Raw genomic sequence first — 109,662 nt, forward strand, 5'->3', positions numbered from 1 at the left:
TTTCTTGGCCGCCACCTTGGATTTCACATCTTTTTTCACCATAGCCTTTTTGAGGGCTGCACTCTTTTTTTACAGCTTGGCTGTTTTGGACTAGATTTCACTTCTTTTTGTATTTGTATTTCTCAAAGCCAGCCTATGGCTGGCTTTGGTACTTTTTTAACCTATCTTTTTTTCTTTACCACAGGAAGAAGAAAAGATGAAGCAGATGTACTTTAAATATTTCTGATTTTATCAGTAAATGTGAAAATTATATATATACGTATATATATATATATATATTACATATATTTATTACAGAACTCTCCATGGTGGTTTCTTTGTAACTGAACACTCTACGAGGTGACTTCTTCTAGCTGCTCCCTCTACAGGGTGAATTGTGTGTAGCTGAAAGATCTACAAAGTAACTTCTTCTAGCTGATCTCTCTACAGGATGATTTGTTTGTAGCTGAATTCTGTACAGGTGATTTGTTTGCAGCTGAGCTCTTTACAGAATGGTTTCTTTGTAGCTGAACTCTCTACAAGGTAACTTCTTCTAACTGATCTCTCTAAAGGGAGATTTGTTTGTAGTTGAACTCTCTACAGGTGATTTGTTTGCAGCTGAACTCTCTACATGATAGTTTCTTTGTAGCTGAACACTCTACAAGGTAACTTCTTCTAGCTAATGTCTCTACGGGGTCATTAGTTTGTTGCTGAATTCTCTACATGGTGGTTTCTTTGTAACTGAACTCTCTACAAGGTAACTTCTGCTAGCTGATCTCTCTACAGGGTGATTTGTTTGTAGCTGAATTCTGTACAGGTGATTTGTTTGCAGCTGAGCTCTTTACAGAATGGTTTCTTTGTAGCTGAACTCTCTACAAGGTAACTTCTTCTAACTGATCTCTCTAAAGGGAGATTTGTTTGTAGTTAAACTCTCTACAGGTGATTTGCTTGCAGCTGAACTCTCTACATGATGGTTTCTTTGTAGCTGAACACTTTATAAGGTAACTTCTTCTAGCTAATGTCTTTACGGGGTCATTAGTTTGTAGCTGAATTCTCTACATGGTGGTTTCTTTGTAGCTGAACTCTCTACAAGGTAACTTCTTCTAGCTGATGTCTCTACAAGTTTTAATCTTTGACTTGTCATGTTGATCATGACAAGGAGGGGGAGAATGAATGGAAGATTGTTAAGTATTAGAGAATCTGGACATAACCATATTTTAGATGTTAGCAGAATCAGCTGTTTATTTCTAAGAACTGTTGACTCATTTCTGGTAATAGCCTATTTGGATATAAGAATAAGCTGTTTATTGTTGAGGCCTACATGACACATCAGGTGATTGGACTGAGGTCACAACAACAACTTGCTATATAATAAGGGCTAACCGAAAGCAAACCTCCTGAGTCTGTAAGGTTATAAACTGGTGGCATTATTGTTAATATTGAATTTATGAGTAGGATCAATAAGAAGTATAGTTAAGAAGAAAACAGTCAAAGGATTCTACCAGTGCTGGTGAAGAAGATATAGTTTGAGAAGAAGACTAGACTGACATTTAGTGTTAATTTACTATCTATTTTTTTTATTGCTGCTAAATCACAAAAATTAGCAATATTTAAAACACATGATTACATGAGTTGTTTATGTAAGGATTAATGATACATAATAACAGTGCATACTATAGTGTAAGGTTTTCACCATAATTCAAAGTGGCTTACAAGTGTATGTAGTATCAGCGGCGGAGGAAGTAGTTGATATGAGGGGGGGCTGGGCTGACCCAGACTTATTTCTATAGTTTGGTAAGGTGAGACCAAAAAAAAAAAAAAAAAAAAAAAAAAAAAGGTCACAACCAACTGACAAGAGCTTTTCGCCTCACTAGCTACCATTTCTAGCTGATAAACTACATAAAAATCCTTTCATAGCTCGCTACACACTGACTACTTTATTAGAGTGACTGCTCTATTAGAGTATCTCGATCTTTATCACGGTTTTCAGCCCCACTCCAAGAAAGGTAATTTCGGTGTGATATCATTCCGAGGGGGGGCTTTAGCCCCCTAGCCCCCCCCTTTCCGCCGCCTATGTGTAGTATAATACCTATGCTAGCAGTAAACAGGATGTGTGCAGCTTATTAAGTTACAACATGGCCATATATGTATTAAACTGGTACTATGACTTCCTTACATTTGATAGGTTATTTTAGTAATTTCCTGTGGTGATGTTTCTCTGTGGTGAAATGCAGTCATGTGACTATTATGGGTATACATAATGATTACATCATGCACATTACGGGACATACCTGTTTGATGCCAGTGGACCTTCAGCATACACTAGATTTTAAGGACTGTACATATCTTGTATGTATGCTGTAAAGCAAATAATAAATAAATAAAATAAATAAATAAAGTGATTGTTAATACAAGGGCTACAATGCTTCAAAATTAGGTGCAGTGGTTTGGGGGACTTGTTACAATGGCTACAGGGACATAAAAATGAATATGTACATACATTATTAGAATCAAAAATTAGTTTCAAAATGATTCCATAGGTAGTTAGTAAGTTTTTTGCTTGATTGTTGCTATACTAAGATTACAATTGATGATGGGTAGTGCATTCCAGATCCGTGGTAATCGATTGAAGTAAAAGTTGCTAGTTAATACATGTGGTGGGGTTTCTATTGCGTTGTAATTTGTTACTTGTAGCTACCTAGACGTGTAGGATGCAAAACTAATAAAGTTATGAATATTAAAGAATTGTTTGGCAATTTTAAACACTTGTTTAATCAGAAACATAGCCTACGCAAGAGGACATACCCACGTAACTATACACTAAACCTAAGGCTGCAGCACATGTTGCTGCAGACCTTCAGTGCTGGTCACTGTAAAGCATTAATACAATACAATACAATACAATAAAATTGTAGTCACATCACACGTGACAGGAGAAGTTTGGCTATGTAGGCTGCACACTTCCTGTTTACCACAATCTACTGCGAAACGGCTATAAAAGACTGACAGTGTTGGGCAAGTTACTTTGTAAAAGTAACTAGTTACATATTACTTGCAACTGAACTATTTAGTTACAGTTACATATTACTCATAAAATAAAGTAACTGTAATAATATTACATATTATATTACTTTGTGTCCACAGCCTTAAGCTGTCACGTGTGAAACTACCACCTTATCACGTGACATGATTGCGTTGTTGGACAATATGCAAATTTTGGTTATAAGTAAGAAGCTGGTGAATAAGCTTCATTCAGTAGGCCTCGTTACTTCGCTGTGGCTAGGCATTACTCAGAGGATAACTAACGAGATTAGTAACTTCGTTACTTGTAGTAATAATATTACGTAATATTAGACTCGTTACAGTAACCATATTACTTAGGTAATGCGTTACATTTGTAAGTAAAGTAGCTTGCGTTATATTACCTGTTTTTATAGCGTATTTCGTTATATTACTTTGTTACCACAAAAGTAATAATATTATGTAACGCGTTACATAAGTAGCGCGTTACTCCCAACACTGAAGACTGAGTAGCAACTGTACGAGACTTAGATTGCTCAAAATTATCTATCAGTTGCTATTGCTTATAGCTGATAAGCTGGGGAACCTTTGAAACTGGTTGGCTTTGATTCTGATCACAGATTTTTGAATCCGCTCGTAGGAAACGCCTACTCTCCATCCCTAAATTCTAACTTCTAATTGTGATTCTTGAGAACCACTGTAGGCTATTTAACCTCAAATTCAGCAGAGACTCTGATGAATTATGCGTATACCAGCAAAGCTACGCAATTATTGCGACAGCTTGAGCCGCTTACAGGAGTCACGCCCACTGGCGTAGAACTAGGAAAAGGAGCTTATGGGAGAGTGTGCGAAGTGCATTATCTCGGGGCTCTGTATGCTGCTAAACAAATTCAATTAACACTACTACATAAAGTGGATCCAAAATGCGGTGCACAGATGATAGAAGAATTTATCATGGAATGCTCCATTCATAGGTAAGTTTGTTTTGGATCTCACATGCAGCAATTTACAGTAACTGAATACATCTATTTTATAGTAAGCTTCACCATCCTAATGTTGTCCAGTTTGTTGGAGTATATCATCCCCCCGATCAAAGAACTGACATTCTGCCTACACTGGTAATGGAAAAAATGGATTGCAACCTTCTTGAATATGTAAAGAACTACTCGCTTATTCCTCTTTGCAGGATGCTGTCAATTCTCCAAGATGTATCAATGGGTATGTGTTACCTGCACAGTTTGAATCCTCCACTGATACACCGAGACTTGACACCTCGTAATATTCTTGTAAAAGCTACGCATAATTCTCTGGTGGCTAAGATTAGTGACTGGATGGTAATGAGTACAGTATTGGAAAGCAGAAACAGGAAATTTGAGTAATTTAAGTCTAAGCCCACAGGAACAATTGAGTTTATGCCAGCTGAAATACTGCTATATGATACACCACAATTTGAACCAGAACCGCCATACGATGTCTTCAGTTATGGTGGAGTAATTCTTCACCTGGTAACTGGTGACTGGCCTTCACCAGTAGACTCAAATCCCAACACCATGGTTCTAACTGAGGTCAAACGTCGCCAGCAGTACCTCAATAAGATGAATGGAGAATATGCAGTATTGAAGCCACTATAGCAGAGGAGTGCCTTGCTGATGACCCTACAGAAAGGCCTACCATGGCAGAGGTGTCAAATAGAATCAAGGGCATGAAAAATATATATTCCAGGAAACATCTAATTGAGGTATATATTATGCGTAATATTGTCAAAGACGTGTACTGTAAACCTTAAGTGCAATTGGTGATCATGCAGGCCTATACAAAAACAAGCACTTTAAATGTGCCTCATTTTTCACATTGTTCACTTCATTTTTTGGGTGTAGATCAGTTTATCACTTAACTCACAGTAGCTCTTTAATCCTTTATTTTCACTCTGACCAGTACCTTTGTGTTCATTAACCATTGCTCAGTGTTAAGTCAATGATATTGCTGAGTCCCTAGATCCTACTGAAAAGGCAGGGAACAATGTAATGTTTTGTATGATATGAGATTACTGCACCATACTTAGTGTGGACTATTATGATTATTTGAAAGTGTCAATCTACTAATGCTATGAATCAAGACTAAATAATAGAGAATTGTGTGGTGCAATGTCATGTGACACATAATTAAAGCCAGCAACATGTCATTAACCCACAAAATTTATAATGCTTTCTTCAAACTTCACAATTATTTTTTTTTACTGTGGAGTTGGAGTTTCCCAGAGTAGAATATATGACAATGCATTTTCAGTAAAGCACTTTAATTGTGAACAGTAAAGACTTTACATCGTTTGCATTAACCTATTATCGTATGGTCCGAGTATTGTATGCTCTAAGTCAAATAATTTTCACACAGAATCTCCACCATGCGCTTGTATGCATGTGCACGATACAGCAGTATGAGTAAGATTTGTTTACTTTCTCTCACTTTTGTGTTCACACACACTGGAACACGTAATTACATGGATGCTAGGTATATAATGCTTGCTTCTGCTTGGTTGCTTACAGTATATACAACCTCAGTGGTTGCCTAGTTTGTTTCTGCCATGATATTCTCTCACGATATATATTTTGTCGATAAATAATAGATTCACCGAGCTAGTGTTCCCATTTTGATTGTTGTATTGTGTGCATGCTGCCAGCAACTCGTCCAGGAGAACTGAGCTATTCATTTATATGTTAAGGAGTGTCTGCTGTTGTTTTTGGTGTTTATGCTAAATTGCTTTTCCATGAAATGAAATTGAACAGTTAATCATTTCAGTTAATGTGGGATTCACACTGCTACAACGTCTGCTAATCATGATTGCACATACTGTACATAAATTCACCATGTACCCTGTGCTATTACTGCTCATTGTCAAATATATGTAGGTTGTATCGACATAATATATTCCCTTTTGGTCATGTTCAAACTGACATGATAGTATAACATTACAGTAAGGGTGACAGGAAGCTGAGGAAATTTGGGCAGAATTTGGGCAGATAATGTGGTAACTAATTGTGCATGGCTAAATTAACTAAACTTTACCTTACAGCATTAATAGTACAGCTATAACATTACATTGCTATTGAGATACATTGTTGTAATCTGCATGGTACTGCTTATTGATGACCTATTTGCTTCATCATAAACTGTTTAGTTTAACTATGTATTGTGCCATATACACAATGTAAATTTTACCCAGCTTGTGGAGAAGTTTTTTACACCAACCCTGCCCAATAATTTTCTCAGTTAGGCCACTCCAAATAAATTTTCTGTTTCCCATTCTCCACTCAGGCTGGATAGTCCATTTCCCCTGGCCATTATATATATGGCTGCATTTCAAGCCAATATTTGCCTGAGTGTAGCCATAAAAATTGCATTAAAAAAGTATATGTACTAATAAGCTTGTATCTTCGTGTTTTAAGCATCAGGTATAACATTAGCATAAAGTTGTACTGAATTGATAGCACACTGACACGTGAGCTGACACTTTACAAAATCATTGTTATGAGGGCTGTACAGTATGCTGCAGAAATAATGGAAGAATATGGAATAATGGAATCCTTTAAAATAGATGTAGGTAGTGGATGTGAAAAATAATTATTTGGAGCTACCCTTCCCCAAAGTAATTTGTAAGGAGTGTTTATTCATAAAGTGCTGTTACTTGCTTTTTTGCATGGCTTTGTGGAAAATATTATGTGGTTAGAATGTTATGTGCTTGGCAGGTAGGTGTGGTGGAAGGGTGATGTGTATAGCTAGGAAAAGTGTATGCTGTATATTTGTATGTTTGTATACAATAGAAATCCACGCAGGTGCTTGAACCAGCCAGCTGTACAGAGTGTTACTACACCAATCAGAATGTTAAGTATTAAGTTGACTGGGTTCAGAAGCAGTAGCTACAACATCAAATTGTTTTCTTTCTTAATCCACATATCCTTATTTTTGCATAAAAATTACTGTAAGACACATTAAGTACATAATCCCATCACCAAGAAACATAATATTCTTCAAGGATATAGTCTAACATATAATTATAGTCCAAAAGGTAGTGAGTTGTAATTGTGTGAACGTAAATCACACCATTTCTTGGCTGCCATATACTTTAAACTTCACAACTTTTTAAACCATAGCTTTTAAAAGCCATACATCTCTAACTTTCATGGCTTAATTGCTTTGGCATTGATAATTATATACTTCAGTGGTAGTTTGAATTTGATTTGTCAGTACAGCTGTGCAAATTATTCACGCACAATGTACGCATGTCTATATATCCTAGATGCTGTGTATATCTGCATCTGATCATGAGCATAAAAATTTCCCTTAAGAATGATTCTGGATTTTTGTATCATAATAGCATTACCATATTATTTGTTTAATAGTTTGTGTTCATTTCTTATAATTATGATTTAATTTTAACACAGCAATTGCAAATTGTAACAATAAAAATTGATGGAGGAGATAAGGAACATGTTCTATCCTTAACTGACACAACTGACTTTCCAGATTTGTGACCTACATCAAAAAACAATCTCATCTTTTATCTAACTTACTGTATCAATAATAAATAATTTTGTCATGACTTTTTTAATCTCACCTACTGTATATCATATTGCTTATGTGTGTACATGTTTGTATCTATTGTATATGCCTTTCCAGGGGTCTAGCTATAGCACTAGTAGCCCTGGCTCTATTTTTATGACTTTTATGTAATTGGTGTCATTCTTATTATCCAACTTTTATCGCAAGCATTGAATGTAACAGTTTTCCTTGTTATATACAGTAAGAATATTAATATGGTGTTACAATGCTAATATAAGTATTTACTTCTCCAGGGTTCTGTCCACAACTGGTCAACAGTAGTTCAAAGCAACCAATACCTCTAAAAACCCATCAGTACCCTCTGAAATCTGACCAGTACAGTTCTTGCAAATATCACTGATACATGCATGTGCAATATACCCTAATATAATACACAGCATATCAGTTTGTGTTATATTTAGGCCATCATTCAGGAATTTCTGTGCAGAACCCTTTTTCTCAATTATGGTGTTGATGTAATATTTCACAGAGTTAATTATTGTCAATTACGATGACATGGATTGAACATAATATAGAACCACTGAAACTGTATTGCTATAGCTAATTATAGTTTTGTTATAACTTAATGAATTTCTTGACATAGAATATTATGTATCTGTCCCATAATTTAGTAAGCACTTAGGATTTATTGCTGCATGCATGTACAACATATTATTATAATGGTATTCCAGACAACCTGTATAACTTCTTTGTATAAAACTGTGGAAGACAAATACACATTCTATGTCAAAAAATTAGTTAGAAGTATATGTACAACAGAACCTAAATCTAAAACACAAATTCCTTTATTTACAGGTGCATTAGCCTTAAAAATGGTCCTGTATGCTCCACTACCTGGACATTTACCAGAAACGCTGACTCCTTGTAGTATACATCTTCAAAATGTTTCTTCCATTGCTGACTTGTAGCAAAAATCCCTTTGAGTGTCTCAGAGAAATTTTCAAGTGTCCCAGTTGAGTATACAACAGAGTTCTTAGTTATCACAAGTGAACATAATAATACACGTTAAGTGCCACTATAATCATTATAGCAACAAAGTTTCATCAAAGAAATCTGGGAATACCTGGAATGCATTAACAAGAACTGGAGATAATACTGTCAATTAAAGATTTACTCCCTCCTAGGACTATTATTTTGATATACTACCTCCAATGCATTTTGAGCACTAATATATACCATGCAGTTATTGCTTTTGTACACCTTGTGAGAAGTGAAAGTGGTATATATGTCTCTAGCCTATATAACACTATCATTGTTCAGGAACTAGAAGTTGCATAACCTAATGGTAGACAAGTGTCATGCTTCCCTTTGTAAAACAAATGTGTATGCTTACAAAGCATATTGTTTGTGTATATATAGTTCTCGAGGAGTCCCCATTACTATCAGTAAGTATGCAAATTAAAAGCAGATTAAGCATACAAACAGTGCAAGGTGTGCATGAACAAAAACAGTACAATAATATGCATGTACATAGAAATGCAGCTATAGCTACAGTACTTAAATCATAATCAAAAGTACATGCAGTATCATGACGCAACTACAAATACAAAGACCATTAAATAATTATCTACAACATGTTAGAGTTTCTATAATGTATAATGTATCAAGTTTTCTGTAATTAAACACATGCACACTAAATCACTGACTAATGTGGAGTAACTGATTAATCAAATAGTCCATGTTTGGTCGCTGTCGAACTTCTGTAGCAAGGCAACTCCAAATTAGATTTCTTAGCATATTTTCAGTGGCTCCCCATCTTACCTGATGCAGATGTGACTGTTTTGGTGGTGTAGCAGGCAACTCTCTAGAGCACATTTCAAACATAAGAACTCCATAGCTGAACACATCCATTGCAGTAGAATGTTGGCCTTGGTTGGCTTCAGGTGATGCATAGGTTGGATTACCAGCATTGATGGTACTACTAGCTCGCATGAAATTGGTAGAGCCAAAATCAGACAGCTTGGGGTGCCACTGGTTGTTAGGTAAAGGATTGAGGAGCACATTAGCACTACTGACATCACGATGAAGGATTGGATCAGGGGTGGTCTTGTGTAGGTAGTTTAGTCCATAAGCCACACCCAATAAAATGGGAATAATTTGGTTGCTGTAGAGTTGACGTTGTTCTAAGATCTTTCTAAGACTGGTGTGCATCAATTCAGTGACAATAAGGGGAAGTCCCTGATTAGTGGCACCTACAAACTGTATTATGTTTGGATGACGACATCTGGCAGCCATGTTCATCTCCCGACTAAATAGACCCAAATTGTAGGTCGATATTATCTCATTATGAAGACACTTGGCAGCCACTTTGCAACCATGAAAAGTAGCTTCTCTTACTACCCCCCAACCACCTTTACCCAAAATCTTTTCAAGAAGTGTTACGTCAAGTCTTTGTATCACCCAGTCTGATGATTCGGTCTGATTAAGTGACTGTGGCAAACTGCGGTTACTTTGTTGTAGTTGGTGTATTTGCTGGTCTTTCTCAAATAATTGTTGGTGCATTTGTTGATTCAACTGAAATATTTCTTGATCTTTTCGTTGTATCTGTTGATCTTTCTGTTGTATTTGTTCATCTTTCTGGTGTATATCTTGAGATTTTTGACGAATTTCTTGAGCACTTTGATGTAGCTCTTGATCTTTTCGATGTAATGCTTGATCTTTTTCACGCAATTCATGTATCTTCTGCTGTAAATCTTGAATGTAAAACTGATGATCTTTTCCTGCTGTAGGCTATCAATGAAAAAGTACATAATTATTGTAATTCATATATTGGTCATAAGTAATCTTATACACAATAATAATGTTACAAAAAAGTAATCCTAAATGTCCACTAGTATATCTGCAGGTGTATGTGACCTCCCTTGTCTCCACACTTTTTTCTATCATCCCAAATCGAACTTACAATTCTTAATTTTTCCTTATACTTGTTTGTTTACTTTTTTGTAACATTATTATGACTGGTGAACCCACGCATACCGTATTAAAGAAAGAATGGCACCAGAGTTAATGTTTTTGACTGAATGCACGCCCGAACTATCAATAATTAGTAACTCGAAAATGGCCATTATGCTTAACTTTCAGCTATATCCAGCCCATTATACATCGCTACAAATGAAGAAAAGTAGGAGAAGAGCCTCTGCAATCAATCTCCATCACCACAGAAATATGGATAGTGATTCCCATTTACAAACGAAGGGAACATGCATTTACCAAGTGTGTTTCGAGATCCCTTTTATATGCAACATTCAGCAACTAGCTAGTACGAAATAAAATAATATAATACTTCAATATACAGTACCACTCAAATACAACTTCATGATGCGTGGTGCAATACACGTGGTACTAAACATGATACTCATGTACTTCAAATCTATGCTTGAGAGTGTAAAAACGTGCAATTACTATACCCATGTGTGCAAGACTGCAACTTGCGTGTGCACGTGTGTATGCAAGTTTGCAACATGGATGTAAACGCATCTAAACTTGAACTGCACTATTAGAGAATCTAACTCTTGTGAAAATGTTTGGTATATTATAGCCTGGCTATTTATTTAATTCTAATAGAGCACACATTTTTTCTCAGTACTTCTAATACTATCAAGAGTATATGATGGGGAGGGAGAGTGTTGAACTATGCTATATGCTGTAAAAAATGAGCCCATAAAGTCCTATGGCATCGTTCAAACGACTTGGTGATTTGTGTTGATTAGTGACTAATTATAAGCGCAGTGGGCGTACTTTGTACATGTGACTACTGAGTGAAAGAAAGGTGTACTTGAGAAAAGTATGGCATATTATGCAGAGGAATTCGCCATACAAAGAGACAGACACAAGCAGCTAACCTGGAAAACAAACATCGAGGTTTCATCATGGTCGAGGCGAGGTCGATATTTCATCATGATGGAGATTTCATCATGGTCACCATCCCATGCCTCACCTTGAAAGTTCTACTAGTTAAAGTGACACGTCTATATGGAATTTCAGCCATTGTAATTCCATATGGACCACCCGTTAAAACATTTAAGGTGTTAAATCTGAGCACAGATACTATACTTACAAAGGATAGGCAACATGTGATCAAAACAATAGTGACATCATATCCAACCTCGTTATGGTCTTTACACGCCCTCTGCCCGGTTACTAGACACACAAGCTTCTTCCGTAGCACGGGTAGTTCTCTCTATTGATGTACAATCTTCTTCAAATGAGCCCAGCACTACTAGGTGAGTAACTGATAAAGGAAAACAGCATAAAGCCTCAACCTAGCACGTAAAGAAGTTCCGAAACTCATGGCTATTCACACTTGTGGAGTTTTTACAAAGAAACAAAAACCGTTTTGTTGAACACAATTTATAAGAGAATACTTGAAACCATTAGTAAAGCGCAGTGCTTTGTTTTATAGAGGCTAAAATTTTTTTCCTAAGTTGTGATTTGAAGCTCATTTTGAAGTCATTTCATTATGCTGATTTGTGGAGTTTTGTCGTAGTACTGGGAGAAGAAACAGCAAGTTACTATACAGCATAAGAGAACTTAATGCTATGGTAATGCAGTGCAAACATGCATGAGCTCAAATTCAGATGTGGCATTAGCCATCAATGCGCGTGATCTAGCAGCTCATTGTATTGCCCTGAAATCACAGTCACTGGTGCATAGCCGTCCACCACTTGGTTGAGATGATCATTTTATCTAGATGCGGTGAGGGAGACAGTAATGGAAGCAAAAAATGAAGCAGCTAGTAGTGAAGCAAACTATATGTAAGACATCAACGTAATTTTATATTGGTGCGTACAGTAGTAATTCAAGAGCCTACATGGATATAACAAAACAGTTGGTCAGCTGGATATCAAATTGATGTACCCATGTCACACTGAAGGTAGCATCTAAACCTGGAGTTGCCAGTATCAATCATGAACAAAACGTATAAGCACACCATACATTATAGACAAATACAATAACTGTTATTCAGTAGCCATGAACCGAAATGAGTTTGCCTGATACTACCTCGGCACATCACGTTCAGTATTGTCCATTGCAGTTCAGACCCTGTATCAGCACAAAATAAGCACAGTATACCGAATAGCACAACCATCTTCCAACTATTGTTGAAGCATGTTTCCACCCTTTTGTAGACTGTAAAAATGCTAGAAAAGTGACAAACAGTAGTTATTGTTGTAACAATAATACAAATTTAAGGTTGTCACTCTGTTACGAAATCTGACATATTATGCAGATCAATATAGCCACATACTCTTAAGGAACAACCATGAAATGCAGATATGTCACAGATGGTTTTGTTGAATTCCCTCTTAGAATTGATTTCATAGTCACAGAGAAAAATCACTAGTTCGGGAGGGTAATGAAATTGACACAGCATTTTGATAACAACCGCATCTATCACAGCTTGTGTGATCAGTTGCAACTACTGCCAAGAGGTCAGCAACAAGCTCTAAATCTTGTATGTCAATTCTTGAAATCTGAAATCTTTCTGGTGCTAATTACTTGGTTGCTGACCCCTCAACCAATGCAGACAAATACTGTAGTTAATGCACTATACCAGAGCATTACACCATGAAACGCTTATGACAGCCATGCCATCAAAGTTAAATTGCGGATGTAACATGAAAGTCATTTCATGATTTTCATAGGCCATGAAATGCATATGCATGTCAGAATTTCATGGCACTAGAGATTTCGTGGGTACAGTACCCATGAAAATGGGAAAACCATGGGATCTTTCACAAGTAGAGGCATGACAATTTCATATACTCATCTGATGGTGAAATTACTCAACAGGAAATTGACTGCAGGGAGTAGGAGTATGCAAGAATACCAGTGATACAAACAGATTGATCGATTTTTACTCCATACAGGGTGCACTATCATGGTTTATTAGTAGTACATCATCATATTGATATCACATACCAGCAGTACAATTCATTCTTGGACCTTTCAGGTGAGATTCCAGCTCGGATTACAGTGTTACCTTCCACCGTCACAGCTCAGCTGTAACCGAGTCACTGATCTCTTGTACAAATCCATTGGCGATGACGAAATGGGCTTGCGGTCGTAACTTGCTACAATAATCTTTTACAAGAGTAGTTCCCCTCTCGTAGATAATGAAGAACAGCACTGGGAAAGGTATAAATTGGCCATTCTGCTCGCCATTCTGTCATGTCGTCTCAGCCGTATCTATGACAATAGACACGCTCACTTACGAAACAACTCACGTGACCATAACGAGGATTGTCGAATGGTTGTTATGCACGTTGCCAATCCCTTGTAAGTATAGTATCTGTGATCTGAGCAATCAACAGCGGTCAGGTTTACGAGAAGAAACAAATGTATGCGGGTTACTTTATGGGCTTATTTTTCACAGCCTATAGCGCAGTTCGATACTCTCCCTCCCCATTATATACTCTTGATACTATGCACATAGAATGTTCCAAAACATACAAAGAAAATAAGATGAACTTTGAAGGCACGTATCTCTATATCAACTGGACTGATTTAGCTTAAATTTGGAACGGAAGATGCTTTACCCTGAAGGAATTCACACATGGCTATTTCCGTTTAGCCATTACTGAGGTACGAAAGTGTGAAAATAGCCTTTTATGGGTTCCTGTAAAATACACAGTTGCCTGTTGTTTGCCTGAATGCATTGGCTTTTCATACATATTGACAGATAAATTTCAATTACAGATTCCAATTAACTTCCAATAAATTCCAATTCCAATAACCATCCAATTAACAGATAACCAATGCGGTTTGAGTCTACAAAATGAATGCTCTGAACAAGATGACCAGAAAGCACTTTCAAGGGAATGAAACACAGACACTCACTGTAGGTAGATCTGCAACCACGGTCAAAGTCTAAGTTATTATAATAAGGGTTAAGGCCACAAAATTTGTGCCAAATTTGTGTCAGAGGTCACGGTGAAAAAATTTTGGTGGGTCAAGGCTTTGACCGTGGTCGCAGATCTACCTACAGTGCGAAATTACTGTACGTGAGACTCCCTTGACTATAAACTAATTAAAAGAACTGCCATGCTTGTGTGCAATATGAAAAAAAAATAGCACTCTGGTGTGGTCTCGAGCCGAATACAGCACTCGGCTTTGCTTCGTGCTGTACATTAGTCTCTTGCCAATGCCCTCATGTTATTTTTTCCATATTGCACTCACAGCGGTACTTTGGCCTCTATATATGGCAAATAAAGCACTGTTTTTTTGTTTTGATCATCCCACGCAAAGTTCTGAACTGACTATAACATTTGCAAGACAAACATACAGTAAGTTAAAATTTAAGTATACCACAAGCAAAAGCTACTCATGGTAACCAGGTTTTAAGTACATTTACTGCCTAGCTATATACAGTTGAGACAAGTGGCACTCCATTAACACCTTTGTGTGACCACCACCAAACCATCAACACATAACTTAATCAAATGCCAAATACCATATGTCTGGCCTCGAGCTTCTCCACATCATTATGCTAAGGAACACTACTATCTTTCACAACTATTGATATAACTCATTGGCTATATCAAATATCACCACCTTGTTGTATTGATACTATCAATATATCATGGCAAGCACGAATTACATATACAGTAGCCTTTCTACAATGAAACAACATAGTGCTTAACCGCTCAAGTATAAGCATTATTACTTACTTTGTAGAACAATGCAACAGAGTCCTTTCCATATAGGAGCATAACAGATAGAGAAATAGATTCACAGCTTTGGTGTAGGATAATGTGCCCTGCATGGAAACAAAGATCTCGAAAATAGCCTTTTAGAGACATGCTTTCCCGCCTGTACCACATTTTGATGCTCTATCACAATTGATTTCGAAGAAATTAGCTGAATAGTGACTATTAGTGAGACCGTTTGGTTGGCAAAGACATGCTCCGTATAGCACTGATTTCCAAATGCAATACTTGTGGCATTAGCAATGGCGTACAGGCCATGCTCCTTTCCTCCCTATTGTTTCTGCACAACTTTCAGAACACAAATGTTGCTTGGCAAGCAATGAAATTGTTTTTAAGCAAACATAATGTTTCTTCATCCCACTCAGTATATCCAGAGTCATACACCAACACCTTCTTGCCTTGCCTGGTGTGCCAATGGTAGTAGTACATATCCAGTGATCTCCACCGTTATGGACGATCTGTACAGCATTGCATGTGGACTCTGTATGAGGTTTGTCTTGCAAGAGTGTGAGATGCAGACCATTGATGTTAAGGAATTTGGCTTTCAAAATTCTCTGTGCAAGATTAATGTGCTTGTCAGTGAGTTTCTTACCACTGGTAAGTATGTTTTTGTCTAAGATATATCCCTAACTTTAACCCACACTTGAGTCTCGGTACTTTCTAGTGCCTCCTGACTTTCCGCATAGACATCCTCATCAATGGGCTCCGTCTTCACTTTCACTTCATCACAAAATAATATGGGTTATGATGTCACAGGACTGCACTGGACTGAAGAATCAGTAACTATAAGAACTTACAGCTGGCAATTACCATTAGGCTGAGTATAGCCTATAGGCAACCTGTCTAGGCCCTTAGGGCAAAAGAATGCCTCAGACTTTAGGCTCCTTGTTAAAAAATTATTCATACAGTCACATTTTCTTCTACACAGCCAACTAGCTAACCATAAAATACATGCTTTTCTCCATTTAAGATGGTCCTTAAAATTACGCTTTGCCCAGGGCCAGCCCCTGCTACAATGACAACTGCTATGAACACAAGTACACAGAAAAATTTGGAATTTTCAACTAGAGTAGGGACCATAGCACATCGATAAAAGTACTGAAACAAGTTGGACGATATTAAATCACAGTAAAACAATAAGAAGTGTTATATCCCTGAGCACAGTAGGTATATAACACTTCTTATTGAGCACAGTAGGTATATAACACTTCTTATTGTTTTACTGTGATTTAATATCATGGACTACTCCAACTTGTTTCAGTACTTTTATCGATGTGCCCTACTCTTGTTGAAAATTCCAAATTTTTCTGTGTATTTGTTTGTTAACTTTCTTTGTTAATAATTTTTTTTTAATTATTATTAAAGCATTATAGCACAAGTGCTGAAGGTCTGTAGGACACCTGGTCCTACAGCCTGCTCAAAGACATTAGATACAAAGACATATTATGATTGGTGAACCCACGCATACCACATCTGAAATGGCGCCACACGCCCCAGCTATATCAATTATCGTCTAAAAAGTGAAGTATCCGTTACACTTTGTTGTCAGCTACTGTATGTTCAACCCATTACACAGCATTTCGGATCAAGAACTGTTCGGAAAGCACCTCTGCAATCAAAATAGCCACTATACAAAAAATACAGACAATTTCTGTTACAAAGGGAAGCCATCACGTGCTACCACCAAATCAACACTTTTCTCTGTCAGCAAAGATGAATGGGACACAAAGGAGGATACTGGTAAGTCCATGAAGAATGCATGTACGTACTGCGGTATGCCAAAAGGCACCAGTCAGGCCAAAGCGACATTGAACAGTGAAAAAATCTAGCCCGTAGCCTTAGCCATTATCGAGTTACGTTTGTCTGAAGGCATCAGGCAGTCAGTCAGTCAGTCAGTCAGTCAGTCAATCAGTCAGTAGAAAATTACATTAAATAAATTATTTTTAAAATTCCGTAGCAACTTGTTGAGCATTTCAAGTCAATCTGAAAGTTTGTTTGGGCTTAGTTTTACCAACCAATACTGCCTCATCGTTGTCAGGAAAATTTAGGCTGTTTTGGGGTGACATTATTCCATAGTCCACACCTACTCCTTTGTGGTCCCTACTATACAGTAACTATCATACTGTATGATAAATCAACCTATGTATAAATTACCTTGTAGCTCACTAATCCCGTCTTGTTCATCACTTAACAATTTATGGGCCATCTTTGTTACATCATCTGGTCCAGTAAATTAAACTTGTACAGCAATTCCAGCCCACCTTGTGTCAAACCATGAGAGTACCTTCTTGGTCCGGTCACCATGCTGATATTTGTCTCACCATTCCTCAGAAATCACGTACACATGCACGAAATAGTGCACGGGACATGCCCAACAATCGCTGCCCTTCCACAGTGCTACCCAAAGGGGTCTCTCACATTTTTAGATTCCTCTCACATTCCAACTGGGGAATTCCATATATCCTTATAGACATGGCAGCCATGAATGCAACTAACTAAGGTAAAAGTGCTGGTCATTGTCTATGTCGTACCACTAGCACGTGTATACACATGTCACAAAGAAATGTTACATTCTATGAAAATTTCACAGATTTTATTTTCAAGGCAGTTCGAAATCCATGAAATTATGTAACATGAAAATTTCCACACATACAGTGATACTTTTATAAGCATAAGAGGTTTAATGTACTATATGGACATACATAATTTGTGCATATACCTCATCATCCGGATGACGCATTGCATAATCTTCTTTTACTTCCCTGATTCTCTCACAGACAGCTGACATGGTTGGCCTCACAGCAGGATTATCGGCAAGACACTCCTCCACTAGTAACCTCAGCACTGCAGCATCTCCTCTGATTTTATCCAAGTACTTCTGACGTCGCTCAAGTTCAACTCCCTTTGTTCTAGATCTATATGCACCTGGATTATCTGATGGTGTAGGCCACTCACCAGCTATTGCAAAAAGAGCTACTCCACCAAAACTAAAGATATCCAGTGGTAGGCCATATACTGGATGTGGAGATAACGCTTCAGGGGGCATGAAATGTATTGATCCTGGTGCTTGGGTCAAATCTTCTCTACCAGTAATTGCTGGTGGAGCTCTCATTACACCAAAATCGCATATCTTAGCAACCAGCGGAGAGGTGTTTACAAGAACATTGTTTGGTTGAAGGTCTCGATGCATTAAAGGAGGGTTGTGGCTATGCATATACCACACACCCAGTGATATACCATGTATAATAGACAAAACCTTGTGAAATGGGATGCTTTCGCGTTGTATCAGTTCTTTCAGATTGCATTCCATCTCTTCCATTACCATTGTAGGTATTGTTCTTTGAGGCGGATAGTACAATCCAATAAACTGAACGATATTTGGATGACGACATTCGCTGAGGTGATAGCATTCCTTCATGAAGTCTTCTTTGATCTTCGCGGCTTCTGCTGGACCAGAAAATTCGAGTAGCATAGAGTGGATTTCTTTAGCAGCAAACAGCATACCACAGTAGTGAGCCTCAAAAACGGTCCCGTATGCTCCACTACCTAGACGTTTACCAGAAACGCTGATTCCTTGAAGTGTACATCTTCGCCGAAATGTTTCTTCCATAGCCTGCCTACTTGTAGTACAAGGCTCGAGTAAAACTTTCCAGTGAGAGTGCTCGGAACGTGCCAAATAAAATGGAAGATTAAAACGCGCTTCTTGAAATTTTAAAGGTATCTACATATTTCGAGGGGGAGGGGGAATTTTCGCTGATTTCGCGGTTTTGGGTATTTAGTGTCGCGTAGCCAGACCCTTTTTTTTCTTTTGTGTGGGGGCGTCTTTCCCCGCCCCCACACAAAAGAAAGACTACGCGAGACTATATAATTATTGAGTATTATCAGCAAAAATTTTACCCTTGAAATATTTAAACCTCCATGATATAGCTATAGCTATATCATGGAGGTTTAAATATTTCAAGGGTAAAATTTTAGTCTAATACATTTTGGAAGTGTTTACAAATCCGCGAAATTTTTATTTTTAGCAACATCTCAACCTCGAAATATTTGCCCCTCCAACCAAACCATCCCATAGGGCACTGATAACACACGAAACAGGGCAGAACATCTAGCCCGGGGACTGAAATTTAAAAAAAAATCATACTTACCAATATTCATCAGCTAACTGATCATAGACTAGACTCTATCACTCCCTTCAAGACTTAGGGATCACATCCCAGGTTTTAAACTTCTAATTAATGCCCATCGTTTAAACATAGCCAGTTTATGCAGTATTTGTAGTAGCTATAACCTTCCAAGACTACATGAAGAATTTGAGAGGTGATGGTAGTAGTGATAACAAAGGGCAAATTCCAAGATGAAGAAGCAAAGAGTTGATTAGCTCCTTGGATCAATAATCTCCGGCTAATAGAGCAGTAGCTAAGTGAAATACTCTACTGAATAGAGTATTCACTGATTAGAATGTTCCAAAAAATGCTACTAGCCTGCCTTGTGAGTTACAGCTAGCATAAAGCTAGCTAAATAAGCTAACCACATAGTAAGAATTCAGTGACCCAATTACATATTAGTATTGGTTAGCTAACACTAGCTATAGTAGCCTGGCTGTAATTTGTTTTGTAGGTTCAGTGAGTAGCTACGTGGGCAGCAAATGACTTCCATCGAAGAAGGCTTTAATGAAAAGAAATTTTAAGCATTAAAAAAAAGTCCCATTGTATTTTTTTACCTAGTGTCTTAAGGTAATTCAGTCCTACAAGATTAACTATAGCTATAAAATAATCTTTTAAACTGAAGCTAATGACTGTGAATGGATTGCATACTTATCACATGTAGCTAGATAGAGTGTAGGTACTGTAAATGTTGAACTCTTTCAAAGATTCTGGTAAAATTGATAAACTATAGTACTGTAATCAAGACACCATTGTATTTCTGTGTACGTGTGCATTGCAAAAGTTCCAAGAAATACTCAAAAAAATTATGGCATGATAGTAGTGAGGATCAGTAGACCAAAACAAACCATCAAGTTTTATTAAACTTCAAGCATTATAAAATTAAAACCTTGCCAGCGTCTGGGGGGCTATACCCCCAGACCCCTGCACCTGAGTCCTACTACCACTAGGAACCCCTTGTTAGGAATCCTAGATCTGCCTTGTCTAGTGTATCATTCTAGTATTCACACTGGATTGTATCATTGTATGTCAGTTGGCATTCTATAAAGCTGAAAAACTGTCTGTCTGTCAAATGCAAGTGTGTAGACAAAAATTCACTTGAATTCTTTCTGTAAACTGCATGCAAACCGCAAGAAAACACCTATACCAGTCAACGTAAACTTTATAAGTTGGTTTTTAATGCCTTACCTTTAATGATGGAGGTTTAGCTAAATCATCAGGGCACATGCCAAGAGAAAGGTGCATGCCTTGTAAAGTGCAAGGTGTGGGTTTGATTCCAGCTGGTGATCTTTTCTTTTCTTTTTTTTTGCATTTAGCGCAACCTTTTTTTCTGTATTATTATATAGAACTTATCATGTAACGTTTTTCTGATTCTGAACCTTTTTTGTGCAACATTCTTCTCTGAATGTTTGTTTGCCTCTCAATGTAAAATACTTTGACACCAACTTTTAGTATGTTAATAGCTAAGGGTAATTTTGGTGAGCTACATTGAGCTACATATAGCTGGAAATATGTACATGATATTATACTGTATTTATGTACATGATATTATACTGTATTTAAAGAGTAGATATTGTTTCAGCATTATAATAAGCTTAGAATGAGTATCCTTGCCATTGTCAGTCATTTGTCACTATGGCAGGCTTAATACACTGATGGATGTAGTACTGCTGGAGTGTAGGTGTGCTTGTAGTAAATTACACAACTTTGTACAGGTGGAAGTCACAATTTTACTTGAAAATGAAACATACTTAATAGAGAAACTCCTGCACTGTAGGGCAGGTACAATGCATTACTGTAGGGCAGGTATACTGATGCTATACATTATAATTTCTTTCTGTTGTCAGTTAAATCTCATGTCTACTATTATAAATTACATCATCACCTGTGTGGTAATATCACATAGCTCTGCTGTTAAGCTTACCTGCTTGCATCACTGGCAGGATGCAGCTTCATGTTTAATGTGACATCACCATGCATACATAAAGTTTAATGCTTGCATGGTTTTCATTACACTTATTAATAAATATAATAGTTAATGTGGAGATGGTAGCAAAGGGTAATTTTAAGATTAATGTCATGTAACTATGCATGCAGGCAAGTCCTGCACTGTAGGGAAGGTACCAATGCTATAGTCATTTCTTTTTGATGCTGGTCAGTGAGTTAAAAGTCATTGAATGATGTTACAGGTATCACCTGCATATAGGTACATGTACACACCTGTCTGGTGTGTACACATTACTATAGTTGTCTTTAGCTTAAAAGGCTTAATTGTTAAAGGGTTCATGCAGTACTACATGCATGGTCACAAAATTTCAGTACAATATATATATTTCAGGCCTAATATATATCACCATAATATGCATGCATGCTGTGTGAATACGTGGTGCTGATATTTAACACTTATGACTTTTAGGTAGTGTGGACATGGTCCTGCACGTATAGGGCAGGTACCAATGCTAGTTCTATATAAAGACAGGTGAATCTCCTTTGGCATGTATTGAACAACAGTGCTACACAGGGTGTAGTGAGTCTAATGTTTGAATATTTAATGTTTATTGGGTAACCTCATCAGTTCTATGAACTGTTTCTCAGCAGTGCAAAATGTACAATATTAGCTTAAAAGCAGATTTTAAAAGTGACAAAAAAGAACTCATCAAGATTAGCAGTACTAATGTAGGGGGTAAATTTTTGTTCGATTGTTTTGTTGATGATAATACTGGAAAATATTGCATGATAAACCTTGGTCACGTGTAACCACAAAGACTGGCTCAAAAAATGAAACTACTGTGGGCATGGCAAGGGTGAGAAATACAAAAATATAATATTATATGCTATTAAACTACAAGGTTCTAAGTATAGTACGTAGCCACTCAGCTTGTGCCATAACTATCTTTTGGGATGCTGTGATGAACATTTTTGAGGCATAGCTATCTAGAATATGCCTCACTGATGCCTTTGATGTTGGTAAGTCCTTAAAATGGAGGACATTCCAAGTATTCTTAGTAGAAAATTGTTCATAATGCACCAACACACTAATTTTGAGGGTTTCGTATATAGTCGTCAGGAATTTTCAGGTGATTTAGTTATACCACTATTTGCTGGTATATACTCCACCTTACTGCACTTATGAGACTGAGCCTGTGAGAAATGATGTTTAGAATCCAATGGACATGTCAACTCAATTAATGTCATACTGAAAGTGATGGTACTATGGATGACTATGTCTGGTCTAAAAGGTGTCACCGGTAGCTACATTCGTTGGAATTGTAGTCAGAGGTGACTTACTACAGTAACTCGCAGGTTGGGAAAATCAGCAAAGGTATACTTATTGACATAACTTATGGGCATACTTCATTATTTATGGAAGTACAGTTCTGTCAACGTATTTGTATTTATGCTGACTAGACATTTGCTTAGAAAATGAGCAGTAGTGGAGTGTGAAGAATCATATAAAATACATTTAGTATTGCACTGAATATTCCACTGACACGAATTCATTGCAGTTGGTAATGTGCCAAAAGCTGCCTGTAGAAGAAAGGACAATTGACTTGATGGAGACCAGACAATAACTGCTTCCAGGTAGATTCTACAAGGTGTCAAGTTCAATAGAGTCTGCAAATTTAGATTGAACAGAAAGCGTTTGGAGATGGTCTTGATGTTTGAGTTTGGCTTCTCTTGACACATAGCTAAGCAGCAGATGCATGGATAATGAAGGTATCACACTTGAAGCATTTCATGGGAGATTCAGCTATTCTTTCCTGCAATCTAAAGTACAAGTCGAAAATAGCATCTCTATCCAAAACAGTTGCACCAACCGATATTTATGGCCATTTTTGGTAGTATTGGATTAGCAATGTGTGTCTGGTTTTGGATTCCATTCATACACTGATTTTTATGTGCGTTTTTGCATGCGTACATGCTCTTGTGCATGCTTCCATGCAAGCATTTCATTATTCCATGTGAGCTTGGAGAAAGATAGAAGAGTAATTGCTATCATATTAATACAGCCTTTATTTCCTATATTAGATGTTTTTAACATACATATGTAGTTTAATAAAAAATGGAAATAGAGATCGCTGTAAAACCCATGAAGCAAGGAAGAATTTCATAGGTAACAATGTAAACCACTCTGCAAAAACTATAGGTGACTGCTCTATAAGAGTACTTTATCCTGGTCACGTGCACTAATCCATCTACCTTGCAACTAAGTTTTCAGCATGAGCCATCAAGAAAACTTTATTATACACATCAGGGCTACTATTTTCTAGTGATGCAAAATTACTACAGTCAGAGCTTTTTCTTCTTGGCAGCCTTCCAATTGAAGAAGCTTCTCTACCTTCATACAAGATGATGTAGTAACAGCCAATTCTTCCTGATTATTCCTATTGTACCTAGAAACCAAATTATATTATTATGTTATGACACAGTTCAGATTTTTCCCACAATATTTGCATGTTCTCTTGTCCAAAAGAATTTCTGATGTATATGTAGTAGGTTTTTAGCATGCTATAAATTTACTAGTGACCTTTCGGCTGAAATGCTAAAATTGGCTAGTGTAAGTTACCATTGAAACACATATTTCTGGTTAATGTAGCTCACTTTACACAATCATAATATGTGACTGGGCCTGCGATAATAGGGCATGTGGGCACATGATTTTTGCCTACTTTTTCAAAATTCCATTGTACATAACTTTTCGTACAAGTATGGTATGGCAATGACATTGTCAGCTCTTAGTAAGCATTTATGTGACATTATGATGCAACTTACAGAATGCAAATATTCTGTTCCAATACTGAGATATGACCTGTAGAGTGACGAGGTGTAGTTTGTGCCCACATGCCCTATTTTCGCAGGCCCGGTCACATATATGCAGTAATCAGCCTCCATCGACTGATGGTGGTTGTTTTGGTAAGTGTACAGGGTTCCATGCAGAGTTTAATATTTTCTTCAACTTGATTGTATCATTATCGTTCATTACATACAGTTAGCATGTACTAAGTCTCTAAGGCTTTGGGGAGCTCTGCAACAAACATGTTGAATGAAATAAAACACAAGAATTTTCACTTTAGTGAACTTATAAAATCAGGCAAAGGGATCTTGTACTATCACATGCTCTCCTAGCCTGTCTGGAAGTGGAGGTGTAGGAGTCTAAACTATAGAAGCAATAGTTTGAACCTATTAATTATATCACGGGTGGGTTGAGAGGGTTAAGAATACTGTGTGCTAGATTGAGATGCTCTATAGAGTGGTCAATTCAGTATACTCTGATAGAACATGTACAGTCATTTCTGCTCTAATAGAAAAACTTTCAAGTACAGTATTATATACTCTATGCTTTTATGAAGTAATGTTTCTTTTGATGGCTCTATGGGGTACAGTACAGTTGATTGTTCTAATAAGACCTACAGTTCAGTCATCTATATAGGGTGCAGCCAGTTTGTGTCAATCTCTTTCAGTTGATTTACAGAGAATTATATAGGTGTGCAATTATCTAGATATATTCAATTATTGATATATTGCAACTTGCAAGGCTTATTAAGATAAGGATTTTATTTATGTAGATATTGGCATTTAAATACCGGATATCAGATGGTATTGACAACTCCAACTCTCCCACCACTTGGACATTTGTAAAATTTTCGCTTCATAGTTAACTTTGCTGGTTACATTAACGCTCCATTTTTCTTACTGATTATTATTCTCCATCTACTCCAATCAATAGTTTATGGGAAGAGTTTAAGAATGTATGTCATAAGTGCCTTAGCACAATTCCAACTAAACAAATAACATCTAGTGCCAAGAAACCGTGGATTAATCGTCATATCAGATCTTTATCTCGTCGTAAACATCGATTGTACAAACGTGCTCGCCAATCTGGTTTGTCATTAGATTGGTTACAGTATAACCTAATTAAAAAGGAGTCACAACAGCAATGTCGAAGAGCATATAATAATTATATTTATAATCTGGCCGGACAAGGAAGATCAGTTTCAAAGAAATTGTGGTCGTTTATCAAATCACAAAGGAATGATCACTGTGGTGTGGCAACTCTACAGGATGATGGAATTGTTTTTAGTGACCCACAAGGCAAGGCAGATTTAATCAATGAGGCTTTTACCACGGTCTTCACAAGTGAGGACACATCAACGGTGCCTGTTCTAGATGGCACACCATACCCAGAAATGCCTCCCATAGACATCAGTACAGAGGGCATTATTCATCTTTTAGAGAATCTTGATACATCTAAAGCTCCTGGCCCTGATAAGGTTCCAACTAGACTTCTAAAGGAACTTGCTTTTGAGTTTGGACCCATCTTATCTGTGATTTACAAGGCATCATTGGAACAAGGTCAATTACCTCATGATTGGAAGAATGCAAATGTGGTTCCAATATATAAGAAAGACGATAGGTCTTGCCCATTGAATTATCGGCCGGTTTCCCTAACATGCATATGCTGTAAAGTGTTCGAGCATATTATTAGTTCTAACATTTATAAACACCTGGAGGATAATAATATCTTATGCAATAATCAGAGTGGTTTTAGAAAGGGTCACTCTTGTGAAATCCAACTTCTATCAACTGTGGATGACTTTCTACAAAATCTGAATTCAGGCTTGCAAACTGATGTGCTGTTACTAGATTTTAAGAAAGCGTTCGATAAAGTTCCACACCAACGTCTGTGCCATAAGTTATCACATTATGGGATTCGTAACAATACCCTCAATTGGATTCAGAATTTTCTGACAAATAGAACTCAACAAGTGATTATAAATGGATATAGCAGTAGCCCTAGTAATGTGATATCTGGAGTCCCTCAGGGGACGGTCTTAGGGCCATTATTATTCCTCTGCTATATCAACGATCTACCCGGTAATGTTAAATCATCTGTTAGGCTTTATGCTGATGACGTGTTGCTCTATCGAGCAATACATTCTGCTGCAGATCATGATATTTTACAACAAGACCTGCATTCACTAACACAATGGGCAAAAACATGGCAAATGACGTTTAATTTATCCAAATGTGAGCTACTGCGCATTACAAACAAACAAAACCCCTCAAGGTATTGTTATCATATGGATGGTGAGGAGGTGAGATCAGTGCCTAATGCAAAGTATTTGGGAGTTATTCTGGATGAGCATTTAACATTTAATGAACATATTAAGAAAATTGTTAATAAAGCAAACCAAGTTAGGGTTTTTTTACAAAGAAACATTAGTTCTTGCCCAGCTAGGGTGAAAGAAGCCTGCTATATATCTATGGTGAGACCAGTTGTTGAATATTCTAGTGTTGTGTGGTCACCTTTTACAAATAAAAACATAAACTTAGTTGAGTCGGTGCAGCGTAGAGCCGCAAGATTTGTGATTGGTGATTATGGTTTTATGTCTAGTGTCACAGGGATGTTAAACTTTCTTGGATGGACATCTTTGGAGTGTAGGCGAGAAATCTCACGGGTTATCATGCTTTTTAAAATATTACATAATGAAACATCCATTTCCAGTTACCACCTTCCTATGCCAATAACCACATGTACAAGAGGGCACTCTTACAGATTCAGACAGGTATCAGCCCACTTAAACATTTATTTGCACTCTTTTTTCCCTGCCACTATCAAAATATGGAACAGCCTCCCAGCTACTGCAATTGAAGCAACCAATGTAGATGACTTTCAGAAAAGGATTGTAGACTATTTTTGTATTAATCCAGCTATATAGTCTAAAATGTTGTACATTTTGTTTTCTTGCATGTATCTGTGCTTTATACTCCCTAATGGAGGTCTGCACAGTATTAATAATAAATAAAAAAAAAAAAAAAAATATGTAAATATCTAGATACAGTATGTTAAGTGTATTCAAAGTAAGATTAATATTAAGAGCCTTGCTTGTAGACAAGCAGAGCTGTGTTCTTACACAGTGATGCCCTTTGGTATTTGCCAGTGGTTCCCTTCATGGAGTAAATACACAGTGTATCTGTGGTAAAGAATTCATTATTCTCTGCAGATCATACCTTGAGCCATCCTACTGGAGGCTTATCCCTGTTTTGTGCTGTTGCTCATACCCTACTTTCCCAATGGTTGCAAAAAAAGTGACAGCATGTTGTTAATACAAGAAATCCTACATCATAACAGCCTCCATCATTACGTGATGGAATCCAACTAATAAAAATGTGTTTTGCTTCTGTTTGTCAATTTAATCTGACTAGAAAACTGTGAGAAAGCTACACTGTAATAACACAAGCTTGGGAATGCATCTTTAACTGAAATACGTATTGTGAAATGCAGAATTAAGGAACTTACAGGGAGCCAAGAATTTAATAGCTTGCTTCACCCTAATAGATCTATTAAATTTTGAACCATTTTAATATTGTCATTGACTGGGGGGCTGTGCCCTCAGACCCCTGCATTTGTAATCAAATCTTGAAAAACCCTGGCTATACTCCTACAGTTGTATGTACCAGCACTCATTGCAAAGCAGTGATTTGGGATAGGCCTAGGGTAAGCAAAATTTGGAGAGCCTCTAAAGGAAGTAAAGTTACACACCTCTTGATAATTTATAGACATAATGCTTGTACATTAATAGGGTCAACCTGAAACACAAAAATCTATGGTGTAAACCAACTGGCTTCTGCACACATTAATAAGCTCTACTGATGTGGAATCATTAGAAAGATTGGTTATGGTGACACCATCTCATGTTAGTACACTATAGTGTCAGATGAAGGATTAACATTGCATCCATGACTGTTAACAAAAATATCCCTCCCCTACTCTCAAGAGTCGTTAGGCCTTCTACAGGGTAACATACAAATAAATTATACAGTATGTAAATCTTCCTTAGTAATAATTATGCAGAGTGTTGCTGTTGTACATGTATGTTCTATATACTAGATTATTTGTAATTTAATTGCCTATCAAATACTATATGTAGCCAAATTGGGGTGTCAATTCACTAGCCCATACATCTAACCATTAGCACTTGATATCTTCATGGCTAAAAATGGACAAACGTCATTGGCTGAGAATTTGACTGAAGGTAGTTTAGCAGTGTTCCATACCAAGCAACCATACCATGAAAATGCTGCATAGCTACCTCAGTAGGTATGCACATTGTATGAAGCATGTATAGATATGATTACTACATATTTTGAAACATTTCCTATTCACCAAAACACTTGCTCATCTTACTACAAAGGTTACACCTACTACAAAGTTAAGATTGTTGCACTATAGTGTAGGTATGCAGGTCATGCTACCAATCTCCTCGTGGTGGGCCTGGTAGCATGCCACTCTGGTGGTGTGGTTAATAGTAGCAGCCCTGGACCTGAGTGGAAACCAAGCAGGATCAGGCTGCCTTGGCCTTGCAAGCCCACTGAGCACACATTACATTTAAGAAGAGACTCAGGTCCCTGCTATTGTCAGTATAGCCCATCCACTCTCCTTGGTAATCCATTGATTTATCTGGCCTAAATAAATCACTTATGGGTGGATGTTTCCCATGGGACCAGATTGAAGAAGAATCTGGGACAGGCAGTCAAGAAGCTATGCAGGTCAATTTCAATATTCAATCTGACCACTGTCAGCAAGCACGATTTTATACCAGCTGTTTTAATCGTGCAGGATTATAAACCTAAAAGGTTGCACAGCTTCTCAAGCTCACAGAGATACTTAACTTGTGTAGTATGTATCATTAGAACTATAGTACATATAGCTAACACATTAAAATACTTTACAAACATGTCCAAAGCTCTTTTACATCAGTCTGCAAGTAGATATTTTAATGTTTATACAACATATATACAACATACAAAAATTAAGTACAAGTATAATACTACTGTAGATTATTACATTACAACTATATAATAATAGTATGTACAAGCTTTGTATTCATAATACTGTCTTGAGATGGGGAAGTACAAATAACACAGATTCAGAAATAAATATATCATTGACAAGCATTCATAATGTACGTATGTACGCAGATGGCTATATTATTACAATTAGTGTAAGTTAAAAAGTTAAATTACAAATAAATGACATTTTCTTATAATAGAGTTATGATCGTCAGAAGTGCGATTAGTCCCAATAATGGAGAAGTGGTGGAGGCCTTTGATTCACTTGACACTTCTGTACAAAACAATGCAAACACATGATTATTCACATGAATATAGTACGATAGGTTATATAGTTTGGTAAAGGATAATATTGTTTATCCACGTTCTAGTAATTTTCCATCATTCTACTGAAGTCTGTTGACACAGCACAGGCAGAAAACACCAACGCTTATTAATTGTGTATAGTACATTGGTAGATTCTATTATATGGTAATGCTCGTACTGTTATCTTTTGTGCAACATTCTACACACAGCTAGCGTCAGAAATCATTATGAATTACACTTTTATTTCAGATAAATTTCTGTACAGAATAAAATTCATACAAACCATTAAAGCTAGCTAGTAACACAAGTGTACAGATAGGCATGTTTCAAAGTGAGACTATAGGGTGGAGGAAGACCTCTACGTTATTCAGACAGTGTGTACTCAAATTGATTTTTAAGCTGCATAATATTACAATATTTAATTAAAATTTAATAGCACATGCTGTATTCTTTTGTTGCACGGTTTATATTTACATTCCTCGGTAGACTAAATTCAACAGCAGCAACTATAGGATGATAGAATCGCTACATAATCTGGTTGAAGGGTTTTGCATGGTTATGAGGAGATTAAATGGTGGGAACATTTGTGTCAAGTAAATGGTACCAATTGGCCTACCAATCACCTCATAACTAATGAGTGGCTTTGTAAGGAGATAAGGAATACAGGAGAATAGATCACATACTGCATGAAGTGTGTTCTGTTCCTGTGGTTAGGATTACAAAATCAATGGTACGTGCCTGACGTCTCAGATCAATTTGTGCACTGAAAATACGTAATATTCTCTTTCTCTCTCTCTCTCTCTCTCTCTCTCTCTCTCTCTCTCTCTCTCTCTCTCTCTCTCTCTCTCTCTCTCTCTCTCTCACACACACACGTTGTCATATTACGGGTAAAGTGATTCATATTTGCTCCATGTATTGTACTTTACAGTTTTACAGTGTAATGCTATACTCTCTCTCACACACACACACACACACATGCACACGCACACACACATACACGCACACGTGCACACACACAGACACACACATGCACACACACATGCACGCACACACATACACAAGCACACACACACACACATACCACAGATCTTAACTTACCATGATGATACTCTGTTGACAACTGAGGTGACGACAAGTTTTCTTTATTCATGGCAACAATGGTAATTTGATATCTGCCACCTACAATGTTACTGACTACTACCACACTGTTGCTACCAGGGACTGTCACTGATGTGTGATTTTGTGGTGAATTGTCATCACCCAATATTGAGTACGCAATCTGTAAAACAGGAGAGATTTTTAATAAGGGAATATTAACATAGTCCAGCAAAGAATTGAAAATGTTTGGTGGAGAACTGATCATAAATCTGGGAAAATAGGCCTGCAGTGATGGATTGCTAAATAGTTATAGAGAGTTTCCATCTAACCAAATGAAACAAACCTTATCCACCATTACTTTTCCCAATGCGTATTATTGTGTATGCATACGATAGTTATAGCACTTACTGTAAATCTAGTAATGTCTGCTCCACCAGTGGAATTCACATCCCATGTGATACGAATTGCATTTTCACTTATTTTTTCAGCAATTAAGGATGATAATGTGGGATCTAGTAGAAAAAAGTTTCCGTTAGTGTATGGGGCAACTTTATAGCATACAATATCATTCCATACATTTCGGCAAGCCTGTTTGCCAATCACCTATAAGTTAAATAATCTGATAACTGGCAGGTTCAAATAAGATTGCTAAAATTGTATGCTAAGAAAGGGGTTAAATTTGTAGCCATTTTTTTTTCTAAATAAAGCCTTTTACATTATACAGTTCATACTATAACAGGCTTGTACATACACAATATAAACTTACATGTTGCTCTCGTTCTGACAGTAATGTTCTCAGCCAAATTTCCATCTCCCAGTTGGTTACTAGCTCTTACCGATACAGAATACATTGTGCCTGGATAAAGGCTGGTGGCATTAAATGATGTCAAGCTGGTAGGATAGAATTTTGTTGGTCTCATGTGCCGAGTGACTGCCACAGTGTAGGTAAGGATTGTATCAATACAACCTCCATTGTCCTCAGGTGGAGCCCAGCTGATGTATAGGTGCTTACTTCCTTCCTCTGTTTGGATGTTTTGAGGAACACCAGGAGTATCTAGTTTGAAGAAACATTATATATGTAGTCAAATCAACACATACAATAAGTGAGGTTTGCGTAGATTATGTTATGAACATTTATAAAATTAATTGTTACTCACTTGCAAACTGTAGATAAGCTGTTGACATGGCATCTGGATTCACTCCATTGCTTGCCACACATGTAATATTTATTGAATCACTCTTAGTACCTCTAACAATAGTAACAGCATTATCAATCACTCCTTGTGATGCATCTCCACCACTTAATTGTAATGACACATCTGGTGTTGGAGTCCCTGCTACCCTAGACACTTCTGTACAGTTGTATGTTCCATTAGTTCCAACAAGAAAGCAAAGGTTTGGGATAGGGTCAACAAAAATTGGAGAGTCTGTTATAGGAGGTAAATATACACATAATACTTTATGATGATGACATTGTCCTTACATTTAACCATCAGACTGAAATGAAATTCTACGGTGCTGATGTTATTAGAGATTGATAAGGTATAATTTCCAGACTGGCTCCTTCTGACATTGATGAGTTCTATTGATGTTGGGTCACTTGCAGTATTAGTTATGGTAACACCATCTTGTTTTAGCACACTGGAATCAGGTGGAGGATTAGCAGTGACATCTACTGACAATGTAAAGTCCATCCCTTCTTCCATTGTGAATGCAGTATCCATTCCTTCAGCAATCTCTGGACCATCTACAGATACAGTAAAATACAGAGTGAATTTAAAATTCTCCAATACATCATAGTCAATATTAATGCTGTTGTTTTATATTTAAGCATACTGTATGGGAACTTACAAAATACAGTCACTTTTATAATTCCCATATCTTGCCCGGCAGTGCAAGTGATGGTAGTACCGTTGTCACCACGGGTAGTTGCACGATATTGAAATAGCACTTCTTGTCCTCTACTGCCACTCAACCTTGTCACAATTCCAGTAGACACTTGATTATCATTTAGTGTTACACTGATCATCTCCAGAGGATCAGCAGAAGGACCACAAGAGAAATTGAATGGATACCCTTCATTGACAAATATCAATTCTGGACTAAAAGGTAAAGCCAATATTCCAGGATGGACTAAACAAACAAAAAATGAGAAACAATATAATTTAGTGTCACAGAATTTGATTATGTAAAGATACAGCTAATTAGTGAGTAGCAGCACATAAAACGTAAGGATTTTTACATTGTTAACATGTGCTATTAGATGCTACGTACTTCCACTGAATTGTGCATACACGATTACAAACTAGACCACACATATTCCAAAACAATTATGTCTTCCTCAATAGCAGTACTGTACTTTGGTATCCATTATGGTACACATGACCACATTCCAGTTTTGAATCTGGGAATCAATTGTAATAATATTGGTGGTAGGGATGTATGTATTATACAATACAGTTATCAATTTATTTGCCCATACAATCTAATCATTTTTACTTTAGATGCCTTTGTGAACACAGGTCGTTGGTTAGAAATTTGAATCAAAAATAGTTTTGCAGTATTCCATACCAAGCAGCCATAGCCACTGTGCAAAATTCTAAAAGTAACCAGACAGGCGTTACATGCATACACAGCTACCTGAAGCAAGTGTACATGCATGGTGTTCATGTAACGTATGTATTATCCCAGATACCACTATTACTATTATTTTTTACTATGATACACTTTTCATTAAAACACTTATACCCATCTTGCTACAAAGGGTACACCTATATATATCACCTTTAATGTATGATAAAACTGAACTATCAGCAGCATACGTAGCTATGCAGTTAGGTTGCCACATTCATACGCATGCATATTGGTGCATTTATACTGAATACAATCTTGAAGATCTTATGAATTGCTAAATATTAGCTACAGCACTTGGTTTGTACACACACAAGACTCTCTGGCTGGTCTTATACAGCTACCACTACTGTATAAAGCAAAGCTTACAAAAGACAGTTATTTCATATGTACATAGAAAGCTGGCTCACAATAGAACTATTTTGGATAAGTGGCACCTATTCTATGGAATGTTAAGAGTAAGCCTTACAGTTGACTAGCATGCTCTATGTCATAACCGGTACTATTTCATGTAAACCTATACCCCAGGATATCCATTCACTAAGCCTTTCAAAAAGACATTGTAGACAGCTCAAATGTCACAAGGTTACAAAGCTTCTTATTCCTCCTGTGGTTTCCTATCAGACAATATCTGGTGTGAATAAAAAAACTTGACATTTGCATGAGATCTTATTACTGTCTGTCATCTATCACACACTCAGGATACAGCTTCAATGGACAATGATTAATATTGTCATTGATGAGTAATTGAATTCAACCATGGAAACAAATATGGTTATGAATTCAGCAAGCATGATATGAATAGATTTTCCTGCTAATAACATATCTATAACTGATTCTAAAAGACAACCCATCATGGACGATATTGATTTTTATGGAGACTCATGGAATAAATTTGTTAAAACAGATTTGGCAAGCAATTCATTCTCTAGGTACACTGAATCAATTATCATGGAATGATATACTTCAATCAGTACACCGCACTACCTGTTGAGTAAATTTAAAACTTTCTACAAGCTAATTGAAAGCCTTGGGATCAGTAAGCATTGAATAAAGATGAAAACCAGACTTCCACAGTAAAATAGTAGTTAGGAATAATGCTATTTCAACTGATAATTTCCCAACTCGGATCAATCTCCCCCCTTATGATAGAGAGTTCTTAGTTGGAAAAGAAAAGTAAACTAATCATTGTACTGTACCGTACATCCATGGCAAAAGATCGTTTGTACATGGATGAATAGTTATGAAAACCAGAGGCTTAGTATTTAAATTTTAATGACCACTTCACTAAAATGCATAAACATACAAGAAATTGTAATGGTTATGACTTACATGTTATTGTTATTAGAATGATCACAATTGAACTCCTCAACATTTTGACAAATCTATTAAGAATATCATAAACAAGTCAACAATATGTTCTAACACATCTATGCATTGTATTTTAAAAAACTCATATAAGTATAATATAGATATCTGGGAAGGCTACGTATAAAGGTAACAACTTAATTGTGTGGATGCCAGCCACTATTACTGCCTATATGGTTTTACAATGAAGTACATGCAGTATAGTTGTTTAACAATTATATGATGTACTCAAATGTCTGTAAAGATTCTCATACAATTATAGCTATAACTAGTGTGAATCATATGATATCTCGCTAATTTCACCAGGGCTATGAATTATTATCTATCTGTTCTACTAAAGATAATCATTACTTTAGCTGAAACTGGGATGCACATAAGCCATATCAATGTACAAGAGAAGAACATACTGAAAAGAGAGGCCATAATTGTAATAGGATGCAGAAACCACTTAACTTGTGTGTTCTCACATTCTCTTAGAGTGTTCAATGTTAGCTTTTATGAAACTATTTACTTGACCAAGCCTACATAAACTATTTGTAACCATTCCTCTCATATCTGTGTATAACTACCTGCTACACCCTACAAGTACAGTACTTTAATTACACAGCATTGCATTATGTCATAGAACTGTAGCCACCAATATATTCATCACCTAATTGATTTAGGAAATAGAACTTTATGTCATTCATGACCACCTCTGATTATACTTATTATAGCTACTACTGTATCCCATCATGCTGAGAGTTGAATATGTTTGTACAATACATAACATAAGATACAGCTTTAAATAGCACGCACAGAACACCTACATGCAACATCAACTGAGTACAGATGCTAGCTACCTTCCAATAACGGCTTACTCATGTAGGAGGAATAGTATAGCATTTTACATGGTATTAACATGGTCATATCACTCAGGTAGTTGCCATGTACAACCGGTATAAGATGTCCTTAACTGAATGCATTTACACCAAATGGTGATACCATATAGAATTGCAACCTACAACAGAGGCCATATAAAGCTAACCAAACTATTAGTTTAATTTAGCTCATGATGAACAAACCTGTTGATAGATGCCTTATATGCACCAATATAACTATATGAGGCAAGTGGGTAACTTTCTTATGAACCACACTGTGACTAGCCTTCCTTACTAAAGGAAACATGAACAACATCGACAATGTTTTAGGAAATATAGCTATACTGTTGCTACGTAGCTGGCTATATACAGTAAAGTCAATTAGAAATGCTCGACAAGCTCAGATGTTCATTGCAACAAATTATACAACAGCATACACCAAGACTACCACCGTATATAGGCAGTAGCTACCTGAGCTACACAGCTAGTTTATGATGCTTTGGACATAGCTACAGTAGATTATCGATAATCTATGCTTTGGAGCTCTGTTTTCTTGGTGACGTCTTTGCCATAATAATCAAACCACTGCAGCTATGCATCATCCATGATCATATGCAGTGTAACAATGCTGCCATGGATACAGTTTTACGTACATGCTCTCACCCCGCTACAATTTGACCATCTTCCAGACCGCAGTGTCCAGTGCATGGCGCTTTAGGGCGCGAAACAAGAAACTGAGCAGTGTTCGAGTTAACAAGCTAGTAAACCATGCACGGTGCAGTGATAGAGTGTACTAGTGAACAGCAATCGTTAAAGCGGCTAGCTGTTGCATCTGCTGGATCGCTACACTGAAGAACCGAGCATGGCGAACGAGCGTGTCTCTCAGTACAACTAACTCAATAGCTAACCTCATACAATTACTGTAAAACTTACTTTGACTTGGATCGGTTTGCAAGTACAGTGAGTAACAGCTCCAAATTCACGATGTGCTAAGTAAAGTGTTTGCCGCAATAGAACAGTCTGACGTCATTTATAAACATTAACAAGCGCGTAATATAAAATTAATTAGGCAAGGGCGTGACAAATTTTATTAAAGTAGCGGCGCCATATCAAAGCTAAAGATAAATAGAACAGCTTTCACCTCTTGATACAAATGAACACTCTATAGATGTTTCTTGGTATCTTTTCTCGGTCTATTTGGTTTAGAGTATCGGCTGCTGCCTTACATTAATAAGCGCCTTAATTTTTATTTATTTAAAAATAGGTGGGGCAGTTACAATGGTATTTTGAAACTGATAAACACCACCCATTATTGTCCGAGCAGATAGGTGAGTTTTAAGTAAGTGCTACATGTGAACTTGTTTAAGCGCTTGTGTATTAAATTATATTTAATGTAGCGAACACATTGGAAAGCTATTTTGGTGTGAAACCTTAGTTGTGCGTTGAAGCCATGCACTGTAAACTAATCCTTCCCACGTACAAAGCCTTATAGAGGCTTACTAAAGAACACGGGCTGCACATCTATAGCACGTGCTCTTCATTTCTTGCCTCTACAGCACATTTTAGAAAGTGTAAAATTATAATAATACGTCAGGATGATAGTCTGGAAGACTGAAACTACTGTGTACTACTGCTGCCACTGACTGTACAACCCTTATTCCAGCTAAATGGCTGTACATTACAGTGCACATGGCAATACATCATTTAACATGTTTATGAAGGTGCTAAGTGTGTATCATGAAATTACGTTCCCCACAGGAAGATGTCCCGATTCATTTCACATCTTATGTTGTCAGTGCTACTGTTTGGCTATCACTTACTCACTGGTAAGAGACACCATCATGAATATCATTAACCATATCACTTGTCTGTTGTTGCTTTCACATTGCCAACTGTGTGGTCATAGATATCAGTAAACATTTGTGTTACCTCACCTCTTGTCATCTATGGATGTGTTGTAGATATTAAGTGTTGTGTTGGGCTAAACACCAACCATAATGAGCTTGTTCAGTTATAAATTGGTGTATACAGTTACAAGTGTACGTGATCATTATCAGTATAATATTCTGAAGGTGGACAGAGTATTTATTTACATGCTGGATTTGTGTATAGATAGTATGTTAATTTTGATCATGCTACTCTGTAGGTGTTAATGGTCAACAATTTAGAGACTCCCCACATAATGCTACAAGCTTGTTATCGGACTCTGTCACCCTGACATGTTCTATGCCAGATGACCCACCAGCTAACATAACATGGTACATTAATGGAACTAGTATCACACCATCAGAACGACTAACAATTACATACAATCGTTCAACTGGTGAAAGTCAACTAGTCATCAAAAACCTTCAGTATTATGATAATGGAGCATATCATTGTGTAGCAATATATAATGATAGTGCTAACGTTTCTAGTGATGCTGGCTACATCACTACAACTGGTTAGTACCTGGTATCATATTATGTGTCTAGTACAGATAAGTGATAGTTGTGTATGTTGTTAATGTGTTATGTAAATTAGTAGATTGTTGATGCCATGTTGGTGTCAACTAGAATGTGTAGGTAGTCTGCTGTTATATTGAATATGTAATTGTACAGCTTGTGGCACTCCTACACATGTTGATCATCTAATGTTATAACAATGTGTAGTTTTCTGATTAACATACCAAACCATAAGTGAACCTAAGCACTTCTTTATTGCCCAGGATATCACTGACATTGCTGGTTGCTATGTTATGGCGTACTTGTTCTGTTTTTGTTTTTTTGTGCGTTGTGGTCAGTGGCTATGATAACCTATGTTACGATTTTTGGATAGTACTGTATTTCAAGTAACTTTTATCCACAGCTCCTAGGAATGTGTTTTCAAGTCTGTACTGAAACCACAGTTGGAATCTAACTTCATTATTGCCATATGTTTCTTATATTTAATGCAATGAATAAAAGTAATTACAAACTAATAGGAAATTAATACCTTGTTAGTGTGTGTAACTTGTTTGCTCCCTCACTCATAAACAAGAGAACTACTGTAGTCTATAGTAGTAGTACCAGGTATGGCAGAAGTGTTTGGCGGCAAGTTGTAAGTACATAGCTGAATTGCGTTACGTAGCATTTTCCTCAATTCATCATCCTTTGTGAGACTCAAATTTTAATCATTCTATTGTTGGACTTTCCTGCCAGCTTTTTTTACTTATAGCCAGTTTGTTACTTTGAATTTGGTGTATGTAAGTGAGTGGGATAAATACTTAACTAGCAAAATTAATATCACCTTGTTGGGTACATTCACAGAGTTCCAAGCATGACAGTTACTTGCTATGTATAGCCTGAGGTTCATCCCCACATGTACATTAATATAATTAATAAGTAACCGCTGATTAAAAGTACTTGTATGCATCATTGAACAAGCTACATAAAGTTGTTGAACTATAATGTGTACCTGTAGGAGCACCTGTGTTTAGAGTACCATTACAACCAGTTACTGTTCCCGTTGGAGAAGTGGCCACTTTTCATTGCGATGTATATAGTAACCCAGCACCAACTGATGTCAGCTGGAGACGTAATAATATTGCAATCATTACTGGTGGACGATACACAGTGACTGATACCCAGTTGAGAATACAGAATGTACGGGAAGAAGATGATGGGTCATACACTTGTGAAGTTACCAATCTCTATGGTGCAACACATTCATCTGCCAGGCTCATAATAGGTATAGCCCATGAATATGATTATACCACACACATGTTGTACATAATTATTATTAGGTCAATGATTTCGTTTATTAATTTTATTAGTATATATGCAGTTACCAGGAAGAAACCTTGTAGCTATTAGACAAATAACTGTTTAGATAATTGTGTAATCTGATGTATACCACAATTAATGAATTATGATACTTTTATTTCACCACAGTAAATCCAGCTAACTTCATGATCACCACTCAACCATCTGGAGTGATTAGTGTAATTGAGGGTAATTCCTTTACTATCACTTGTACTGTGGATGGTGGTATTCCCTCTACCTTGAACTGGTACAGGGATGGGATGAGACTGAATGAAAGTAATGGAATTGGATTGACTCATACTAGTCACACCAGTGTGGTTCTTACAATACGTCAAGTCAATGAGACAGATCGTGGTATATATACTTGTGTTGCTGGTATCACAGCTACTACCTCCATCAATAATACCATTAGTGTAAATGTGTTAAGTAAGTTGAACCTCTTTAGTAATATTACTAGTGTACTGCAGTAGTTATAACTGACATTCTGTAGCACTTCCTCGGTTCACAACCCATCCTGGTAACATTACAACTCCAAACGATAAAACTTATACATGTAATGCTACAGGAAATCCTCAGCCCAGTGAAATCAGCTGGCGCTCACCTGAAGGAATTGTACTCCAAACATCGAGAACTAACATTTTAGTTTTAAATTCTAACAGGATTATTAATGCTTCAGTGGGACTCCATTCTTGTGTTGCTCTTAATGGTGTTGGAGAATCTGCTGTTTATTTTTATATCGACCTTACAGGTAGAGTATGTGTGAATGTAATTATGTTGACATGTGGCACATAATGCATGATATTATATTGCATGTTTAGTAAGCAGGTAGCAGTGTAAATACACTGACCTGCTCACGTGTGCAATAATGTGTGCTTGCACATATTGCATAAAATATCTGTGTTCATATTTTATGTTATACATACAGTATGTACCGTTGAGTTCTTCACGCTTAGATATTAGATGTGTGTAGTAGAGTTTACAATTATCAAGTAGAAGAAAAAAATAATTAAGAAGTTTAAGTTTGATTAGGGATCTTAGTCAAAAGTAAGGAAACAAAGAAGGTCACCTTACCTACAGACAAACTAGTGGACACTTAACCCTTAATTCAGTCTATCTATATAGCCAACCTGCATGACTGAACTAGGGATCTAGTATAAATCTGCAGGTATAGGTGACCTCCCTTTACTTTTTATTTCCATCTATGATTCTTACGGTAGTACTGTATATTAGGGATCATGCAGTTTTGGGCTTTCTTGTCCAAACATATCACCCTAAAACCAGCCTCAAATTTCCTTCATAACAGCTTGGCAGTATTGGTTAGGCATAGCCAAGCCCAAAAATTCCTTCAGAGTGACCCCAAACCCTTCCACAACAAGTTTCTATGGAATTTTAAAAATTTTCTATTATAACAGAATTTTATTCTGACTAACTAACTGGTGTCTTCAGCCATAATAACTCAACAATGGGTAAGGCTATGGGCTGTTTGATGTCGCTGCGTCCCGAGATGTGCCTTTTCACCAACCGCAGTATGTACAATGCACGTATAATGGACTTACCTTTGCCCTCCTTTGTGTTCCAGTTCTTTTCACTGACAACGCAAGGTGTCGATTTGCGATAGCATGATACGGCTTCCCTGTGGCTGTGTCATGCTTTTCACCCACATTTCCATAGCGACTAGATTCATAGCAAAGAAGTTTCTTGTACTGTTCTTTGTTTGTAACACTGTGTAACGCCGGAGCATACTGTCATTTATATCAGTGTTCAAATCCTGCACCAGCATGTGTGACTGCGTAGTGTTGAGTGTAAGGGAATATTTATCTCACTAACCACAGTTAACCTGGCATGGTTATGCCATCACACTTACCTGTGGTTAGCATGAAGTTAGTATGATCAATATCCACTACTCTTGACAATACACAATCAAGCAGGCCATCAAACACTGATGCAAACGACAGTAGCTACAAACAAAGCATAATGGCCACCTCACTTTTTAGTGCGTAGTTGATTATTGAGGTACACGTTTAGACACAAAATTATTTTATGGAATGCCTGGTGCCATTCTTTCTTTTAATGTGGTACATGTGGATTCAGTAGTCATATTGTGTTATTAAAAAGTAAACAAACAAGTAGAAAGGAAAATTTAGAATTTTAAACTGGATTAGGGATCAAAGAAGAAAAAAGCAGGGAAACAAGGGAACAGCTGAAAATTGTGAAACAAGGGAAATTGCCTATGCCTGAAGATATACTTGTGGACATGTAATCCCTAATTCAGTCATGGTTATAGACTGAAGAGTAGGGATTAGATGTCCACTAGTATACCTGCAGGTATAGGCAACCTCCCATTTTCACAACAGCCGTGACTGAATTAGGGATTACATGTCCACAAGTATATCTGCAGGTATAGGCAATCTCCCTTGTTTCACAACTTTCAATTGTTCTCTTATTTCCCTGCTTTTTCTTCTTTGATCCCTAATTTTTCCTTCCACCTGTTGAACTTAAATTTCCTTTTACTTGTTTATTTTTATAACATGTTTGTGACTGGTGAACCCACACATACTGCTTCAAAAGCAGGGGCGTAGCCAGGAAATTTTGGAAGGGGGTTCAAATTTGGAAGTGGAATATCTAGGAAATTCCCAGGGTATTCCCCTACAGCCAGTTTCCACATGAAACGTATGCATACACCAAATCCATCCTTTGCCAGTAACATTAAAATTAGCTGTATGTGCATCTAACAGGCTGAAACCTACACTGCTGTTTATATACGTAGCTCGTGAACACTATAACCCTACTGTATTTAATATTAATATAACTAGCTAATCTTCACATGTGGTTAGCATACTGATTCCCAACTTTGATCTTCTAGCACTCTGCCCTTCTCTGGGATTCACTCCTGAGCTCCTTTTGTTAGCAAAGCATTATACGAGTACAAACTTTAACGTCATTTTTGGCTCTTCTCTTAATATTTCACTAGACTGGCTTGTACTCCAATACATTCGAGACATTACATGCTCGCCTCACGACACTAAACATAGCACTAAACAGACATTCAATGTAAATATATCATATATACTAATCTGACATGTGTATATCACTATTACTGCAGCTGCTGCCCTTCAACTAGTCTCCACCATTTTCACAATCAGATCTCTGCCATTTCCACCAGGTATCATGTGCACAATTGCTCAAGTGATATCCTATAGAATCGCTTTGTTTCATCGTTAATGATTCACCTTTAGTACGATTTGGGGCCACAAAGTGTGCATATACCTACTGGAGAGTTCCAACGCTGAAAATTTTTGAATGTGATTATTTATTTCTTATTAAATGTGGGTTCACCCAAACCATCCGAACCACCTGCCTACACCCCTGAAAAGTGAGCACCAGACTAAGTATTTTTGTCTAAATGTATTCCACAACTATCAATTAGTGAACAGTGGATTGCTAATTTTACTTTGTTTCCAGCTATACTCAGTGAGTTACATGGTGTTTAAACAAAGAATAGTAGGAGACAGCCCTTCTGCAATCACCATGGAAAATATGGACAATTCACTGGGAAACCATGTGCTCTACCGTGAATCAACACCTTACACTGTAACTCACTGAGAAACAGGACAGGGTGGACAAAGGTAAGTCAGCCCATGATGCATGCATTGATTGTACTGTGGTATGCAAAAAGGCACCGGTCTGGCTGAAGCAACTTCTATCAGTGAAAAAAATCAAGCTTGTAGCCTTAGTCATCATTGAGTTACACTTTTCTGATGACATTAGTTAGTCAGTCAGTAAGGCAGTCAGTCAGCAGATATTCCACTGAATATTTTTTTACATTCCCTTCATTCCATAGCAACCTAACTGAAGTATTTTTTGGCCATTCTGGAGACACTTTTGTCTTGATTCTACCTAACTAATACTGCCAAAGCACCATAAAGTTGCAAGGCTGATTTTTGGTCATGTGATTTGTGAAAAGGTGCTACTCTCCATGATCCCTAGTATATGACATTGACAATAATTGCAAAATCTACACAGTAAAAAATACATTTGCTTTTATGCACTACCCTATCACAGGTGAAGTACAAAACATCTTTTTTGCTACACATTTGTGCACTGTTCTGAAGTTGCAAACATGTATGTGCTACTGGAGGAAACGTGTTGAAATACCATTTCTATCATATGTGATCATGATGTGCTGTAGTCACAAACTTGACCTATTTTATATATTTCTGCAAACACATATGTTGTAAATTTATGCATGTACTAAGCATACCGTTGGGTATGCAAATCCAAGTTTTTTCGCAACGCTGCAAGTATACATAGATACATAATTTGGTACTTGACTATTTTACAGGTCAGCCAGTAGTAATGGCATTGTCACCAGTTGACGTTGGATTTGGTAATGATGTGATCATACCATGTGTTGTGGAGGGTAGCCCTGATCCAACTGTGCAATGGACTTATAATGGCAGTGAGACACTTCCTACCAATGTTTACACATTCAATAAGGACCTATACATAACTGCTGCTGTGTTTAGCAATGAAGGAATGTACAATTGTATTGCTAGCAATACCCATGGTTTTGACTCCTCTGGAACTGCTGTTAGAGTTCATGGTATGAAGAAAGACATGCATATGTAGTATCTGCTTTAATTGTTACTAGTAGCACTGCTATGAGGCTGTATGGTACAAAGACACAAGTAGACAACTACTATCATTTTGAATAGATCATAACCAATGTGCTTGTAGTGGTTTTGTTTTAAGGCACTTATCTTGTAGGTTTAACTACAGCAACATTAATTGAATTTTGGCCAACTATTGTGTTATTTTCCAACAGAATGTACAGAAATTTTACAGAGCTTGATGCTTTGATCATCTCTTGTGAAACACTTTATACTATGTACATGTGTACAATGTTGTGTGTTTCATTTAAACCTGTGTGGTTTATTATAATTATTTGAATGTGTCGTTGTACAGCACCTCCAGTGATTGTTAGAGCCCCTGAGCATACTACTGCTATTACTGGTAGTACAGTTACACTGGATTGTTGCTTCAATAGTACCTTACCAGTCAACGTTACATGGACCACACCAACAGGATCAGAGAAACTCAAAGTTCTATCTACTCCCACCAGTGGCATTACATATGATGGAAATCTAACTATACCAGATGTTACCAGTGATGATTCTGGTCCTTATATTTGTACTGGAGTGACTATTGCTGGTAGAGCAATTGCTGCAGCTGAAGTCACCATAGGAAGTGAGTTGTGTAGCACATTGTAATTATTGGAGTCTAGTAGAGCTATGCAATAATTAAGATAATAAGATTATCAAGATAGGTATCAATGCAATTATCGTTATCGTGGCAGTTTTCATTATCGTGATAATAGTAAACTTCTGCATAAAATAGGAAACCAATCTACAATGTATAAACAGCAGTCATTTTATCACTCTTTTTTTGTAACCATTCCCTGGTAATTTTTTGATGCAGGTTTTCCATTGTGATTAGTACTGGCTTAGAGTAAATTTTTACAAAGACTAAACCATTTGTAATGGTATTTGTGGTTTATACCACTATCGTGATAATCGTGATAATGAGTAGCATTATCGAGGTACCAAAAATTTTATTATTGCACAGCCCTAAGTATTTACTGATTTAGATACACACACACATATATATTATATACATATAAGATATGTTGGTACATTTAGGGGGAAGCAGATATGTAAGTATTATCTAAACCAAAACAGCCAAGCTGTAAAAAAAGAGTGCAGCCCCAAAAAGGCCAAGGTGAAATAAGATGTGAAATCCAAGGTGGTGGCCAAGAAATGGCTGTGATGGTAGGTTAAAATTTTAATTACGACAATTCAGGTGAACTTGCATTGCCTTCTCCACTAGGATTCGGCACTAAATTCACCTGAATTGTCGTAATTAAAATTTTTGCCATTAACCTACCATCACAGCCATTTCTTGGCCGCCACCTTGGATTTCACATCTTTCTTCACCATGGCCTTTTGGGGGACTGCACTCTTTTTTTACAGCTAGGCTGTTTTGGTTTAGATATCACTTCTTTTTGTATTGCAAGCAACAAAGCTGGCCATAAACTGGATCTAGTGCTTCCTTTTAACTTGTTTTTTTTTTTTTTTTTTTTCATTACTATAGGAATTGTGGAACAAAGGAAGTAATTGTGTGCATAGCTTTTGTTTGATTAAATATTTGTATATTTAACATTGAATGATGATTATCACATACTGTAGTTGATAAGGTGACTTCTTACATAACTGAACTGTAGCTGAAACTCTTGTTGTTTGTAGCTGAATTCTTTTCATTTTGATTTGTTTCTAGCTGAGCTCTCTACAGGATGATTTCTTTGTAGCTGAACTCTTTACAGGGTGATTTGTTTGGAGCTGAACTCTCTACATGGTGGTTTCTTTGTAGCTGAACTCTCTACAAGGTGACTTGTTCTAGCTGAACTCTCTACAGGGTGGCTGAGCTCTCTACAGGGTGATTTGTTTGCAACTGAACTCTCTACAAGATGATTTGTTTCTAGCTGATCTCTCTGTAGTGTAACTTGATTGTAGCTGAACTCTCTAGAGGATGGTTTCTTTGTAGCTGATCTCTCTACAGGGTGACTTGTTTCTATCTACAGGGTGACTTATTTCTAGCTGATCTCTGGATGACTTGTTTCTAGCTGATATCTCTACACAGTGACTTGTTTCTAGCTGAACTCTCTATAGGGTTATCTGTTTGTAATCGAACTCTCTATAGGATGGTTTCTTTGTAGCTAATCTCTTTACAGGGTGACTTGTTTCTAGCTGATCTCTCTACAGGGTGAACTTGTTTCTGGCTGAACTTTCTACAGATGATTTGTTTCTAGCTGAACTCTCTACATGGGGGTTTCTTTGTAGCTGAACTCTGACTTCTTCTAGCTGATCTCTCTACAGGGTCAATAATTTTTCTAGCTCATCTCTCTACAGGGTGAATTGTTTCTAGTTGAACTCTCTACAGGGTGGTTTCTTTGCAACTGAATTTTCTATAAGATGATGTTTTCTAGCTGATTTCTCTACTGGATGGCTTGTTTCTAGCTGATCTCTCTATGGCTATAACTTTCTCCATAGAGTTATAACTTGTTTGTATAACTAAACGCTTTACAGGGTGGTTTTTTGATTAGTTGCTGAACTCTCCAGCTACATAGTGACTTTTTTGTACTACAGAGTGACTTGTTTGTAGCTGAACTCTCTACAGAGTTACTTACTTGTAGCCGAACTCTCCAGCTACACGGTGACTTGTTTGTACTACAAAGTGACTTGTCTGTTGCTGAACTCTCTACAGAGTGACTTACTTGTAGCTGAACATTATAATATTATACAGTAACTTGTTTGGAGCTGATCTAGATGAACTCTCTACTGGATAGCTTGTTTGTAGCTGAACTCTCTACACAGTGACTTGTTTGTAGCTGAATTCTCTACAGAGTGACTTGTTGTAGCTGAGCTCTCTACAGGTTGACTTGTTTATAACTGAACTCTCTTCAGTGTGACTTATAATGTTCTGAATCTCTACAGCGACATATTTGTGACTGAACTCTCTACGGGTGACTTGCTTGTAGCTGAATTGTCTACAAGATTAACTGTTTGTAGCCGAGCTCCCTACAGAATAACTTGCAATATACTATAATGGAGTAAGTTATAAATGTAGCTGAATTCTCTATTAGGGTGACTGTTCTATTAGAGTATCTCAATCTCGCATATGCTACACGTAGTTGGCTTTGGAATCATAACTCAGTATTTTGTACTCCGATTCTTCTGTACCACTGCAAGGTCTTTCTATGATAATTATTCCAGCTACACACCAATTTTCAGCTTATTGCTGTAAGTGGTTTGCCTAGTAGGCGTGAAAACGTGTGTTTTTTTTCATAAAAATTTATCGCGTAATTGTGACACAGGTTGGGTTTTGTGCCATATTTTGATGGCCTTTAACTGGATTCCTTTCAAACCACAAAAAGGCACTCCTACAATAGATACTCCATCAACATAGCAATTTTCAGCTCATTCAAGGGATTTACCCTGTGGGCATGACAGACCTTCAACCTTATTTTATGCAAATAATTGGTCATAACCCCATGAATATTCATCGGATTCCTACCAAACTTGGTACAGAGATTCGCCTTAATGATTCCTTTAAGTGTGCCAAATGTCAATCCGATTGGAGGATGCATTCGTGTTTTATGGTGGATTTTGCAAAGTGTGCGAAAAGTAGTAGAGGAAAAAAAACCAAGAAGAAAAACCTAAACTTTGGCTGCTCATATCTCAGAAACGGCTGGAGCGAATTTCTTCTAATTTGGAATGTGGACTCCCCTACCTAGTCACCACTTCTGTAGCAAAGGTAGTGTCAATCGGATAAGGGATCACGGAGCTACAAACGTGCGTTTTCTTCCTGTTAGTATACTCATGGTGTGGCGTGCCGGCTTCTTGGGCCGCACGACACACTACTGTGTGTCTTCATGGTAAACTGAATTCTTTAATAGTGTGCAATTTTTTTAAGTTTGATGCATGTGACATGTTTGGCAATTATACTATACAAAGAATATTATAAAGTACTGCAATGCATTCATTTAAATTTGTGCTGTGGAAATACTGTAGTTACACCTACCTTCACTACCACTCCACAAAATGCTGATCTTGGTGTTGGTGGTGATGTAACTCTGACATGTTCAGCAACTGGTGTTCCGGCACCTCAAATAATGTGGGAACGGACTAATCAGACAGGGGGAAGAATGTTGGTGCCAGGAAGTGACATTAATGCTCTCAGAAGTGGGGACCTTCCCTTGACCAACCTACAACAAGGTGATACAGGAGTATACCACTGTGTGGCTGATAACCAGGTGGATAGAATTGAATCATCAGCAATGATCCGTATAGGAGGTTAGATTGGGGAAATCATATGTATATTTTACAAAGTAAATGTACTAGACAATTATGAATACTGTTATATATGTACATTTGTGTTGTATCACATAAGCTAGGAATAAATATTAGATTTCAGCTTCCTGTAATAATATTGCAACACAAACATGAGGGCTTTGCCAGGTATGCCCAACAGCCCAAGGCCACAGGCCCAATGGTATAAATATCAGGCAAAAACCTGAATGTCCTGAGTTACAGCTACTCCAATTCGTAGCAGGCTAATAGCCTGTGCTGGACAGTCAATCACCCAAGCCAATAAGAGTGCAACCAGTGGATATATTATTCGCATACACATTCCTGAAAGATTTGATTATGGGTCAGCAGCTGGTACGTTCTGGCTATGTTTGGCTATGAGAAATGGAAAAAATGGTAGAGATGTCATACTTTGGTTACATGAGTTTAAAGTTTTAATCAGTATTGATGAATCTTTTTATAGCATAATCACCGAATTTACTAAAGACAGCTTGCTTGTAGAATGGTTATTTCATGTAGAGTGGTAATTTCATGTTATCAGTAATGTAATTGTGACCCGTATTCGAAAATGTGTGGAAACACTTTGTATAGTACTAGTTCTCACCTTAGCCCAACAGTTTTCAACTCATAGGATAGGGAAGATAGCAAAACACTTTCCTTCTAAATGGTTTTCATGGCTAAATCCAAGTCATGCATGTATACAAAATTTATCGATCCCCACAATCGATGTTGACCTTAATGTCTATGTAATCACTACACACGTAGCCCAGGTTATATTTAGATGTAGCCCAGGTTATATTTAGATGTAGCCCAGGCAAATACGCCATCCAGGCTACAGTGTGATGTTTCCCGGGTGATTCCTATGATCTAAGATGTGAAAATGATGCATGTAACTTAGCTGTAAATACTCAAATTATTGAATAAAAATGTGGTCTCTAAATTCCATGAAGCATTGGGAGGCTCTAAACATGTAAATATACTTTTAAGTCATATATAGCAGCATAGTTAGTGCCTGTATCATTAGCAATGTGCAAAGTGTTAATTTTTGGTGGGTAAAGCAGCAGGCCTTTTTCACAATAATTATTATATAACAACAATATGTAACTGTAAAAGAAGTAGGCCTGTACCAATTATTCCAGCATAATTTGGGCCTATTAGGTAGCCAAAAGCATTAAGCATAATGCCAGCATAATAGGTACAATTTTTGTGTATTGGTTATCAGAGAAGCTAAAACTCTGCCTACTTTGCATGATGCAGAATGGGATAATGCAAAGTAGGCAGAGTTTTAGCTTGCAGAGTAGGCAGAGTTTTTACTCAGCTCCTGTGCCAACATGGTAAAATTAGATTTACAGTTATGTTGTGAAGAAAAGATTAGTTGAAGATTGATATACTCTAATAGAACAGTCGAGACACAATTTTATTTTTGGAGCATAGTGGGACACGATTGGGCATAACAGGAGCATAATGGGATAATTTTGGAGCATTGCTCAAAAGCATGATAAACAATTTCAAAAGCATAATAAGCTCAGGTCTAAAAGGAAGAAGTCAAATGGACATGCACTTCTGCTTCACCCAGGTACCCCGCACAATGTGAAGTATTAGTATACTAGTAGACCACTAGATTTTTGCTACAGTATTTCACTATAATTTATTATTAAAACTATGAAATGTTATTACTTTTACTACAGTACGTCATGTAGATACAGTATCACTGTGTTTGCAATAAATATGTGGCATAAAATTCAATACTATTATCTGATCACATTTAGGTCCCCCACTGGTACAGTCAATCACTCCTACTATTGTGATAGCTGGCAGAGATCACATACTGAATTGTAATTTGATATATGATTTTCCGACACCTTTAATCACTTGGAGTAGAAGTGATGGCAGCTCTATTTCTGTTGGAAGGTACAGATATTACATGTGTCAGTTGTTAAATACATATTTATATTCATGCATATATAAGTACTAGCATTAGTAGGTCTGAGTCAAATATGCTCAAACTTTTGCCCAAAATGCTTTCAGGAATTTCCCTAAATTTTCACCTATTATGCTCTTCAGTTGTTCCCATTATGTTTGTTTTATGCTCCTAGGTTAGGAACATTTCTTACAATTATCTCGGAACATTTTAATCTGTGAATGCTTTTATTTCACTACAAAGTGACTATTCTATTAGAGGGTATCGATCTAAGGAGCTATGTACAATGCATCCGAGTGCTCTATTGCAGTTTCTACTGACTGCTCTATTAGGGAGTATCAATACATTTTTCATGGAAATAAGCTCCATAGTTTGAATTATCCACCTAACATGCTAGCTTTATGCTGGCATAGCACTCCAACCTATTATACTTTTTATTATGCTGGCATATTTGAAGTAGGCCTAAGCATTAGCATTTATGTAAAACTCTGTAGTCTTGGCAGTAGTGGATTTAGAGAGGTTTCTAGGTTTCCACTAAAACCCTCATTGGAAATTGCTTCTCATAAAATTTTGCCGCATGTATCTTACATTAACAGTATCCGTGCTCACTTTTTCAGGCACTCCATGAATAGACAAGACACATATGAAGCCATTGTTGTGTAATTCATACACAATGATGAATACCCTAAAAATGCGAGGGGCAAATACCAATTCTCTTGTAAGTGGCCAGTATCCATGTGGCTAGACAAGTGTTATATTTCAATTACTTCTAGGATGCCTCGCCTCTATCCTCTGATCTGAATTTTGACCACACTAATAGCTACATAACTTTATCCAATTGCAAATGTAAACTGTCCACTGGAAAAGTTAAAGCAATTCCTTTATCTGTTATTCCTTGTTACAATTCTACGCAGTTGTTCTTAATCAGTAGTATCACATTTGCAAGAAGTCAAGTTATCAGTTTCCAAGTTCATTCAATTTGAAAGCATATAAGCCCCAGTCACCTAAAGCAACAAATTCAGACACATCACACATGTACGTACTGTATATCCACCACAATGCTCATGCCAAATGTAAACCAAACAAATTATTTTCTTTTGTGTGGTATTCATATTGAGTTTCATTGTTACTATTTGAGTGAAAACCTGCCATTTTGATTTTGCTATACAAAATAGTGTGTGGTTGCACTGGATTAAAGTATGCATATGCTACATAATAATTATGCATGTTATGTGCTTGGTTTGCAAGGCTTAAATGAATGAAACCTATAGTCCTATATACCACCAGATTCTCCTGTCCATGGAATATTTAAAACATCTTTGTTTTGTGCTCATATACACTAAAGAGGGCTCTTGAATCACAGATGTTTGTTTATGATACACTAGAAATAATGCTTGCCGTTTACATCTCTTTATTGAAATTTCCTCCTTCTTTGCGCATATGGTGGAGGAACATAGGGGGAAGTGTTATACATTGATGGATTTTCCTGTTCAGACTGATTCTCATAGTTTGTTTCAGTCATGAGTTGTGATCGAAACTAGCCAATATAGTTGCCGTATGAATCAAATTCTTACTGCTCTAACTGTCTAGTACTATAACTCCAAATGACTGAAACTTTGTCAGTCCACTCCTTTGTTACTACAACAGAAAAGTAATAAAATGGTTTTTCAAGGAATGTTTGAACATGGCAGGTTTGCACTCAGACAGTCATCAATGCTGTGTACGTACAGTACCCATGTACACAGTGCTGTTACCATGTAGGATGTCAGCATTACGGAATGGCTCATTGTTAATTTCTCCTGTTATCGTCAATGATTCAATGACATTCACTTGTAGAGCTTCTAATACATTTGGAGGTTCTTCTATTAGCACACCAATTACAGTTCACTGTAAGTTAATGTGTCTGTGATGTATGCATAGACTTATACAGACTTGGTGATTAAAAGATGTCTAAATTTAGCAAAATTGGTATTGAATACTATAAAAAAGGGACATACCCGTATATTCATTACTGCAAATGATATGTTTTTTTAACCTTAAAACCATTATATTTTCACAAATGCACTTCTTTCCCATTCACGTTGTTGTACATACACTGTACTGTACATATGGCAAAGTTTTAGCTCAACTACGTATTTAACTGAATTGTGCATTATATACGTATATGTTGGCATTGAACTGTTGGGAGAAAGCAATGGAAATAGCATTATACTTAGTAGCCCCTTTTTTTTCATGGTACAGAGCTTCCCACATTCTTTTAGTCTCTACAGAATATGTAGATCACTCTACAGTAGCTTCTTTGGATTTTAATAAAGTTACGTCTATTAAATGTTTGAGTGGCACCACTGGGCATCAAAGTGTTTTCTAATCAGAATTAATTTTCACAAGACATGAAATCATGTGTAAAAGCCATAACATCACCTGCAAAATAAACTATTTTACAGCTAAGAATAGCTACGAATTAGGCCTACATTTGTATGTCCATAGTTCATGAGTTGTACAAAACATACATAGTCTATATGGTATGAATGTAAAAGTATATTATGTACGTAGATGACTTTATGATAGACTATAATAAAACAAAAGAAGTAATGTATAATATGTACATATTTGTAGTTCAACCAACAATAAATCTTGAGGTGACAGAATACAGTCATGTCATTGACGAAATTGCAACACTTCCATGCCCCACCAGCAGTGATCCTCCTGCCTCATACTGGTGGAGTGTGGGAACCAATAGGATACCGCTACATGCTGACAACAAATATCAAATGGATAATGTCACTGGTACACTTAACATTGCTCAGCTGGAAATAGGGGACAGTGATGTCTACTACTGCACAGCTACCAACTATGTTGGTGATGACACTGCTAGTACCATGTTGATTGTGGAAGGTAATTTATGAATTTGATAAGAGAAGCACATAAATTTGTTTATGAGAAGTCATTGTTGCTTATATACGATTTAGCTGAATACTGGCAGTATATTCCAGATATCAGGTGTTATGGCTGCTCTTGCAAGTGTCTAATAACTGGAGGATCTAGGACTGAAACTTCTTTATATTAATTGTCCTAGCCTCCCCACAAGTCAATAGTCTGATGGTACCTATAATGATACCTACAGTGGAACCTTTGGCTTTCAATCTGACCTTACTTGAATGTTTTATTAGAGTAGTGAATGTTCTGTTTGAGTAGTCAAAATTTTCATTTAAATATTAAACTTTTGTTTTTTGTGTTAAATATGTACCTTGATTTCAGAGTAATGGACTTTTCAGTTATCTGAACACTATGTGGTCCCCAGGGGTTTGGATAACTACTGAGATTCAACCTTACTTCTTTAAACAGGCTGTAGGACCAGATGTCTTATAGACACCTTAAGCATTTCACTTGTGTTGTAAAGCCTCAGTAAATAATAATAAAAACTACAGTGGAACCTCAGTTATCCGGACCCCACTTATCCGGATTTTCGGTTAACCGAACCATGGAAATAACTGCTCTATTAGAGTAGTGACTGTTCTATTATTACAGTAGTTAAAAATATTGATATTTTAAAATTTTTCTTCATGCTATTTTAAGGTTATTTATACACAGTTTCAGAGTTACGGACTTTTCAGACTTATGGACCACCCCTGGTCCCAAGGGGTTCGAATAACTGAGGTTCCACTGACACCAATGAATAGATGTTAATTGTTAATAATAGACCCACCAGAAAAGGAGAATCTTTCAGATTTTGTTATACCATTATTGCAATTAGGTGGTATAAATGGTATAAGGTTCACTCAGGATTTTAATAGGATGTAAGTGACGAATGAATTGCTGCATATTTTCTGTCATGCTGCAACTGGTCTAGTCATAATTGGATCCCTGGACTTTTTTTATTGTTACAGCTGATGGCTAGGACTGGGTGGTATTGAAATTTAGTGTCATGGAAAATGTCATGATATCACTAAATGTGTGCAATTCAATTAAATGTAGCTGAGTAATGCTTGACGTTTTTTCATTGGAGTGTTTGAATGCTCTATTAGAGTATCTCAATCTTCACAATTTCAAGTGACATATCTACAACCCTGCTGTTCAATGGCATCGTGTAATATGGTCCGTTCTAGACTAGAACAACATCACATAACATTCTAAAGCAAAAAGAGCTACTGTAGCATTCTGTTAATCTTTAGTGTTTAATACGTATGTGCAGTACCACGGTACTTGTAATATTAACCACAATAAAAATGTTTCACCTAATGTGTGAAAACGTTCAATGAATTACTTTGGGTACTAAGACTGATGAATGAATAGTAGACCACCAGTCACAACTAACTGTAGCACTTCAAATATGATTAAGATTTATAATTTTGGATTCACACAGGATTTGGCAACTTTAAGCAGGGAACCATATACAACATGGCAGCCCATAATCAATTGAAAATAATTTCTATGAAAAGTCTAAACTCTGCTTATCTTTACACCAAAGCTATTTCCATAAAATTCGGCTGATTCTGCTAGCATTAGCTAATAGCATGGAGGAAATCTCATGCAAGCATTAGTAACAATACAAATGATATTTGAAGCTATCTTTCAGTTTCCTGACATTCATAATTTAACAGTACACCTGGAAGCCAAACACAGCAACAAGAATTCTATTCCAAATGTGTAAACATGGCTATTGTGTATCGTGTTATTCATCCAGGGCCTCCACCAGAAAACATAACTGTCAACACATCAGACTCAACATCATTGTTAGTAGAATGGACTGAACCATCATCTACCATTAACTTAGTATTGTACCAGATCATAGTCACAGAAGAGAGGTCACTTAGTAACACTACCACACTTAATCATACCACGCTGAATAGCAGGTAAATAATGGTACACCATAATACTGTAAATAAACACAGTCATAATGCAATGTCTATATATCACTCTGTGTATTTTACATCCGTTGATGTATGTCACATATATAATATTTCCATACCATTACTGTTCAGTAAACAGAAATTTAATCTGCGTCTACTTTGCCAGAATGGTTATGGGAATAATACATAGGTTGTGGAAACAAATAGATATTGTATGAATTATTGGATAATTGAATACATTATACGTAGGAATATTGAGGTCAATGAAAAGCCATGCTAATTCTTTCATAGTTGACACAAAATTTGAGAATTGAACAACTTTATTTCTAGAAATTATCAGAACATATGCAGTAAATACGTACACACAGCCTTAAACATGTCATACAGTACAATAGTAATGTATAACAGGGATCACAGAAGTTTGCACCTTTCGCAAAAAAAATAATATTGATCAGAAACCACCCTCACAACACCTTCATGGCAGAATTGGTTAGGTAACCAAGCCAAAGATGCCTTTAGTATGAGGTTGCTGCAAGATTTTTTTAAAAATCAATCAAGTGGAATTTTCTACTTACTGACTGACTGGCCGACCGACTGACAGACCGACCTACCAACCGACCAACTGCCTGAGAGACTGACTGATGCCTTAACTTGATAACGCTATATGCTACAGTTGTTGATTTATTGACATTGCTTCAACCCGACAGGTGCTGTTTGGCATATGCAGTAATACAATGCATACTTCATGGACTTACTTTTGTGTCCCATTGATCTTGACAGTGCAAGGTGTCAGTTAGTGGCAGTGCAGCATAATGGCTTCCCTACATTTGTAAAGGGAACCGTCTGAGTGTTAGATTGTGACTAGATTGATTGCAGAGGTCCTTCTTCATTTGTAATGCTGTGCAACAGGCTAAACATAGCTAGAAATGAAGTGTAACACATTCAGATGAAAACAATAGGCCATTCTTCCTTTTATTATGCGGTATACAAAGATTCACCAGTCATACAAATGTTAATTAAGTAAAGAAACAAATATAAAAATTTCAAGTTCGCTAAGGAACAAAGAAATAAAAAGCAGTGAAATAAGAGACACATGAAGATATACTTGTGGACTTGTTAATATTTAGTCATGGGTATAGACTGAAGTAGGGATTAAATGTACTCTAGTATATATATATATATATCTTCAGGTGTAGGTGGCCTCCCTTAATTTTCTCACTACTTTGCAATTCTCTGATCCCTTATTCTTGTTTTTATACTGTAGGTCAATGAGATTGCCAGGGTTGAACGAGTTCACAGAATACAGGATCATAGTGAGAGGAGTGTATAGAATCACATCTGATAGTGATGTATTCTCCTTTGGCCTCAATACAACTATTACTGCTACTACTGCTGAAGCCTGTGAGTTGTTATTGACATTAGGGAACCTCAGTGATCTTTAACTCTTGGAAACTACCTGAGTTTATTAACAACATAATGTGTTGCCTTATATCATTAAAATACTCTAATAAGGCAATCATCATTCAACAAGTAATATGGTAACTGGGGTTTCATTGGGGTGTTATTAATCACTGGATTAAACTGAACTACTGAACTGTCATATTTTTGGTTTTTACCCATGATATGGTTGATAATATGGTAGGATGACATGCTAAGTAAATGCCTTCAGAGAACATTTAGACCACTACTGAAATGCTAAGTGCAAGCAGTGGAAGGAGCAATAACCATTTTCTAAGGATTTCACTACTACTCTAAAATACATATACACTATGTACTTACCCTTGTATATACATAGTAGGCATGACTGTAATCATAACATGTGTAAAAACCAACTATAATAACTGTATAGTGCAAAGTTTAAACAGGGGGATAATTTTATTGCATTGTAATTTTTCTTCTTAAAAGTTTGCTTTTCTTGCATTCTCATATACAATATTGAAACATTTCATCAAAATTCTACTTGTTGAAATGCTCGATCATCCAATTCATCAAAATTTTCTCTTGTCAAATATTCGCTCTATACAGTATGTCAATCCAGTAGTCCAGTCTGTTGCTCCATGCCAGTGATTACTAACCTATTTTACTGTACCTGTAGTACTTCTGTCATGTATATATGAAGTACGTAATGTGTGAGGGGTCACCAACTGCTTCGAAATCTCGTACACCTTCAGTAAAATCCTGCCTGAAATACGAAATCTTATGTTGTTATCGTGATTCTGATTCTATACTCGTTCTGGTACCGTAGCTTACACTCAACTGCTCCTGCACAAAAGTAAGAATGAAATCCGATGTTCCGCTCTGCTTCGGATTTGTATAATCAAGTTGTGGAAGCCACACAAAACCAGGAGCTGTGGAAAGAAGCCGCACAAAACCAGGAGAGAATGAAATCCGATGTTCCGCTCCGATTCGGATTTATATTAAGGGAATTGTGGAAGCCAAACAAAACCAGGAGTTATGGGAAAGAAGCCACACAAACCAGGAGAGAATCCATGCAAACTGTTCAAAAGTAAAAATAAAAGCCGATGTTCCGCTCCGTTTCGGATTTATATTAAGCGAGTTGTGGAAGCCAAACAAAACCAGGAGCTGTGGGAAAGAAGCCAGGGAATCCATGCAAACTGCTCCTGCACAAAAGTGAGAATGAAATCCAATGTTCCGCTCCGCTTCGGATTTACTTAACAAACTACAAACTTAGCAACACAAACTTAGCAAAACTTCATAAACTTAGTAACATACCAACTACAAAAGCAACTTAAGCATACACTGAGATGCTCCTGGTTTTGTGGGGTTTCACACCAGATAGAGCTTTGACAGTTGCTCCTGGTTTTGAGGGGTTTTCGTACAGGATTTCACCTGAATGATTGGTCTTGTTTCCTGGTTTATAGGGCTTCAGCTGCGAGTTGCTCCTGGTTTTGTAGGGTTTCATTTAATAGTTATGCCTAGGCTTTACTCCTGGTTTTATATGACTTCGCAATTCCTCTCAATTTCGTGAGGCTTTGCTCTTACATGCCTGCTGAACTTCTGTTTCTTTCTCCCACTATTTTTTGGTGATTTCAGAACTTATCACTCTACACTTTAAAATCAGATTTTGCAGCTCTCGTTGATTTTGTGAAATCTTTTGAAATCCGTGAAATCTTGAGAAATTTGTTCAATATTTTGAAATTCGTGCCGCTTTTTCATGAGTTGGTGACCCCTCGGTAATGTGTGACCTAATTTGGAAGAAAAAAACATTGATCTATGCACAGCAATAGATTGTGAGATATGCAATTTTAAATATTTCAATGTTGGGAAGGTCAAAAGGTACGAGTTTGAAATTTTCACCATGAATGCAGCCAACCATAATGTTTATTAAGAAGCTTGCTATTGATATAATTATATGATTTTGAGCACCTTTTTTCACAACAGTATCTGTAACACAAGCACGTCACCATGAGTGGTGGTGGGGATGGTGGGTGAGTGATTGATATATGAACAGAAAATGCATGGTGCCTCCAGCCTTAATATATATTGGGCTCTCAAGACCAGCGTTGAAACCGGGTCGGGTCATCCGGGTCAACCGGGTCACATTTTCTCCGGGTCATCCGGGTCTGACCCGGTTTACAAATTATCCGGGTCTGACCCGGATTGGATCACGTGAGAAACTAAATTGATCGTTTAACGACGTGGAACCTATAAACGCTAGTCGCGTAGCTCTTTCGTGAGCCACGCCCACTTATCGCGTTACAAACATACGCTCAGCCACGCCCATTTATTAGTAAGTGCAGTCTGTAGCATGTAACTGTGTCCGTTGCTGTGTGCAAGCTTATGTGGAGCCACGCCCACTAATCGATTATTGTATGAGTTGTATATAGTCTAGGTCTAGTCTTGCAGCAGGATAAGTACTTTGTGAGCCACACCCATTTTATTATATTGGGAAAATGCAATACTAAGTATGTACGAAGCCACACCCAATTGCTGTCTGTAAACTCACAGTAACTACGTGGAACCAAACCCACTGACTGATTTTAAATTATAAACTTACCGGCGTAATTATCACATAACTACTCGTTTACTCAACATGAATCGAACGCTAAAAACGTAGTCTCGCTCGCTCAAGAATACCCGAAACATACCTCTTATCGCGCGCCTCTGCTTAATTTAATCCGGGTCACATCCGGGTCAAATCCGGGTCAAATCCGGGTCTGACCCGGATTGCTATCCGGGTCTGACCCGGATTGCTATCCGGGTCAGTGGGTCATCCGGGTCAGCAGTAGTGACCCGGTTTCAACGCTGCTCAAGACCACCTGTGCCACTAAAAATATGTAGAAAATATCTGGGCAACTGTCCAAGGCTCTAGTCTCGTATTTCAGCTGGCCAGAGGCATTACAAGGTGCCAGAGTGTTCCAGTGGCTGGCACACGTCTCTGGAAATCTACTCATGAAAAGCAGCCTGATCAAATCAGAGGCATGGCTGTGGTACAAATATGTAGAGCATTGGTGTGGCTATTCATTCATGGTGAAAGTGAATTTCACTGGTGTGTGTGCAGATCAATGATTATCAAAAATTTGGCCACATATAGATATGTAATAATCATGTTACACATTAAACTTTGTCATATGTTTTATTCAGTGCCGACTGGTATCCCTCAGAACATTAGGACGGACAGTGATGTGGAGAAAGTGGACATCAGATTTGAGGTGGGTAACCAAGAGAGTATGGCATTAAATTTTCATTGCTTGCTGCCATGCAATTGAATCTAACATGGGGAATAATATTTTTCTAAGTGTATAATAATGTAACTGACAAATTGCTTAAACAGTGTTCTATTAAAAACATTTGCTAGCTAGGCTATGGGAATTTTGTTTTGTATATAGTCTCCATTGTTCCTCATTATTGTACTGTACTGTGTGCATCTTACATATGTGTAAATATATTTTGGTACTGTATCAGGCTCCCTCAGAAGATGATCGTAATGGGATCATACTAGGCTACAACATATACTACAGGCCCAGTCCACCTGGCAACTTCACTAATGCTTCAGCTGGTGTCTATCTTCAAAATGGTTCTAACATCACAGTGGCAAACTACAGTTTAGCAGTGTACAGACCAAGAAACATTAATGTGACTACAGAGCTGTATACATTACGTGGACTTGATGATGACACCTCCTATGATTTCTTTATGGAGGCATTTAACTCAGTTGGTGTGGGACCCAACACCACTCTCTACACTGTAACAACTGACAAAGGTGAATAATATGTATTTAAAGCTGCTATATATGTACAATAATTAACTAAAATAAAACATATGGTTGGAAAGAGGGAGGCCATGGTGCTGAAGTCCCCTTGAGTAGCTGAGATCTAGCACCTCTCCAAAATTTGATAAAATGTGGCTGGAATTCTATTTCAAGAATATGAGCTTAAACACTGTTAATAGGATGATTTAACACTCTAATAAAACAATTATAGCATTTTATAAGAATTAACAAAATGAAAAATCTATTTCTGTAAGTCAGGATTGAAGGGGCTTTGTTCCCTGACTTTCTGCTCCCACCCTGGTCAGTCTTCTCATGCCAACAACTTCTTCCAACCTTATATTAATAATATGATTATATAATTTGTGGCAAGTATACAAAATAACATAATTGTTGCTTAATGATTAGGAACAAGCCACACAGTATTCTCATGACCAGTGCCTAATGCATAGATGCAAACGAGCATACATGCACAAAGCATTAATAACATCATCATTCATAGAATACTATTTCTACCTATAGCCTTTCCAACAACTCTTGTGGTTGTCATCTCTTCAACTGTTGGAGGTCTCATCATCATAACACTAGTAGTGTTGTTGATTGTATTCTGCTGCTTTTACTGTAGAAGAAAAAAGAAGACATCTGAAGGTATAGCATCATGTTGCATATTTGTGCATACTTAGCACAGCAGAGAATCATTTACCCAGACATCAATTAGCGAAACGTCAATACAAAAAAAAAAGATTGATTCAGCATTTTGTATGGTCTATTAGAGTAGTGTGTATATAAAATTTTAGAGACAGGGTATTTGATTTTACATGCTTATATTTATATTACAAACATTCTTCCTCCATTCAGAAAATCAATGTTTCTACTTTACTATGTATCTTATACTAAATAAATCAATTAGCATGTAATTATTCTGTGTAATGATACTTTTGGCAAATATTTATTTGATCTGATTTGGTGTTGTATGTACAGCATATAGTAAAGATATAATTATATGTGACCAAAACAAGGCTTCCACACACATCCGATTTTCTGACTTTAACCAGCTGTAACGTGACTACTCAGCAACCTATAGGTCTAAAAATTTCACAAGGTCTATCCATAGCATAGTACAATACCAGGTCAAACTTTGAAACTAATGGCATACTCCTACATTCAGTTATGGTACTTCAAAGTCATAAAAGTGGATGTGTGTGGAAGCCTTGTTTTGTCAAATTCGGTCACATATTCAGTTTGTTATCATACACCATAGCCAAAGCCAATAAAAGAACTGCCAGAAATGTCAAGAAGTTGATGTAAGTCTATAACACCACTGTTGATATATGTTATGCACAAACATATATTATCTATGCTATTATAGAGATGCCACAATTATGCCAGCATAATTTTTGGGATACTGTATTTACTTGGTTAAATGCTGCACCTTCAATAAATAGTAGCTGCACTTGAGTGGTGCAATGATTAATTATGAATATAAGGGCTTCAACAATATTTTTGAGCATCAAAATTAATGGTTGCCAAATTCAAATAGTTGTTGCATTGATTTTTAGATCTAGGGTAATAAATACCTCAGTGTTTAATACGGTAATAGAATTATACTGGTATTTTGAAGCAAGTATAAAGTTTAAAAGGTAAGAAAATCTGTAATTTGCACAATTTCAATTTCATTTAAAAGATATGTATACTCTAATAGAGCAGTCAAATTCTAATAGAACAATAACACAATCCAATTTAGCAGTCACATAAATCAATTATGAAATGAAATACTCTAGTATATAGCAGAAAATTATTAATTTTGAAGCTGAAATATATCAATGTAAATGGTCTTATACAGCTATAAACTGACAGTATTGGCTAAAAATGGAGGCATAATTTATTGTGAGAATAAGGGGCAATCCTCATAAACACAATAGGTGATTTTTTGAACACTGCTTAAAAGCATAATGCATCTTTTTGAGCACAATAGCTGGTATATTATACTGCAAGTAAATGTATCCATGTGCATGATAGGTACAGTGTTATCTGTTACTAGATGTATATATGCTTTGTTTTGTTTGTAGCATCAGTGAGCCAGCTACTGATATTCCACCCGACACTGTCACCTCTGGAAAGTTCAGTGCAGAGAACATAGATGGTGAGGTGATTCCCCTCAACCCTAAAGTGATCAAACCTGAAGATCGTGCCCCTACTCCTGAACCTGGAGAAACTGCTGTTCCTGTGAAGCACATCTCCTTCAGTGATGATGAACAAGCCCCACGGCCTTCGTCAGGTCTTTACAGTGAACCAGCTGATAGTGTAAGAAGGTACCAAAGTCAAAGTGGAAAGACGACAGAAGATGAAATTGTTGATGAAGCATTTAAGGAGATTACAAATACAGACACTGAACCATTGTATGCTTCTGTGCCAGAGAGTCACAAACAGGAAAAGAGAGTCAAGAAGAAAAACAAAAACAACAAGAAAGGCAAGAAAATTGTATCTGTCACAAGTAATACTACCCTTGAGGGTTTAGACACATCTACTAAGGAAGGACAAGAGCTCCATCGAATGTTAGATGCTGCTTCTGCTGGAATGTTTTAATACATTACAATGCGAAATGCATAAACACTTTGATAATAGCTAGTTTATGCACAATGGACTGGATGACAATTGTTTGCTTGTCACAGTTATTTTAATTTATAGCATATGTGCATATACATTATACACATACCACTGTTTGTACTAAAAAGTAGCTATATGATGGTCCTTGGATGTGCTACTATACCTTGTTAGCTGGAATGCAATGTGACTGCATCATTATTTTATTTATTTTTAAAATTATATTTATTAAGGCTTTGCAGCACAAGTGCTGCATGAAGGTCTATAGGACACCTGGTCCTACAGACTGTCTAAAGCTACTACAGAAAAGGTGGAGAAAGGACTCAAAGGAGAGAAAACAATCCATGGCTGCAACTGGGCAGCCTCGAACCTGCAGCCATCCAATTAACACTTGAACTCTTACAGGAGTGTGCCAGGCAGTCGGGATGTTTTCGTCTTGTGAATTTCATGTATATGTATCCATAGGAACTCTTAGAGATTTAATCATGGCTTTTCTTAATCATTCTATTGAACTAATGTCTCTGTTATTCTTTGCTGTTTAAGCAAGTTGCTCATCTTGATACATGATTATTTTGCAGCCTACTATACTAGCAAAATATACAAACACGAAATATCTTTATTGTGTGAATGGCAATTCATGATCATATGGAAACAACTAGTTTATACATTTTGCTATCAAGACAGGTATAGTGTACAATATTGTGTGTCCAAGAAAGCTGGTATGCCACGTAAAGTGTAGGCATATTGACAAGAAGAAAGAAAACAGCCTTTTCATGTGTGCATATATAGTAGCTCCATGGTCCTCTCTCAAAAGCACACCATTTTTGCATTATAGCTACCCTTTGGCACCAGCTTATTATGTATTATATACTGATTTACTAGCTTACATTGCTAAAATTGGCTCTACCAAACCCATGTGTAGTTGGCTAAAATCTTTATTATTATGTTCATGCAATGAAGCTATAGGTTAGGAAGTACAGTACCAACAGATTCAGAGGCCCAAGCATACCAACGTGAGTTTCTAACTGTTCTGAGTCAGTCTGTATGCATATGCACACATCTTGCTACAAATCTGCAAAAATGTAGCTGCACTTGGTAGATCATGCACTACCCCTTTACCCTCAAGGAAACTTTGATATTAGAAGCTCTGAGGTGAAATAGTTCATATTCACATTATACACATCGTAATTATGTAAATAATAAATTTATTTAATTTTTTGATGTTGGCACACTGCCATGGGCTCAGAATTTGTTATGGTTTTGTTTCAGCTATAGTATGTTCACGTTGAGCTGAATCCTGAAAAACAGCTAAAAATTAAAATTGGATTTTTTCTCAACAGAGTCAACATTTCAGCTAACCAGATGATTATTGGTAACAGCAAAGGTGTCAACAACAGACATGTACGGTTTGGCTCCATTACAAGTTTGGGAAAGGGCTGTAATGAACACTATACTTATATGGCTTCCCCATAGGAAATGTATTGTGAAAACTTTAATTGGCTGTAAATATTATGTCAAACATTTGAACAAAAATATTTCTAAATATTTTTAGCGGATCAAGCAGTACTACAAATGAGCCAAATTTCAAGATCATGTGTAATTGCATCCATGAGTTATTAAATGCTTTTGAGGATTCAGCTCAATGTGAACATACTATAGGCAGTGAGAAATTTAGTTTAATACATCACTTCTTGGTGTTAATCAAGTAAGTCACATATAAGTAAACTATAGGCTATCTAATCTAAAGTGCGCCATGCTTTTCACCATGACTATTGGCTATGATGGTAGATTTAAAAACTACACATTCCTTCCAGAACTGACAAGATATTACACTGCAAATTTTATAGTTTAGGCTTAATTTAACTTTACATGTTCTAAATACTCACAGATGTGAGTTTAACAATTATATAATGTCAAACAGTACAGAGTAGCACTGTTTAGTAGGGTTCCTGTCTAAAATGAACTGTACCCGCCATAATGCTCCAGTTTAAAACCACTCTAGAAATATTGTATGCAATGAAAGTACAAAATAGTCTTACATCAAATCGAGCTTTATAACCAAGAAAACACTTGCAGAAGGTCAAATACTGAAATTAAAAACTAATTGCCAATCCCCAATTTTTGGTCAGCCTGATCATAGTAGCCACTATATAGGGGCCAAACGAAATAGCGCATGGCCACTATTTCATGCCACAGTAACAAATTCACATGCAATAGATGCCTTTTCCATTTCTGCTAAGTGCCTGCCTTCTGCACCTTGTCTTTCCTTTTATCTTCAATTATATGGTTGTCTTCTTCATGCAAGGAGGCCACACCAAAGTGTCATTTTCTGTTGACTAGTGAAGTAAACCGTTTTTTACAAGCACCTTACCTCCTTGCTATTGGATAAATTATGCTGCTGTAATGGGACAATTATAGGTGCTGTCTGTCATTTCTCTTCTGAGATCAGTGATTAAGGAGGTCTAGATCCCCAAAGGGCAGCTTTTGTTAAATGTTGGGAACAACACCATCAATCTCATACGGCTGCAGGTTGAGACTAGGGCTCAAACGAATATTCTATTACAGATAGTTAATATTTGAATACCATTTCTGGTATTCAAATATTCATTTCAAAGGAAATGTATAACATCAGTGTGTAGAATACTTAGAAATTCTTGACCCTACATAAGCATATCTATGACATAAGTGATTAAATCATGTTGATTCTGAAGAGACATCTTGTATAACAGGATTATTGATATCTTGTCCATAAATCAATGCTGAAAAGGGATATTCGAATAATCGGTAGTTGCGAATAAAGAATATTCGAATAGTAGAAACCACTATTCGTTATAGAGCCCTAGTTGAGACTAGACTGCAAGCTTATAAACAGTAGCTAACTGTTGTATATAGTAAGGTATCTTAGCAAAACAGGATAAAAGTGACATTTTTGGTACACAAGTTGTACTTATCAATATTAGAAAGGGTGCCAACCAAACCTAATCATGAGTGGGCTGAAAACAAAATGGTAATCAAGTGGCCCCGGTATAGTACAGTTACATGCGTGTACTTGACTATGCAGTGAAATGCACTTAGTTTTCCTATTTTAATTGAATTATATTGATTTTGTCATCCAATATGTACAGGCTTGTCAAATGAAGGTAGATTAATAAAACAATGGTACTGTAAGTTAACTTTTGCATGCGTGCAATTTGAGTAGCCTTCTTAAACTTTATGGGTCTAACATTAAAAGTCATTGCCTAACTGTTAATGTTTGACACTCACCAGATACTTGTCAACCAGTCCCTATGTTCTGATCTGGAGTTTACTGTCTCCTTGAAATATGATGATTAATGGGGGGAGGGGGGTTGGTGCATAAGGGCCTCATGCAACCGCTGCATGAGAATGCCTGAGGATCAACATGCTAGCTTAGTGTTTTTTGCTTCAATGATAATGTGTGGCACCTGGCTGTGTTTATTTCTGCACATGTGCTTCTCTTATTGATGTGCCTCCTATATCCCTACTGCATGCATGCTTGCTGGAGTGTAAAATTAACTATGTTTAACTACTTAAACATTATGTGTGCATGAGCTATAGCTTGATAGCTTGTGTATAATTGACTAGTCCAAATGCACGTTGAAGCATTGGCACCAAAGTGCGGTTGTGAACATGCTTCTTAAATGTAGTACATTACAAGAAATTTGAGACTGCTTTATTAGAGAGTTTTGATGATATTTAAAAATATTTCTCCTGTTGTAAGAGTAATTCAGCAGGTATACCTGTAATTCCCTAACATGTGGTCAGCTAGCAGCTTATCTAGCCAATGAAAGCCATATAAGTGACAAATATATTCATCAGAGGCCTTGCAAAGGCACATGTGTTAATGTGATTCATTATTGCAATGAATAATATTATCTATATGTCAGCTTACATTACACTATAAGAGGACTAGATAGCAGAGATCAAAGACACTTGGCTTTGCTCTGAATGCAGATTGAATTAGTTTTAAAACTCTCTAATAGAGCATTCAATAATGATCTCTATTTCGTATAATGAATCGCTAATCACTGGTCTATTCATTTGCTGATAATGCTAAACAACCTATCCCTACAGCTTTAAATCATAAAGACAATATTAAACCTTTCACATTGATAGAAACTTTTAAAGGTTCCCACAAAATTGTCTAGAATTGAGAGGATGGCTACTATAACTACACTTGAAAGCAAATTAGGTTGTAATATTGAAAAACGTCAGGTTTTATGTGGATTGCCAACCTCAATACTTTTTCAGAAATGCATTCAAAATCAGTGTCTAAGCAAATTAATCATAATTATCAGTGTTTGAACTACAAGTGACATTAGACACACTATACTACAATAAGATTAGGCATTTCATATTTTCTTTGCATTGGTCTTGCTTGTGTTGTAACGCACCCTGGGTATACATATCTGTATACTGTATTATTGCAGCACAGAGCCACCATCACTTTATAATACAATGTCTTGATGCAATGTTCAGTAGTATAAGCTACTGTAGTTTGTATAGTGGATCATAAGTTCTGAAGTAACCACATGCACATGGACAATTCAGTCTGTTTTCTGCTTTGCATTTCAAATACCAATAGCTCCGTTATGACCAAGTAGATTTGTTTGCTGAGACCATAATATTGTGTTTCTATACATATCTTTTCTTGAACCTTGCACACTGTCTATTCATGTGTCACTATATCATTTCATCTAATGTTACATGGTGGTAAAATTTCATTCTGTGTAGGAACCAACTCCAGGAGGTTGTAATCAATTACAGCACTATCCATGACATGCAATAGCTGAATGTACTTTTTAAAAGTCAAAATCAAAAAATGCTTACAAACTAGACTCCCCAGCATGATAGGTTTCTAGATCATCAATGTAATTACGTCACATACGTATAATGTAATATTTACCCTATGCTGAGCTACCATGAAGTTGCCATGATCCCATGAAGTTTTCAAGGTTAAACAGGTCAAAAAATTAGACTAGCTAATGATTACTGTACACTACATAAACAACTTAAGAGAAGCCAAAGGAAGCACTTTTTTCCTTGCATGGCTGCTGTCCTTCTTTGGTTTCCTTTCCTTTCTTCCCTATACTCTTATGGTGCAGCAAGCCAGAGGAGGGGGATAGGGTAACTTTGGAATGTAACCACACAGTGAAGTTTGAAAACCTATGGCCTAAATATTTCAAGGGGGGGGGGGGGGGGTTGCTAATTTCGTGGTTTTGGGGGTATCCGCGAAAATATTATTCTTGAAATATTTAGACCTCCATACAGTCTAATACATTTTGGGAGTGTTTGCAAATCCACGAAAAATTTGTATTACTCAACCTGGGGTCTGGGGTCATACTACCCAGGATTGGCCAGGAATATTTTAAATTATAGAATGTCTATTATAGCAATTTAGACTGTTGTTACTGTGTTTTTATTATTAGTTAGCTACAGATTTTTAAAGGAGAAATAATTATACAATATACAGGTAATCTGTTAGTGGTTGACTGCTCTATTAGAGTATCTAAATTTTTGCTACAAATAGTGACCAATAATAATGGGGGCATGGCACCCCTTCTAATAGTGGTCAGAATGTTTCAACAACCTTTCAAAAATAATTGGTGCTTTAAACTGTATCGTAACAATTTCTTTAAAATTGATGCTAATCTACCCTGTAGAGTGGCATAGTGCAAAATATTAGACGTTTGGTGCACTTTGATACAATTATGAAACTTTCTAATTCTAGATAAATAGTACTCATTGTAACATTTATTTTTGATACAGAGCCATCGCAGATTTGACCTTTGATGACCTTTACAGCAATGAAAATCCATCAATTTTGTCTTTTTCTCCCTGAGGCATTATTATAGATTCTTAAAGGTCTCACTGAAAGAAACAACTTGGTTTGTTTGAAGTCAATAGTTTATTCCACTCCAAAGTTATGATCATTTTTATTAGCCATAAAATTCTTTGAATTTATTTGCCCTTGGGGTGTAAATGACCAATGGCAAGGAAAAACTTTATATAGAATTTTATGTCTAATATAGCTACTGCCCAACAGGAAATATTCAGTGACGAAAGGGAAATTTGACAAATTCACAATTAATCAGCTTCAAGTTGATGAAATAAAAATTGATGAAAAGCAAGACATCACATATCTAAACACTGACTGTTGAGGTACTTATTGACGAATTAAAATTTGATGAAGGTAACTAATTCATCAAATTTTTCTTTCATCAAAATTTCTTATTGTACAGTAAATTATCATAACTTTGGAATGAAATCACCTGTTGACTTCTGAGTTGTTTCTTTTGCTGCAAGACCTTTATTTAAAATCATGTTTTAACAATGTAAAATAATGCCTCAGGGAGTTTTCTATACAAAAATGGCTGTAAAGGTCACCAAAGAGCCAAATCTGCAATGGCACTATATCAAAAAATAAATGTCATAGCTAACTGGTAGTTAAGGAGTGTAATCGACCCGAGTGCAATAATATGAGGAAAATGTTGTGATTGTATCACAAAGTGCTCTACTATAGGTTTTTTTCCTCCTACTTTTGTTTTCTGTGTCCTTTCCCTTGTTTCTGACTATTAAACTCGGGAGGGTATGGCACCTCTCCAAATCACGTATGCCCTTCAGCTACCAAACCACAAGCTCAAGCAGTTTCGCCCATGCAAATGATTAAAACTGCTTGAAAACTACTCTCGAAAACGTATTTCTAAACAATACAAGTTTACAGTGATATGGTACTAGTTTAATCATGAACTACTGTCCTTTAGAATACAGTAATAACATCACAAATTACACTACGGCAACCACGCGTGAAGTTTCAAATCAAGTTTCGAATCACAAATCACAAATCCAATTTCAAATCACAAATCAGGTTTCAAATCACAAAATGATTTCAAATCATGTACAGATTTGTGAAGGTATCGCACCCCTCAATTAAACTGACTACTGTATAGCCTAAATCTTGTAAGGGGGGGGGGGGGGGGGGGGGGATTTTCGCTGATTTCGTGGTTTTGGGGGTTATCAGCAAAAATTTTAGCCTTGAAATATTTAGACCTCCATAATTATAGTCTAATACATATTGGGAGTGTTTGCATATCCGTGAAAATTTAATTTTTAGCAACATTGCTCAACCTCGAAATATTTAGGCTATACGGTACTAGTGTTAATGGCTTCTGGGGAGGCAGTTGTGAGAGAACATTTCTTGATGTCAAGGTTTTCAACCCCTATGCCCCCAGTAATCGTTCCGAAACTCCTAAGGGGATACACAGACGACATGAAAACATGAAGAAACGTACCTATGAAGCAAGGATACGAGAGACAGAACTGCCACATTCATACTCTTAGTTTTTTCTGCCACAGGAGGGACGGCAACCTGATGAATCTTGTGCATTCTACAAACGCTTGGCACCCTTGCTATGTGAGAAGTGGTCCGACACATATTCCGCTGTATAAATGCGGTGGCTTCGTTGCTGCCTGTCATTTTCACTGTTACGTTCTACCATCAGATGTAGAGGCTCCCGCTCTTGTTATTGTTGTTATTATCTACTTTACCAGTTAGGCCTCGAGTTAGGCACTGGAGGCTTCTGCTGGAAGTTTTTGTCGACCAGTCTTGACGAACTCAGTTGGGTTGGTTCAGGCAGAAACTGGACTGACCTCCTTAGTTTTGTAACTGTCTGTGTAATTTTTGTAGTATAAAGCTGATATTATCCGAGATATTATCATACTAGTGTCCTCACTGCGTTTATCGATTAGAGATTAAAACTTATAAGCGCTACTCCGAAAGAAATAGGCGCTTATAATCTCTAAATGATTAGCGCCCTCACGGAGTAAGGACACTCGAGACTCAGGGTGTGCGAGACTACTAGTGAACTGCAGGACAGTGTAATCGTACCGGGAGATAATGCATCGCGCGTTCGATTATACCACTGTGGTGAACAACCTGCCGTTAACCATTACCGAATTGGCCACGTGGGGTTAGTTGTTACAGTACCGTATAGCCTAAATATTTCGAGGGGGAAATTTTTCGCTGATTTCGCGGTCACCAGTGGGGGTTATCAAATCCTTGAAATATTTGGACCTCCATGTAGTGACTATATTTTGGGCAAATCCGCGAAATAATTATTTTTAGCAACATTGCTCAACCTCGATAAATTTACCCCTCGAAATATTACTGAATTTTAGGTTATATTATTATTATTATTATTATTATCAAATTTACCACAATGGAAGGCATACACAAAAGGCAAAGCCTGTACAAGGTGTCAGCCACAAAAAAGAACACTACAACTACAAAAATATACAACAAACAAATAATTACAAAACTGCACAACAATACAAAAACATCAATTAAAACACACATAATGGTATAATGAATGCCGGAAGGATATATGGTACATCATATAAATTCAGTACCTTTAGTGTTGAATTACAACCCATTTTTAATTGTGTACTATATGTACAGGTGAGAGGCTTATGGTATGTGGTACAAGTTCACAAGGAGAAAATGATCTGCTACTCTACTATTTGAAGTATTCTTCAGGTGAGCTCCACATAGTATAATTTGTGGTGTTTACATTTAGGCAGTGTTGGGAGTAACGCGTTACGTAATATTATTACTTTTGTGGTAACTAAGTAATATAACGAAATACGCTATAAAAACGGGGAATATAACTCAAGTTACTTTACTTACAAATGTAACACGTTACCTAAGTAATATAGTTACTGTAACGAGTCTAACATTACGTACTACAAGTAACGAAGTTACTAATCTCGTTAGTTATCCTCTGAGTAACGCCTAACCACAACGAAGTAACGAAGCCTACTGAATGAAGCTTATTCACCAGCTTCTTACTTATAACCAAGATTTGCACATTGTCCAACAACGCAATCATGTCACGTGATAAAGTGGTAGTTTCACACATGACAGCTTAAGGCTGTGGACACAAAGTAATATAATAATTATGTAATATTATTATAGTTACTTTATTTTATGAGTAATATGTAACTGTAACTAAATAGTTCAGTTGCAAGTGATGTGTAATATGTAACTAGTTACTTTTACACAGTAACTTGCCCAACACTGCATTTAGGGGGTATCTTCAAGGTATGTTTAACGTCATTATGATGTTAAGGTGGAAGGGGGTTCAGCCCATGATGTTATTAATTTTATTTTAAGTAGCTAGTGTTTAACAACCAGCTGCAGGAATTGGTAACTTATTAATAAGCAAGGAAGTTAAGTGGCTGAGAGGTAATATTGCTTGCATTGTATGTATTGAAGTAAAAACACATACTTTGTGCTTTCAGTGTTAAGACATTTTCATAGTGTGACGTTAAGAAGAAGGGTCCTCATAATGATGTTAAGCATACCAAATTCAGTTTGGAGATGCCTCCTTGCATGGCATGGTTGTACCATACATAGTTATGTGGTGCATTTGATAGTTAGACATTCATTTAATAGTGATAGTTCTTTAATAAAATTAGGCTGTATGGGATAGGTGGACTTTACTGAACTGGTTCATGTATTTTTTGACTACTCATACACTACACGTGGTTGAATGGCTCATCTTTTTGGCTGCCTGGGATCTCTGACATGCCTCAAAAAGCTGTTCTTAGTCTCCTGTTATTCATTTTGTTCTTAATGGTTTGGCACAGTTTGTTAAATGTAAGAGTTTTCATAATACAGTGGATTCTTGCTTATCCAATCCAAACACCTGAATAAAAGTGACTGTTTTATTAGAGTATTTTGTCATTAGTGTGTGCAAAAATCTTTGTTTATCTCCATACATGAAAATATTTCAAAGTTACAGACGTTTGTTTACGTTGTGCGGGTGATGAAAGAATTTACCGATGATCATTTTTCAGTGAATTTGCCTTCCTTCTTGAATACAGAAGCATACCTGGGGCAAAAACTATACCTTGGTGGATGCACAAATGCATGGCGAACACAATGAGCCAAAATTCAATTCTGCATGCCGTTGTATCAGTAAGTTATGATGGTTTATGTAAGCGCCTGTAGATTCTTTTCTCGATAGCTTCTGTACATATCAATTTATTTGCTTGTCCGGCTGTCTACTGCTGTATTTCCAATGCTGCTTAACTTATGAAGCTGAAACTTAGCTAGTCCATTCCTCTGTCCCTGTAGAAAACAAAGAACCAATAAAATGCATTTTGAAAATTATGCGGATATTGACGGTTTTCTAAAATTAGGTCACATATATATATATATATATATTTAGACTCTATTTACGCTGTTTTGGGTGGGTAATTAATCTCATATACTCCACCTTGTTTTCTAATATACTCCACGCCTTCACGCACAATATAACATATGCTCAAAATCCGGTTTGTCCAATCGCTATGCATTGTTCACGTGTAGTGATTTAACGAGCGCAATTATTTTGTTACGTGAGGACGTATAGTTGCCATGGCGCTAGTATTATCGTAAGAAAACCAGCCGCTTTTACCAAGCCTACAGCAGAAACAGCCGTGGATGAGGTAAGTAATCTGAGTGTAATGTGAAATAGAGTCTAAAGCAGTTATACGGGCACAATGTGGAGTCTATGAAATTTATAAACCCTCAGGCCCTTAGTAGCGCACGAGTGAAAAACTATTATATATATATATATATATATATATATATTACTTTGTGTCCACAGCCTTAAGCTGTCACGTGTGAAACTACCATCTTATCATGTGACGTGATTACGTTGTTGGACAATGTGCAAATCTTGGTTATAAGTAAGAAGCTGGTGAATAAGCTTCATTTGATAGGCTTCATTACTTTGTTGTGGCTAGGCATTACTCAGAAGATTACTAACAAGATTAGTAACTTTGTTACGTGTAGTAATAATAATTATGTAATATTAGACTGGTTATAGTAATTTCATTACTTAGGTAATGCGTTACATTTGTAAGTAATGTAAGTAACTTGAGTCATATTACTGGTCTTTACAATGTATTTCGTTATATTACTTTGTTACCACAAAAGTAATAATTATTACATAACGCGTTACCCCCAACGCTGTCAATGTCTATCTCATGGCAAAGCCTATATAAATATTTGGCAGGAAATTTTGACAAAAGAAAAGTTGACAGATCCAAACTTCATCAACATTGACGAATTAAAAGTCAAGATCTGAACACGTACTTTTAGGGGCACTTATAGACATCGACAAATTGAAAATTAACTGATTTGTCACCCTTTTCTTTTGTCAAAATTACCTGTTGTATGGTATGATATTTGTAACATAGTGTGTTTTAAAGGGGAAATATACAGAGAGCATTGGATACTCTTCATACGTAAATATATTTATATGCAACAGCAGATCAAAGGAAATTTTTGCTATACATATCTGATATTACCCTTTGGTGAGGGTATTATCTGTATAATGTCCTCTAGTTATAACTATAATATATATATTTTTTTAAACATTAACATATATTTCTAGGTTTTTAAAAGTTTTTAATATAATAGTTTTTTGTTTTTTTTCAGATAAAACATAGCTACAGCTAAACACATCATACATGACTGCTGTATTAGGGTGACTGCTTTATTTGAGTATCTCAAGTCAGCCAATACGGGATGAGCACGGTCAATGTGTTCAAGTAAATAGATTATTAAGAGAGATGTGGTCTCTGTGATTACTGAGCGAATCTACCTAGATTAAAATTACAGGGTGTCCAGTGCCAATACAGTAGTGTAAATGCTTAAATAATTTTTGTGGCATGGGAAATGGAATACGGAATAGCAGAACAACGGAATAGCGGAATAAGTGAAAATTACATTTAAACATTTTACTATTGTTTATAGCCTCAACAACATTTTAATATGCACTTCTCACCTTGTAGCTACTCTGGCAAGAACATAATCACAATGGAATGCGCAATCGGCAATGATCCTCGGGATAATCTTTAAACAGGATGCGCACAAGCAAAACTATTTACTCTAGAACAATCTAACTAAGTTAAACTATAATCAAATACACTTCACTACACAATTGCTAAGTTTTTTCTGCTGTTCACACACAAGTAACTGCCGAATTTATTAGTGACAAAACCCCTTAGACAAAATGCTACTCCCTAGCTAGCTACTGTAACCCTACTATAGCTGACCTTTCTTATAACTCTGTTACCATCACCAAACGTGTTTAAATTGAATGAAGTGAAGGTTAAATGTTTCTTTTAGCTCCCATCACTTTGTACAGTACAACAAACCCACACACGAGTAATTGCCCGAATTAATTAGAGTCATACTGTACAAAGCGATGAAAGATAAAAAGTTTTTAAACTTTCTATTAATTTTATTTAAACATGTTGGATATGGTAACAGAATTATAAGAAAGGTTAGCTACAGTAGATTAATAGCTAGCTAAGGGGCAGAGTGTTTAGTCACTAAATTTGGCAGTTACTCATGTGTAAACAGCTGGTATAGCAGAAAGAACTTCTAGTTTTGTAGCAATTGTGTAGTGAAGTGTACTTGATTGTAGTTTAGCTTAGTTAGATTGTTCTAGAGTAAGTAGTTTTGCTTGTGGACATCCTATTTAAAGACTTCCCTGAGGATCATTGCCCATTGTACATTCCATTGTGATTATGCTCCCACCAGAGTAGCTACGAGGTGAAAAATGTACAATAAAATGCTATTGAGGCTATAAACAATAGTAAACTGTTTAAAATGTAATTTTCACTTGTCCTGCTATTCTGTTGTTCTGCTATTCCTTATTCCATGAAATACAGCTCCCCATCTATACTATGCCACTCAAGGAAAGTGTTGATACTTAAATTGATTCCTCGATATAGTTTCGTTGCATGAAGAAGATGAACAGCAGCTTGATTGAAGATAAAAGGAAAGACAAGGTGCAGAGGGCTCACACTTGTCAGAACCCCAAAAGGCACATCCCACTGGTGAGTTTGTTATTGTGGCAAAAAAAATGGTGACTGTGCACTGCTTTGTTTGGCCTCAAGCCTTGCAACTGTGGTTAGTGGGGCTGGCAGGCTGTGAGGCGGAAATTTGAGCTTTAACAATTTTTAAAAAATTCTATATCCGGCTGCCTAAGAGTATTTCTTGTTTTTAATGCTGTATTTGATGTTAGATGGACTAATATTTTTCTGTGAAGGTGATTTTAATCATGTAAGAGGTTTCTAGGATGATTTCTAAAGGCGGGTTTTTTGGTGGTGCTTGTCATTTCAGGTAGATCCCTACTTAAACAGTACTATCATGTACTGTTTGACACTTTCTTACCATTGAATACAGGAGCAAAAAGTATATTATATTATATAACCTATATGAGCGAAATGCATTTTACATTGTGGGTTTCAATGATCTCTTGTGGCTTACAATTGAGATTCCTGTGGCTCTCAATTGACTCCCACAATCAAAGTTGTCTGTTGGTGATATAGGTTATTTATACAGATTGAAAACATTACTTAGAACTAGTGTTATAATTGGAATTGATCTGAAACTTTGATATCATTATTTAGACTCTAGCTATTTAGGCTGTTTTGGGTGGGTAATAAGTCTCATTTACTCCACCTTGTTTTCTGATATGCTCCACGCCTTCAGGCACAATTCACAATCTAGGCTTATCCGATGAATACGCATTATTAACATGCAGCGATGTAATGAGCGCACTTATTTTGTCATTTGAGCATGTATAGTTGTCATGGTGCTAGTATTATTACAAGAAAACAGTTGCTTTTGTTGAGTCTACAGCAGAAACAGCCATGGACGAGGTAAGTAATTTGAGTGTAATATAAAATAGAGTTTAAGTTATACAGGCACAATGTGGAGTCTTTGAAATTTATAAACCCCCAGGCTTAGTAGCACTATCGCTTCACTTGTGCGCTACAGATTCAGGCTTTCGGGTTTATAAATTTCATAGACTCCACATTGTGCCCTTATAATTAATAGTTGTAACATGTACACTCATGGTGTCTACCCTCCTCAGGCCTGCGGCCCTTGCTGGGTAGAGATATCAGGCAGACCAGTAATAGTTGTAACACGGGCATGGGAGCTTTGCCTGATATGTATGCCCGAGGGCAGAGGGCATACATATCAGGCAAAGCCTGAATGCCCATGTCACAGCTAATATGTAACACTTATTAGGCTGATAGCCTGATCAATCACCCAAGCCAATACAAGTGCAGCCACTGGATGTATTATATATGCATACCTAAAATTTTTGATTATGGGTTAGCAGCTAGTACGTTCAGTTATGATAAACGGACGTATCCTAGAGATATCATGGAGAATTTCCGTTACACGAGTTTAATGTTTTAATCAGTGCTATTGAACTGTTTATGGGAAAACTACGCAGTTCACTAAAGGCCTAGACAGGTAAGCTTGCTTGTAGAGTGATTACTCCATGCAGAGTGGTAGCTTTGTGATGGGTGTGTGTCCATATTCGACAACGTGCAGAAACGATCGAACGAATAGGCTATAGTGCTAGTTCTCACCTTACACCAACGTTTTTCAACTCGTAGGATGGCAAGGATAATGAAACGCTCTCTGTCTGAGTGGTTTTCATGGCAAAATCCAAGTCGTGCATCTTAATCACGTGAGTATTAATCGATCCCCACAATCGCTTTCAGCGTCAATGTCTATATAATCACTGCCCAGTTGTAGCCCAGTCTACATTTCGTATGTAGCCCAACTAGCTGGGCTACATACAAAATGTATCCCCGGCGGCTCCTTTGATCTGAGGTGTGAAAGTGTTACATTTATAAATGTACCACTCTGCGTGGGAAGTTCAAAGGAACCGCCAGTGCCATAATTTGTATATTGCACTGCTGCAGACCGCAGCGAGTGCATTATAACTTATAACGCAATGGTTGCGGTTTTGTAGACCACAACGAGTGCATTATAAGTTATAATGCACCGACCGCAGTGCAATATACAGATATTGAACTGGCTGCGGTTTTGTGCAGCATAGCACAAGTGCCGGTGGCCAAGACCACCACGACACCTCACCTAATAGGTGGAAAGACACTTCACAGATCACTCGAATTCTTTTGTAGTCTGACATGTAGAGGTCGATTGTGGGCCATAACGTCACCAATACGTATAATGTTTACAAGCAGCCAATGGCGATCGAAAAAGCCAACACGGGTGGCCACAACTCTAGTCTATATATATATATATATATAAACGTACTTATACACCTTACTAGTCTGTTACCAGATTAAACTGTAGTTCATGACTCAATAAAACTAATATATTCTAAATAATACTAACCTTTACGTTCGATTGTGGTAACCAGTTTTGTCATGCCACCAGATTCAAGTTTAGCCAGTGTGAATAGTAAGAATTAGACTAGTATCATTTAGTAGTTAAGTTTTGTTTACTTAAACCGTCTATTTAGCTGCTTTTTTTCGCTCGAGAGAATCACTATGGCGATTAGTCTGGTGCTTAGTCTATATGGCGATTGAGTGATCACGCTGGCATGCTGAGCACTACATGATGAGAGTCGAACAGCGAATGCAGGTTAGTGATATAACCCATAGCGTACTAGCTTTCAATATCTCAGGTGGCTGCAGTATTGCAGGGGGAACGTTATCGCAACGTCCGGCTTGGTTACCCACAATCGATGTTAGAAACCTGGCCTTTATAAGTGTTACAGCTGTCTTGTGAGACTCTCCCCACCTATTAGGTGAGTGGTACATAACAGTTATACAACGTGCACTTGTGCTCTGCCTGTATAAACGCACTTGCCTTCGGGCCTGACGGCCCTCAGGCTCGTGCGTTTATATCAGGCAGAGCACTCGTGGCCGTTGTATAGCTATATAATGTACCACTTTTACACCTCAGATCAGCTCCTTTGATCTGAGGTGTGAAAGTGTTACATTTATAAATGTACCATTTTTACACCTCAGATCAAAGGAAACCTATTGCATATATACCACATATTGCACTGGCTCAGGAATGTTAACAAGGCATACACACTGTAAATGGTGTATATTATATAGTTATACAACGGCCGCGAGTGCTCTGCCTGATATAAACGCATGAGCCTTCGGGCCTAACGGCCCTCAGGCTCGTGCGTTTATACAGGCAGAGCACGAGTGCACATTGTATAACTGTTATGTACCACTCACGTAATAGGTGGGGAGAGTCTCACAAGACAGCTGTAACACTTATAAAGGCCAGGTTTCTGACATCGATTGTGGGTAACCAAGCCGGACGTTGCGATGATGTTCCCCCTGCAGTACTGCAGCCACCTGAGATATTGAAAGCTAGTACGCTATGGGTTATATCACTAACCTGCATTCGCTGTTCGACTCTCATTATGTAGTGCTCAACATGCCAGCGTGATCACTCAATCGCCATATAGACTAAGCGCCAGACTAATCGCCATAGTGATTCCCTCGAGCGAAAAAAAGCAGCTAAATAGACGGTTTAAGTAAACAAAACCCAACTACTAAACGATACTACGTAGTCTAATTCTTACTATTCACACTGGCTAAACTCGAATCTGGTGGCATGACAAAACTGGTTACCACAATCGAACGTAAAGGTTAGTATTATTTAGAATATATTTGTTTTATTGAGTCATTGTCGAAGTGGATTACAGTTTAACCTGGGCTAAGATGGCACCAGAGTAGTAAGGTGTATAAGTACGTTTATATATATGTAGACTAGAGTTGTGGCCACCCGTGTTGGCTTTTTCGATCGCCATTGGCTGCTTGTAAACATTATACGTACGTATTGGTGACATTATGGCCCACAATCGACCTTTACATGTCAGGCTATAAAAGAATTCGAGTGATCTGTGAAGTATCCTTCCACCTATTAGGTGAGGTGTCGTAGTGGTCTTCACCACCGGCACTTGTGCTATGCTGCATAAAACCGCAGCCAGTGCAATATCTGTATATTGCACTGCGGTCGGTGCATTATAATGTATAATGCACTCGTTGTGGTCTACAAAACCGCAACCAGTGCGTTATAAGTTATAATGCACTCGCTGCGGTCTGCAGCAGTGCAATATACAAATTATGGCACTGGCGGTGCCTTTGAACTGCCCACGCAGAGTGGTACATATCTTGTTGAGGGCAGTGCATATATCTCCTTAACTCAAGATATTGCTTTGTACCAATTATTCAGAATTTGTACATGTGTTGTGAAAGTGTATGTCTTTCTTACATTAATTTTATTGTGTGTTTGTTTGTATTATGTGTATTGTGCCGTATGTGTGTGTGTGTGTGTGTGTGTGCGTGTGTGTGTGTGTGTGTGTGTGTGTGTGTGTGTGTGTGTGTGTGTGTGTAGTGTGTGTGTGTGTGTAGTGTGTGTGTGTGTGTGTGTGTGTGTGTGTGTGTGTGTGTGTGCGTGTGTGTGTGTGTGTGTGTGTGTGTGTGTGTGTGTGTGTGTGTGTGTAGTGTGTATTTGTAGTGTGTGCGTGTCATGCGCATGTGTGTAGTCTGTAGTTGTGTAGTGTTGTGCATGTGGTATGTGTGTGCATGTGTGTGTGAACTGTATATGCAAATATGATGTACGTATGTGTTATTTTTTATCTCAAGAACAATGTGAATATGAATTGGAACAAACTTTCAAGAAATTCACCACTAAACCAGTCACACAGGTTGCCCTTGTTACAGAGCACAATCTGCTGTTAATGTTAGCTGGTATGTGAATAGTGTATGCAGTACGCACATGTATAAACAAACAGACACACACACACACACACACACACACACACACACACACACACACACACACACATGCAAATAACACTACACACACGCACTACGCACACACACACTACACACAATGTACGTATATGCTCACATGTTTTACGGGAGTAATGGGAGACCATGTTAACACATGCTTTCATTTTTGAGGGGAGTTGTTGTAGGTTTATTACTGATTCTCTACCATATAAGTTCAAGAATAACAAGGAATTAAATTCAATTGTATAAGTTTGATTGTAGAACTAAAAAGGAATGATAGACTGCACTAGGAATTAATTATACCTATAAATGTAGTCACCTCCCTTGAACTTAAAATTCCTTGTACTTGCTTGTTTACTTTCTTGTAACATGAACCTGCACTAGGCTTAAGTCTATTATGCTCCAAAATCTTCCTATTATTCTTTCTGGCGCTTCTTTTTTTATTCACCTATTATGCTCAAATTTATTCCTGAGTCTACCTATTATTCTCAAATTATTCCCAAACATGTGTGCCAAATTAGTATTTTTGTTAGGGTTTTTAAACAAGTGACTGCTCTATTAGAATTAAGGACTTGAAGTTGACTGCTCTATTAGAGTAAGTGACTGCTCTATTAGAGTATCTCGATCGTTTTCACCGTTTTTAAGCTTACACTGTTTTGGTAGTAAATCTAAAAGATTTTTACACTACGCCACGACAAAAACTTATAATTTTGTACCAATTATTCTTAGAATTCATCCGAGTATTCCGGAATATTCCCCAATGCCTTTCTGTTCCTATTATTCCCGAAATTATGCCGGCATAATAGACGCATGCCTAACCTGCACATACCGCACCAAAAGAAAGAATGGCACCAGACGTTTACTTTTACATTACCCTAACCCTATCAATTACTGAGAGTGAAATGGCCAGTATACTTTGTTTTAGCTATGTTCAGCTTGTTATACAGCTGCAGTATTACAAATTAAGAACATTACAAGAAGCGCCTCTCCAGTTTTCTAAAGACTCCTGTTATAAATGTGATAGTCTTCGCAGGGTAGCAATTACACGCTTCTGAAAATGCCCACCTTACCGCTGTCAGTGAAAAGAAATAGGACACAAAGGAAGACAAAAGTAAGCCCATGATGCGTGCATTGTATATGCTGCAGTATGCCAAAAGGTACCTGTCAGGCTTTTAAGTGACATCTAACAGTGAAAAATCAAGTTCAAGTTATGCTTGCCCTGAAAAAACATCGTATAGTTAGTCAGTTAGTAGGAAAATATACTGAATAAAACATTTCATACTACCTACGTAATGAAAGCTTTTCAGGTCACACTTTTGGGCTTAGTTTATGGTATTGTGAGGCTGGTTTCTGGTCAATATTTATTTTGTGAGAAAGCCAAAACCTTCATTATCTCCAATATCAAGAGTAATAATATGTAATGCTGTATAGTCCTGTCATAGATGATTGCACATAAATTAAATGGCTTTTTTACTGTGTAGTGTAGACTGGGTAGTATATTTTTGTATTTTACCAAAAAGATCGTTCTTGATATGATGGCGTGCATTGAACTTAGCCAGCAAGAGCAACACTGTTGTATTGTAGAGCATGGCTTATAACAGGATAACTCTGTGAACACATCTGAAAAACTAATAACAGACAAAGGAATACCGCTAGGAATTTTCAACTTCATCCTGGCCATCGTCATATGTTAACAAGTGAACCATTTTGTAATTGAAGGAGCACTGACCATTGTATGTATATCCTTAGTCTTCAATGATTTGCTGATTCAGTACAATAATATTCTTAAACATTCTTCACCGTGCAGCTGCAGTAAGAAAGCAAGCAAATACTAGAAATCTATACATTATTATGGAAACGAAGCTGTGTTACTTCATCTATTACAGGACTATACACCTTAGATACTCTCCTCTCCATATTATTAATTAAGCTAATATACAGTACTGTTGTTCTGTATGATATTGTATCTTCTCTGTATATTTTTCATCATCACTTGATAGAATAATCTATCAAGGACACAAAAAGAAACCATGAAAATCTTTCCTTAACATGAAGTGTGTGTGTGTGTGTGTGTGTGTGTGTGTGTGTGTGTGTGTGTGTGTGTGTGTGTGTGTGTGTGTGTGTGTGTACCGTAGATATACTAATTATCTTCATTATGTCTGTCCTTGTACACAGATGGAGAAATTTTAATTGTGAATTTGGAAGACTTCCAAGTGACAGAGCGTATTCCTAAAACTAAAGGCGTTGTCTGTTTTGCTGTCGACTGGCAGATACTGCGCAGTGGAGGACAAGAAGCCTATTTGCGTATTTGTGTGGCTGCCAAACGGAAGCTGCTCTTTCTCTATCTACAAGATAAATCTTTTGTTACTCTCCAGGTATGTGTAGTTTGTATATTTTCATTTTAAGTGTACATTTCACTCTGCAATGGTTTTTAAAGTAAGTGTTGTTTAAATTTGTTGTCTCTGTACTTCCACACAGCAAGAGCTTAGTCTTCCCCAGACTCCAGTAAGCATTTCATGGAATGCAAATGGACTGATAGCCTGTATGAAGAAGGAGTACTATCATGTGTCGGTGAGTAGCTACCAACACTGCTTTTAGCAGCTACATATTTGACAGGACTGTGGTGTATATTGTTTGTATGTATGTTCTTGTACACACATACGTACATGTGTCACCCTTTAAGTCACAAGTATAGAGGTAGACAAAATAAAGCAAGGTCACATACTGTAAATACATGCATATCATATGCTATATACAAATAATGTATAAGATGACTGTTGACTCGAGTGTTGAGTGATAGTTTGATATCATTTACATCACAGCTTCATGGGCCAGTTAAGAAATTGTTTCCCATTGGTCAGAACCGGAAAGAGCCTGAGATGTTGCCATTGATGGAGAATAAGATCCTGCTTCTCAAAGATGCAGTGCAGGTTGGTCACTCAATGTTATAAGCAGGTAGAGAATTTTAAGTACTTATTTTAGCATACTGTTAGAAGAAACAAGACAGTATATTTTGGCTCAGCTCCATACATTTCTGCTACAGAGAGGTCCTACTCTGTAACTTAATGTACATAACTAAGAGTGTGTAACTTTGTGAGTACTTCATCATGCTGTATACTTTCATTCTTAACTACTTAGATAATACTTGATGAGAACCTTCGACCAAGCCAGTCACATGTTACAAATTGGAGTAAACCACCCAATGGAATTAGTGAGTGGCCATGTTCATCTACTATATGTTCGGCTAGGAGATTATATCGATTCTGGATGATTGTTTCTGACCATCGTGATGTCGATGTGTATTGTAAACAGTCACGATATTGTGACATCACATACAAATGTGTATTAAGTACATTCAAAATGGTGGCACATATTGTGGAAGAACTCAACCTTGAAAACAAGCCGAAACTTCTTAGACAGGTTAATTGTGTGAACAAATCTTACTAGTTGAAAATCTTATTTGTTAAAAACCATTGAATATCTACTGCTCCTGCTGTGTACAAAGAGCTGTAATCACTTGCATGCTTTTCTATCAGATATTGATACTATCAGATATTGATACTATGAGTACACGTTTGTTGAATGAAATAATTAATTTTTTGTTTTTCTAGTCTTAATTCATCCATTTCTGATAGCATTACTACCAAAGTAAGTGTGTTCTGTTGTATACATGGGTGTGTGGGTACATTTGTGACCCGCTAAGCAAAAACCAGCTGTTTTCGCAAAAATTCTATTTTGCCATAGAAATGTATTGAGGTAAAAATGCATGTGCTTCAATCGTTTCATTATGTACTGAAACAAAGTTCAAATCAATAAAACCTATATGCCACTAGATTTCCCTGTTCATTAGAAGTAAGAAAATCATTCATATAGTGTACAGGGCATCAGTTATCCTATTCCAACTGTCTATCATTATAATTCCAAGACTGTTCATCACAAAAGGCTGAGCCTTTGGCTATCCACTCCTTTGTTGCTATATATAACAGAGAAGCAATAATTTAAAAATGGAATTCGAGGAATTTGTGAAATGGCCGGTTTTCACTCAGTGGGTCACGTTTGAGTATTGCTTTTCTTAATTAATACTTTTTTATGGAATGGTTTACTACAATTCATAGTATATAAGAGCTCTCAGTCATGGTTCCAAAAATATGGCCTTAATAATGAAGTAGCCTTATTAATGAGATGAATGCACCTGAGTTGTGTTTGGGACTTACTTGACATGGTCACTGTAATGAGGTGGTCTCAAGGTGGCTGCTAAGTGTAGTTTCACTGCATACAGGGGGTTTAGAAAGAGAGGGTGCACCAAGGCGTCTAAGGGGCAAAACCCCAGAAGCTAAAGGCATTGTATAAATTTTGTACAGAATAGCTTTTGTGTAAAAATATCTAGCTTCCTGAGTCAGTCAAGTGTGGGGGTAGGTAGCAATAGTGATTTACATGAGTAGTATACAATATGACCCTAAATTATTTGTGTTGTACAGTCATGGTATCCTAAGGACAGCCAATGCTTGGTATAAAAGTAGCATTTTCAGCACCATGCCATGGATACGTTTAGCCTTCTAGTTATAATTTTTCCTAATGGGAAACACTTCTTGGAGGATTCTTCATAATTACAAGGGATGACTGTTCTATTAAAGTATTTGACTGTTCTTGACTGTTTTGTTTCTGTTCAGTATTTGGTGTTTGGTTTGAGGATGTAGATGTGCATATTTCCCTTGTGCCCTCCCCTCATCTTTGAGTCCACCACCACTGAGTTGCTTTGGCTGAGTACTGATATCACTAAACTATGTTGTATATTGCAAATGGCTCTAATGGGTACTCTAAGGAAGGAAGGGGGTACACTTGCTCCCTGTGCAACCCTGGATTCTCCCCTGATAACATTATAATGATTTCCACCTATATTTGAAATGCTGTATGTTTACTATTTGTATTTCAAAAAAAAAAATCTGCCTATTTGTTGATTTACTTTTCCAAAGTGTCCATGTTTAATTTTCTCATCCATATACATCATTAGATGTGTGGAGGTTCGGGCATTAGACCGCCAGCTGCTACTCCAGTCTATACCAGATGTGAAAGGGACCAAGTACCATGCCATTGGGAAGTATGTCACATATGTACACTTAGTGTTACTATGGGTACGATGTAGATAAATGACATTTTGCACACAGTACCATATAATTGGTGCTTATAAATTTGTGATCTGATCTGCAAAAACCTGCTAGTATAATGATGCAAGCCTAAATTTACAGTGTAAACCATTGATTGCAATAGGTAAAATGCTTTCAAATAAATCTGCAATTTTTTAAGCACTTTTTTGTGAAGAAAGGGTCTAATAGTGAAAACATCGATATCACCTTATTCGCCTACTCGAAAGGAATTTGTTTTGTTACAGTAGACCAACAGATATGTGTGTTGTAGGCTTTTTGTTTATGTCATGTCGAAGTGATTGTAAGCAACCAGTGATTTTGTCTCTTTATGTAATGAAGAAAGGTGATACAAGGAAAGCTGCAATGAATTCTCCTATTTAAGGCGAACACAACAGTACATTGTGTTTACAATAAGGCTGAAACGAATAGTACGAATATTCATTATTCGTTTGTTAAGAAATATTCGTAAGAAATATTTGTTATTCGTTAAATATTCGTTAATCGGATAATGTACACATTTAACCTTGAAAACATTTTGACAACTGAAAACTGTCATTTTAAAATATAATTTTTCATCTTAATAATACATGTAAAGGACTTTTCTTTTTTAACATTTAAAGTTTTAGTAGTAATCAAAGTGATTTTGTCCCTTTCAAGCACCTAATTATACAGAAAATTCTTAAAGAATAATTCGTTTATTCGTTCATTAACTTGAAGAATATTTGAATACCTAAAATTTAATATTCGTTTCACCCCTAGTTTACAAGCATTTTTTGTAAGTTCCTGTGATGTATTTTCCCTGTACAAACTGATCTTTCTGTTGCTGCTACGTTGTACTGCTGTAACTCCAAATGATATTGGCTTATGAGCCTGAAACTTCACCAGAGATTATAAATATTCAATAATAAAGATTTCGAAAAAGATTGGGGTTTTGTAGATCTGTACATAATATGCACATGTATATTCAGTGTTTCAGCACGTGACGCAGTTTACATGAGAAATTACAAATTATGTGAATGTTTTAATAATTAAAACTCACAATGAAGACCTCTGCAATCAATCCAGTCACAATGGAAGAAAACTTTGACAACTCATTACAAATATACAGAAGCCATCATGTGGCACTATTGTGAATCGACACCTTGTGCTGTCAGCAAAGATAAATCGGACACAAAGAAGACTTATTGTTTTGGTGAGACCCAATTAACTAATTACGGAAAATTAATTGGCCATTATGATTTGTTTTCAGCTATGTTCAGCCTATTACAGAGTTACAAATGAACTACACTATGAGAAGCACCTCTACAGTCAATCCAGTCACTACAAAAATGCAGACAATTCCTTGTATAATAAAGCCACCATGTCTACCATGAATTGACACCTTGAGCTGTCAGCAAAGAGAAATGGGACACAAAAGAGTACAAATTCCATGTTTTTCAACCTGTCACGTTTCAGCCAAATTACAACCTCCATTTATCTTAAGCCACTTGGACAATATCCTCAGCACTGTGATATGTACTGTAGGTACAGTGACATGGAATGCTAAATGCTTGATTGGATTGTTCAGTCTCAGCTTTTAGTACTGTGTATGTATACTGTTGGAATAAGGAGTCTACAACATCCATCAATTAGCAAAGAGTTCATAACATGATTATTCAGGTGTATATTGCTCCAGCAATTTAAATTTGGTAGCCGAGTGTAAAGCAAACTTTTTGGTCATTATCTAAATTTTATTTTCAAAGGTACAGTACTTGTTGATTTTAGCATAACATCTTTATGCGGTATAGTATTGATGATGTACACAAAACTGCCATAATTAGAAATTTGGAGACATTCTGGAAAGTCCTACAAGCATCTACTACTACTTCTAATAGTTTTGTCTACGAAAATTGACAGGGGTATAACAAATTCTGCTATGTAACAGTTCCTTAACTTCAATGAATTGTTTTGTAAAGCTTGTGAACCAGCTTTTGTTCTTCACTTAATTACATGCTTTTGACAAGCTTTTGTTAACTCTTCTTTGTACTCTTTTGTACCTTCTAAACAAGCCTGTTTGTGTTTCAGCTTTAAATGACCACGGTTATGCATTAGTCAGGACTTGTACAATCATGTAAATCTATTGATCTACCTGAAACACAATGTCTTTCAATCAGCAATCCCATAATTCCCCAGGCTACTAAGATTTTCGCAAGATAACCAGCTCTTCTCTGTAAGGAGAATTAACTCCTGTTCATGTCTGTGGCTACTGCCTAATCACAGTGGTAATCCTGCAAAATAACATGTGATCTGATCAGTTTTTAGCAGCCAACAACAACACAATATGTAACATCACTGCTATTGCCATGCTTACATATGCAGCACCAAAATGGTGACATTTGCGTAGTCTGGATTATGTGCTGAAATAACTGTATACGAAATCTGTTTGCTGCAGGCACATATTTGTGGCTAACAATCACAATGTGTTCAAGCTCACTCCTGTCACATATGATATACAAGTACCACACTTAATACAACAAGGCCACTATGAGCTCGCCTTGCAAACTTGTGTAAGTGGTGTTGTGAACTGCTGTTTGTATTGTAGGTTGTATTTCAGTATGTGTGTAGATGTTTTCCCTTTTCATTATTTATGAACTCCATAATTTCGCTATAGGAACTGAGTCCTGAGAACAACAAGCACAAGATGAAGGAAATTCAACGATTGTATGCCTTTAACTTGTTTACCCAACATAACTTTGAGAAGTCAGTACAAATCTATACTGAGATTGATGCAGGTGGGCTTGGTATATCATAATTACGTACCGTAAGTGAAAATTGATAACTAGTGTAACAAAAATTATTAATTTAAAAATGAAGTAGGGTTCCAGCAATAGAAAGTAGTGAGCAAGAGATGATGGTACGTAGCTATGAGGGAAAATTCCTGGTATTATAGCAATGTGTGGAAAAATCCCTACTTGGCATTGTAGGAATAATGCCAAAGTAGGGATTTTCCACATTACTACAATGCCAAGTAGCTATAGGGATTTTCCCATGTTGCTACAATACTAAGTAGCTAAGGATTTTCCCTCATAGCTACCATCATCTCTTGTTTCACTACTTTTTATTACTGGAACCCTACTCTAGTTTGTTAACTTCTTTGTTAGAGCATAACTTGTGGCTGTGACTGCTGTATTAAAGTATCTTAATGTCTCCACTTAGCTACACAGTAGATCAAGCTAGAGGGTGTGGCACAATGCCTTGTTTTTTCCTTTGGATCTAGATCGTTGTCATGGCACATTCTGATCATTTAATGGAGTGTAGCAATTGTTTTAAAAGTGTAGCTTAGCTGCTACTCAATACTACAGTCTGTTAAGCACCTCAAATAGTTTTGTGGCATATAAATACACTCCTTCAAGAAAAGTGGCAATACAAAAAATTAATGCCTTGGTACGTATGGTTTCCTAGTATAAAGAAAAAAGCAACTATTTCATTAAAGATAAAAGGAATGGCAAAGTGCAGAAGGCAGACATTTGTCGAAACTACAAAAGGCACATACCACCCATGCGTTTGTTGTGATATAAAATGGTGGCTGTGTCAGCGCTACTTCAATTGGCCTTGCAACTGTGGTCAGGCTTGGCAGGCTGGCAGACGAAAATTTGAGTTATGGCAATTTTTTTTAAAAATTCAATATCCGGATACTTGTGTTTCCTTGCTGTAATTAATGCTGAACAGAGTAAGATAAGGTGATTTTTGCCATGTATGTATGGTTTTTAGATGTGGCTTTTTTAGTGGCATGAGTCACTTTTAGGGGAACCCTACAACTGTACTATATATGGTTCAGTAGTAGTACTACAATATGTAAATACTAGGAATCACAAATGTTTGTATTTTCTGCCTAAAATATGGCTATAGTCAGTATGCATTCACCTGAGCCCCTGCCAAATATAGTAGTATCAAACCAATGGTTTTGTGCTAGAACAAGCATGTTTTCATGTTGTAAACATGTATGCGTGCCTGAATCATCCATACTAAATGTATGGAATATTTTAAACTTACTTGTTCTTGAGTGCTTTTTGATAAACAGTTTTGGTGTTTAAAGGGCTTCACAGCGCTACTGAATGTTTGAGCAGCTGGCCAATGTAACATGAATTATTAACAAGAAACAAGGGCTCAGGTGAATGCAAACTGACTATAGAAACCAGCTTCATATTAGCTTTGTACCTAGACAGCTAGTATTGGTTGGGTACAGTCATGTCTTCTTTTGCTTTAGTTCTCATTTATCTTCAAATAAAATGACAGCTGTTTACAAAATAAGGTTGTAATTATCCCAAACTATATAGTAATCATAACATATAGGTCTATGCTTGTCTGCAGTGTAAAAGTGTCTGCATGAGGCTTGGCTTTGTGTACTGCATGGCTACCACTAAGCCTCCAAAAGTAACTACAGTACATGAAAACTTTGGTATCTGAAAATTACCTTTAGTAACTAAGTAGTACCTAAATATCTTCCAACCCTTCAACCTTATGTGTGTATGTAGTGTAGTGTGTGTTGAACTACCACACGCAAAAATTTTGTTGTTATGTACGTATATTGCACAGATCCAGTGGAAGTGATTGGTCTCTACAAGGACCTGATTCCCAGTGAATTTGACAGTTTGCTGAGTGGTCTATACCTAAGAGAACCTCCACTACTGGAAGGGGAGGCATTAATTAGAGCTACAAAGTGTCTCATTGATTACCTCAATCAGGTGATATGCAGTGTTGTTTGTTGTAATGTACTAATTGAAAAGTCAACATGTTAATTTGGCTAATGTGGGTTCAATACAGAGGTCCGTGACACCTTTACTTGGTTAAACACTGCAACTATGCTAGCTATTAGCCTAGTCTTAATAATTGATACGGTGTTCAAGGCCAATGCTATAGCTCTATAGCACAGTGTAAATTCAGTATAGTGTACATATCAAATAAAGATTATTGTTATAAGAAACTATATACTTACTCTTTTTAGGAGTCTCTTACACTGAAAGTGACATACAGTGTACTATTAAGTCAACAACTGAAACATTTCATCGAAAACATGATAAAAATTCCACATTTTAGCAACTCTAAAATATTTCACTGTGATGTACAGTAAAGTGTGAGAGCAGATGAAACGTATTCAGTAAGTTGCAATGGTTAGCATTGTTAATAATGTTTACTTCTCCTTCCTACCATAAAACAAGTAGCTAGCTCCCTAGAACAACACTATGCACTGTAGTTGTGGTATTCAAGAGCAGCAATAGTGCCATTGCATATAAGGACATGGTGTGACCACTATTCAAATATGATGATTTGTTGAGATGCTGTATATAACTATAAATAAATACAGTATATTTAGTAGTTCTGTCAAAATAGGTGCTGTATACGAGTTTAAATAGTCATCAACTTCTAGGCATGATACAAAGAAGCTTTACCCACATCAAAAATTGTACTATATTCTACAAACAATTTATGTCTTATTGTGTGTTTGTATGCATGTAGCACATGATATGTATGACTCATTGTTATAGCTTAGATTGTCCAAAGATGAACATTCTATTTCATCTGGTAAGAATTGTATATTTTAGCTATGGTGACAGTGTATACGTAGCTCTAATAAGAAAAAGGTCTTATTTGTGCATGGTATGCCTCGCATATATTACTAGCTATTTAAAAAATTAAATCTTTAAAAGGAAGTAGGGATTGATTATATATACATGCTACAAAAAGTAAGGAAACAAGCTCAAAAATGATACAGCTGAAATGAGAAATGATCCATGCAATAAACAGTAAGAATACAAGATTAGATTACTACTTACTAAAATGAGACACATTTTAATGCCTACTTTTGGCTAATGTGATGGTCTCATTTTAAGATGCTAGCCAAAAGTAGGCATTAAAGTGTGTCTCATTTTAGCAGGTGTATCCTTACTGTTTATTGCATGGATCGTTTCTCATTTCAGCTGTATCAATTTTGAGCTTGTTTCCTTACTTTTTGTAGCATGTATATTATACCAATCTCTACTTCCTTTTAAATTTTTAATTTTTTAATAGCTAGTTTGTTTACGTTTTGTGTCTAGCTAGCTAGCTATATTATACTCTTTGTTTTCCACATAGTATAAATATTACTTGAAGCAGCTATCTTTTACTTCTGTACTAATAGGTGCCTCTAAAAATAATTATCATTTTGTCTTTTAAAACTATTACAGCAACTATTAAATTGAAGGCTTCAGCTGCATTTCTAATGGCCTAAATGTTGATGATTCAACAGTAAACATCGCTGGAGAGTCCACCATTAAGAGTGGAACCCTTGCTTTTGGAAGTCTGGATCCCGAGTTAGATCCGGTGCCCTTCCAAGGCATTATTAGCTAGCTACCTCGCAAAAGAAGCTAAACTGGCATGGTAAGACTATAAAATGACTACCCAGTGTTAATAAATGCTAGAGACAACTCTTTGGCTACTAAACCCGTTCACCCTCGTCTTACGCACACATACAATCATGTGTTTGGGTTGTGGCGCTCACTAATTATCCTTCGAGACGAACAAAGAAGTGAATAAGCAAACAGCATAATGCAGTAAACAGAATGTAATCGGAACAACAGATTCATGAATCTGCCGTCATTACCTTGGCTGTCTGAAATTTCTGGAGCCGTACACCTAGCACAGCTGCAGAGCTTTCCCCAGTAAAACAAAGTAGAGTGGTAAAACTGTCGACTTGTTGTTCAACATCAAAGTCAATTTGTTAATTATGTACATTCCTTTTACCACATCAGAAGAATTTTGAGTGCAGTACAGTGGTGCTGCACTGCTCTACCGCTCTTTAGGGAAGCCCGTGAACTGAGTCTTACAGCAGGCAGTCAGGCAGACAAAACTTTTAAAACTCACTGTACATAGAAACATTCAACTTGTCGCTTCGTTTAACCATGGTACAGCATCATTACAGCAGTACTATTGCATTCTAGGTGGTTTTTTTGGGTTAAACTTATTGCAAGGCTGTTTTTTAAGTGTGAAAATTTATAAAGCCATATGATTTCTTACCAATCCCTACTTATTAAGTACTATTGCACTTAATGATAAATATATGCATGGACCTTTTTTGAAAATAGAATGGATTGCATGTACTTGTTTCTAAACGTGAATTGACAGTGCAGGCCCGTAGGCCAGGGGAACCACCCTCTTGAAAAAGGTCCACAACTTCATTTTAAGAAGTCCACAATTTAAAAAGCCCAAAATTATTTTTAGTAGAAAGACCAAGGTATAGTTTTGTGTTATTTATGTGACTGTTATGTCACCAAATTCAACTTTTTAAGTGTATACATACGTATAGTTTCAAAAATTGTGCTGGTGGCATTCTCAGACCCCCTAGTTTTAGCATACGAACAGATTCAATGACCTCATTTACCAAACTACCGATGGACTTGCTATAACCAACTCATCACAGCTTGCACAGAACCAGTGAGTATTTAATTATGACCCTACTGTACATGTCAGTTTTGCAAAAAAACACATCTTCAGACAACTTAGCTACAGCTGTATTACATGTGCATCCAATGTAAAACAATGACATGCAATGTTTACACTGTACTACTCAGATGCTTCACTACAGTTATCACAATTATATACATTGCCTGATCAGATAACTTGACCCGTGCACCATGGTAATGGATGGAGGAAGTGCCAAAAGTGTCACAACATAATGTATGTACACCTAATTCTAGTCAAGTACAGCAGAAAATAGGTGCTTTAAACTACGTATTACAATGAAAGTTTCATGCATCCCACAAGTCGAAGGTAACACTGGAAAACATGACATGCACAGGTAAGCTCACAAGTTTGTTTGAGGTTTAGTCCTAAAATACCACTGCCTAGTAGGGCTACTCTCCATGGTGGTCTGAGTTATTCAGACACAGTATTCATGGCTCCAAAGACCATCACACATTGGATTACAATACACTAGCACTTCTTGCACAACACCTTACATCATCTACTTCCATTGAAGACTGCAAGTAAGTAAATATATAAGTAAGTAAATAAATAACACAAAACTGCAAGATTACTTGCCTTGTGCTAAAGTGCTTGGCAACTAGTGAGGCTATGAAGTACAGTATGTATGAAAGCTTAAGCTAATACCAGACCACAGGACAAGGTCCAGAACCCTTTAGCCAATCTATACTGGAATATGTCTGGAATAATCTTTATGCAGTATGTACTGTACATATGTAGATTTCCTGTCTGTCAAATTGTGTGCCTCCTTTTTATGCTTGCACTAAAGGAATTTATTGATTTGAATGTTTAAATTTGTTTAATCCCTATTCGACTCTTATCAAAGTTCATGACACATATCAAAGTAAAGTGATTTATGGGCTGCAGACTCCCTGTTTCCCACAAACTACATATGCAACACAACATTGAGACAAGTGCTCACTGGTCCTCTGAAGGTGCTTGCAGCCACCTCTTTTCATTGCAAAATGCTTGTAAGAAAGATTGAGATATTTTAATAGATCAGTCAGCCACTAATAGAAGGTTATCTTGTTGTCCCCTCCACTCTTTGACCTGCTTCACTGCCCCTGGTTTGAGCTATTTCATGTACATGTGTACGTACATACACATGCAACAGGGGTAGGAGGTACATAGAAGGCAGCAGATAGATGCTATAATGGCGCAGTCAATCACTCTAATATAACAGTCATATTTTTACCACTGTTTGTTGTAATAAATGCTTAATATTACTGTACACAATATGAGCTACAGAGTTGCAATCTTAACCTTTTCTTCATCCCCTTCAAATGATATTATTGCTATACACATTATAGCATACACTCTGCAACTTATTTCTTAACCTGTCCACTTATCCCTGTGTATGTGTGTATTCACGCTGTGTTTATATGAAGAATGATATTTTGTTAGAGGATATCAGAGCACAATTGATCGATATCACACTTCTGAAATGTTATGTCAGAGTGAGTACCAGTGTGTGACTGTTGCCAGCTGTATGAGTAATAAATGGTAAATCTTCTCCACTAACAGATTAGTTCTCCACTTATCAGTTCTTTCATACGATTACGTGGCAAAGTAGTGCACTTAGCAGAGAGTGAATGTGTCTTAATCACACACAAGAGATATATTGAATTAGTGGAGTTGTACAATGTGAAGGGACATCATGATAAAGGTGTGTGTATGGGCCATGTGGGCGTGTGTGTGTGCGTGTGTGTAACGTGTGTGTGTGTGTGTGTGTGTGTGCGTGTGTGTGTGTGTGTGTGTGTGTAACGTGTGTAACGTGAGTGTGCGTGTGTAACGTGTGTGCGTATGTAACGTGTGTGTGTGTGTGTGTAACGTGTGTGTGTGTGTGTGTGTGTGTGTGTGTGTGTGTGTGTGTGTGTGTGTGTGTGTGTGTGTGTGTGTGTGTGTGTGTGTGTGTGTGTGTGTGTGTGTGTGTGTGTGTAACATGTGCATGCATCCATGCTTTCTGGTGACACTTGTGTTCCATATATTAAGTGTGTCTATGTACATACCATAGAAATGGCAATATTTATACAAAAAGTGGATTTACTTGCATAATTTTGTAGCTCTCAAGTTGCTGTTAGATTATTTAAGTCAAGACATGTACAGTCCTTCAGCAGGCACCAAACACATTATCAAGTACTTGCAAGAATTAGGTAGGTATTATGTGCTGTGCAATGTTTACATGTGGTATCTCATTGTGTGTATTGCTGTGTGCATTATTGCTGCATGTGCCCTGTGGTGTTGCATTGTGTTCATATGCAAAGTGAACTTTAGGCCATGCAATTTGATTATTAATTGTTTCTCATTCCTGTCTTTGTCACTTTTGGCCTCAGTACCTCACATTTTTATTATATTATGTATTGCTATTAATTACATACTTAAGGGAACATTTTCAGCATAGGAAATGTCTCTTGTTGCTCAAAAATGGCAGTCAAATGTAAGCATTAGCTTCTGGAGGGCTTTAGCTAACCTTTATAGCAGCACCATTGTAGTGATTTGGTGATTTGGAGTTCAATAATGAGGAATCAAAATGACTTTCTGCTCCAAAATTTTATAGATGAGAAACAAGTCATCATGTTTGCTTGGTCGTAATATCTAGATACACAATAGTGTGTCGTGCAGCCCAAGAAGCCGGCACGCCACACCGTGAGTATATTGACAGGAAGAAAGAAAGTGTCATTTTCACACCTTTGTATCTCGGTGATCCCTTATCCGATTGGAACCAAATTTGCTACAGAGTTGCCCGCCAGCCTGGGGAGTCTACATTCCAAATTTGAAGGAAATCGCTCCAGCCATTTTCCGAGATACGAGCTGCCAAAGTTTCGATTTTTTTCTTCTTCGTGTTTTCGCACACTTGCAAAAAATTGCTATAACACACAAATGCGTACTCCGATCGCCTTGACATTTGGTACACAGAAAGGGAGTCCAACAGCGAATCCTAGCATCAAATTTGGTGCAAATCCAATGAATGGTTCAGGAGGTATGACCGATTATTCGCGTAAAACAAGATCGATTTGTTGTCACGCCTACAGGGTAAACTGCTTCATGGAATGAGTTGAAAATTGCTATGTAGATGGAGTAACCATCGTAGGAGTGCCTTTTGGTGGTTTGAAACGAATTGAGATAAAGACCATGGAGATATGACACAAAACTCAACCTGTGTCACAATTACGTGTTCGATTTTTATTAATAAAAAAGTATTAGTTTTCACGCCTACTAGGCAAGCTGCTTAGAGCAATGAGCTGAAAATTGGTGTATAGCTGGAATAATCTTCATAGAAAGTCCTTGCAGTAGTACAGAAGAATCGGATTACAAACCACTGAGGTATGATTCGAAAGCCAACTCCGTGTAGCAAATGCGAGATCGAGATACTCTAATAGAACAGTCACCCTAATAGAGCATTCAGCTAATTTATTTACTCCATTCTAGAATTCTATTACATTGCAAGTTATTCTGTAGGGAGTTCAGCTGCAAACAGTTAATCTTATAGACAGTTCAGCAAGAAGCAAGTCACCCTATAGAGAGTTCAGCTAAAAATATATTGCTGTAGTGATTCAGAACATTACAAGTCACACTGAAGAGAGTTCAGCTACAAACAAGTCACTGTGTACAGAGTTCAACTACAAAGAAACTACCCTGTAGAGAGTTTATCTATACAAACAAGTGGCCCTATAGTGATCAGCTGCAAACAAGTAATCCTGTAGAGAGTTCAGCTACAGACAAGTCACTCTATAGTTTATACAATGTTCAGCTACAAGTAAGTCACTATGAAGAGACTTCAGCTACAAACAAGTCACTCTGTAGAGAAGTTTGCTACAAACAAGTCACCGTGTAGAGAGTTCAGCAACCACAAAACCACCCTGTAAAGAGTTCAACTATACAAACAAGTTACTCTGAACAAATCACCCTGTAGAGAGATCAGCTAGAAGCAAGTCACCTTGTAGAGAGTTCAGCTACAAAGAGACCATCCTGTAGAGAGTTCAGCTACAAAGAGACCATCCTGTAGAGAGTTCAGCTACAAAGAGACCATCCTGTAGAGAGTTCAGCTACAAACAAATCACCCTGCATAGAGTACAGCTACAAATAAATTACTGTGTAGAGAGTTCAGCTACAAACAAATCACCCTGTAGAGAGTTCAGCTAGATAAAAGTCACCCTACAGAGAGATCGGGTCACCCTAAAGAGAGATCAGCTAGAAGAAGTCATGCACCTTGTAGAGAGTTCAGCTACAAATAACCCACTCTGTAGAGAGTTCAGTTAGAAACAAGTTACCCTATAGAGAGATCAGCTAGAAACAAGTCACCCTGTAGAGATTTTAGCTACAAACAGATCATCCTGTAGATAGTTCAGTTAGATACAAGTCACCCTCAGTGTAGAGAGATCAGCTAGAGGAAGTCACCTTGTAGAGAGATCAGCTAGAAACAAGTCACCTTGTAGAGAGTTCAGTGACAAAGAAACCATCCTGTAGAGAGATCAGCTAGAAACAAATCACCCTGTAGAGAGATCAGCTAGAAACAACTCACCTTTTTGAGAGTTCAGTGACAAAGAAACCATCCTGTATAGATATCAGCTAGAAACAAATCACCGTGTAGAGAGTTCAGCTACAAACAAATCACCCTGTAGAGAGATCAGCTACAAACAAATCACCCTGCAGAGAGTTCAGCTACAAACAAATCACCTTGTAGTGAGTTCAGCAAGACTTGACACTTTTTAAAGTGCTTTAGCAATAATTTTTATTTGAGATGCTGACAATTCACATTTTTGCAAACTGAGATAATTCATACATTTATAACTATTGCAAAGAATTTCTGCTACTGCCTCTGCCAATTGTGTAGTAACCTTTGTTGAATTTAAGCATAAATGTTGCAAGAAAATAGTATTTTGAACTGAAGCAAGTAAAGATAACAGTCTAGTTTCTTCTAAACTACAATTTGATATGTCAAGGTATTCCAATGTTGTATAGTATTTGGATATGCCAGTGAGTTTTAATACAATAGACACTATATCTGCTGATGAAATAGTTTCAGTTATCAGCAATAACATGTTGGAACATTTATATTTAAATGATTGCAGTTTACGAGATCATGCAGTTGTAGCAATAGCTGATGCATTGGTAAAAATCAATTCTTTAGTGTACCTTAACCTCGGCAACAACTGCATCACACAACAGGCAGCCACAAAGATTGGAGATGTTATTTATAGTAATCATACAATAAGGGAGTTGTACCTTCACAACTGCTTAAGACCAGATACAAGTTCAATTATACTTTCAGCTGCTAGACAAAAATCTGCATTGAAATGCCTGAATTGGAGCTCAAACATCATCACACCTTCTACAGAAGGTATCATAGCATCAATTGTTGATCACTCACAGTTAGAATACATTGATTTATCATATTGCTACTTGTCATAGTCTGGATTTCTTCAAATTTTGAATGGGTTTATCAAGATAAACATACTACAGTATGTCAATATTGAATCAAATACTGTCATCTAAAGATCAGTGGGAATACAATTGTAAATGTAGACACTTTAGTGCAAGTAATTAGAGCAAATGTACAACTGAGGCATCTCAACATATCTCATTGATGCTGCTAGCCTTGTTGCAGTTTTCAAAGCCTTACAAAATAAAATGTGTTTGTCTTATTTTGATGTTAGTTACAGTTTTATAGTCAAAATGGCTGCCATTGAACTGGATAAAGTATTTCATAGCAACAAAATCATAACACATTTATTATTGAGTCATTGTGTGTTTGAACTACAGTCATTTAGTAAAATTGTGCCACCCCTAAAACTATTTGGTTGTTTAAGGCATTTACAGTAGATCTAAGCAGCACTGCGAATGGTCGATGCTTGGCAGATGATATATCAGATGTTATTGAGAGCAATATAATGCTACAACAATTGAATCTATCAAATTGTACGTTATCTGGACTTCGCCTTATGAAGATTACTTCAAGTGTAATGAAGCTATCAATGTTAAAGCACTTGGATATTTCTTGCAATGAAATAGCTGATGAAGCTGCTGTTGCAATTGCATCTGCTATCAAAAACAATCCATCTCTCCAACATTTGCTTTTGAACAATTGTAATATACAAGAATTAGGAATCAAGAAAATTTGCCAATGCATTGAGATGTATATCATCTTTGCTGTCTCTTGATATTAGCAACAATCAAATCTGAGCTAAAAATTGCTGATGCAGTAAATCCTGCTCTACAATTGCACATGTAGCCATTAAATTCATCAATACAAGTTCCATTATTATCACAAGGATCAAGATCACAATCATCAATATCTGTAGTACAGTTAACACCGGTAAATCCTGCTACACAATCACACATGTAGCCACCAGTGATATTTACACAGTTTCCACCATTAAGACATGGATTAGGCATGAAGTATTAAAAATCTGTTTTGTCTTTTTATTCTTCCTGTGGTAAAGAAAAAGCATAGGTTAAAAAAGCCCCAAAACCGGCCTATGGCCAGCTTTGGGGTATATAAATACAAAAAGAAGTGATATCTAATCAAAAACAGCCAAGCTGTAAAAAAAGGTGCGGCCCCTAAAAGGCCATGGTGAAAAAAGATGTGAAATCCAAGGTGGCGGCCAAGAAATGGCTGTGATGGTAGGTTAAATTTAATAACAACAATTCAGGTGAATTTGGTGCCGAAACACAAATTCACATGAATTGTCATTATTAAAAGTTTTACCATTAACCTACCATCACAGCCATTTCTTGGCCGCCACCTTGGATTTCACATCTTTTTTCACCATGGCCTTTTAGAGGCCGCACCTTTTTTTACAGTTTGGCTGTTTTTGATTAGATAGTAGTAGACACTACATATTTCACACAGAAATGTGATGTATAGTTTGTGTCACTTTTCATAGAGCATGTGTTTACAATGTTGATAGGTCCATCAGAATTACAACTGATATTTGAATATTCCACCTGGGTATTCAATAAAGTTGAGAAACCAATGGATGCCCTCAGGGTAAGTTGTTGTATTCCTTTTGTTATTGTAAGTTGGGTTACTACTGTATCTAACTGGAACATGTGCAATGATAGATATGTATTTAGTCAGAAAAACTGAATGGTAATGACAGTGATATCTTTGATTTTTGATTTAGATATTTACTGAAGACATAGACAAAATAAAGTCACTTCCTCGACAGGAAGTTGTTAAACACTTGATGAAGAATGAACCTAGACTTCTAGTTCCATATTTGGTATACTTATTATCCTGCACACCATAACATCATTAGCCCCACTCCCTCCCAGGAACACATTGTACACCATTGGTTGGATCCCACTCCGATATTTCATAATTTCTTGATAAAGAATTACAAGGACAAAGTCGAAAAACTACTCAAGCAATATCGCCAAACCATGGCTGGTTGGTAGCTGTCTGTCTGTTCACTGTAATTGTATGTTTTATCAGCAATGTATATAATAGATCTTGATTTTTAGTTCTCTCTAGTGTTAACCAATTGGCTACTCACGAATACTAGCTAATTATAGCCATACCTATGTGACACCTGTAATGTTCATGTACACAATCACTAGTGATATGTTCCTGTATTAGGGAAGGTACAGGTTAGGGCAGGACAAGAGCCAGGAGAGTTGGGAAAAATTAGAAGTAAACTACTAAAGTTTCTGGAAGAGTCACAACATTACATACCAACCAAATTAATCAGTTCCTTTCCAAGTGATGGTAAGGTATACTGCACGCTGTGTTGTACCATGGATGTGTTGGGAATGTTGCTGCTACTGTTATAGAGTATATAGTGCTGAGTGATATACAGGTTAAACCATAGTATCAGTTTATGATATTTTCTTGACCACCACAATGCCATGGATTTTAAAACGTGGAGTACATATACACATGAAGAAGTACACACATGAAGGCAATATGGACTGCTTGAAATATACTGTAGTCAGCTTACTAACACAATTATGTCTTTTGGGAAGATGTTTAGAATCTACTTTTACATCTTTATTTGTGACTGAATTTTGGAAAATCACCCATATGGGCACAAATGAAAAAATTAGAATTTTCATGTTTAGTGAGTTGCTAATAAGAGCAGGGCACAGTTTTAAAAATATTTCAAAAATTTTCTCATGTAAATAATAGTTATACGGGCACAACATGGAGTCTATGAAATTTATAAACCCGAAGGCCTGTAGTGCACAAGCAAAGCAAGGGCGCTACTAAGGGCCTGAGGGTTTATAAATTTCATAGACTCCACATTGTGCCCGTATAACTGCTTTAGCCTCTATTTCACATTACACTCAGATTACTTACCTCATCCACGGCTGTTTCTGCTGTAGGCTCGGCAAAAGCAGCTGGTTTTCTTGCGATAATACTAATACCAAAGCCAGTATGCGTCCTCACGTGACAAAATAATCGTGCTCGTTAAATCACTGCACGTGAACAATGCATAGCGATTGGACAAACCTAGATTTTGAGCATATGTTATATTGTGCCTGAAGGCATGGAGTATATTAGAAAACAAGGTGGAGTATGAGATTTATTACTCACCCAAAAGAGCCTAAATAGAGTCTAATTTAAGGTATTGAGAATGGCTTACAACCATTAAAAAGTAGATTTTCACTTATAAAGTTTGTAATTTGATCATTATTAAATATTTTAGGTGTCAAATGCACCCATATGGGTGATTTTCCAAAATTCGGTCACATTTAGCAACAGAGGTTCAAACTGGCTTCAAACTAAGGCATACTGATAATGTACATAATTATAATACTGTACCAGTTCTAACCAGACTTCTATTTGTGGTAGGGAGCATGAAGTTAGTTGGGTACAATAATCTGCTATTATATATACAACTAGTTTGCTGTATGGTAAGTGATTTGCATTATACTCAGATTTATTTGAAGAACGTGCTTTGTTGCTGTGCCGTCTTGGAAGGCATGAGGTTGCCCTGGCAATATATGCTCATGTAATAAAAGAACCAGAAATAGCTGAAGAGTTAGTGCTAAGATTATAATGAAGCCTTGCTCTACTTGGTCACTGTGCAGTACTAGAGATTTGATATTTTGCTAGGAACCTTTAATTTATGGTTATCAATGGCTTTCCCATCAGTAAATTTGTCTGATTAAAAATTGATTTTGGTTTGGACCATTCAAGCTGGCTAGTGTGAAAATGTTGTTAAAAGGTGGTCTATGTATTTAACAATGTACCTACTAGACCCAATGGTGGCCATGTTAGAACAGGTTTCAGTGTACCAAAACCTACCTAATGTACTGCAGTACACTTACAGGTACTGTAGGAAGAACTATGACCTGGACAAGATAGACAGCAGAGAGGTAAGCATAACTAGCAGGGAACATAGTAAAATCATTTGTTTCTAAATACAAGAGTATGATGTAGTGTGCATGCTTGCATGCATGTTGTGTGTGTGTGTGTGTGTGTGTGCGTGTGTGTGTGTGCGTGTGTGTGTGTATGTGCGTGTGTGTGTATGTGCGTGTGTGTGTGTATGTGCGTGTGTGTATGTGCGTGTGTGTGTATGTGCGTGTGTGTGTGTGTGTGCGCGTGTGTGTGTTGTGTGTGTGTATGTGCGTGTGTGTGTGTGTGTGTGTAATGTGTGTGCGTGTGCATTCGTGTGTGTCTGTGTGCATGTGTCTGTGTCTGTGTTCATTTGGTGTGGTGCATGCATGAATTGAACAGTGCAGTAGTATTGTTTAAATAGAGATCAACCCTAACTTGATGTGTGCCACTTAAAATGCTGCCTTTTAATAAAAATCATCGTAGAAGCATATTATGTGACTAACGTCACCTTTGCAGAATAATGTTAGTCCATCTAACTATTAAATACAAGGCAGCCAGATATAGAATTTTTTTTAAATTGCCAAAACCTGAATTTTCGCCTGCCTGCCCTGCCCTGCCCTGCCTGACCACTGTTGCAAGGATAGAGAACAAATGAAGTAGCGTACGGCCACCACCATTTTATGAGACTCACCAGTGGGATGTGCCTTTTGTGGTTCTGACAAGTGTGAGCCATCTGCACTTTGCCTTTCCTTTTGACTTCGATCAGGCTGACCATTGTCTTCTCCATGTAATGAAGCCACATCAAGGCATTAATTTTTCATATCAACACTTCCCATGAACAGCATAATAGCGATGTCATAACATTATTTAAAGCACTTACACTACTATAAGAAGTACTGAACACCCTGTAGATACCTGTAACTTCACGATAGGTTTGAGACCATGCCCATTAATGATCTTCGTTGATTAATAACAACCAATTGCAGAGACCACACCTCTTAACAATCTATTTACTTGAACACGATGACCGCATTCCTTTATTGGTTTAGAGAGGCTGCTTGTGATACTCTAATACAGCAGTGACCCTAATAGAACAGTCACACACACATGTATCGTGTATAGTTGTACGCTGTAACAAAAAAAACTAAACAAACTAAAAATTATTAATTCAAAATATGAAGTAGAGATCCAAGTGATAAAAGTACTGAAACAAGATATGGATGATGGTATAACAGCATAGCTCGGTGGGAAAATCCCTACTTTGGCATTGAACAAAATAGTAATTGTTATAACACACTAATGTAGGGATTTTCTCACAGAGTTATGCTGTATTACTATCATTCATCTCTTGTTTGTCTACTTTTTATCACTTGGATCCCTTTTAAATTAATATTTTTAAATATACTAGTATAATGTGTGCTTGTATGTATAAATGTGACTACGTTTGTGTATACATGTGTATCACTATACTTGTCCATTTCAGGTGTACCTGTCGCTTCTCAAGATGTATCTATCACCTCCTAATATGGACGATTATGGAATATCACTGCCTGGAGGTGTCAAGCCAGAACCAAACTTCAACGCTGCTCTTAGGGTGTTGACTATTCAGCCCGATCTTATTTATACTGTCAAGGTAACTGCTATAATCTGTCTGTTCATCTGTCTGTTTGACATTATGTCATGTACTGTAGTACATGTTTTAGTACATGTACTGTAGGCTATTCAACTGATGATCCACTAATTTAAGAACTTTTTATTGTAATGATCCATATACAATTTCACTTGAACTTGTCCACATTAACTTTTGTAGGATAATTCATCATCAGTGAATGTCTAATAACACCACATCAATGGAAAGAAGTACGACATAACCCACCCCCTATAGTAATCACTAATCAGCATTGTAGCTGTTTTACATATGTAGTTTTCGACTATGTTCTGCCTACTGTACTCCTACACATTTTGACTGATAATTCAAGTTAGCAATTTGCTTACTTCTAGAGTTGGAGGTGTGGTTAGAAAATTGCAGGCAATTTTATTCTTATGTACACATCTTCTATTGGAATATCGTACATGACTGTTATGCTTTATTAGAAGCATCTTGCAGCAGGGACGTAATAATCATTCTTTTTTTCTTTTTTTTTTCATTTATTTATATTTTTTGTAGTGAAGTCATTATCATAAGTGCAGCTAGACAATTAAGGAGTGTAGTTGTCATTCACTGTTTTCTATAGCATACTATGCATGAAACTATTTGCTTCCTCCTATTGAGCTTAAAATATTTTGTGGAGACTAATGTGCTTCTCTAAAAGTGTTGATGTGAAAAATTCACAACTTAGTAAGGTGTCCTTGTGGTGAACTATGACAAACTTTTAGTTAGCTTTTTTTACTAGTCTCGTGTCCAGACTCCACCCACTGCATTGAGTAGGGTCTGGTGACTTACACTACATGTTTGGGCCCACCACCATATCATTGCTTATGCATTTGTATCCATGGTTCCAGTCAGCCATCTTCATTGTTCTAGCCTATCAAATTGCATTAAAGCTGAATTAAAGCGTCTGATTGGTCAGAAAGGAAAAATGGCGTAGGGCCCAAAACCCTTGCATCTGTCACCAGACCATACTCAACACAGTGGGTGGGGTCTGGACACGAGACTAGCTTTTTTAACAAATTAAATTTTTGCTTGAAATTATTAGTTGATAACTTCAAATCAGAATCTGGAAAATAGTTTAGTATTCGGATACGTATATTCTATCATTGTGTTTCAAGTCTACTTTGTATCATACATGGGTAATTTTATCATTGATACCAGTTAGGCCATACCTATTTGATCTTATGTTGCGCGGGCAAAATTATTTTAAATTTGGGTAGGTAGGTCGGTTTGAAAATGAAAATGATAAAAATTTTGAACACAAGCATACAAAATGCAAATAATGAATGTAGCTATAATAGTACATACACAGTTAAAAATCTAGGTTTCATACTCTTCTAGTAGTATCAGATATCTCCAAAAGAGCTTTCCCATCGTATTCTACAATTTTAGAGCATTGGATGATCTTCAATGGTCCCTTTTGGACTATATCACGATGGTGCTGATGATGTGTTGTCTTTAATTAAGTACACGTGATCCGCACACGTGATTTTTTAAATTATTTCATTTGAAGAAAAATGCAGTCAGTCACGCCCGCGCAACATAAGATCAAATAGGTATAGCCTTACCATGTACTGTATATAGCTTTCTTTGCATGGTTGTTTCTTTTGTTCTTGTATAGATCTCAGTAGGAGAGGATAATGAATATTTTTACAAACAGTTGCAACAAAAAGATCATCAAATTCTTCAGAAAGACCAGCAAATACATCAAAAGGAGCAAGAACTACATGAAAAAGATTGTGAGATTCATCGAAATGTACAAGAAATACATAAGAAACATCAAGAACTGAATCAAAGAGATCAGGAAATTTGCCAAAAAACCCATGATGTGCAGCAGAAAGATCAAAAGATACAACAGAAAGATCAACAAATACAACAGAAAGATCAACAGATACAGCAGAAAGATCAACAGATACAAAAGAAAGATCAAGAATTATTCCAGCTGAATCAACAAATGCACCAGCAATTATTTGAGAAAGATCAACAAATACACCAATTACAGCAAAGTAATCACAGTTTGCCACAATCACTTAATCAGCAGTCTGAATCAACAGACTGGGTCATACAAAGATGTGAAACAACAATCCTTGAAAAATTTTTGGGAAAAGGGGGGTGGGGTGTGGTAAAAGAAGCTACATTCCGTGGCTGCAAAGTGGCTGCCAAGTGTCTTCATAATGAGATCATATCAGCCTACAATTTGGGTCTGTTTAGTCGGGAAATGAAGATGGCAGCCAGGTGTCGTCATCCTAACATATTACAATTTATTGGTGCCACTAATCAAGGACTTCCCATTATTGTCACCGAGTTGATGCACACCAGTCTTAGAAAGATCTTAGAACAAGGTCAGCTCTACAGCAATCAAATCATTCCTATTTCACTGGGTGTGGCTTATGGATTGAACTACCTACATAAGACCACTCCTGATCCAATCCTCCATCGTGATGTCAGCAGTGCTAATGTGCTCCTCAATCCTTTACCTAACAACCAGTGGCACCCCAAGCTGTCTGATTTTGGCTCTACCAATTTCGTGCGAGCTAGTAGTACCATCAATGCTGGTAACCCAACCTATGCATCACCTGAAGCCAACCAAGGTAAACATTCTACTGCAATGGATGTGTTCAGCTATGGAGTTCTTATGTTTGAAATGTGCTCAAGAGAGTTACCTGCCGCACCACCAGAACAGTTTCGTCTTCATCAGGTGAGATGGGGAGCTACTGAGAATATGCTGAGAAATTCAATCTGGAGTTGCCTTGTCATAGAAGCTCGACAGAGACCAGATATGGATTACTTGATTAATCAGTTACTCCATATTAGTCAATGATTTAGTGTGCATACACACACTGAAGTTGTTATTCATACATTCATGCACACATAGCTATACAGTAGACTGAGCTAGTTTGTATGGGTATGTATGCTTTGACTATATATATGTGACCGGATTTGCGAAAAGGTACCTTTTCCACACATTTTACGTGCAGGCAAATAAATGATGTACTTGACTCCAGTTTCAAAATGCAGCCAGATACTTTGTCTGCACTCATGGAAAATTTCAAGCAATTATATGCAATGATAAAAATGTTATGAAGTTTCAAAGTTCTAAAAATGGGTCAAATTTAGTGGGTGAAAAAGGTACCTTTTTGCAAATCCGGTCACATATGTAGCATGCTACTTTGGACTTTGATACATTGTTAATTAACTAGGTACCATATTTGTACTATTTCTGTAGGTACAAATATAGCTAGCATGTATGAAGATTTCTATAGTAAAAAACTGTTGGAATAAAGTAACAATTGTACAATTATTTTTAGTAACATTCTTTTTTATGAATTAACAATTCATGTAGTTGAAATTGTATACGTACTTATTATACAATGCATAAATCTATGTGACTGGACCTGCGAAAATAGGGCATGTGGGCTCATAATTTTTGCCTACTTTTTCAAACTGTTACCAGTCATAACTTTATGTATGATTATACTATGACAATGAAATTTTCAGATCTCAGTACGCACTTAAATGGCATTATGATGCAAGTTACAGAATACAAATATTCTGTTCCAGTACTGAGATATGACCTGTAGAGTGTTGGGGTGTAGTTTGTGCCCACATGCCCTATTTTCGCAGGCCCAGTCACCTATTATGCAGTGTAGTGTACATACACTATTGTAGCATTCAGCATACAGCTTTATGTGTAACATCTTTAAACATACATATGAAACACTGTAATTGTTATGTTTACAAGGTAAGAAATTATGATTGTTTGATAATTAGTTTAATTACTGTAGACTGGGCTACTGTTAAGGCAGTGATGGACTTAATGAGTGGATTGTTAATTTTATGAAAATTGTTGTAATTCAAGGTACTGACTAATGATCTAAGATCAATGCAGTTAACTGCTAAAGCTGATTAATACCAATACTTGTACTTTAACTTGAAAGTTTCTTTTATCATTCTATTTGATTGATTATCAATTATAATGTACTTGATATTTGTGATTTGGTTATCTTGTTAGCTGCTTTACAGTTAGAAACAAGTAACCCGTATAGAGATCAGCTAGAAACAAATCACCCTGTAGAGAGATCAGCTATAGAAGCAATGCAAGTTACCCTGTAGAGATATCAGGTAGATACAAGTTACCCTATAGAGATCAGCTACAAACAAATCACCCAGTAGAAATAGTATGTGCTGGAAATAAATCACCATGTAGAGAGATCAGCTATAGAAGCAATGCAAGTCACCCTGTAGAGATATCAGGTAGATACAAGTTACCCTATAGAGATCAGCTACAAACAAATCACCATGTAGAGAGATCAGTAAGGAACAAGTCACCCAGTAGATAGTTCAGCTAGAAACAAGTTACCCTGTAGAGAGATCAGCTACAAACATGTTAAAGATCAGCTGGAAACAAGTCACCCTGTAGAGATATCAGCTAGAAAAAAGTTACCCTATAGGGAATCAGCTACAAACAAATCACCCTGTAGAAGTATGTGCTGGAAACAAATCGCCATGTGGAGAGTTCAGCTAGAAACAGGTCACCCTGAAAAGAGTTCAGCTACAAACAATGAGAGTTTTTGCTACAGTTCAGTTATGTACAAGAAGTTACCTTATTACCTACGTACAGTATGTGATAATCATTCAGTGTTAAATATACAAATATGTAATCAGACAAAATGCTATACACACAATTGCTTCTTTTGATCCACAGTTCCTGCAGTAAAGCAAAAAAAGTTTGAAGGAAGCACCAAAGCCAGTTTATGGCTGGCTTTGTGGTTTGCAATACAAAAAGAAGTGATATCTAAACCAAAACAGCCAAGCTGTAAAAAAAGAGTATGGCCCCCAAAAAGGCCAGGATGAAAAAAGATGTGAAATCCAAGGTGGTGGCCAAGAAATGGCTGTGATGGTAGGTTAATGGCAAAAAAATTTAATTACAACAATTCAGATGAATTTGGTGCTGAATCCTGGTGAAACTTGGAGGAGGCAATGCAAATTCACCTGAATTGTAGTAATTAAAATTTTTGCCATTAACCTACTGTACCATCACAGCCATTTCTTGGCCGCCACCTTTGATTTCACATCTTTTTTACCCTGGCCTTTTTGGGGGCCACACTCTTTTTTTACAGCTTGGCTGTTTTGGTTTAGATACAATAATTATAAAGATTTTATAGGTTCAGATTCGCACAAGATGTGGTAACTTTAAACAGGGACATGGCAGTCCATAATCATAGTTTCTATATATGATAAGTCTAAACTCTGCTCATCTTTACTAACACTAATAGCATAAAAGAAGTTTTATAGTGTCTCATACCAATGATGTAATTGATAATTATTTGAAACTTTCTTTCAGTTCCCTGACATTCATAGTTGAACAGTAAGCCATAAGGCAACCAAAACATTGTATTCCAAAATGTGTAAACATGGCTATTGTGTATCATGTTGTTGTTCATTCATCCAGGGCTTCCACCAAAAAACATAACAGTCAGCACATCAGAC

The 109,662-nt window shown here is 36.9% G+C and overlaps 4 protein-coding genes and 1 long non-coding RNA gene across 7 annotated transcripts; 3 read left to right on the forward strand and 2 right to left on the reverse strand.

Moving 5' to 3' along the window:
- Nucleotides 1-3,557: 3,557 nt before the first annotated feature.
- On the forward strand, nucleotides 3,558-7,758 carry LOC136251406 (uncharacterized). The gene is made up of 3 exons (XR_010699083.1): nucleotides 3,558-3,974; nucleotides 4,037-4,738; nucleotides 7,440-7,758. It is a non-coding gene; the product is annotated as an uncharacterized lncRNA (long non-coding RNA).
- Nucleotides 7,759-9,007: 1,249 nt separating this feature from the next.
- On the reverse strand, nucleotides 9,008-19,047 carry LOC136251412 (probable serine/threonine-protein kinase DDB_G0271682). Its single transcript, XM_066043860.1, has 2 exons — nucleotides 18,046-19,047; nucleotides 9,008-10,347 (listed from the first exon to the last, which is right to left on the reverse strand). Exons 1-2 carry the CDS (start codon nucleotides 18,934-18,936, stop codon nucleotides 9,256-9,258), a joined length of 1,983 nt encoding a protein of 660 aa, XP_065899932.1. The 5' UTR covers nucleotides 18,937-19,047; the 3' UTR covers nucleotides 9,008-9,255.
- Nucleotides 19,048-29,367: 10,320 nt separating this feature from the next.
- LOC136239346 (netrin receptor unc-40-like) lies at nucleotides 29,368-36,673 on the reverse strand. 2 transcript variants are annotated; one of them, XM_066030082.1, is made up of 9 exons: nucleotides 36,544-36,673; nucleotides 34,715-34,767; nucleotides 32,603-32,884; nucleotides 32,235-32,498; nucleotides 31,909-32,178; nucleotides 31,518-31,805; nucleotides 31,160-31,263; nucleotides 30,752-30,932; nucleotides 29,368-29,621 (listed from the first exon to the last, which is right to left on the reverse strand). In XM_066030082.1, exons 2-9 carry the CDS (start codon nucleotides 34,755-34,757, stop codon nucleotides 29,539-29,541), a joined length of 1,515 nt encoding a protein of 504 aa, XP_065886154.1. In that variant the 5' UTR covers nucleotides 34,758-34,767; nucleotides 36,544-36,673; the 3' UTR covers nucleotides 29,368-29,538. The 2 variants fall into 2 exon arrangements, with proteins under 2 accessions (XP_065886154.1, XP_065886158.1); XM_066030086.1 differs by lacking the exon at nucleotides 36,544-36,673 and adding an exon at nucleotides 35,593-35,689.
- A 181-nt stretch (nucleotides 36,674-36,854) lies between these two features.
- On the forward strand, nucleotides 36,855-63,074 carry LOC136239358 (hemicentin-1-like). 2 transcript variants are annotated; one of them, XM_066030100.1, is made up of 19 exons: nucleotides 36,855-36,938; nucleotides 37,369-37,436; nucleotides 37,757-38,053; nucleotides 39,052-39,318; nucleotides 39,522-39,818; nucleotides 39,883-40,140; nucleotides 43,735-43,995; nucleotides 44,358-44,639; nucleotides 48,020-48,301; nucleotides 50,086-50,227; nucleotides 51,999-52,126; nucleotides 52,854-53,132; nucleotides 54,922-55,090; nucleotides 56,352-56,488; nucleotides 59,693-59,760; nucleotides 60,014-60,311; nucleotides 60,840-60,965; nucleotides 61,579-61,621; nucleotides 62,387-63,074. In XM_066030100.1, the coding sequence occupies exons 2-19, from the start codon at nucleotides 37,373-37,375 to the stop codon at nucleotides 62,901-62,903; spliced, it is 3,915 nt and encodes a 1,304-aa protein (XP_065886172.1). In that variant the 5' UTR covers nucleotides 36,855-36,938; nucleotides 37,369-37,372; the 3' UTR covers nucleotides 62,904-63,074. The 2 variants fall into 2 exon arrangements, with proteins under 2 accessions (XP_065886172.1, XP_065886177.1); XM_066030105.1 differs by having other exon boundaries at nucleotides 36,874-36,949.
- A 7,672-nt stretch (nucleotides 63,075-70,746) lies between these two features.
- Nucleotides 70,747-107,111, forward strand: LOC136239377 (vam6/Vps39-like protein). Its single transcript, XM_066030116.1, has 24 exons — nucleotides 70,747-70,909; nucleotides 71,398-71,475; nucleotides 80,445-80,549; nucleotides 82,770-82,969; nucleotides 83,073-83,165; nucleotides 83,417-83,524; nucleotides 83,733-83,805; nucleotides 84,206-84,242; nucleotides 85,606-85,692; nucleotides 88,170-88,284; nucleotides 88,389-88,509; nucleotides 90,314-90,462; nucleotides 91,264-91,300; nucleotides 94,640-94,692; nucleotides 94,760-94,901; nucleotides 95,299-95,388; nucleotides 100,147-100,226; nucleotides 100,363-100,461; nucleotides 100,514-100,628; nucleotides 100,818-100,946; nucleotides 102,119-102,221; nucleotides 102,514-102,559; nucleotides 104,005-104,154; nucleotides 105,794-107,111. Exons 1-24 carry the CDS (start codon nucleotides 70,837-70,839, stop codon nucleotides 106,991-106,993), a joined length of 3,483 nt encoding a protein of 1,160 aa, XP_065886188.1. The 5' UTR covers nucleotides 70,747-70,836; the 3' UTR covers nucleotides 106,994-107,111.
- Nucleotides 107,112-109,662: the final 2,551 nt, after the last annotated feature.

This window comes from Dysidea avara, chromosome 1 (genome assembly GCF_963678975.1).
Source record: "Dysidea avara chromosome 1, odDysAvar1.4, whole genome shotgun sequence".
Classification (NCBI taxonomy): Eukaryota; Metazoa; Porifera; class Demospongiae; order Dictyoceratida; family Dysideidae; genus Dysidea; species Dysidea avara.

Bases quoted from the DNA above. Each gene is read 5' to 3' on its own strand.
- LOC136239377 (XM_066030116.1), top strand. From the start codon at position 70,837: ATGCATCGCGCGTTCGATTATACCACTGTGGTGAACAACCTGCCGTTA. The intron at 70,910-71,397 runs GTTAGTTGTTAC...CTATATGTACAG, and splicing joins TACCGAATTGGCCACGTGGG to GTGAGAGGCTTATGGTATGT. The intron at 83,806-84,205 runs GTGAGTGGCCAT...TTGTTTTTCTAG, and splicing joins TAAACCACCCAATGGAATTA to TCTTAATTCATCCATTTCTG.
- LOC136239346 (XM_066030082.1), bottom strand. From the start codon at position 34,757: ATGTTGAGGAGTTCAATTGTGATCATTCTAATAACAATAACAT. The intron at 32,179-32,234 runs GTAAGGACAATG...CTCCTATAACAG, and splicing joins TTTCAGTCTGATGGTTAAAT to ACTCTCCAATTTTTGTTGAC. The intron at 30,933-31,159 runs GTAAGTGCTATA...CCTGTTTTACAG, and splicing joins CAGACATTACTAGATTTACA to ATTGCGTACTCAATATTGGG.
- LOC136251412 (XM_066043860.1), bottom strand. From the start codon at position 18,936: ATGGAAGAAACATTTCGGCGAAGATGTACACTTCAAGGAATCAGCGTT. The intron at 10,348-18,045 runs GTATATGCACAA...TTTCATTGATAG, and splicing joins TGCGTCATCCGGATGATGAG to CCTACAGCAGGAAAAGATCA.
- LOC136239358 (XM_066030100.1), top strand. From the start codon at position 37,373: ATGTCCCGATTCATTTCACATCTTATGTTGTCAGTGCTACTGTTTGGC. The intron at 52,127-52,853 runs GTAAGTTAATGT...ACATATTTGTAG, and splicing joins CACACCAATTACAGTTCACT to TTCAACCAACAATAAATCTT. The intron at 59,761-60,013 runs GTGGGTAACCAA...GTACTGTATCAG, and splicing joins AAGTGGACATCAGATTTGAG to GCTCCCTCAGAAGATGATCG.